This window comes from Chiroxiphia lanceolata, chromosome 15, assembly GCF_009829145.1.
Source record: "Chiroxiphia lanceolata isolate bChiLan1 chromosome 15, bChiLan1.pri, whole genome shotgun sequence".
Taxonomy (NCBI): Eukaryota; Metazoa; Chordata; class Aves; order Passeriformes; family Pipridae; genus Chiroxiphia; species Chiroxiphia lanceolata.
In genome coordinates, this window is record NC_045651.1 from 824,215 (window position 1) to 966,426 (window position 142,212).

Consider the following 142,212-nt stretch of genomic DNA (forward strand, 5'->3'; position numbering starts at 1 on the left):
GCAGAATGCAGGCCACAGTTTGCTTTTACTCGGAGGGGTGTGCAGTACACCTGGAACCAACTGCCCCAGGGCTGGAAACACAGCCCTGCCATTTGCCATCCAGAACTGCACTGGAAAACAGTGAGGCTCCAGGACACTTGGAATACATTGATGACATCATCATGTGGGGCAACATAGCAGAGGCAGTTTTTGAGAAAGGGGAGAAGATAATCCAAATCCTCCTGAAGGCTGATTTTGCTATAAAGCAAAGTAAGGTCAAGGGACCTGCCCAGGAAATTCAGTTTTTAGCAGTAAAATGGCAAGATGGACATCATCAGGTCCCAATGGATGTGGTCAGCAAAATACCAGCTGTGTCCCCAGTGACCAGCAGGAAGGAAAGACAGGCTTTCCCGGGCCCTGTGGGTTTTCGGAAGATGTACACTCCAGAGCACGGTCAGATTGTCAGCCCTCTCTATCTTGTGACCTGGGAGAAGAATAATTTTAAGTGGAGTCTTGAACAACAACAAGCTTTTGAACAAATCAAACAGGAGGTTGCTCACACAGCAGCCCTTGGATCAGTCAGTCATTACAGGAGAGGATGCAAAGAATGTGCTCTGCACTGCAGCGGGGGAGAATGGTCCTTCCTGGAATCTCTGGCAAAAAGTACTTGGGGACACTCAAGGATGACCCCTGGGGTTCTGGAGCCAGGGATACAAAGGATCCAAGGCCTGTTACACCCCAAATGAAAAGGAGAGCCTGGAAGCTTATGAGGGAGTTTGAGCCCCTTCAGAAATGATTGGCACTGAAGCACAGCTCCTTCGGGTACCCCAACTGCCAGTGCTGGGCTAAATGTTCAAAGGGAAAACCCCTTCCACACATCATGCCACTGATGCCATGTGGATCACTCTGATCACACGGTGAGCTTGGATAGGAAACGCCAATCACCCAGGCATCTTGGTGATCATCACAAATTGGCCTGAAGGTGAAAATTTTGGACTATCATCATCATTGGAGGAGGGAAAGGTGACATGTGCTGAGGAGGCTCCACCATATAATCAACCACCAGGAAATAAAAGGTGACATGCTTTCTTCACTGACGGTTCCCACCGTATTGTAGGGGCACATGGACACTGGAAAACTGCCGTATGGGGTCCCACATGGTGACTCACAGAAGCTATTGAGGGACAAGGTGGATCAAGCAGGTTGCAGAGCTGAAGGCCGTCCAGCTGGCTTTAGATATCTCTGAATGAGAGAAATGGCCAGTGCTCAACCTCTGCACTGACTTATGGATGGTGGCAAACGCTCCATGGGGGTGGTTGGACCAATGGAAAGAGGCCAATTGGCAGCGCAGAGGGAAACCTGTCTGGGCTGCTGAATTGTGGCAAGATATCGCTGCCTGGGTAGAGAAGTTGCTGTAAAAGTCCATCATGTAGATGCACAGGTACCCAAGAGTTGAGCTACTGAGCATTGCAACAATAAACAGGTGGATCGAGCTGCCAAAATTAAAGTGTCTCGGGTGGATCTGGACTGGCAATACAAGGGTGAATTATTTCTGCCTCAGTGGGCCCATAACACCTCAGATTCTCTGGGAGGAGATGCACCATAGAGATGGGCTCGTGATCGAGGGGTGGACTCAACCATGGACACCATCTCCCAGGTTACCCATAACTGTGAAATATGTGCTGTGATCAAGCAGCCAAGCAGGTAAAGCCCCTGTGGTGTGGGGGACAATGGGAAATAAATGTTGGGAGGCCTGGCAGATCGATCACATCACACTCCCCAAACACACCAAGGCAAGTGCTCTGTGCCGACAATGGTGAAAACAACTCCTGGATGGCTGGAGATTTCTACGCTGTGCCTCATAGCACTGCCTGGAACACCATCCTGGGCCTGGAAAATCAAGTCCTGTGGAGACATGACCCCCCAGAAAGAACTGAGTGACACAATAGGACTCATTTCAAAAATAGGCTCATACACACCTGGGCTAGAAAGCTTGGGATGAAATGGGTGGATCACATTCCCTGTCATGCACCAGCCTCTGGGAAAGTTGAATGGTACAATGAACTATTGAAAACCCCATGGAAAGCAATGGGGAGTGGGACCTTCAAACACTGGGATCTACATTTAGCGAAGGCCACATGGTCAGTTCAAACCCAGGGCTCCACCAATCGAGCCCAGTCAAAAACTCCACGTACCGTAGAAAGGAATAAAGACCCTGTACTGCGTATAAGGAATGTGTTAGGGATGACAATTTGGATTAGTCCTGCCTCAAGCAAAGGTAAACCTGTCCATGGGATTGTTTTTGCTCAAGGACTGGGGTGCACTTGGTAGGTGATGCAGAAGGATAGAGAAACACAATGTGGACCTTAAGAGGATTTGATTTTTAGGTGATATCAGTCTGTAATGTTGAATTGTATAATATTGGTTGTTGAATTTTATAATATTGGTTGCTGAATGCCTCTGCCACTGTGTGCCATAGCAACCATGGACAATGAGTATGGACTGCTCCAGCTCCAGCTCGTGATGCAGCTTGTAACCAGCTGATGCCACATTGGCACTCCTGCCCTGGAAGACATCTAAGACAGATAAAACCCACTGTCATGAACTAAAGTAACTCAACAAATACCTTGGAGGGATCATCATTGACTATGGTGGTGATACTCGTGCATGTGTACATATGTATATAGTTGGAAGGTGTAATCAGGGCATGCTGTAGATGGTATCGAATTAGGGATGGATAAAGTCCTGGTTCCAGCCAGGACAAGGTTAATTTTGCAGTAGCCAGGAGGGGGCATGGCCAGGATAGGGAGGGAGGTTATTCTATACCACGTCATCTCATTGCCAGGGGTGGGTGGAAGGGAGTCTCTTCCAAGGAGAAGGGGTTTCTTCCACTCGAGGAAATGTGGCAGAGGGAGCAATTGGGAATTGTCTATTGTGCGGGGGAGGCGAGGTTCATGTGAACCGTTTGTTGTCTTGTACCCTCTGTCATTAGTATTGTTACTGTTACTGTTCATTTTCTTATTTCATTGCTGTTTCCAGTGAATTGTTCTTATCTCAACCAGTGATCCTTGCCTTTTGTGCCTCCAATTCTCTCCATCCTGCTGCAGGGGAGGGAGGCATGGCACGTGGTTTTAGTGGGAGTACTAAATTAGAGTATACCATTCCTAAAACATGAGAGGTTTTTTCCAGGAAAAAGATCCCAGAAAACAAAGCAGATGGAGAAGCAATCTGTGCGTAAGACATGCCCTGGAGTCACGTATCCTGGTGAGGAAATGGTACCTGGAAGCGCAGATAAGTTTGCATGGCAAGGTTTTGGTAGGGGTGGGGCTGCAGGGAAAGCTACTGCCAGAAGCTTCCCCCATGTCTGGCAGAGCCAATGCCACCAGCTCCAGGATGGACTGCCACCAGCCAAGGTCAAGGCCGGCAGCCCACCCAGTTGTGCAGTGGTAGAACCTTGGGGATAACTTATTTAAGATGGGGGAAACCCAACCTGGACAACAGCAACTTCAGCCAGGGAGAGGAGCGAGACTGTGTGAGAGTAACAGCTCTGCAGACACCAAGGTCAGCGGGGAAGGAGGGGCAGGAGGTGCTCCAGGCCCCAGAGCAGAGGTTCCCCTGCAGCCCCTGGTGCAGCCCCTGGTGGGGCAGCTGTGCCCCTGAGCCCATGGAGGCCACGGGGGTGCAGAGACCCCCCTGCAGCCCGGGGAGGAGCCCACGCTGGAGCAGGGGATGCCAGAAGGAGGCCGTGACCCCGTGGGAAGCCCACGCTGCAGCAGGACCTGTGGCCCTGTGGAGAGAGGAGCCCATGCTGGAGCTGGCTCCTGGCAGGACTGGTGGTGAGAGGAACCCAGGCTGGAGTAGATTTGCTGGTGGGACTTGTGGCCCTGTGAGGGGACCCACAATGGAGCAGCCTGTTCCTGAAGGACTACAGCCCATGGGAAGGATTCACATCGGAGAAGTTCATGGAGAACTGCCTCCCGTGGGAGGGACCCCACACTGGAGCAGGGAAGAGTGTGAGAAGTCCTATCCCTGAGGGGGAAGGAGTGGCAGAGACAAGGTGTGATGAACAGAGCACAGACCCAACTCCCTGTCCCTCTGCACTGTTGGGGCTGAGAAGAGAGAGAAATCATGAGTGAAGTTAAGCCTAGGAAGAAGAGAAGGGGGGCAGAGGTGTTTTAAGATTTGGGTTTCTTCCTTGTTACTCTACCCTGATTTGATTGGTAATAAATTGAATTAATTTCCCCCAAGTCAGGTCCATTTTCCTTGTGACAGTAACTAGTGAGTGATCTCTCCCTGCCCTTATCTTGACCCATGAGCCTTTTGGGGTATTTTCTCTCTCCTGTGCAACTGAGGAGGGCAGTGACTGAGTGGTTTTGGTGGGCACCTGGTGCCCAGATAGGGTCAACTTACCACATTGATATAAAATGTTGCTGCAAAGCAGTGTATGAGCACAGTACATAGAAGTTGGTAGAATTCAGTTTTTCTGCTGTTTATGTCTTGTTTAAGGACCAGAGACACTAATTTGGTAAGGACTGTCCTGAATATTGGCAAGGGCTGGTGAAAATGTTCGGGATACTATTTTCCCTTGACTTGCATCTGGTACAGTTTCCCTCTCTTTTCTTTAAAGTTGTGGCTTGAACACATGTCCAGCATTCAGGCAGGCAAGTAGAGACAGCTCACCCCCGCATCATGTTACTCCACGAAAGAAGCATTTTTCTTACATCCTGTCTTCTCCCTCCCTCCCAAAGCGCGGCCATGCCAACCAAGGTACTCGAACATTTAGCTCCTGTGACACTCAGAGCTCTGGCCCTCATATGGAACGTGGTCCCTATGACCTGTTGATCCAAGTCATTGCAAAAATCCAACTTTTACTGTTTACTGTTGCAAACAGTTTGCTGACATCCAGGCTAGGACCATCCATCTTGGCATGAGCAGAGCCATCTCTGGACTCAACTGCACGGAAAAAAAACCTCCTATGTGTACAATTCTGATGTCTTTTTGTCAAGGGACCTAATATTCATGTACATGTCATATTCACTCTAAATTAAAACTAATTATCCCATACTCAAGGCTTGCTCATTCCTACTAAATGTTTAGATCCTGTGTCCATTGGTATGACTTTTAGGTCATTTAAAGAAAAAAAAAGAATTAGAAAAGGAGACATTTCAGGCTATCTCAGGTTTTACTGCTGTGCTGGTAACACCTGGTGTAATTTATCGTGTAACTTTACCTCTTATCATCACTGTGATACCTGAGTGCTTTCCTGTGAACATCCTGGCTCATCTGTCATTCCTCCCTTTTAGGGCTGGATGACTGAAATTGGGCCCTAACAGGAGAAAGATCCCTTGAAATCTATCATGGAAGAACATAGAAGGGGTGGAGCAGCACCAGCACTTGCTGCCAAAAGCACAGGGGCTGGTCACCAGCCTCCCTGGGCTCTCCTTACAGGATGTGGCTTTCTTTGGTGCTGAAGGACCTTCTGATGCAGCCCTTCATGCTGGCCTGCATAAATAAAGTGCTACAGGCAAAGCTGGGCATGGAACAGACAGTAAGACAGATGATGAAAAAAACTTCTAGTGCCACCTCTGTCAGGATCAGCAGTAAAAAGCAGACTCCATGTAAGAAAGAAGACAACCTTGAAGGGTGGTCCCTCCATCACAGCTCCCTGTCCTGAGCTGGCTGCACACTGACCTAGAAGTGGAGGGAAATTATCCATGGACAAAACCTCTCAAAGCAGCCCCCAGCAGGCAGTGCAGCTCTCATCTGTGCTGCACCTCCGTGTTCAGGGCACAGGCTGCCTTGCACCTTCCAGGGCAGCTCAGTCCCTGCTGCCACTGCAGTGCCAGGACAGCACATTGCTCCTGCTGGCATCCCTAATGGCATATGAATGAGAACAACTGACACCTGCCTCGAGCTGCCCCCTCTGATGATGGCAATACGCAGTTATTTCAGGCTAAATTGAACTATTTGGATTCTCCAGTGTGCAGGTGGTCTTTTCGAGATCAAGGAAGGGTAAAGTGTTTTGATGCCATTTAAGATTTTGACCCTTAGTTCACTGGGGCAGAAAGTATTGAGTGGTGAATGGAGGAGGAGCCTGGTGAAGAAGTTACATGACAGCCACAGTCAGGGTAGCTGAAGATTATTTCATTATGTCAGCGCGTAAATTAAGATTGCATAGGAAATCTTTACTATGTCTGTAGCTTCTGATTGCTTGACTGCAACTGTGCTGTGGCTGTAGCCATGTTCAAAACGCAATTTCCTTAGTTTTGTAAAAGCTTACTAAAAAGAGAATTCCATTAATGGAAACCATGTTGATTCCGATTTCTTCCTCAGTTCTCCCTGTACAGCTCCTTCTAAACCACTTGTAAGCCCTTTCTGCTATGCTGAGTATTACATAGCACAGAGCTGAGCAGAGTAAAATGATCGATATTGTAATGGACTTCTCATCCTAGTACAAGGCAGAAATAATAAATGTCATGATATATGACAGCCTTTCTAAAGCCCCATGGAGCCAAACGAGATGCAGTAAGCACATATCTCCTACTTCCTATCCCTGTTTTGCTTCTCTATGTCTGTCCTTTGTTTCCTCCCACATTTATTTCCTCAGCAATGGAAGACTGTAATTGAATTAAAAGTGACTCTGTACGCAGGAGGACATGCTGTGGCTGCACTGCTCCCCTTTGACAGACTGGGGTGGAATTCTGGAGCTGCCGTTGTCTTCCTGAGCTGCTCAGAGCCCTGTGGAGCCAGCTTTGGGTGAATTCAACCAGCAGCCATGTCCTCCTGTCAGTATTACATCAGGTAAATAATGTACATGCAAACAGCTGCAGCCCCTTTCACTACTACCATGTAGTATTCACCTTCCAGCTCCAGCCTGGTATTTGAGTCATGCCATAACTTCATTTTAAATTTTGATACTCATTCTCATTTTTCACTTGTTCTCATCTCAAGCCAAACCAAACACATGCCTTATCTGCATCTGAATGACTCTTCAGGCTGAGATGTCTGATTGCTAATGAAGCCTCTCTTCTGCCAGGGACACCAGCCACCACACTTGTTAGGTTTTCTATCTGCTGCTTCACGAATCCCTGTGTGTATCTTCTCTACAGTTGCCACTCTTCCTACATTAAGGGCCACACTTAGCAGTAATTGCGTCATAAACATAATAAGAAATGAACCAAACCAAAGTTTAGAAAATGGAATAAACCCTTTGCCTATTCTGGTTTCCTGGTCAGACTTTAAAGGACGTAAATCACAGAATATCCTGAGCTGGAAGGGACCCACAAGGATCAACTAGTGCAACTCCTGGTCCTGCACAGACACCCCAACAATCCCACCATGTCCAAACATGGAGAGTGTTGCCCAAACAGACCTGGAGCTCTGGCAGCCTTGGGGCTGTGCCCACTGCCCTGGGGAGCCTGGTCAGCACCCAACCACCCTCTGGGGGAAGAACTTTTTCCTGAGATCCAACCTAATCCTCCACTGACACAGTTCCAGCCATTGCCTTCAGTCCTGTCACTGGTGACAGAGAGCAGGGATGGGAGCTGCCCCTCCTGAAGAAGATCTAGACTGAAAAAATACCAGGAAGGGTGGCCCAGGATGCTTCAGTGATCACCCTGATCTCTTTTGTGACTTTAACATCCATCAGGGTGTTATTTCTATACATACAAATGATGCACAGGTTGCAATTTAACAACATCTTTACTATAGGATGCAAGGGAAGAAAAAAAAGATTGTTAGTTTTTCCTGGTTTTACTTAAATACTCTTGCCACATGCTACAAGTGTGTCACCTTCTGTTTAGGTAAAAAAAAGAAGTGGTAGGAAGATTATAAGAGAAATAGAAAACCCCCACAAATTCTATCCCATGTCAGTATTTCCAGGTCAGCTGTAACCAGTGCTGGTTATTCCCTGCAGTGCTGTACAAACTGGCCCAGACAAGCAGTAGACACAGAGCCCTCCAAGCATGACCCACATTGGTGCTCCTGGACCAGGTGGCCTCCAGAGGTGCCTTCCAGCCAAAATTATCCAGTGACTCTAAAAGAGGGTTCCCACAGGGCTCAAATTGCCCGTCCTCACTCACATGCTAAGCTGCACTCCAATTTATTCCTGTACCTTGTTTTCACACACAGACAAGTTTTAGTCAGCCTGTGGCAATCCTCAGTGCTGTAACGTTCACAGCATTGTAGGGGATCATATCCTGGTGAAACCATGGCTCAGGTAACCTCCAACTTGGAAAAGTAATTGTATTTTGCAAACAGGAGACTTTACACTCAAAGGTAAGCTCAACATGTATATTGTCTGGAACTGTATTTACTGTTTGCAAAGAGATCAGCTTCGCAGGAGAGTGAGAAAGGGGAATCTTTGACAGGTAGGTTTCATTTTACCACTGCGTCAGTTAATTTTCATTTCAGTTTGTCTCATTTTCCACAACATCATTTAATGTTGTTCCTTAATGAATATGGATGCAGAGAACACGAGTTACACATTTCACATAAGTGAAGAGATGAGTAACAAGAGCCTATAAACTTTTGTTTTTGAAGAGTAAGTGCTCAGGTAATCTTGAGATTAGCACCCAAGGGACCTGACTTGTACAGACCAGCCCCTGGACAGGACAGCTTGGAATGTGGATGGTGGGTCCATCTAGGGCCACCTGTCTTTCCAGGGCTTGTCGCTCCGAGTATAAAATAACCCTGTGACTTTCAAATTTGTTGTGACAGATTTTCCCATGTGTTAATTCACACTAAAAACTGGTTTGCTCCCATCACACACTAGCTGAAAAGGAGTTTCCCGAAAGATTATTGTCCCTGAGCCAGTGGCCCAGGTACCTGGGGATGGGAGCTCATCCCAGCAAGCAGTGCACGGGGAAAGGGGCTGCTTTTGTTTAGTTTTTATTTCAGTCCAAACCGACAGAAGCGCCCAGCTCAGGCACACGCAGCAGGGGAGCGAGAAGAGCACGTTCCCGCGCAGTAGGGCCCCGTTGCCGCGGAGCAGCTGCCGACGCGCCCCTCCCCTCTGCGCCGCGTGTCGTGAGGGAGCCTCTCGGTCCTTCGGCTCCTGGGGAGGCTCCGGCGACCCGGTCCCGAGCGGGAACGACCCCGGCGGGGTTCGGCAGATCGGCCCGTCCCTCAGGCCGCCATCTCCGACCCCCATCTCTGACCCCCCCCGTCCCTCACACCCCTCGCCCCTCAGGCCCCGCCCCCTCGGCGCCCCCCCGCCGGCCGGGCCAACCCCGCGCGCGCGACCCCCCTCCGCGCGTGCGCAGGGGCGGTGCAGGGGAGGGGCCGGGGGCGTGGCCGACCCGCGGATCTCGCGAGAGCTCGCGGGCTATATCAGCGCGGGGGCGGGCACGCGGCTTCCTTTAGTGCGTGTCGGCTCGCGCTGCTGCTGATTTCTTCCGCCCGCCGCGCCCGCCCGCCCGCCATGGAGGACAGCGCCATGGACATGGAGAGCATGGGGCCCCTGCGCCCGCAGACCTTTCTCTTCGGTAACGTGCCCCGCGCGCCCGGGCTCCGCCGCCCCCGCAGGCCCCGAGGCCGGGCAGGGCCCGCATGTGGCCGCGGTCTGTGCGGGCCGAGCGCGTCCCCTCATGGTGGGTGGGTGGGGCGGGAGGGTCCGGCCGGGCCGTTCCCCCGCGCGTCGCGCGTGGTGCCGGGCCCGCACGTGGCGCGGCCCGTTCCGCTTTTTTCCCGCGTTGTTCTCGCTTTGTTCCCGGTGCCTCCCGCCCGTTCCTAAGGACGCGGCGCGCCCGCGGAGCACATGGCAGCGCGGCGGGAGGCGGAGCACGTGGAGCGCGGCGGGGCCGAGCGCGGGGCCGCCCCACCGGGCCCTTGTGGAGGTGGCACCGGCCCGGACAGCGCGGGGGACGCTGGGCGGGAGTGGTCTCACAGCGGATGGGCTGGAACGGGCCACGCGGGAGTTGCGTGCTCGGCACCAGGCCGCGGGCTCGCCTGGGGTTTTCCCCATCCCACGTGTTCCCCCGCCTGCGAGCCCAGAGTGCCGCTAATGCTCGGTGCAAGTTCTGGAAAAGCAGCAAAGTTAAAATAAACGATTAGCAAATACTTGCTTATTAAATAAAACAGGAGGCTTATACTTAAATTGTCTTTTCGCAGGTTGTGAACTTAAAGCAGATAAGGAGTATCAGTTCAAAGTAGATGATGAAGAAAATGAGCACCAGTTGTCTCTGAGAACGGCAAGTATTGTTTAGTCTTAACCTTTCCATTTTTTATGTAGTGGCGTGCAGTGATGCAGGGGGTGAGTTTTTTTGTGTATCGTTTTTTTCCCCCAAAACTTTATTCTTTTAGTGGTATGTGTTTTTAGGCAAATCTGTTAAAAATAACCTCTTAGTGGGAGTAAAGTATATCATGTCACTTTTAATATTTGCTGTATCGAAAAAAGCGCATCCAGTGGTGTTTCATTGCTTACAGCAAGCAGTATAAGGCTGGGAAAGGTTAAAGACCAATTCACAGTAAGTTAATCAGTATATAGTAAATATAATTAAATGCCAAAATACGCACTCGGGCATCTGTAGCAGGTGCTACAGGAGCACAGGGGCAAGGACAAATTTATAGGAATAGACACACTTTCTTAGACTTCATTAGTAACTTCGTTATGTTCCTAAACATAATTCCAGTTCTTTTTCTTGCCCAGAAGCAGATAATAAGTAAGTCTAAATGAGAGGAAGAAAGGTTTGTGTTTTGATTTACTGTTCTTGGTTTGCCCTCTGAGGAAGGCACATCTTCTGTTCAGATAATTCATCTCACAGGCTCCTCGCTGATCCTGGGAATGAGATCTGTACATGATTTCTTGGAAGTGTCCTTAGATCTTTGTGGTGCCACACAAGCCAGACACGGTATTTCAAGGCTTTTGTTTTGGGCTGACCATGTTGGTTTTGGGTAGGAGAACATCAATGTGTCTCAGCTTCATGGAAAAGGAATTAGAGTTGTAGCATCGCTGTTGTTTATTGCTGTGTTTATTTGAATGCAAAGACGTGTGTTGATGATGAAAGAAGAGAGTCTTATAATTGTGGACTAATTCCTGCAGCAGAATTGCTTCTTACAGGTGACTTGCATAATAATGCTCTCCAAATATAGTGTTATTTAAAACACTTCTGGTTGTGTGAGTCACGTGTCTTCAGTCCTTGTATATTATGAAAATTACAGCCTGGACTTGACAATGAGTAATTTGTTCTTAAGTACAATTTCTTTTGGTGGAAGTATATATATAACAGTAAAGTATGTACAGGATAAGTCCATACACAGAGTTCTTGTATCTGAACGTTTGTCATGCAGATGGAATTAGTCACTGAATGATATTTGACTTGTATGGCTTTACCCAAAGATCCTTTTTTCTTTTTTATTATTTTAATTACCTCTAGCATCTCTTCTGATGTTCAACACATGGAGGGGAATAAAGTAGGTTGGATCCACAGCACTACATTGTTAGGATTGTGGAGGGGGGGAAGCTAAATCTGTCTTTTGAAAGGTAAGAGTTAATACTAACAGGAGAAATGGGTGTTAAAATATCAGGTGGCAAACTGGAAATGTTTAAGAGACTTGGAAGGTCTTGGACATGGCTACAAACAGAAAATTCCTTGGTGAGCAGAGGAAGGGCTTGATAAAAGATAAGCTGTGAAGGTAGCAAATACCTGGTGACTGATCTTGCACCTGGTACAAGGCTGGTGACTCAAAACACATGCCTGGAGTTGCACCTTGGAAGTGCCAGTGTTGTGGGGAAAGAGGGATATTGGCTTGGGATGGAGTGTGATGGAATCATTAGCAGTCAGAAATAAAGACTTCAGCGTTAATTGATGCAGAACAGTGAATGGAGTTAAAAGACTTAAAGATACTTAAGCAGATGCTCAGACTGCCCTGTTCTTGACTTTACAGGTTACTTTAGGTGCTGGAGCCAAAGACGAATTACACGTTGTAGAAGCAGAAGCACTGGACTATGAAGGCAACCCTACTAAAGTAGTGCTGGCATCCCTGAAAATGTCAGTGCAGCCTACGGTAAGTGTAGGAATGTGGGAAAATCTACTGGGAATTTGGTCTCGGGTGACAAAAAGTAGATAAAAATGGGCTTGGGTCAGCTGAATTTTAGTGAAAATTAACAGTGATAAGTGTGCTAAGACAAATGTCAGTTTTGATGTGTAATAAATACGAAAGTAGTTTTTGTGCCTTGTAGAGTTACTTTAGTCATCTGGAGGTAATACACTTGCTCAAATTATGCATTTTTAAAAAAGGTGATCGTAATTATGCATGTTATCTAAATGTATTCAGATGTATATGCAGGCAGATGCATCTGTAGCCTGTGTTGCTTTCTTTGAGCGTGGGATGAGAATAATTAGTTTTTCTGCATGTCCCAAGCTCTTAAGAGATTCTGAAGGTGACTGCTGCTGTTTTTTGATTTAAGGGCACTCTACTTGTCATTTCTGCGATCTGGAATATGTAGTTTGATTCAGTGTTGCTGATGATGTACAAGTAGAAGTGCCCTATGCTATGGGCAGGTGGGATGGATAATGTTCAAATTGACATTGTTGCCAAGGGGAGTAAAACGAGTGTGGATTGGTCTGGCTTAGGTGGTTAGGATGAATTAAATATAGTAAACACTGTTGGTAGCTTATTGACCCTGATTTGACTCTTAACACTTCTGGAATATTCTGTCAGGTGGGAACTTGGAGTAACTGTGTTAGTCATGGAGTCTGCAGAGTTCTTGTTTTCATTTGAGTGGACTGTCTGTTGACTATACTTTGCCCAGAAGATTTGACTAAATAAAAACACTTTTTCCTCCAGGTTTCGTTAGGGGGCTTTGAGATCACACCACCCGTGGTGCTGAGGTTGAAATGCGGTTCAGGGCCTGTTTATGTCAGCGGGCAGCACCTCGTAGGTACGTATGACTGGGTACTGATGGGGCTTTGCACCTAGCAGCCCCAACGGAACTTACAGGGGTGTGTAACTGGTGTCTCAAGCAGTGCCTTTTCTGATACTGACCCCCTGAATCTTTGTCACAGTCCCTGGAGGCATGAGGTGGCTGTAGGACAAAGCAGTTAATTGAAATGCTTGCATCCCTTTTCTTGCCACGTGCCTTGTATGGGTAAGGGGCATTTGTCAGCATTGCAATTGGAGTTCTAATTTCTGCCCTTGAAAGTGGGTGCTAGCATCCTACAGTAGGCCTTCTGTTCTCAGCTGAGTGTGAGAAGACTGCCCACGAAATAGTTCTGAGGTTGAACTAAACTAAGCCAGGACTAGCCTTCTCCTTTGTAGGATTGTCTTTGAAACTCATATTTCTCTAGAAGTTTTAAAATGTGTCTCCTGAGGAATGGAGAAAATGTTACTCTTAACTTTCTTTGACCTCTTATCTGTGAGGGGTATTAAAACTAGTGTGTATGAATGGTTGTTCACCTACTTTTGGTTTCAGTGTAGTAGTACCTGCATGCGGTCAGCTGGAAAAGTTTCTGATCTTAGTGGTTTGGTCACTAGTAGGAGCTTCCCATCAATTCACCTCAGTAAGACCAAACCTATTCAGTGGTGGGTGATGCGCTCTTCTCTTTGTTTCTTACTACTAGTCTTGCTTTACCCATTATTAAGTAAGGTGAGGTTTTTACATGCTGCCTTCACTTTTTCAGCATTAGAAGAAGAACCAGAATCAGATGAGGAAGAAGATGATGCAAAAATTGTGAATGCTTCAACGAAGAGACCAGCAAGTGGAGGAGGAGCTAAAACACCACAGGTATATGGACTTGCAGACACCTTGTTAGAAGCATTTTGTTTTGGTTTGGTATTAATGCTACCTCTAGAAGTATGCACTTAGATGACTTGCTATGATTCACTTAATATGTGGGAAAGGATTATTTTGTACTTGCATCCTGACAAGTTACAGGAGTGTATTTAAGTGCAGATAGTTCCCAAAGCTTTGTTGGAGGTGCAGAATATAATGGCTACTTTTGTGGAAACTTTATCCACTGCAGTAAATACTCTGAATTCTCTCTGTGAACTGAGTGTGTGCAGATTCTGGTATAAACATCAGTGTACTGCAGGGGTTGAAATGCTGATTGAAGCTCTTTCCTGTAGATGAAAGGTTCATGTGCTCAGAGCATGCTGTAAATTTATCAGTAGTTTTGGACTTGGCAGCTGTAACCTCCTGAGTTTTAGCTAAATTGATGGAAGATAGTATTGTAATTATGCTATGAAATTTTTTGGATGACAGTTGCTCTTTATTGGTGTAAAATGGTATTAACGTTTAGCATACTTTTTTGTTTTTAAAGAAAAAACCAAAATTATCAGAAGATGATGAGGATGATGATGAAGATGAGGATGATGATGATGATGAGTATGTATTCTTGTTTTGATAATGTATTTTGAAATACAGGGTCAACTTTCAGAATATGAATTGTATGGCATAACTGTGAGCAAGCTGTTTTTTTATCTTGGCTAGGGAAAAAGCAGAATTGCCTCATTTATCTCCACAACACAGTCTAAATTAGTGTTATTCAAATGTGTCATACTGGGTTATAAAACTTAGCTTCCCGTTATTTGTTAATTTGTAATAAAGCTAAAATTTCTTCATTAGTAGTAGTGGAAGTCCCTAAGATACTTGCCTTCAGCATTAAGGTAGAAGGAAGTTCATTTAACTGCTTTAAAGGTAGTGCTTGCTCTGACACCTTACCATGTGTGAAAACAAGGTATAAGGTAGCGCTGGGAAGATTACTTCCTTCATGAGGAAAACATTTTACTGGGAGGGAAGGGGAAGATTATTTCCTAATGTGAATCTTGAGTTTTGGTGAGTGACCTCCTTTCTAATTGTAGTGATGAGGATGACTTAGAGGATGATGAGGAAGAAATTAAACCACCAGTGAAGAAAGTAAGTGGCATATATACATAGACACACTGTGATACAACAGTAATTGGGCAGGTAGTCCCTTAAATCAGTGAGTTTAAGCACAGCTGTCTGGCATGTGCAAATGGGGGATGCATTTGATTTAGCTCAGTCTGTGTAAAGAAATTGTAATAGGACATAAGAATGTTTAAATATGAATGTGCATACAATCCATGTTTTATTTCCTTGCCTGCAGAGGGGTGATTGGGGGGTTAACAGCACACACATGCAGTTGTCAGACTGGTAGGGGGCCTGTATGGCTGTTGGGCAGCAAATCCTGGTCACAGTGGATTATGGTTTGCCCTTGTTAGTCCTGCAGGCTGTGGAAAGGACTTATTAGTCCTTCAAATACAGAAGTATATAAACGTGAGTGCAATTCTGTCAGCCCTCGGGGGCCATCTGGTGGTGGAACAAACACACAGCAGGGCAGCTGCAGAGGGACAAGGGGAGGCATTTTCTTTTTCTTAAACTTGTGTACTTAGGCTTGAAGTTTTACGTTCATATGTACTGTTTGGAAATGAATATTTAGTGTTTTAATTCACTGTGTGCTGCTCTGTCCTAATGAATTTCCATAGGTGATAGTGCACAATGGTTTAAGGCCTGGTAAAGACAATCTGAACTGCAGATTCCTGCCATCTAACCCAATCTAGTGTGGCTGAACAAAATGGTCCCTTGATTTACATAGGAGTATAAGACTCCCAATTCCTAAATGTGCATGTGGTATCATGTCCCATGCACATCTCAGATGATATTTCTGTATGGAATGCCAAACAAGAAATAATAGTTAATGCAATACCTGCCCCCCCGAAGACTGCATAGTAATATGTAAGGAAAGGTGTGATATATAAGGAATATAAAGTGAGGATCTCATGTAGTTGTATAGTATCATAATAGAATGTATGTTATGTATTGTGCTGCACTAACAGGTTTTTGTTTGGGTTCCTGTAATATGCTTTTTTACTTAAGTGATGGATGTTGACCATGTTTCCTGGATAGTGAGAATAGTTTTTTGAGGTTAAGTAGTATATGAATTTGTCACAAAATCTTGAGTATTATTTTAATGATCTTAGCATCTATATGCAGTTCATTTGGCAAATGAACTTGTGTGCTTGCTTTACAGCCAGTCCGTGAGGTTTCGGGAAAAAATATGCAGAAAGCAAAACAAAATGGAAAAGACTCTAAGCCATCCACACCAGCATCTAAATCAAAAGTGAGTGAAAACAGACGAGTAAACCAAAGGTTTATTCTAGTGTGGAAGCTAGTTTTCTTGCCTAATGGTGACTTCAAATAACATACTAGCCTTTAAGTTAGGTGTTTGAATCTTAATAGGAAGCATGTTGAGGATACTGTTCACTGCTTCATGTTCTCCTGTGAAACCCTTCAGTGATCAATACATAACTACAACAGCCAAGGTTTGAAATCAGACATGCTGTCCCTTGGGAATATTGGTGATCCCTCAGTTTGAAATACAGAATCTCTTTGCTAGCACCTTGTGCAAGAGAGTGGCTGCCAAGCGTATTCCCACTGGAGTACATCCGGAGGCTACTGCTGCTGAGTGGCTCTCACTGAACTGATCCATCTCAGAATGGACAGTTTTCTTGTTCAGTGCTTTGTAATTGTGTCCTGCTTCCTTATGCAGCTTTTCCTTGCTGCGTGTATTCACACGTGATGCCAGGTGCCAGGGCAGTGTTCCCTGGAGAGCCGATCACCAGCCACGTTGTTCGCTTCTGCTCAAAATCATATCTCACAGCACCGGGAGCTGTTGGGGGTTTTGCTGTTGGTGTCTGCTGCGTGTAGGGGGAGAAGGCCAGGGGGTGGCCAGGCTCCTTCTCTCCCCCTCCGGGGGGATAGGGGAGCCCTGCGGCCCCCCAACTCTGCCTAGGCCAGAGTTAGAGGCAGCATTTGGAGTGTGTGCTGTGAAGGAAGAGATTCGTAGTAAGAGGGAGGAGGCCAGGCCCTCTTCCCCTCCCCTGCAGCTGCGGGACACTTGGGATGGTGCATAACTGGACCGAACTGCCTGTGGCCAAGGCTAGGGGGCTTCCCCCCCCCCCGCATTGATGCTGGTGGGGGGTGGATTTTAGAGGCTCAGCATTAAAGCAGAGCCAAGTAGACGGGCTGCTGATGAAACAGCTCGGAGCCAGGGAAAGGAATCCCAGGCGAAATTGGAGATGGACCGAAGAGAGAGAGAGGCCTGGAAATTGGATTTTGGATTTCTAATGTGGCTCAAACTGCCACATTTTTTGGTGTTCATACAGAAATGAGCATGGGCTGGATGGCAGGAGAGCATCTCAGAAGCAGTACAGATGTACTTTTTAAATCATGACCTAATCTGGCTGCAGATGTGGAGTAAACTCTGGATCACTGAATGTTTTGGCTACTTTTGGTTTCATTTCTGTTGAGAAAAAGAGCTGTAGAGGCACCTGCTCAGAAACATAGGATGTTAGCTCTGAACTTGAATACTGTACTTTTTCTTGTTTCTGAGGAATGTGTTGGAAGCACAGATTTAGCTCTCATGACTTTTTGAAACCTGTATGGAATACGTATGTGCTAGCTAGTTTTTCCATTCCATATAAAATCCACAGTAGGTTCTAATATATGCTTCTTTTATAAATCTTGGTCTTATACACTAAGTAGCTTTATGTGCAAGTTGCTAATAAAATTAATAATTTTCAGACTCCAGATTCCAAGAAGGATAAAACTCTAACTCCAAAAACACCAAAAGTCCCTCTGTCATTAGAGGAGATTAAAGCGAAAATGCAAGCATCTGTAGATAAGGTGAGTTTTTTGAAACTTGAGGTTTCTCTTCCATGCTTCCACAGATCAGAAAAATTGGATGTTTTTAAGAAATGGTTATATGGCTGTTATCAGAGGGTGTTGATGTTTAAGCTCAGAGAAACAAATACACATTTGGGACAAAAAGAAGCCTCTGTACTCAGGAGAAACAAAACCACTTTGTTTCTGGATGCCTCTTGTGGTACTGATTAGTAATTTGGTATTTCTTAGTGAACTGTCTCAGTTAAAATTTGAAAAAAACCTATAACAAACCTTCAATGATCTTTATTCTATATGTGTACTAGTGTATACATTTTAGGTTACTAGAGTAAAGCAGAGTGAGTTCTTCGCGTGCTCGGAACGGCTTGGTCTTGAAGCAATATTCACCTTAGCTATCTAGATGCCTGCAAGCCTCAGTAACTTTCAGAAGAGGGAGATAGGTGCTTGTCATCTCAGATAATGTCATGGAAGACCTGAAAGTGTTTGCTTTCTGAAGGGATATGAGATTAATTGGGTCAACCTCAATAATAGTTTCACCTTTTTTGAAGGCAGCAGGGCAGTCACTCAGCTTTTGGTTGTTACCAGCTTTGACTAGGACTTCATTGTTACACATATGAGTATTTTTCTTAGCTGCTATTTAAGTCTAAAAAGGAAACTGAGTTACAGGCTGGTTGGGTAAAAGTGTAGCAAGTAATAGCAATTCTTCTTCCCCTTAGCCAAGTTTAAAAGTGATTAGATTTAGCTCAGTCTATATAACGAAGTTGTAATAGGACATAAGAATATTTAAATTTGTGCATGCAATCCATATTTTATTTCCTTGGCTGCAGAGGTTGTGCCAGCTGGGGGTGTATTCTGAGTACACCTGTATTCTGGTTTTGCTTTGCTGGCAAGAAGTGTGCTTAGAAATCATATGCTCACTTGTGACTGAACCAGATTCTTCATTGGAGACTTACTTTTGGCTGATAATGGTGCTATGAAAAATTCTGTTGGTTTGTTGGGTTTTTTATTTAAGATTGATAAACTTCTTGACGCCTTACAGTGGCAAACAAAGTCACCTAAAGAATTAGGATTATCTTCTGCTTAGATCATTAGTGTTTTGAGGCTGCTTTGTCCCAGGAATGCAAAACAAGGCTAAAAGTGTTCTGATTCAGAGTGGGTGCAGAGTGAACAATGACAGGTTGTACTGAGGGTGGGAATGCATGGCCCTGGATTGTGATCTGACAGGGGTGGGTGGTACCATCTCGGCGGGTCACACTAACCTGGACACTGGGGTGGTGTTCTGTGACAGAGGAACCATGGTCAGGGGTGTTTCTGCAGCGTAAGCACCAGTGGCTGAGCTGGTCCCAGGAGACGTGTCGCTGTGGAGGGGAGCAGAGCAGAGGATTGGCAAAAGGAGCTTAAAAATACACTATTGCTGAAGAGTGTTTTTGCTGGGAAATGCTGTGTATGGTGCTACTGTAGCAGGCAGATTAATTTAATGTTTTCCAAGATGGTGCTAGAGCATCCCTGAATAAGGCAGGGGGTGTGTGCATTCCCAGGCTCCACAGCACTTCAGCTGACAGCCAGCAAGTTAACAGCTTTATCTGACTGCAAACAGGGTTATTTGAAGTGGTGACTGCTTGCTGTTAAGCTCTGGAGCACGAGCAAGAGTCTTGGACAGCAGTTTTAGTGCATAACCACTTACTCCTGTGAGAAATGCCCTGGATATTGTAGAGAAGAAAATTTTAAAACGGTTTAAAGCAGATTGGCGTGGGAAGTTGCAAGGTGAGCTCAGTAAAATTCCACATGTGTTGCAAAGGGTTTCAGCTACATAGGTTATTTATTGGAATCATTAAATGACCTGCATACGCTAAAGTTTGCCTTTTTTTCAAAATAGGGTACTATCCTGCCTAAGCTGGAACCCAAATTTGCCAACTACGTTAAGAATTGCTTCAGGACGGAGGACCAGAAGGTAACTGAATTTATTGGAGCTTGATAAAGTCAAAAAACTTTTATAACCTGACTTAAGGATTCTTTTCCACTTCTTAATCTTTGCAAGCTTTGGACTGTTTCAAAGGGTTACAAACCACAAACAATACTTCAAATTACATAAATGGGAATGGTTTTTAAGGGTTTAGTTGGCTAAGATAGGAAAGCTAATATTTTATTACATTTTTCCAGCTTTTATATGATTGGTAAATTATCTCTTGCATACTAAACCCACAGAATTTTCCTTTTGGCACCATACTGGCTAAGGAAATGAGCTGTGGTTTTCCTTGCTGCTGAATTTGGCCACCTAGGCCAGTCTGCTGTTCAGCCCTTGGTTGGGGAGGGTGTCTGGGAGGAGGGAGCTGTTTTGTGATGGAGATTGTGGCATTCTTGCTACATTTTGTCCCAGAATGAACTGAGCTCTTGAAAGAGGGCAAGCTAGACAAGTGGTATCAGGAAACAAGTTTCTGAATTAGTTATTACCTAACATAGACTGGGCTAAAATGTGTCTTAGATTTCCCTATCAGAATTCCTGTAAAGTTAACTTTTTTCCAGTGACAGAATTCCTTATGCTTTCCTGATTCCCCTGGTGTTTCAGAGTAAACTTGTCTGATGGACAAATTGATAGATTCTTGAAAAGAAGTTCTCCTCAGCTGCTGGAGCTGCTCTGACATTAGCCAGGGTAGGCAGAGTTCGGCCAATATTTGCCTAGCCGGTCCTCTCACTCACCTTCACTGAATTCTTACTATTGTGACTTAGTGTGAATAACAGTCTTCTAGCAGAAGGACCTAATGTCATGCTTTCAACTTGATTTTCTCTGAAAGAAATGCATTTTTTGTTATAAAATTTAATGTCAATATTTTGTGGAATAAGTGGATAGTAAACTGAAAATAAGTTGAATAATGGATTCCAATTTCTAACTTTTTGTGTACACTTCCAGGTCATTCAAGCTCTCTGGCAATGGAGACAGACTCTGTAAGAAAAGAAAACAGTTTAAACAGTTCATTAAAATCTGCAGTCTTACTTCTGTAACCATTATTTGGCTGTTCTTTTTACAAATGCTGAAAGAGCTTTCCCTCCTGTGTCTGATAAATGTCATCCAGATTACCTTGCCAAGAATGTGTTGTCCAAAATGCCTGTTTAGTTTTTAAAGACGGGACTCCACCCTCAGCTTCATTTTAAGTATGTATGGAATGTTTTGATAAGGCATGGTGGTGGTGGTGGTCAGACAAATGGAAATGGTGGGGAGACTAAATGTATGTGGAAAAAGAATAAAATTTAGTATTTTAATAAAGTACTATTGTTTCTTTTTTATGGATTGGGGGTAGCTTGCATATTGAACTCAGAGACGAGGCTTTAAAGTTCTCCTAGGAATTTACCTTTAAGTATTTTAGCTACTTTTCTCCATCGAGTACACATCAGCTAGTCTCATTTGTGTTAACTTTCAAAACAACTGAACTCCAGTTCCGTGAGCTTTGCAGCTGCTGAACAGCTGATTGGTGAGAAGACTAAGTGGTAAGCGGGGCTTTATTCTTGTCTGAAAGTGACCACTAATTATGTAATTGCCTAAACCAGCCCTTCCTGCCTCGATTTCTGATCTGCTTCATTGCGCTTTGGTTTATGGTTTCTCTCTAACTACCGGGTTTGCAGGGTTGTGACTCCCTTTGTAAAATGCAATAGTTTAGATTTGGGAATTGCTGGCTGTGCTGTTCCTCTGAGGAGCTGCAGTCTCTGAGGTTGCCTCTCATAATGACTCCTGTGAGGGTTTTCTGGAGATGGGAAGTAGCTTGAATGCTGTAGGGTGTGCCTGGAGAGCTCACTGAGCGGTGCCAGTGGATAAATTCCTGGGAATGCTGAGGAACTAATCAGCAAATGCAAAAGCTTAGATGGGCAGGGAGACGGGGCTATTTTGATTATTGCTTACACATGACACTAAGAAGCAGAGTTAAAATTTTGGACTGCTCTTGGTTGTCACATAGGGTGTAAGGGCTTTCAGGTGAAGGAAGGAAAGCATGGATGCCGTGCCTGGCACTGAGCTCTTCCTCAAGGCTCCTGCCCAACTGCTGTATCACTTCAAATGCTTGACTGTTAGATCTGTGTATAGTAACTGAGTATAGTGTGGAGACTGAAAGAAGACTTAGCAAGAAAACATTTAAGCAGTTGTATGGTAACCGTTAAAGTTGACTTTAATCCATGCTACGTTTGAGAATTAATGCAGCTGACTTCTGTTCTTCACAGCAGCAAACCCCTTATTTGAGAACAGAAGGGCATTAAAACAGGCCATATCGGCTTTAAGTTTTCCTCATTTAAAGAACTTGAACCACTGAGTTCTGTAGGAGTTACCTTCCCAAAACATGGTAAACTCTTGTTGGGTTGTGCTCATTGGGCATGGGGTCTCTTTTTTTTATGAGTTGTTTAAGTAGAATGTACAATTTGGTTTGTAAAATTGCCACTGGAAATATGTTTTTTTAAAGTTTGCTATTGTAAAACCCTTAGTTCCTATGGTTGAGATTCTGGGTGTGATACGAAGCAGTGCAGGTCTCCAGGAGCAAATAGTTCTTTTTGGAAAAACAAAGCCAAGCAAAGTGCATGGTAGAGAAGTGAAACAGTGCAAGTCTAGTGTCAAAGATTCATTTAAGCTTGAGTATTAATTGCAGCATGTGAAATGGCAGAATATAAGGGTTTGAAATGCCTGTTTCGGTGGAGTCATGTCAATAGATGATGTCATATGCATAACTGAGAGCAAATTTCCCTGGTGAAATGGAGCTGATGGCACAGACACGCTTATTTAAGCAAAACTGCTCTCAATTTTGGCTAAAACAAGTGAAAATCCTACAGTAATTTCAGCAAGAGCCTATCCAACCAATAAAATATTCTGATAATTAAACTTTTAAGAAAAACCAGGGTGTTGTCTGTAGGTGACTGACCAAAGCAGCTCTGGGCTGCAGCCACAACCATTTCAGGGAGGAGATTAAGCCTGTATGGACAGCTCTAAAGGAAAACTTCCTCCTGTGCTGTTGCCAGGGTATAATGTAAGTAAAACCTGTGTCAGGCTGCTGTTATGCATCGTGAGATGTCTTTGAGGCACCTCATGGCGTAATAATGATAACTTTATCTGGCCCTGGTTATCTTGAGGTCAGGCTCAGAGCTGCAGTTGTGAGGAGTGGGCAGTGTCTGGGGCTGTGTGCCCTGTCCTTGCCCTGTTCTGCCAGGCTCCACAAACACTTTGCTCTGTTTGGGACTGGCCATGCAATGACTGGATGCAGCCATATCCTCTGGGATATTCTCACAACAGCTGCCAGTTCTTTCACTTCTTTGAACAGAGCCTCAAAGGTCAGTTTGAAAAAAAACTGATGTGATAATACCTGTTGAAGAGAAGAGACAAATACCAGATGTGGGTTGTTGAAGTACTGTGTTCTTGACTTTCTGCAGAGTTAAAATGTGTTTTTGCCATGGTAATGACGGCAACAAAGCTGTAATGTTTTGATAGCTGTGTCGAGGGTAATGTGGGTGATTCTAGTCCCATGGCTTATCTGGGAGCATGGAGGTTCATAGGCAAATGCTTTCTCACTCCATGATAGGTGAACAACTTTACTTTACGGGACAGTTAAAACCTCTCTAGGTGGCTGTCCCTTCACTTCTGCTTTCTACACGAATTTCCCCCACTGCTGCCTTTCCTGTTGCAGAACCTGTCTGTCCTGGCTTTTTCCATGTTTTGTTTCCTTCTATAAGCGTTTTGTTCCTTACAACGAACAGGTAGTAGGTATCCCTCTGCACAGGACAAAGGCTCAGCTGAGCCATGAGTGGGGACCACGCAGGGAGGGCAGCAGCACTGTCCTCTGCTCAACAAGTGTTGGCTGCAGGTACAGCAGCTCCATGTGGATGTACTTTGTCTCTGTCTCGGATGTTTCTTGGCATCTCATTGCAGAAGAGGTGATAATAGAAGGATACTGTCCTGGCAGGAGCTCTTGGTCTGTGCCTTATTCCTTGGGGTGTTCAGGAGAAGTGCTTGTGGCCATCTCAGGTCTGTCCTGGGGTTCTGTTTGCTCCTTGGCTTCAGCTCTCCTGCCAAAATCATGTCCCGGACCCCAAGTGCTGTGGTGAGTGCAAGGCTCTTATTTTGCTTGTGCTCAGCAATTGTTGCAGCCTTTGGAGAGGAGCAATTCGAGCATGGCTGGCAGGAGGGTGGGAGTGTGTGTGGGCTGAGGTAATGGAAAACAGGGCCAGGATGGGTGGCGGTTCTGGGCTTCTTGCCACCCAGACGGTCCCTCAGGGACTAAGTTCATGCTGGAACATGCTCTCTGTCCTCTAGTAATCTTACCCAGATACCCCAAGCTATGTCCTGTCTCCTTCCCATGTGCCATTACTGACTAGCAGCCAAGCTCTACGTTTCCTTCCCTCTTTCTTTGTGGAACAAGCACCTAGATCCTTATTCCCCCTGTTGTTTTGCCGAAGGGGAATTCAAGATGGGATCTTGCTTAGAAAATGGCAGAAAAAGTGCAAATAAATGGTGTGGTTTGGAGCTGCACACTGGACGGAGCTGTTATTCCCTACCCTTGGCTAGTGGGCAGTAGGTTCTGGCAAGCAGCAGCAAGTGCAATCGGTTGTGTTGAGTGAGGGAGGGTTGGAGGTTTTGTGATCTGGTATTTATTAAGGGTTGCTTTGTCTGAGTCCTGGCTCTCAGTGTGAACAAGAAGAGCTGAGCTTGCACGATGGGGTGCAGGAGAAGTGGTATAGGACTTCCAGGTGTACCTGAAGGGGCCTGACTTGTCCTCCCGTTTGCAGACAGTAGGGAGAATCCCCTGCTGGCCACTACATTGATGTTTTTGGGAGCAATTCTCTGTGTTGGGTCAGCTTTTCAGGGTCTGGCCCTTGGGTTGTCTTATGTAAATGGATTTTAAGCAGTGCCTATTTGGGACCAATAAATCAGTCACATGTATTGCATTACTTAGGATGTGTGACACGGGGACCACATGTATGGCCTGTGCCCAGTTTATGAAGATAACTTATGCTCCTTGCTTTCTTCTCTCCTTCCAGCACTTACGTCATCTCTCCCTAACCAAGCCACAGGAGCCTTTATAGGAAAAGGATGCTGGGAGAAAACAACAAGAAAGGGCAATGAATAAAAAAAAAGGTGACTGAGGGTCAAAAGTGAGAATGGGAAAAGTGAAGACTCTCAGAGGGAGGCTCAGCAGGGGACCTCTGACCATTCCCGCCACTTGCAGAGCTGGCCATGGCAGCAGCCAAGGGGCACGAACACCACCGTACTTGGAACGGCAAGTGGCAAAAGGAGAGAACAGAACTAGGCCACTCAAGAGAATTGATGCTCCTGATTCATCTCAGTGTTCAGTTTATGCTGGTACTAGAAACAATCTTTTGTTTCCACTGAAGGCAGTTTTGTTAGAGAGGTCCCACAGTCTTACTCATCTAATTGCCAGGGTCTGAAGCCTGCTGAGCCCCATCCAATTCTGTTGACTTGCTGTATTTAAGAGAAAATAGTTTCTCTTGACTATTTTCAAATTAAGCCTGAGGTTTTACATTGCTTTAGGGTTATTTTAGTGAGTAATAACTGCAGGGAGAGTTGAAGGTATATTGTCAAGGTATTTGGCATTTCACCACTGTAGCCACCTTTATCCATGCCTGGTTCGTGTAACTTTTCCCAATACTCTTTATGTTTGTCCCAAAGTTTGGAATTGTGTCATTTTCCCAGGAATGTCCTTGGTGAGAGGCTTCTAATGACCCATATCATGCTATATGGAGGCAGAGTAAGTATTATTCTCAGCATTGCTGTGAGTTCCCAAAGTACCTGCTGCCTTAGCTGTTTTCTGTATGTAAATGTGTGTGTGAGGACACCAAGAACAGGGACAATTATGGCTAATAAGTAAAGCTTTCAATTTAACACTAAGGCCATTTCTGATGTTTGGGACATTCTTACCTGCCCCTTAACTCTTCTTCCCATACTTTCAAGCCTTTTCTTCAAATTTTCTACATGGAAGTAGCTATAGTCAGTTAAAATCTAAGGGCAATAACATGTCACAGGACCACTATAGTGCAGGGAACCCAGCCAGCCCTTGTGATCTCCAGAGACCACAGGAGGACAGGGAAATTGGGGATCTTGGCTTTTAGGGTCTCAAACTAGGAGAGATGCTTCTACTTGTTCCCTTTAGCTTTTTGTTTCTGAATAGTCCCTTCCAACTCATTCCCAGTTCTACATCTTGTCACAGCTGCCTCCTTGCTAACTTACCCTTCACTGCTTCTCACATTTCTGTCTTCTGATCCTTATCAGTTCCTCCTCTAGTTCTTCTCTACCCACTGCTGTTGGGGCAGCACAGACTTTCCCTGGTCTCCAGAAAAAGCTTGAACACCATTGCAAACACAGTGCTCCTGCATGAGTCTGTCCCCTTTCTAGGTTTCTTGGCAAAGTGTCTCTGAGAGTCCCTCTGTGCTTGGTGCCCTCATTTTGGTTGTGGTGAAGAACCTTGATGATCAAAGCCCTGCTACTGTACCTCCAAATGGATGGGGCTTTGCTTGTAGGGCTGTGAGATGCTTGTGTGTGCCCAGGAGAATGGGACTGACAGAGATGTCTCTTGACTGACCCAGGGCATTGATTTTCCAGAAGAATGCCATGTTCTGCTGTATTTTTATGTAAATCCACGCCTATTATATTTTTTGAATTCCTGCTCTGAAGGAGGTGTGGCCCTACAGCTTCCCTTCAGGAGAATTAATAGAAACATGAGTTTTCCAGTACTGTTTTCAGAAACTGTCCTGTGTCTATCTCATGGCCCACCTCGAGTTGTTCAAAGGTCACTCAGTCACTTGTGCTGTCTCTGAGGGCAGTAACACAGGGCATTGAGAGTCCACGGTGTCACCAGTTCCGTGTCTGAAGCTGTGTGCATCAACCCTGAACTGCCCCACAGTGGCACATCCCAGCTGGGGGGACATGCCCTGAGATAGCAGCTGGGGCAGGGGGCAAGAGCCCACAGTGGTGGTGTGGGAAGGGAACAGTCATCCCACAGACAGGGGTTGAGATGGTGACTTGCTGGAGACACCTTAATTCAGGAGACTTCAGTCAAAGAGGTTTATGTTTAAGAGCTGTTGAGCTGAAAAGCTCCAAGTTAAGGAAATACTAAGTTTTGAAGCTTAACAGCTTGTGATTTTTTTCCTTTTTTTTTCTTTTTTTTTTTTTTTTTTTAAGGGAAAAATGAAACCATAGAGGAATATAAATCCGAGGAACCAAGCCTTTGGATTTAATACAGTGCAAAGGCTGGAAAGTGGAATTTCCTACTGGTTCGTGTAGGGGTGTCTGCTGAGGTTGGCTTGTTCTTGCCTCCCTTCAGAAGCTTTCAAGCAGCTGCCACATGCTTCAGAGGGGAGCTGCAATGCTCCTGGGTGCTGGGATCAAGGAAAGCCCATGGGAGGACAAAAGCAGGACACAGGGCAGGGGTGGCTGGGCTGGGGGACACAGCGTGGGGACATGTGCTGCCTGATGGGCCCTGGGCACTGGAGGGGGGCTACCCAGGAGAACAGCATATTGAACTAATCCATTGGTCTCTCCTTAGCTTGAGATGTCCGTCACTGTCAGTGATTTCATTTGCCTCATTGCTCTGCTAATAAAGCACTGAGATTTGTTTAATGAGTATGATGGAACTTTCAGAGGAATCTGAGGTGACAGTCCTCAAATCCCATGGAAATTCAAGAGGTGTTCCAGTAGGGGAAAACTTTGGCAAACTCTGAAACCCTGCCTGCTGAATAAGAGGCTGTGTTGGGTTTATCTTCTTTTACAAAGTAATAATCTAGATCAGAGTAAGGGTTGCAGCGTGGTGGGTTCTCCCTTTGCAAGGCGCCATGAGACACCCATGTGGTCTAGAGCTGGAAGGGATGCTGTGGTTGTCTCTGTTCCCAAGAAGTCCAGAAAAGGCTGTTACCTACAGAAGCTACTGGGAGCATTCCTGCTCTCTCTGGAGTTGGGATGGCCTTTCTGCAGCACCAGACTTGTTGCTAGTCTAGTTGGGATTTCCTGGCCACCTCTCTTCTTCCAGGATTAGGTGCTCTGCCTTGTCTGAGCTCCCTCCCCTCCAGTCCACAGAACGCTGCCCCAGTTTGCTGTCCCTCTTATTAATGCTGCAGAATGAAGCTGCCTTGCTTGATATCCTATTATTTGTATTTCTTATATTATTCCATTATTCTATTGGTTTATGCTTGTTTATATTTGGTGTGCGTTAAGTGCCTTTTCAGCCTGTGTTCTCCAAGGTAGGAGTTCCTGGTGGCCAAAAGAAGCCTACCCTGGTCACACCACGGAAAACTCCAGCAGAGCTGGGCTGATACATCTGTGTGAGCTCTCACTCACCATTGAGGTACTTCAGATCATTCCTCACAGGTAGTCTCTGCTTAATTCTGGGTCATGGCTGTGTTGCCTTTATCCAGCCTTCAGACTGGATAAACTTCACCTCCTTCCAGCTGGGCTTTCCAGCAGCGATTAAATAGCAAATATTTCTTGCTGAAACAATGGGGTCGTGCCACACCTGCGCCTCAACAGTGCCAGTCTCCAGGCCCCAACCCACCCAGGTGCTGGGTTACTGCAGGGGATTGATGCTTGTATTTGCAGGATTGAAGTCTCTGATTCCTGGTGCCATCCCCCCTGGCTGGTGTGGTGTGGTGCAGTTCACATGTTTCAGCTTGGTGTCGGATTTGTGGGGTTTATAAAACAGCTCAGTGGTCACAAGCTAAAAAGTGTGAGCATAGGGCACCCAGCAACAAACACACTGGTGTGGCTTCTTTTTTCAGTCTAGTGAAGGAAAGCTGCTATGCATGTTCTGATAGTGTTTCAAATGCTTGGTGTGGGAGTTCAGCATTTCTGCCTTCACTGTATTTACACCTTTGTTCGGTTAGTTCCTTACATCTCCATGTGCTTTCAAAGTTCAGGGAACCAGTGTAGTGAATGCAGACACACCTTGGGTCTGTGCTTTCTCCCAGGCTCTTCATCTGTCTCAGGGCTTGGTGAAATCTGTGTGTAAAAGCTGACAACGAATGGTTTGGTTTGCTTCTGTTCCTCCATAGTTTATTTATATCGAGGAGAAAAACTTCAGAATGCTAAAACCTAACTTCCATCTGGAGTTAACTGGTAAGTGGGCCTTCCCTCTGCCTCTTGGCATGCAGGGAAACCTCTGAGCTTCAGGGGCTGAGCACCAGCAGCTTTCCAGCCTCGCAGCTTCAGTTTGATGGCCCACAGGTCCTTCACCAGGGACCAACCAAGGCGGCACCACTACAAAATTTCTGAACACCAAAGGGCTCTGTCTCAGGGAATGCATTTGAATCTACAAAATGTGGGTTGGTTTGTTTTGTACCACCTTCTCTGTTCTCCCATATGTGAGTATCCATGTGTGAGTGGCCACACTACCAACCACCGCACTGATGACTTACAAAAGGTTTGCAGAATTTTCATGGGAATTTCATTTATATGAGAGTCGAATTTCATTTATATGGGAGTCCAGAGGAAGCCATGGAGATGCTTTGAGGGCTGGAGCACCTCTGCTATGGAGACAGGCTGAGAGAGCTGGGGGTTATTCAACCTGGAGAAGAGAAGGCTTCAGGGAGACCTGAGAGCCCCTTCCAGTGCCTAAAGGAGCTCCTAAAGAGCTGGAGAGGGACTTGGGACAAGGGGGAATGGCTTCCCACTGCCAGAGGACAGGGTTAGATGGGATATTGGGAAAGAATTCTTCCCTGTGAGGGTGGGGAGGCCCTGGCCCAGGTTGCCCAGAGAAGCTGTGGCTGCCCCTGGATCCCTGGAAGTGTCCAAGGCCAGGTTGGATGGGGCTTGGAGCAACGTGGGCTAGTGGAAGGTGTCCCTGCCATGGCAGGGGGTGGAATGAGATGATCTTGAAGGTCCCTTCCATTCCAAACTGTTCTGTGTTTTTACATATTATATATGGTTCTGTGCTTTGTGCTTCCAGTGCCTCAAATCAGGGCTTTAGCCCGAGGCTTTGTGATGGCTGAATCCAAATCCTGACTGTTCTTCACCATGTTCTTCAAGACTGTGGCTGAATGTGATGATGCTGAGGCTGAAGTTCTGTCCTCCTGGGCATCAGTTCAGGGTTGTTTTGAGGTGGCTCTTCTGTCAAATGATGGTAACTGCAAAGCATCCCCTCTCTCCCTGTCTGTCCAGACTATGTGGCAGAAGTGTTTCTTACCTTGGGAAGGAATTGCCTTTTTGTGTGTAAACTGGAGAAAAACAGAACATGCGCCCCAGCCAGTCTAAAAGTTATCTTTGCTTTTACCTGGAGTTTCAATTGCAGAAACTCTCTTCCATCTGATATTCACTAAGGACTTTTTATTGAAACAGCACAAGGCTGGGGATGCAGATGACGGGAGCAAACAGCACACAGGTTTGCTCACCAGTGGCAGGGCTTGGATGTAGAGCTCAACTTGGTCTTTATAAAACATCAGACCAGTTTTTTTCATTTTAATTTAAGTCTTGGTACTCCAGATGCAGCGGGGCCAGATCCTGTGCTGGCCTTTCCTGCTGGCTTCTCATTCACATTCCAAAGGGTTCTCCAGGGGGTGGGACGGTTTCCCACTCAGGCATACTCTTAAGTCCTTGGCTCCATTGAAAGGGCTTCGTGCTCTGTGAAATGCCCACTCCTCGTGTGATATGGACCACTGGAGCAGGGCAAGGGAAGCTCATTTCACCAGGGGCACCTTCACTGCCCTGCGAGTGAAAGGTCATGCTGCTCAGACTTCAATTTGAGCTGCTGCAGAGCGGCCACTAATCCAATAAGCCACTGAGGCGCTGTAGGATACAGCCTTAATTCAGGCATTTGCATGGGTGAGTGGGAGGCAGCAACCCTGAGAGCTCCCAGGGACACCCTGCACTGCACAGACCAACCTGGTCTGTGTCTTGCTTAATAAAGTGTTGAGAAGATCAAGCTCTCAGGAACCTGCTGCACCAGCCTTCACACGTGGAATGTGCTGTGTGAAAAATAAACAGCTTTAAAGGTTTTACAGTGGGCATCGGCTGTTCTGGCTCGATTTGTGTTGGGAATCGGATCACATGGCAGCCTTCAGCAGTGGAGCAACAGGTCTGTCTGTGGAGCTTTGAATATTTCATATATATATATATATATGTACACACACATTCATAACAACATGCAGCTAAATTATATTTCTGTTTTTTCAGAGATACATACGAGCTGCCTCATCTCTATTCTGTGCCCATCTGTGTTCTTCAAGGCTGGTAGCCTGAGATTCACCCAATATTGGTATTATTCTCCAGGTAACTATTGGGATATTAAAGATTAAATAGTTTTGCCAGACTAATGAGGCACAAAACATGGATCTAGTTTAAATAAAGAACTTGTGTGATTGCAAATGAAATAACTGAAAAAAGAAGACAGCTCATGTGCCCTTTTTAAAACAATTCCTGGTGTTGCTCTGGTAGTTTGTGCTGCTTGAAGTGTCCAGGTGCCTTCTGCCATGTGTGGATCCAAGTCCCTTGTCCTCAATCAGGTTATGGTGGTCACTTGGTGTGTCAGCATGGGCTGGGCCAGCATTGCCTGTGATGAGTTTTTCCATGTGTAGCTGACAGCTCTTCTGTAGCTGCTCTAACTTTCCCTGCTGTTGTGAGGCAATTAAAATTATGAATGTTAGCAGCAGCTTCAAATTCCTTTTCTAGCTTTTCTGCTTCCACCCAGGTGCAGCAGCCCTGGGCCAGCTTGGGTATTGGGCCACTGGTTGCTGTCTAAGGAGCCTTTTCTTGGAGGCAGGTGATGGGGCTGCCACGATGGAAAGCCTGAGGAACAACCAAAGCTTGTGGTCACAGGTGAGTACAAGTGGCTGTGAGTGTCACAGAGGAGTTATTGCCTCTGGCTTTGCAGAGCTCCTGTGTGTGCTGTGCAGGGGCTCCTTGGGCGGCTGATGTATGTGGAAGCACTGGGCTTGACCCCATGCCGTGGGTGCCTCTCCTGTGGCTGACTGAGCAGCACCCAATAGCAAAAGATGGCATAGGATAGGCTTCTCCCACCCAAAGAGCTGCCAGGAAATCAGGTACTGGGGGTGATTAGGAATATATGGAATATTTTCACATCTAAGCTAAATACTGTAATCTTAAGAGTGCCCAAATTCTGTTTGTAACATTCCAGAGCAGGCATCTCAGTGAGCTCAACTTGTAGGGTTCAGGATGGTGGCTCTGATGGTCTTGGACATCTGTGAAAACAGCTTTCAGCTGTGGCAAGGTGCTGTGGGACCGCCGTGACAGGGATGCCTGGGGCCTCTGATGTTGGTGACATCAGCAACTGACAGCAGTTTGGATTTTTTTTTTTTTTTGACTTGCAGATTCAGAAGACCAGAAGTGTGAAGTCTGGTAGATAGGTGCGTGTTAGTGCTGGAGGTTTTATAAGGACTTACTTTGATCACTGTCTTAAAACTTCTTTATGTTTTCTGTGCCTCTTGGCCCTGAAACCATGGGCTGAAAACCCCCGTGATATGGTGCCTGAAAGGTCCTCAGTGATGAACTCCAGAGATTAAAGATGCTGCTTGATTTTGGCTGAGGGTGCCGGGGGAGCAAGTGCCTCAGTCCCTGTAGCAGTGGGAGCAGCTGGGCCCGACACCCTGTTCCGATACTGTTATTCGAGTGGAGAATTTGGAAAACTCAGCGTTCTGAGCTATGGTTATGTTCTCACTTAATAAGGTGTTAACTGACGTTGGGCGCTCTGTGGAGAGTTCGGCTATGCGTGGAGGTTAACGGTTCCTGGCATCTTGTCTGCTATAAACGAGCTTTCAGAGACGGGGAAAGAGTTACCACACGCTCTCAGTGTGTGAGTTTTTTTCTTAACATAAAAAAAAAAAACCTACCGACAACCATCAAAACCCCCCAAACGCGAGGCGGGGGAAGCGGCTCGGCGAGCCGGGCGGTGCGGGGCGGCGGAGCGGCCGCTGGAGGGCAGGCGAGCCGTGCGGAGCGGGGCCCGGCCGAGCCCGCACCGAGCCCGGCACCGCCTGACCCGCTGTCCGCGTCCCGCCGCGGGAGCGGAGCCGGGCCATGCACCGCGCGGGTGTCCCGGCCCGCGGGGGCCGCGCCGGGGCTGCCGGGGCCCCGCTGCCGGCCGGCCGGGGCCGGGACGCGCTCCGGCCCGCTCGGAGGTAAGGGCGGACCGGCCCCGGAGCGGAGACACGTGTTAGCGGAGCGGGGCAGCGGCAGCGGCCGCTGTGCTGGGGCGCTGCGGACCCCTCGCGTTCCGGGCGAGCAGCGGCGCCGCTCGCTCCGTCGGGCCGGGGAGGGCGCGAGGCAGCCGGAGCCCCCTCCCTTCCTCATTTTTTAAAAAAAGGCTTCCCGGGCCGCCGGCGCTGCCCTCCGGCCGGGCGGTGCCCCCTCCGCGCAGGCGGTGCCAGCCCCGGGGGCCGCCCGGGCGGATCCCGCCTCCCGCTCCGCGCCCAGCGATGCCGCCCGCCCGCAGCGCGGAGCGGGCGCGGGGCGCAGCCCGGAGCGGGGCGCGGCGGCGGCCGAGAGGCTCCATCCGCCCGGCGGGGCCGGCCCGGCCCGGGGGGGCGCGGGGGGGCACTTGCTGATGATCGGAAGTTACTGACAATAAGCACCTTCATCCCCCCAAAGGCGGAGAGAGAGAGAGGGAGAGGAGGAGGAGGAGGAGAGACAGGGGGAGAGGAGAGCTGATGCCTGACGAGTCACTCGGCGGAGGCAGAGCGGGCGGTACCACAACTTCCCGGCGGCGCGGAGCGGCGCGGAGCTGCGCGGCGCGGATTGGAGCTCCCCGGCCGGATCGCTCCCATGTCAGCGCGGCGGCGGGGGACTGCGCTCCGCTAGCGACCAGCCGCCGGCCAACCCCCTCCTCGCCCAGCGATGTATTCACTGCTCTCAACCTGCACTTGCCTGTAAGGATTATGACATATTTCTAAATATTTTTATTAGTATTTTTAAATTTTAAAAAATACTTTAAATTTTTTTTAAAACTTTCGTTCTGGAGTCTCCGGTTGCATTTTCCTTGCAACCAGGTGGTAACTGGGACCCGAGCCTTTCTATAAGCAGAGCATCGCTCTGTGCTCTTTAAAAAATTGCAAACAAAAGCAAAGCAAAAAAAAAAAAAGCAAAACCCCCCAACTTTAACCATTTTACCACATCATTTGATCTTTTGTTGCTTTTTTTTTTTTCTCTTCTCCAGATGTTTACATTTCCTGCTGCTGTGCTTTCAGGTACAGGTACGTGTCCTTTCTGTCCTCTCTCGCTTTTGGTTGTAAAAGAGAAACAAAGGCGGCTTGTGACCTCGAGTGCCAGGCAGGTTTGGCTGGGGTTTTCACTTGTTTCCCTCTAGTTTTTATAGCCGTATTAAACCGAGCCCCACACCAGGTGCTGGAGTGTCACTTGCCCTGGACCGGGACTGCCCCTCGCACTCAGCTCCCGTTCCGTGCCCGGTTGTGCTCTGCCGCCGGTGCAAGGCTGAGGAGCAGCCGGTGCGCCGGTAGCCTGCCGTAGCGGGATCCTCTGGAGTGCATTAGCCTGGCTAATGATGTGAGAGGGAGTGCTGGACTCTCCTTGCACAATGTTGATTGATGCACTTGCCTTGGAAGAGCAGGCGCTCTCCTGCTCGCCCTCTTTTCATTTTTTTTTTCTTTCTTTTCCTTCTTTTTTTTTTTTTTCCCCTTTCCCTCTTTGAGAACTTACTCCCAAAAACTGATACTTTGAAAAACACGAGTTTCCTTAGCCAGGAGAAGGAGGCTGTGTGCTCCCTCCCCATTATTCAGTAGAACGCCGTCCAAGTCAGCTCCAGCCTTTGATCCTGCCTCGGCAGGAATGAAGCCGTTGGAGGAACACCCTGAGCGGCGAAGCTCTGCAGCCCAGGCGCCCGCGGGATGGGGATGGGGATGGGGATGGCAGCTGCCCCCCAACAGCCCCATGGCCACACACTTCTCTGCCACAGGGATTTTAGCTGGGCATCCTGGAGCAGACCCAGCTGCGGGGCTGGGCAGAGCAGGTGCCGCTGCTCCAGTGGCTCCAGCCCACCATCCCCCCAGGACTGGGGGATGCCTGTGCCACCCCTTGTCCCCATGTGATGTGTTGGCCAGGATTGCACCTGCTCACCCTCTCCAGATCCCCAACAGCAGCAAGGGATGGTCCTGGATGAGCACAGCCACAGCCTTGGAGGGGGCTCTGTCCCTCTGGCTAAGCTAAAACCCAGAGCAGCCCCATCCCTGGTCCCCCACCCATCAAAAAAATCCCCAGTCACATTTTCTTCCTCATCCCCACCAAAACCTGCAGCTTGAAGCCAACACCAGCAGAGCCTCCTCCGGTGGAGTAGCCTCCTCAGCAGGAGAGGATCCACAACTGTAAATTACCCTGCGGTTGGAAGGTGTTTGCTCTATTTCTCTGGTGCATTTTTTTTCAAGCCCAAGGAATAACAGGCTGCACAGGGCTCACAGAGCCAGCACCCTTTGCAACGGGGAGACATTTTTTTGTGCTTGTGCGGTAACTGAAGTTAATCAGCCCTCCAACCCCCTCCCTTTCCCCCTCCCTTTGGTGCTTTTAGTGAATCAGAAAAAGTTTGGCTGGATGCCTGGAAAGCACTTGCTAAAATCTGATCTCTTACTTCAGCAGCCTTAAAACAAAGTTATTGGCATTTATACAGTTGGAGCTTGCAGGCTTCCAAAGCAATAAAATAATAAAAAAAAAAGGGGGGGGGGGGGAAGAAAGCTCTGCGCTCTGGTGCTATTAGAACCATACTTGCTCCATTTCGTGCTGATTTTGCAGCATTCTGTGGGATGTGAGGTGGGGATGGCTGCGCTGGGCACTCCAGGGGTGTCCTGGCTGCGGCTGGAGGGCAGCGGAGCTTGCTGGGTGTCACAGTGAGAGTGGAACTCCTTTGGTGATCAGGGTTGGGAGCCAAAACATTAGATTAGTCATACTTGAGGGCCTTCGAGTGAGTGTTTACAGTATTAATGGTAGATGAAAAGATGTGAATGCTGTAAGTTTTTATTGCCCGTTTTGTTACACTTTCTTTCTGGATTTATTCACGGGATTACATGTTTTGAGCCTGAATGGGAGCGAGGGATTATAGGATTTCTTTTATAATGATCAGTTTGGGTAGGAGTTAGCCTTTGGTGAACTGGAGTAAATTAATGCATCACTTAGGTTTAATATTTATTTAGTCTAAAGGAAGTTGTTTAGTTTTGCTTAAAGGGCTCTGTGTTGTATTGGAGAGATTTAAGAGCTCCTGAAGTGGATTATATTCTAAGGCCATCTTCCATCCTCCGGTTCAAGCCGTGATCTGCCAGTTGCCCTATGTGTTAGTCTTAGAATTATGCTCCTCTGCTGATGCCTGTTACCCTGTGGCTCTGTGTGCAGAGGTAGAAATCTCTCCAGTGTGCGTGGGGCTGGAGGTGTTCTGGGGCAAAACACCACAGTTTGACTGTTCTATGTCTTCTGTTAGTTCCTCGTGTACGAACCTGCAGTGGGTTGATGTGTGAGCTGCCTGCAGTTGGTGGTTGGTGGCTCACTGCTGGCTAAAAACTTTCTTGTAGACTCCAAGCCCACCTGCACAGCTGCCGGTGGGTGAGCCGCTCAGGGACAGCATCACCTGTGGGCAGGTTGTGGCAGCACTGGAGGGGCTGTTCCCCAGGCTGGGCCACAGGGAGATTGGAAGGTCTGGAGCTTCCAGGAGCAGGATTTAGACTCCTGGATGAGTCAGACTCCAGGGCTTTTCTGTTGTGTGACATTTCCACCAAGAAACATGGGGATGAGCACGTATTGGGTCAGAGGGGAGCACTGCTGGAGCATAGGTACAGCACAGCCCCGGCAGCAGCCCAGTATCTCACAGAGCTGCCTGGAGGACAACTCATTCACTGATCCCTTCCCCTGCAACAGCAATAGCCCTGTCTTGTTTTCTTCTCTTGCATCTTAGGAAGTTCCTCTGCTGCTTGGAGTTGCTGCAGTTCCAAAGCAGAGATACTGGATACCCTTGGGGACCCTGGAGACATTAATTTATTTATGTAGGTTGTTCTTAGGGATGCCTTTTCATCGATGGTTACTGATCTCTCCCTCTTATCACATGTCTTCAGCATCCTTCAGTTTATTCTCCTGCTACCTTTTCATACTTTCAGGAGCAATTTCTCTTCCACGTGCTTTTTCCCTCTGTATTTCCCAGGGTGATTTTGGGTTTGGCTTTGGAGTCAGTCTCTGCTCTTCAAGCAGGTGAGAAACACCAGGAGCACCTTGCACGGTTGGAGGGGATCACCCAAGCTGTGCTGACTCTGGCAGCACCCTGACCCTTAGAACATTGGGCTTGGGACCTCCTTTGCCAGGGTGGGTGGGAGCTGGGGGCAGCTTCAGTGTAGGCTGAGCATTAGGATGCGAGGTTTTGAGTGCTGTCCTGGCTTGCAAGAGCTTCCAGCTCTTCTGTCCCTAAGCCACCTCCAGTGTATTGTCAGCCAGAGCACGGGGCGATGCCACTGCAGGGGCTGCCCTGGCTGTGCTGTAGAGCAGAGGGTGGTCCTGCCTCAACCTCTTCCCTGCCCTGATAAACCTCACCGTGTTCTTCTACATGGAGCGCATCTGTCTTAGATTATGAAGGGGTCCCTGATAGGGCCAAATCCTTTGCTTTTATGGCTCTTGTAGGTTAAGATCCAGCTTTGGAATCTGATCCAGAAGCAAACACGAGGTCAGAGGAATGCACAAGGCAGCACTGGGCTATTTTCACATCTGCTGGTGTTGTGTAAGAGGAAGGCTGCCGTGCACCATGCCAATAGCAACTTGTGTTTCTCCTAAGCTCCTGTGCAGCGACAGACAGTTATTGTTTGGGGCTTTGTAAAGAGAGACACGGAGAAGTGTTGCTTCCACGCATTCACCGAGCCAGATCCTGCGGTCTGGCGGAGCTGCGCGCGGCACATGTCGGAGGTGTGAGCCTGCTGAGCGACTCCCTCCCCTCTCCCTGTCTGCTGCTCCACAGCCGTCCTTCCCAGGACAAGGAGGATGAGTGGTGAGTGCTGCCAAATGGCACTGGGGACAGTGTTGTGGAGAAGCAAGAGGTGGTCCTGATCACAGCCTGCCCAGCCTGCCTTGCCTGGCTGCCCCTTCTGCAGGTGTGCAGCAGTGCCACAGGTCCCTGCCCTGCCCTGCCGCGCCCCTCCTGATGACAGTGCTTGTCATGGCACTGAAGGAGGGTGCTGGACTGCGCCATTCTCATGTCTACCTTCCCTGTGAATGGGAACCCACCTGTCTTCACCCACCATTGGGTGGCACAGTGTCTGTCCTGGCACGGCAGCCATGGCTGTGTGTACTGCCAGGGGTGGAGTTTGGGCATCACCACATTGCTCCAGCCTGTGCTGTGGGACAGGGCGGGTGGAACCTCGTGCTGCTCCCATCCTCGAGGTCCCCTGCATGCCAAGACTCAGCTGGACCCAGAGCCCTGGGGCTCCCAGGCTCGGTGATCTGTGCCTGACATCTCTGCTCAGCCTGGACCAGGACCACCAAGCCTCAGCACAGGATCCCTGTGCCAGCACCTGCCTCCTGCTCTGCGAGGGTGTAGAAGTCATGCTGAGAAGGACAGAATATGGCAAAGGTGGTCTGGGAAAGGCTGGACAGCTCTCTGTCGATTTTTCTGATTGCACCTGACAATTACTAGGCAGTGAGAAGACCAGGGAAACTGCATGAGCAAAGCCTGATTTAATTAGCAGAGGAGCTCAGCGATGTTGCAGTGCATGACCCCGTCATAGGCTGGAGTTGATGAGATGGTCCACAGCTCTGGCTCCATGCTGCTGCTGGACTTAAGACAGCAGATGCAGTACCTGCCGGTGTGGCTCTGCTGGCCCACAAGCTGCAGAGACAGGGTCTGGTTGCATATTAAATCGTTTGTTCCAGTTTCAAACCCTCTTGTTCTCCAAGAAACAACTTTGCTGCTTGCCACAAGTGATTTTTGTTCCCTGCTGCTGACTCAATGCACCCTTCTATGAAGTTCTGTGTCCTGAAGCTGCCCCTCGTGTCCTGTTTCTGACTCCTGATCTTTGAAGATCAGGCTTGTGGAGGAAGAGGATGCATGTTGGAGCAGTTGCCTGGGCTGGAAGCCCTGCTGAGTGGCACTGGGCTGGTGCTTGTGCTGATGCACACTTGGGAGAAGTGGGAGAAGCGAGACTGAGATTAGCATGGAGTGAATGCAAACGTGGGTCTTGCTCCTACAGGGGTGAGAGTGTGTAGCCTGTGCCCCACCGCTGGCTTTGGCTGCCTGCCCTGGGCATGCCCTGCCTCTGCTTCTGTCTCTAGCCCCTCAGTGTTATCTGCCAGAAAGACCCCTCAAACGCATATTTAACAGGAAGATGTGCAAGGACTAAGCTGTTTCCAGATTCCCACCCTAGTGAGGCTGACACAAACTTGAGCTTCTTCAGTATTTGGGGGCTTGGGTGTGCTGTGGCAGTGGGCACAGCATCATCTGTGGCTGTTGCTGTGACAACGGGCAGCAGAGCAGAGCTGCTGCTGAGAGGCTTCAGTGTGCACCCCTGTGTGTGCAGTTTGCTTTTCCGATGCTCCAGAGATACGCAAGTTGCTTCAGAGAAACAGAGAAGGATGCAGGTGTTGTTGCACAGAGCACACAGAAGGAGTACCTGTGAGGTTCGGACTTCCCCTGTTTCAGATAGCTGGATGCAGCATGGGGGTTGTATTTAATGTTGGTTTTGCTTTCCTTGTTGCACCTGGACAGAGGCAAGTGCTGCGGGGTTCAGAGTGCTGTGAGGTTTTGCAGGAGGGATGGCAGCTCAAACTCGAAACTGGTTTTTGCTTGGCCACAGCGTTCTGAGGTGAGAGGGAAAAGAGTGGAATGGGCAAAGGCCACAAGACAAAGGAAGTGTCGCTTCAAAGCCCCGTGGGTGCTTTTGGGATGTGGTGATGCTGGTGGTGGGTCCTTTGTTGGGAGTGACTTCAGGGGGCTCAGGTAAGATGAACAGCACTGGGGGGCTTGGGCAGCCCCTCAGAATATCTGATTTTGCTGTAAGGTGATAGCACCGAGCTGGTCAGCCGGGTGAGTGCGTATCTCTCTCTGCTGCAGGAGGCTGAGCTCGAGAGAGACTCCCCTGGGACTGAAAATCATGTTTTTGGATCTATCTACTCCCAGATCCTTGGGAGTATTTTATTGTTTCTCTTCCTTTCCTTAGGAGTTGGGAAAACCCATTGTGCTCTCTCCTCCATTGCTGAACTGCTTTTGCTTCGTTTTCCCCCAGATATGGGTACTCTAGATATCAGTTGTGATAAATGCAGGTGAAAAATACGTTCAGGAAACATCATGATTTGAAAAGGGAGAAGAGGAGTGTTGCCTGGGTAGAGGTTGGTGAGGAATGATACCTGCTGCCAGGGCCTCTGCCTGGGGTCTCTGGAAACTGCTCTGGTCCTGGGAAGGCTGGGGTAGGTTGTGCTGGGGGAGCTGGAAGCCGTGGGCCCAGGGAGGCACCAAAACACCCTCCTCCCTGAGAGATGTACCTTCCTGTGCTCTGCTTCTTAGGTCAAGGGGCTTCCACCTGTGTATCTGTGGCCCCAACAAGTCTGAACATGATTTTTTTTTCTTTCTTTCCCTGGATTTTTGTGGTTTGATCACCTGCTGTGCCGTAACAGCAGGTACCAGCAGAAATAATGCAGAGCTGTGCATTGAGCTGCCTACCTGGTATGTCACCTCTGTGTCCTGATACCTCCCCAGATGTCCATGGAGGATTAGGCATCCAGCAAAGCAGCTGGAGAGAAAGTATATAAAAAAACCCCCCCAAAATAGAAAAGACTGGCTCTGCCAAAGTATTTCCCTATTCCCATTCAGCAGCCTTGCCATAGCATGAAGAGAAAGAAAGGGGAACAGAGAGGAAGGAGGGGGCTTAGCCTGTCATGGTCTGTGTATTTCCCTTTGTGTGAGCTCCTCGCTGCCCTAGGGGCTGCAGTGGGTGGGAGCCGACGTGCCAATCTTCTCCCTCGACCAAGGGCAGGCTGCAGATCTGCGTCCCTGCCACTTCCATGTGGGGCTGGGTTCCCTGGCCACTGCTTCCACAGCTCCCTGCCTGCTCTGCTTGCACAAACAGCTGGATTTCAGGCTGAACCACATGGCAGTGTTGTCCACATAGTGGACTCTACTCACACCCTGCTCACGGTCTGCATTTGCTTTTTCATGAAGTTACCAGCTTGATTCTGCTGCAGCCCATGGAAAAGGGATGGTGCTGCTGGGAAACCCAGAATGCCTTTAACCTCCAGACCTTAGGGTGCTATAACAGTGTCTGATCCACCCTCCTGCACGTAGCTCCTGTCTCAGTGCTTCAGCTTTCTGGCTGTAGCTGGGTGGGTACTGTCGAGTTTGCTGGTGATGCCAGCTGAGATGAACATTGCTTTGGAGGCAGTGGGTGGAAGGGGGAAGATCTGAGGCTGTGGCGTTGGGATAAAAGGCTTCAGGTTGCACCAGGGCAGGTTTAGATGGGATATTAGGAAAAAAGTCTTCAATGAAAGGGTTGTCAAGCAGTGGAAGGCTGCCCATCCCTGGAAGTGTTCAAAAGATGTGTGGATATGGCATTTGGGGACATGGTTTAGCAATGGGCCTGGCAATGCTGGGTTAACAGTTGACTCAATGATCTTAGAGGGTTTTTCCAAAGTAAATGATTCTGTGATAAGAAGCAGGCAGTGGGGAACAGTTCAGCACAGCCTGCTCAGTGTTGTATGGCCGATGATGACGGGAGATGAGATGGAGTCCAGTCCGTGGGCTCACCCGCACTGAGATGGAAGATGAGGCAGGCTGGGGGAGCTGGGACTTGCCCCAGGCAGAGCCAGAGCCCCCAACAGTGGCCAGACTGAGGGGGGCTGGATCCTGAAACAGCAAGGGGATGGCCCTGAGGGGAAGCAGGGTGGTCAGGGGCCCAAGTGCACCCTGTGATTTCTCTTTTATAATACAAATCATGTTGAGACTGATGAATTGGTGCAGGTCCCAGGGAAGTGCATATTGCATGGATACAAATACCAGGATGCAGCAATTAATGCATTGCTCTTCCTACAAGGTATTCCCAGCACTCTTTAGTCCTCTCAGTTCCTTTTCTCTTGCTGCATATTTCAAATCTCTTTCTTTCCTTCTAAAATACTATCTTTGGCATCATTTTGAAGGACAGCTTGTTAAAAAGCTGTCGTATCTTTTGGAATGCCCTGAGCTACTCTTGCACAGAAATCCAGAATTAACAGAAAAATGCAGGGAGCAATGGTGAACCTGGTAAATAACTAGGCTGTAGCATGTGCGCTGGGTGCCTGTGGGCATGGCTGGTGGGATGGGTATATAAATTAGAAAATGGGAAGAAGAACATTATTAATAGAAAGGCATTTTGCTGCTTCTCTGATGCTTTTTTTGAGGAGAAGGATGGTCTGGAAGGCTGGCACTGCAGTACTGCAATCACAGGGGCTGGGGTCACTTCTCTCCTGTCAAACCTTGGGTGATCTGCTGGTGGTGCTGCTCCGTGGCTTTTCCCATTGGAGTGTTGGATACAATCCTGATCAGATAATCATATTTCCTTTTCCAAGTTGCATTCAAATCATAGGTGGAATTTGACTGGGTTATAGGAATGTACAAACAAACAACAAGTGGAGTGTGTGCTCCACTTCCAGCCTTGTTCTCCAACTCTAACATGGAAGCTGGTTTTGACCCCCTTAAGCTCCCAGGCCGTAAGGTTACAATCCCATATGAATAGCATCAATCCCTCAGTGTGAGGCTGTACTGTAAGACTGCATGGTGCAGAGTGGTATTGATTAGCTGTAAAATAAATTATGATCTATGTAGTGCAGGTTTCTGACCCCGTGGTCGTGACCTTGCGGTGATTGGGGAGACTTCTGACCAGCTGAGATCGGAATAGAAAACAGCCCCCCAGCAATCAATAGGGAACCAACAGCTCTGGTGGCTGAAGCCTGTTACAGGAGGCTGCATACATATGGCATCTTTATCCTGGGGAGCAGGCGGTTCTTCTACAGACTTCATCTGAAATTAGGTGTGAAACTCCGTGTTGGGCATCCTGCTGTATGACCAGCCAGCCTGACCGTGGGCCTTGGGGATAGGAAATGTTGTGGTGCAAAACGGGTGTGCATGTTTCACCATCAGGGCTTTCAGTGACCAGCAAAGCTGGTACATCCCAGGTTGGAAGGGAGGAGTGAGGGCAGCTTTGTCTGGCGGTGCTGGCCAGGCCTGGACAGCATGGAGAGTCTGTCCTGCTTATCATAGAAGCACAGAATGGTTTGGGTTGGAAGGGACCTTAAAGATCACCTTATTTCAACCTGCTGCCATTAATCAGGTTGCTCCAAGCCCCATCCAAACTGGCCTTGAACACTTCCAGGGATGGGGCAGCCACAGCTTCTTAGGCCCAGAGCTCTTCAACATCTAATAAATGACTTGGATGCAAAACTTCAAGGGATACTAAGTAAGTTTGTGGACGATACAAAATCGGGAGGAGCTGTTGACTCCCTCGAAGGCAGGGAGGCCCTGCAGAGAGACCTGGACAGATCCAAGGGCTGGGAGACACCAAGCATAGGAAGTTCAACAAGGGGAAGTGCCGGATTCTGCTCGGGATGAGGCAACCCCAGATGTGTGGACAGACTGGGAACAAGAGGCTGGAAAGCAGTGCTGGGAAAGGGCCCTGGGGGTCCCGGCCGGTGGCCAGTTGGCCCTGAGTCAGCAGTGCCCTGGCAGCCAGGAGGGCCAATCAGGGCAGTTTTGGCTGCCACAATATAAAAAAGATCTAAATCTGTTAGAAAGTGTCCAAAGGAGGGACACAAGAATGGTGAAGGGCATGGAGGGGCCATACCAGGAGTGGCTGAGAGCACTTGGTGTGTTCAGCTGGAGAGGAGGAGACTGAGGTCAGACCTCACCGGGGTCTGCAGCTCCTCCCGAGGGGCAGCTCCATCTCTGCTCTGTGTGAACAGGGACAGGGCCTGAGGGAACAGCTGGAGCTGTGTCCGGAGAGATTTAGGTTGGATGTCAGGCAAAGGTTCTTCCCCCAGAGGCTGGTTGGGCACTGCCCAGGCTCCCCAGGGCAGTGGGCACAGCCCCAAGGCTACCAGAGCTCCAGGAGGGTTTGGACAGCGCTCTCAGGGATGGGGTGGGATTGTTGGGGTGTCCTGTGCAGGACCAAGAGTTGGACTTTGATGATCCTTAATGGTCCCTTCTAATTCAGAATATTCTGTGATTCTGTGATTTCTGGGCAATTTGTGTCAGGGCCTCACCACCCTCTGAGTAAAGAATTTCTTCCTAACATCTAATCTAAATTTTCTTCTCTTTTAGTTTAAAGCCATTCCCTCTTGCCTATAATAAATGGGAGCAGTCTGCTAGTGATGCAGAGGGCTTTGTGCTGTTTATGTTGAAAGAGTAGGTAATAGGAATTTAATTGCTGTTTAAATGTAGCAAACAAGAAAATGGAATTTATTTGCTTAGCTTAGATTTCTTTCTGGGAGCCTGATTTCCCCAGCGTGCACCGTCACCACGCGTGCCAAAAAGCTGACACCACCAGGTTGAGTTGGGGGCTTTCACTTCTAAATGAAATGTGTGCTAACTCTGCCCCGGGCCAGGAAGGCTGAGCTGGCAGAGCTGCTCTGTGCTGGGTGCTGGGCCCAGGTGGGGGACAGCTGTGGGCATTCCCAGACCAAACAGGGAACTGGGCATGTCTGGGGCGAGGCATGGCGCTTCGCAGCATCCCGGGGCTGTAGGAATGGATGCAGGTGCCTCTAAGAAAGGGCTCCTGGGGAACCTCATGCCATAAGGTCTCGTGTCTGTGTTTGCCCATGCCTGGCCTGAATTTCACCTCAGAAGCATTTCTTCCCACTGCTGGTGACTGGCAGTGGGTGAAGCAAAATGTGTGGGGACGCAGCAGCCCAAACTCGAGTGATTTTAACACTGCTTTCTTTTTTCCCCCATTTAAAATGTTTCAAAACCATATTTATTTTCCAAAACTGTTGAGAATTGTTCCCTGAAAATAGGAAACCTGCAATCTAAATTAATTAATAACAAATGAAACTTTTCCCCAACTCAACAAAGCAGAAAGATAAGAAATCCTATTTGTCTGGTGTTTGCAGTGTAAATATTTCCAGGCAGAAGCATGGCTAATAGAGATTGGAACAAATCTTTTATTAGAAGACAAACCCTGCTTTTCTTTTCTGGCCCTAGGCTCGTGTGTTTGTTAGATCGGATCCTGAAGGCAGATTGACAGTTTGGTTTGGATTAAAGTCAACACATGCTTTATGCCATATTTTTGATAAGGCTCAATAGTAATTTGATTTTTTTTTGTGCTGTCTTTAGTACATGAGCAGCAGAATTGTCCATTCTTGGGAATATTTTTGCAGTGAAGCCATTGAGGAATTTATTTCTGGAGGGAAGATGAAATTACTGGTGTTAAAAATTCTCAAAATCCCAAGTAAAGTTGAAATCCATTAACTGCAAGCTGTAAGCTTTACATGAGCTGGGCAAACTTCAAGCATTTATTGACTGATCTAGAGAGTGTTTTATTTAAATACCTTTGGAAAGGCAGAGAGGAGGACACTGGCTCACACAGGGGGTCTAGAGCAGGTTCCTGTACTTTACCACCAGCTCCAGCTCCCAGTTCTGATCGGCAGGAGTGAAGATCCTCACCATTTGTACCTGTACATGCTTGTGAGTTCAGGCTTCTTCATGGGAATAACAGGCATTGCCACTGCCCGCTGGTTCCCTGGACCTCCTGCAGTGTGTCCCAAGGTGGGCTTTTGGGTACTTTTGCCCATTATGTGCAAGTACTTATTTATTTGTACAGTACAAATTCATTCTGTTTTTAAAGAGGCTTCACTCTCCAAAGCTGATGTCTTTTGTCTTTACTGTGTTCCCTAGAAAGAAAGAGAGGAAAAAAGGTAGAAAGAATGGGGAATGGGGGGAACTAAAGGAGAAGATTCTCTCTTCTCTGGCAAAGGAGGAATTGCTTGCTGCCTTTGAACTCTGTGCCTCAGCAACTGTGTGCCTGGAAACCTGTCTGCGAAGCTTTGGGTCTGTTTTCGCTGCAGGACACAGGGATCTGTTGTGCCTAATTTTGTGACCACTTCCATCACTGATGCCAGTGTGGAAACTTTCAAATGGGGTTATTTTATCAGGGATGAAGCCAGTCCCAAAGTTTTCTTGGGAAACTTTGTTGCTTGAAGGTAATCGGTGCTGGCAGGACCTGCTGGGTGGTTGTGCAGGGCTAGAACTGGGCACTGGAAAAGCTCTGACTTGATGGTGATACTGAAAACAATCAAGATACTTATCCCAGCTATGTATTAACTTAGTAGAAAATAGAATTAATGAAGCTGAACATCGCTTGGGTCTGCATGCATTTGAAACTGCCTCCAGCAGCGGGTTGTGCCCAGCAAGGGGCTTGCTCAGGTGTGCTCTGTTCTGAGTGACAGAGCTCCTGGGACATGTGCCATGGGACATGGTCCTTGTTCCTCTGCAAGACGGTGCGAGTTCCCTGTATCCATCTGTGTTGGGTGAGTCGGAGATCTCCAGCCTCAAATGGAACATGTGTGTTTGCACAATTAGCGTGGCCCCTTCCTTCCCTGGGAGCAGAATGGTTTATTGATTTCTGTGGCCCACTCACCCCCACCTATTCAGCAATAATGACCCTTCCACCTCAACTCTAAATCATCTCAGCCTGCCTTGCCCATAAGCCCTCTAATCTTTTTGAGTTGTTGTTGGTATTTATGCTCGTGGAGGTTTATGATCTGTCGGCACTGGCTGCTGAAATGCTTTATTTATCCATAGGCTGGGCCACACAGGGAGCGTCCTTATTCTGGTATCATGTTCAGGATGCTGTAGTTAAGGGTTGTGTCAGCACTTCATGCACAAACCTTGTTATTCAGGGGTTTTGCAATTCTGTGGAAAAGAAAACCAGTGACCTGGCACGGCAAGAGGAGGCTCAGAGGCATACATGAAAGCCCAACAACCCACTGCCCATTTAGCGATTATTAGATGGGCAACCTCTTTCCTTGAGGAAAATAGCCAAAAACATCCTCCTCCTTTGGTTTGATTTTGTGAAAAGAAAACCCTCTTTTGTGTGCTTGTATTGGGGTCGGATGGGGAGAACACAGTGAGGTAGGACACTGGCTGGAATCCTCTCCGGATACTTAAAAAATAAACATCCAGGGGTGTGGAACAGAGCTGCCTTCTCCTCAGAACACAGCGGGGTGTGCAGGGGCTGGGGAGGCAGCTGCTCCCTTCACCCTCTTCGTCCAGCCCCACGCCCGCCCAGCACCGCAGCCCTCGGAACAGTAGGTGATGGGGTTTGTAAATGTGATTTATTGCCTGTTAGTGCAGGAGCTTGTGGGCTTATAAATTACTCAGAGATTTCTTGATAATAGAGGGAGCGTGGTATAAACAGGAGAGATAATAGGGCTTGAGAATGTATTTCAAAGCACTTTTGGGGAAGGAGAAGTTCCGTGGCTGCTGGCAGGTATGGGCCAATCCTGGCTGTGCTGGAGGAAGAGCCTTTACAGAACAACCCAGCCAGGATATTTTTTATTGCTCTCTCTAAATGCTGATGGGTTTTGTGGTGCTCCATAGAGCAGCCTGGAGCAGAGCTGACAACTCAGAGCGAAAATGCTCCTCAAGCCCATTGGCCCAGGACAACAGGCTGGGGCTGACACTGGGGGGAACTTGTGTAAGCAGAACTGATCAGTCCACAAGCAGGAGCAGGCAGTGGCGAAGCACTGAAGGGAACCCACAAGAAACATGGAGAGAGACTATTTACAAGGGCATGTAGTAACAGGACAAGGGGGGAATGGCTTCGTACTGACAGAGAGTAGGTTTAGATTGGATATTAGGAAAAAATTCTTTACTATGACAGTGGTGAGGCCCTGGCACAGGTTGCCCAGAGAAGCTGTGGCTGCCCCATCCCTGGAAGTGTCCAAGGCCAGGTTGGACGGGGCTTGGAGCAACCTGGTCTAATGAAAGGTGTCCCTGCCCATGGCAGGGGGGTGGGACTGGATGATCTTTAAGGTCCCTTCCAAACCAGACCATTCTGTGATTCTGTGATTCCTCAACTAGGGGACCTTGTGGCAGCAGGATTTTCACAGAGGGAAACCAGGAGCACCAAATAGATGCTCGACGCTTTTTTTAGCAGGTACCAAGCTGGTGTGACTGGCAGCCCTCAGTTGCTGCTCCAAAGCCATTTTTCTCATCTCTGGGATGGTACCAGCAAGTCTTGCAGGACTGTGCCAATGTGTAGAGCAGGCTGAGAGCAGCAGCGAGGGGACCGGAGTATTGCTCTGGGGAGGGCAGTAGTGAATTGGGAGATGCAGGAGCACATCTCCTCAAAGGTGCCTTGGGTTTAAGTCGCTTCAATGCTTACTTCCCTCTCAGTTTGCTATGACCACCTCTGGCAGGGGCAGGAGGGAAAGGGTTGGCACCTTCTCTGCAGACTTGTGAGAGCTCCTGGATTGGTGAGGAGCATCTTGGGTGCCAGTGCTGGAACAGAGGTGGTGCCCATCTCTTCTTTTTCCCTTGAAGCTTTCGGAGCTGGCCATACACTCTGTTCACAGAATACAAACATTTTTTAACATCTTCGTTTTACATTGGGGATGTTTTTGATGTGAAGTCATGCTTTCTGATCACTGCAGGAAGTTCTGCATCTCAGACCACGTTTACAGGTAGTGCCACCCTAGGGAAATGATAGGAAATAGAAAAGATTGTTAATAATGACTATAATTAATTGAGTTTTGCTAAATAGAAGTGGGTCTTTCGAGGCAAATTGATTTGAATAGATTTATTTAAAGCACGTAGGACATTTACAAACGGAATTTGGTTCTGTCCCCCTCCTATGTCGCCAAGGCTCCCATGGGGTTCATCTGGGAGTTCATGGAACATCCAGAGAGCTTCATCCTGCCTTACAGTTCATGAAATAGGTTTTGCAAGGCAAGCAAAGCATAAAGCAAGATCAAAAGAAAATATCTCCGTTGCAGAGACAAAGGAAATCTTGCATCTTATGTTTCAAATAACTGATCAAATTACTAATCAAAATCACCTCTGAAAAGCCCTATTCCAGAAATAGCTTGCAAGACTTGTGTGAAGAAAGACATTTCTCATGTACATAGGCAGGGATCTATGCAGGGGCAACTCTATTATTGCAAGTGCTTGGTCACAGTAACTTTAGAAGAGAAAGAGGAAGCAATGAAACTTGTCAGCAATGGGTTGGCAAAGTGGGCAACTGAAATGGGGAAAAGGTGTTTGAAGGACAAGGGGCAGCTCATCTCCATGGCAGTCATTTCACAAATTGCCATTTAGTTTCAGGTGATTTGCTGCCCTACTCCACTTTTCACCCTGACTGCTCTTCCTCAACGCTGGTGCCCCAGGATCTTGCCTTTAAGAGGCCTCAGTGGGTTCCAGGAGCTCCAGTAGCTTGTTCCTGGGAATTGTTCTGCTGCTGGATTGTGCTGTGCTGTTGTCCCCATTCCCTTCCCTCTCCTGCTCGGGAGCCTCCAATGTCGTTTCCACACCTAAGTCTGCCTTTGGCACAGCAGTGCTGGGCACCTCTTGGCCCCTGCAGTTACAGGGCAGATGGATCTTATGCCATCTCTGTCCCCTTTCTGAAAATTTTGGGGTTTGGTACAGCTGTGTACGTTGCTCTTTTAAAAAGCAAGGGTTGTGCCTCTGGCTCTTGCAACAGTATCTGAAGTTAGAGCTTATCTAATAGTCAATTTGGATATGGTGGGTGATGTCCAAGGACAGAGAACATCATTACATACTGCCAGCATCCTTGACACATGGGAAATGGAGGGGAAAAAATAAATGCCCATTGGTGGTTGGTATTTTATTGGGTTTTTAGACCCGAGGAGAAGTCACTGTATCTCTGAATCATAGCTTGAAATTTGCAGAGATGTTCACATACAACTCTTTTTCTTGTTTTGACTCTAAAGGCCTAAAAGCTCTGGATCAGCCTAGGTAAGGGCAGATCCACAGTGACCCCTGGCCATGTGTCAGCCACATTGGGCAACACCAGCCCTGCTCTCACAGGCTTTGTTTCACTGGGTCAGCATGGAGAGCCCAGAAAGCCCATCCCCAAGCTAGGCATGCCCCCTGCATGTTGGAATTAAGCCCTGAAAGTGAGATCAGCCCAGAGAGACCAGACTTTTCCCCCCTCAGTAACTAATAGTAGCAGGCTGGTGTTGAGGAGACCTGTAACCATGAAGGCTGCTGTGTATTTCCCAGTTTCCAGTGGTGGTTTGATAGTTTCCATAACATGGATTTGATACTTGCTCTAACCTTGCAAAAGTCTCCCTTCAGAGCAGTGCTGTTGGAGACTGTGGGAGTAAAGAAGCAGCTTGGTTGAATGATGGGGAAGACAAGCCTAAAGCGTAGTAGGGGAGGGTTCAGACTATGGGAGGGATTTTGAGTCTCAAACAGCTAATGTCAGCCATCCTAGCAGCAGGCATGAAAAAAGTGGAGACAGGCTAGTGGGGGTGAACCAGGGCAGAAGTGAGGTACCAGCAGCACAAGTGTTCCCAGCTGAATGACTCCTGCAATTTCAGTAAATCCCCCGAATGCCCTCCAGTTATTGTTAGATGGATTAACCTCCCTGTCCTTGGGCACAACCATTTTCTTATATTCCAGCACGGTGTAGAGGGTGCCAAATCATGGGATAAGTGAGCAGGGACATCTGAGGAGGTCCCTGTCCTTGGCATCATTCCTGCAGAGGGTCACTGGGTGTTATCTTGCCAGAATGAGCAGGATTGGGACCAATTGGAGTTTAGTAAAAGGTTTCCAGAGAGGAAATGTGATAGAGGAGAAGTGGTCTGGGATAATTCAATCAAGTCCCCAGGCATCTCTGCTGAATAAGCTGTGGGCTTTTGGAGAAGCCACCTCTCACGTGAGGTCAGTTCTTGGGAGCTGCTGTGGGGACAGTTGTTAGCCACATCTCTGTTTGCTTTGCAAATGTAGTGCAAAAAGGTATTTTGGGAATCCTGCCCTGAACTGGTGTGCGCTGTTCGGCAGTTGCTGGATTTTACCCTAGAGGGAGTTGCTTTTCTGCAGTGGGAGCAGGGATCTGTGTGTTCCTTGGAGGATGTCAGGGGTCCGGGATGAAAGGAGCTCCCAGGAGAAGTATCGGATCTGCTGCGGTGCTGCCCCTGCAAATGTTTATTCCATTTTGGGGAGGTTGGTCTCTGATGATATTCCTTCTCCTTCTGATGGCAGTGTCTTCCTGAGTATCCTTTGGGTTTTCCATGTCTTGTGCTTTTGCTCCTGTTTTTGTGGAGGTCTTGTCTGTGCTGGTATCGAGCAGAGGAGCAGATGTCACCTTGAACCTGGCGGGCCCGTGCTTTAAACTGGCGTTTTAAGCCCTCGTGGCAAATGACTCTACGTCATTCCAGGGTTTGGAAAACCCCTGACCAGTTTCAGGGGAGTGGGCTTGGGGTTTCCACTCTGCCCTGCTGCTGTGGCCAAACAGGTTTGCAGCTGAAGCATCTGCCCTGGCAAGAGGTTGCTGCTGGTGGAGGGAAGGAGAGAAAAGGTCAGGAGTGCTTTGAACCTGGCAGGTTTGTCAGCAATTGGGCTCAGGTCTCGTTTGAAGAGACAGACAAATTGCTGGTAAGTATTTTTAGTGGGGTGCTGCAGCTTTTGTTCCAGGAGCATCCTGCTGGGAGCACTGACCTGGTCTCCACTGCAGCCCCACCTGCCGAGCCAGGCTCCTCCACCGTGGTGTGTGAAACAGGGTGAGGAGCGGACGGTGCTGGGCACAGACCGTGTGCTCAGCCAGCAGCACCCTGGGGGAGGGGGGCAGACCCTCACCCTTGTTTCTCACCTTTGCAGAGCTCCCTGTGCCTTGGGCAAAGGCCTTTAAGTTGTTCAGGAGTAAGTTGGCTGCTAGGTCTGCTGAAAAAGGGCCTCCTCCTCCTCCACGCACGCTGGGTGGGTGATGCACACAGGGCGCTGCACTGCTGCTGCGCCGGGGACCGCGTTCACTCCTCGTGTGTTTTGGGCTGGTGAGACTTAACGGTTTTCTCTCAAGGTTTTATTTCTTGAATGCCTGTTTCAACTGCTTGAAACCACTAGCAGACAACTCTTTGCAACAGGCTGAATTGCAGAATGGGTTTAATTCCTGCATATCAGGGCAGTTTATTTCAGCAAGAAAAAAAAAGTTTTGTTGTGTTAAGGTAGCGGAGGCAGTTGCAGCATGCCAAGCTCCCTGATCCACGGTCTCACAGGGGTTGATTGGAGTTGTTCTGCAAAGCCTGTTGCAGATTTCTTTTCAGCAATACTCATGCAGTGAGGAGGGATGTGGGCATGAAACCACTTCTGCGAAATATGTGTGTCCTGGTGTGAGCAGCGAGGAGTGGTGGCAGCAGGACAGGGCCACTCGGGGGTGCAGGGTTGCCTGTGGCACATGCGAAGTCTGAAGGATGTTGCCACTGATCAGCAGAGCGAATGAATATGGAAACTTGTCCCTGAGCAGAGAGTGCACCCTGTGGGAGGCATGGCAGGAAGGGGGGGAATTGTTTAGGGTTTTGTTTTGCCCTCACTGAACTTGATAGCATTGGAAATGACTGTGGTGAAGTGGCAGCAATGGGAGCTTAGCCCATCCCCACCAAAACCACCTGGAAGAAACCACGGCAGATTTCAACCATAGAGGGGGATATTTTGAAGAGCTAAGGGTTGAAGAAGCAGTAATTTTTGTAGATCAGGACTGTGAGAGCTGCTGGGAGTGTAACACATCATCCAGAGCCGATCCTCTCTTTTCTCCATGGGCTGTGTGTCTCAGGGTGAGTTTGATCTTTATGGTAGGATGTGTCAGGGAAGTTTAGGTTGGATCTGAGGAGAAGGTTCTTCCCCCAGAGGGTGGTTGGGCACTGACCAGGCTCCCCAGGGCAGTGGGCACAGCCCCAAGGCTGCCAGAGCTCAGGGAGTGTTTGGACAACGCTCTCAGGGATGGGGTGGGATTGTTGGGGTGTCCTGTGCAGGACCAGGAGCTGGACTCAATGATCTCTGTGGGTCCCTTCCAGGTCAGAACATTCTGTGATTTTGTGTCCAGAGCAATGCACATGCAGGGAGGTCTCGGGGCTGTGGAGGTGTGAGGGTTTCTGCTGGCACCAAGACTTGGGTTGCCATGATCAGATGCCATCCACATCCAAGCCAGGCAGGTACAAGGAAGTGCTGTCCAGGGAATACCTGGCACCAAAGGGGTGAGACCTGAGTGGGTGATTGGACTGGGAGATGGCAGGTGGGGCAGTGTCTGGAATGTGGGGGTTTCACCCTGTCCCTGGATGGCTCTGCCAAGGTCTAAGGTGAGTGGCAGAGTTAAATAAACAGTTGGGTGATACTAGTCCAGCTTACTGCTATGTTTTCTCCAATAAAAAAAAATTAAACAGTGCAGTAGTAAATGAGAATGTTGTACATTTTGGAAAACTGGGTGCTGAACATGGGAACCAATTTGGAGCCCTGGAACCCAGCCTGTCCAAATTCTGTCTGTTGAGTTTGACAGCTCCAGCATTAATGCTTGCAAGCTCCTGTAGCCCAGGCTGCACAGAGCTGCCCCATGGAAGCCTGAGGTGACCTCCTGAAACCACCATGGAAATTTAATGGATTCAGTAAGCATGAGAGGAATACGTTTGTTGAGCTGTTTGTTTGATTTTAATGTCCTCTAATTTTCCTCCTGCTTATCTCTTGAAACTCTTGTTCTTATTATTCTGGAATCATCACACTGTTTCCCAAAAATACAGTTTGCTAAGATATGGTTGGATTCTTTTTCAAATGAAAAGCAGTGGATTTTGTGGGAGGGGGTTGTAGCACTCAAGCAGAGCCTGAACTGCTTTGCACTGACGCGGGCCCTGAGTTGCCCTGCACTGGTGTCTCCCCCTGAGACAAAATCACATGAATAAGCACAATTTTGAGTCAGGATCTGTCATATCACTGATATCAGAGATGTCCTATGAGACCACAGGGCTGGACATTTTAAAGCTCTGTTACGGTCTTGTGTCCCAGTTTGGGAATCCTGGACAGGACAACCAGAGCCACTTGACAAACACACATGTCAGCGTGTCCATCTCCCACACGGAGCATCTCCATTCTCCCCTGGAGACCTCGGTCTACAGGCAGTTGGCCAAGGGTTGGAGCTGCAGAACCGAGTACCTGCAGTTCCCTTTGGGTCCATGGGGACAGGAGTGATCCTCCGAAATCCAGTACTGGGGGAGATGAGGTGCCAAAGCTGGAGTGGTCATGTCTGTGTGGTGTCAGGTTGGACCGTCCTTCCAGCGCTGACCTCCCTCGCAAGCCCTGGGCAGTGGCTTCGGGAGGCAACATGTTGCCAGTCACAGTGGAAGTCAGAAGGACCACCCAGTTCTGATAAGGGCAATTTAAAAAGGAAGGGGAAGATTGTGAAAAGAGGGGCAAAGAGGCACAAAGGGAAGAAAAAAACCACCCCACTGCCGAACAAAACTGAAGATCAAGACTGCTGTTAAACACACTGCCTGTGAGGGAGGTCTCACCGTGCCTTTTCTAATCTAGAGCCAGCCAGGATTGTATTAACAGCTTCAACGCAATGGAACAAATTAATCCCTGATGTAATTGAAATCGGTGAGGTCTCACAATAGGTGAGTTTGACCCAGTGGGATAGAAATAGAACAAGTATTGGAATGAAGGAGTGAAACGAAGTCACACTGTTCAGCTATTGGTATTTCATTCCTAGAAACAAAGGCCAGACAAATGCAGAGAATACATGGCTCTGCTGGGCATGGTTGAAAGCTGCTCAATAATATCAAGCTTTGAAGGGATATTTCTATGTGGAGAGGAAGTATATAGCAGAGATATAACAAGCATTAAAAAAGAAAGAAAGACAAAGAAAGAAAGGAAGGAAGAAAGAGCCCTGCTTGCTCCTTGCCTGATGGATTGCTGTGGTAAAATAACACCAGCCCTTAACTAAACGAAACAAAACAAAAGGATATATTTCAACTGGAGAAAATAATAAAAAGACTTAAGGTCTGAATTGTACTTGTGGAGACTCAAAACTGTTGAGAGCTCGTGGCAAGTGGTGGCGTCCTGCATATCTCCCTCAGCTGAGATGCACGGGGTTGGTTTGCTTTGGTCAGGACAGGTAGCAGAAACTGGTCCCAGCTGGGAAAGAGCCACCTTTGTGTGCTGGGAGGTGGCTCCGTCTTGGCCCCTTTAGTGCTGCTGCACCACAACACAGCACAGGTGCCAGAGGGTGGACTGGCTTGTTGGGGCTGCTGAGCTGCTGCTGCTCGTGGGGATGGATGGCAGTAATAATGTGACCTAGGGGCTGCTGGCAGTGACCTGGTTCTGAGTTGGTGAGAACAGGCGATGCAGGTGGAGATTGGGAGGATGGGGGTGGTGGGGCATTTGAGAGCTGCACTGCAGCACTTGGGCAGCGCTCTGGTGACAGGCTGTGCAGTGTGGGCAGCGCTGACTGGACGGCTGGGGTTCTAAAAGCCATTAATCAAGGCTGAAATCCTGCTCCTCCTCAGAATTAACCATTTCCCAGGGTGGAGCAAGTTTAAAATGTCACCATCTCACCAGTGGTGTGTTTTCACAGTTCTGGCTACAGCTCATTCCATTATTAAAAGGGGAAAAGGGGAAACTTGGTTTTTTTGAAGGTGGCATCATCTTTCTCTAGAAAACGGTCAAATACTGGCTGATGTGCCATAAAACATTCATTTCCTGAAACTCTCAGGTTCCAGTTTTTTGGTACTCCATCCTCCCTTCCTCTGGGTTTCATACCAGGTTCAGTAACACTGTGTCTGCCACCTGAAGGTGGATGGATGTGTTGCTTTAGCAGTGATCCATGGCTTGGACAGCTGGTGGCATCTCAGGAGCTGCTGGGGAGTGTGGCTGAGCAATAGCTGTATTTCTCAGAGGCTGTGTGTTTCGGAAAGAACAGAGGTCTGACACTACCTGAGGAGATTTAATCTGCCTCTGAATGTAGCAGGCAGCTCTCTGGAGGAAAAGAGGCTTCGCTTGCAGAACAGCTTTTGGATCCAAGTATGTGTCACCTCACTGAGTTGTATGTCCCCTTTTCCAAGCCCTGGAAACATCTTCCCTTTGGTTCTTATTTAACATTTCTGAAATTCAAAGGGACGGGCAGGCTTGACCCCCTTATCACCCCATTTTCTTCTCCTTTCCAGCTCCACCCCTACAAGCACTTCAATTAAGAGTGTATTGAACAAAGAGTAAACTGCCTTGAATTTCACATACTGCAGCAACTTGAAAACACTCAAGTCCAAGCAATGAGGGACTCAGTTCCAGAGCCTATCTGTGCAGGAGCAGGGAGAGCTCTGGGTTTTTTTGCTGTGATGGGCCAACATCTCCTGCATGGGCCCATGCCAAGGGAGAGCTTGGCACCCGTCCTCTTTGCAGGCAGGAGCCCCTCTGTGACGAGGGGAGGTGGAGATGGTCTGTTCTTGGCTTTCTTCATGCTGCAGCATGGTGAAATGGAGGTTGGGAAGAGAGCAGAGAAGGGGAATAGCCTGAATGCATTGCAAGGAGAAGCACAAGGGGCAAAAGTATTATTCAAGCTGAAGGGCACTGTTACTAAAAGTGTCATGGTTTAGGAACGATACTCTCAGTTTAGTTTTTCCACTGAGACTCCAAACCACACTGCCGCTCCCTCCTCCTACCCCTCCTTCGTACCCCCTCCTCCCCTGTGTGTGGCCAGAGAGGAGAATTGGAGGCACAAAAGGTTGAGATAAGAACAATTTACTGGAAACAGCAATGAGATAAGAAAAGGACCAGTAACAGCAACAATATTAACAGCAAAAGTGTACGAAAGAGAAAGTGGCTCACATGCAAAATGCTCACCAGCCTGACTCAACACAACCACAGCTGATGCCAACCTGCCCCGCTGCCCCCTAAGGACCCCCTTTCCTCAGAAGAGGGTCTCTTCCTCCTGCCCTTGCCGATGACGTGAGGTGGTATAGCCTAATGTTTGGGTCCTGGCCACACCCCCTCCTGGTTACTGCAAAAAATTTAACCCTGTCCTGGCTGGAACCAGGACATAGAGTAAGCAAATGTAAACTGGAGGTAAATATACGAGGTAGAAAATGAAGGCAGATAATATTAGTGTTTCTAAAACAGCCTTCTAAGGAATCAAAGACAAAAATGGTTCATGTCTTAATTTGTGGACAATCTGTAAAGTGGTACAGCTCTCGTGGAGTGAGATCTTTTGGCCTCTGGGTTTTTAATGGGACATTCATGAGTGTCCAATGAAATATTTTTTCTCACCAAAAAGTAAAATCAAAAAATGTTTCAAGTGAGGTACTTTGTAAACGCCATTGGTGGAATCTTTTGCGGAATCTCGTATCTGCATCATTTTGAACAACTGCTGCCACGGTGCACCGTGCTGCCCTTTCTCAGTGCATCCCGGAGGGTGCGCAGTCACCAACAACAGTGACATCTCACAAGACTCAGAGTGCAGCTTAGCTTTTTGGATATTTACTTTCTAAGGAAAAAATATTTTTCCATGGGCAGCAGGAGGAAACAAACACCAAAGTAAATCTCTAAGTTCTGTTGTTTTGCAAGGCTTAGCTGCATTGGTGCGATTCTGGCACTCTTGTGCCATAGCCTCTCTCCCATTGAACGTGCAGAGCTTCACTCCAAAGTGCCCACTCCCTTCACTCTGGTTTCCTTCTGTATATCTGAACATGGAGCTGCTTTGCGTTAAATGAATTTCTAATTTGCACTTCTAAGCCCAAAGAAGTGACTACGCCCGAGCAGTGCCCATCCACTTCTGCCTGGCTCTGGACTAGGCTCTGTAGCACAAAGGTAACAATATCTTGGCTATGGATTGACTTTGCAGCTAAGTGGAGGAAAAAGCAGCAAATAAGGAGTGCATTGTGTTTCACTGTATGCTGAGGATGGCTGTCATGGTGAGCTAGCAAACCCTTCTGTAATTGGCATACAGGAATTTTGCCAAAGTCATGGAAGCAAAGTGGTTTGTTACTTGCCTTTGAGGACTTGAGAAAGATCTGTCTTGGATATCCTCTTGTTGACCTTATCAAGTTAACTTTCATGTGTTCAGGAGGTCATGGAGAAAATCATTAATATTGGGTTGATTTGATGGCTGAAAGGTAATAAGTATTTCCTGCTTATCAGATGGGGTTTGAGAGGACTTTGAATAGCATGATTTGTTTATCTTTTGCAATCGGTACGGCCCTTAGCGAGAGGGATTTTGTATTCCTGATTCAGCTGGGGGAATAACAAATGGTTTGCTCTCTATTGAGGCTTGGAGGCTCCGTAGCATAAATAGCAAAAACATCAGGAAATTCTGAAGTCCCTCTCCCAGCTAACTTGGCCATGTTGTGGGCCTTGGACATCTCATGCTGTAATGCTTTATGACATGAACAACAACAGATTAACATCCCCTGTTACTGGAAAGCTCAAAATAGAAAATCCGAAGTGCATGGAGGTTGATTGGGTGGAAAGCCAAATCCTGTGAATGTGGCTTGGCACAGTGGGGATTTCATTGACCTTGGTGGGGCTGGGCTTGCTCTCTGTTCACACAAGGCGAGTGCAGAGATGGGGCACAGCCCATGCGGGACTGACACCACTGCTGTCGGAGGCTTTTCTTGGATCGCTGTGTGGTGAAACCTTGGGTGGCATCAGCAAAATGGTCTTTCCCTCACCCTGTGTCTGGGATTTAACAAATAGGGGAGTCACTCTTTAAGCTGAAGGATTGTTGTAAAGCCATTTAAAATGAAACTACTCATTGTGTAAGAATCATTTGGCAAAAAATCACTTGAAAATCTCCCACGTGGACTTGCTGAAGACAGATGTCGTTTCTGCTTCTGGTGACTGTTTAGAAAGGAGGTAGGACTAAATGCACCTACCTTGAATGATTGGGCAAGGACAACAGAGGAGGGAGAGCTGCTTCTTTTCAGGTGTGAGGCGTTTCTGATGCATCAGTGGCTTGAGGTGATAGTTGTTTTTTAAAGGAATGCTGTTTATTCTCTTGCATAAGCCCTGTATTGCCAAGTGTGTTTTTAGGATGTCTTTGTAGCTGTATATTATCACTGAAAGGTGTAGTGACAAATAACTAATAAATGGATAAGGAACTGATGGAAAAGAGAAAGAGAGCAAGAGTGAAAATTAAACCAAATTTGATGCTCTGATTTAACAACTGGTATTTTGCAGATCTGTTGCCAAAGAATGAGATGGAGTTATGTGAAACCACTATCCTGAGACGTTGAAGTTGTTGTGCATAGACAGAGGCCCATGCCAGTTGGATAGATGCAAACCAGACCATAATACAACTTCAAATCCCACCAAAACGCTGGGGGAGTCCTGCCTCCTGTCCCTGGAGAATGTCCCACAGGGCGTGGTGCTGGTCAGGAGGCAGAAGGTGCAAGCAGCTGTTCCCTTCAGCGGTCTGTTGTGTGCAGCTCTGGATCCAGTCTGTTGGTTTTGCTGCCTACTGCGTGGACACGTGGATGATCAGATTGAAAGGCCAAAAAAAGATGGTGGTCCCTTTGTGTACGATATCTTTATAAGCAGCACAACATATCAACAGTAAAAAAAAAAGGAAAAAAAATCCTTTTGCTTTGGTGAACAGGAATGAAAGCCCTTAAGTTTAAGGGACTTAAAGGCATTTCTGCATTTGTTTTTATGATTGTTATGGAAATATATTTGGAGGTGGATGTACTTGGTTTTAGGTGACCTTCTTGACTGAGTGCTGGTGATCGGTTGCTGAAGGAGACATATGTTACTAATTTTTTTGAGCTTTAGGGAAGAGAGTCTCTCTTATGGTGTATATATAAATGGGCCTTTTTATCTCAGAGAAGTTTGCTGCTTGAGGGAGTGTGCTCTGTAGGGCAGGGATCCTGTGAGAGTGGATTTCAGCAGTGATCAAATAGGCTTTGTCTCATGAAATTGATACTGCATGAAATTTTGTTTTTGGGTATTGATGCTCTCTGCTGCAGGCCAGATGCAGCCCAGACTGGCACAGCTAATTCCCCTTGGCCACATTCCAGCAGAGCATCCTGTTTCCACAGAGTGGTTCAGCATGAGCTTATCTTTAAACAGGCGGCTAAATCCGGGTGGTTTCACTGCTGCTCTGGACCACAGCTTCTTGGCCAGAGGACAGGTCAGCTGCAAGGGGAACCTGTAGTGCGTTCCTCTTCCAGGATTTCTTTGCCTAAGTCAGAGCTGGGCCTGTTGCTGGAGAAGTGGTGGACTGATACACACTTGGGCTGACTGTATTTTGGGGGTCAGTGTCACCTGCTGATTCCTGCATCAGGCTGCTGCTGGACTTGGATGAAGTGTTGGGCTGTGGGTGGTGCCAGCCATGTCCTTGGCTGGGGGAGGAAGAGATGTCATCCTTCTGCGCTGCCAGGAGGATGTGCCCTTCTTGCAAAGCTTAAATAGCTGCTCTTAGGCAGGACAGTGGTGACAAACATGCGTAGGAGTGTTGGAGATGTGTTTGGGGCTGAGCACAGTGCAGGATGCTCCGTGGGTGCTCCCCAGTCCACCCAGGCACTGCAGCTGCAGGCTGGAGCCTCTGCAGTGTGAGTGCTCCCGAGACAATTAGAAGAGAATTAAAACATGTTTTCGAAAACAGATTGCCTTTTCTGTTGGGAGTTTCTAAGAAAGCAAAGCAACATGCCCTTCCCCCCACTTCAGATCCCACCTGTTTTGTTTTTTTTCCTAGAAAAATGTGAAATTCATTAACATGTGGTGAAAGCAATGTAACGACGTCATCTTGATTTAAAATCTGTTTTAAATCTTAAAATGACGGAGCCAGAATTTTAACTGCAAATAGTCTTGCTTTGTGGGCATGAGGCAGACTGTCAGCATGATTGGAACATCTCTGGGCTTGATAGTTTAACATCCCTTGCAACAATGGCATTTGAAAAGAAAGCAAGAAGACACGTAGGAAGGAAAAAAAAGACATTAATATTATTTCTGTCAAAAGCCAAGTCCTGCTTGCCATGGTGCCTGGAGAGAGCGGAGCGAGCAGAACCCAGCTCCATGCTGAAAGAACTCTGTCAGCATCCCACTGTGCCATCCTACCGTGCCTTCTGGGCAGGTGCCATGGCTGCTTCTCCTCTCACATCCTCAGCGTTGGGTCACAGCTTCTGGCTGTGCTATTTTCTGACAGTGGGAAATATTGTAACCCTTGTAACTTCTGTCAACTCCATGAATGTCTGTTTAGACCTGGCATCACCCTGAACCTCCCTTTGCCCAGCCTGTGCCCATGCCTTCAGCTCCCTACGGGCTTCTGACAGCAAAAAAGAGTTAAATCACTTTCCCTCCAAAAATTCAAATAGCAGAATCCAAGCATTTAATAACAGCACCAAAGGCAATTGTGCAACATCACTGTGAACCTCATTGCTGTGGCCAGTGTGCTGAATGTGGTGTTTTGGTTCAGGTTGCTTAGTGAAGGTCTGGTGCTGAGCAGCACTGCCGGCCTGAAGTTTTCCTCCCGCTGCAGGCCTGGTTGTCCCCTTGATAACTGAAAAGTTCTTTTGAGGTTTTGACTTTCAGGGAGTGTATGACTTCGAAGTATTTGCTGGTATGAGATGATATATGCAGGAGGCTGAAGTGGGGCTGTTTCATGTGTTGTGACCACTTGCTCTTACGTGTTTTAGTCTGGAATGGATCTGAAGAAGGATTTATTGGCCTTTTTCATGTGCATCACCTGCTCCCTCCCAACACTAATACATTAGAACACTTGCTTGCAGGCCAACAGGAGGACAAGAGTCCCATGTTTCTAAATGATTTATTGTCCTGTGAAGGGAGTCTGCTACCAAAATGTTGTCCATCTGTGAGTTTGGAGTGGGCAGCGTGGATGTTATGGTGCAGATGCTCCACAGATCACAGATGGACAGATCATGGAGCAATTTTTGGGCTTTCATACTGTTTGGGTGTGAAGTGCTTTAGGGTGCATACTGCCCAGGCTCCCGTTTGGGAGAGCATCTTGAGAACATCTGTGCTGTCAGGTACTTGGACCTTGGGCAAGTCAGGATGACTCATGGAAGCAAAAGCGGGAATCCTGTTTTGGTGTTTTTTTGAGAATACTTAAGATAGGAAACTAAACAAAAAGTTTCTGGTAATATTTTAAGGCTGTAGTGAACTAAGGTTAATTTACTGCATTGGCCAGAAGAGACAGATGAGGTGGCTGAGGCAATCACACCCCTGCTGATCATGGTGTGCAGTGGCACATGACTCTCACCACTCTCACCACACCACTCTCACCACCCTAAGCCGTGGTCCAGTTGAGGTGGACAGAAATGCATTCACAGACGGTCACCAGTGAGCTGGCTTCACTGAAGGGCAGAGCTGGTGAAACTCTGCCCTTAAGCTGAGTTAAACTGAAGAGTGCCTGTGACACTTTTATTGCAGTAGATTTCGTGCCTGTGCAAAGCTCAAGCCCAGTCTGCTAAGAGCAGCACAGATAGTTTTTCCCTTGACTTCTCCCTGGAGCTGATCTGGGGAATCAGTGCAGATGCTGAGGGTGATGCACCAAATCCCTGAGATGGGGTTGTCCATCCCCATTCTCCCATCCGTGTCCATGTAACCTGGTAGAGGTTTTGCATATGCAATGGAGAGCCTAATTTATGGCCAGCATGGCTGACCAGGATTAAATCAATGCAGGGCCAGACAGAAGTTTTTATTCAAAAAAAACCCGTTTGAATGCAAAACCCCAAGTTTGGTTTACTGTTGAGAGCCAGCTCTGGGTAGAGTTACACGCTGAGTGCCTGATACCGCGGCCACAGCTGTCAAGTGAAGGGCAGCCAAATCTGAGTCCTCGGCACCACGTGCCCCTTGGCAGGTTGGTGTGCAGTCCTGTCCAAGAGGCTTGTTGTGTTCATGGTCTGTTCTTTTCTCTCTCCCAACTCCCCATCCTTCTCAGATGTTTGCTGCCGAGGAGAATGTGGATTTTCGGATACACGTGGAGAACCAGACGCGAGCGAGGGACGATGTAAGCAGGAAGCAGCTTCGGCTCTATCAGCTCTACAGCAGGACAAGCGGGAAGCACATCCAAGTGCTCGGCAGGAGGATCAGTGCCAAAGGAGAAGACGGAGATAAATATGGTAAGAATATTTACTGGCATCCCCCAGGTTGAAGGTCAAGGACTTTAATCCAGCATATTGTGCAAAGAACCTCTTGAGAGAAAAATAATAAGAGCACTAAAAAGCAGAATAAAAGGAAAAAAAACCCTTTCCAGATTAAGAACATGAGATTTGTTCTGTTGTAGCTGCCTCTCAGCTGCAGGCAGTTCCCACAGTACTGCCATGCTCCAATTTATTAGTGTATGATGGTGCTTGAAGAGAAAAATCTTTTTCTGCTCAAGGGATGGGTTAGGGTGTGTCTTCTGCAATTCATAAATGATACTCACATCGGTGATTGCGGAAGTCTTTTCCCCATGAACTTTGGGCTCGAGTTTGGGCAAACTCAGTGCTTCAGTGAAACACTCTCATGTTTTCAGGTGGAGGGATATTTGGTCTGAGCTGAAATGAAGCAGTCTTTGGGAGCTTTGAGAGAGCTCAAGTTGAATCTCTGGGCGTGTGGATCTTGCAGGAAAACAAATACTTGCCTTGCGCTAACAGCGCCTTCAACTCTTCTTGTTGTGATTTGCATGCAAGCAACGTGCTGGAAATGCTGCTTCAGGCCGAGTGACAAAAAAGTCTGTACTTCTGGTGTGTTTTGAGATGGTTGTGGTTGAGATGCTTTTGCTCAGGTTGGTTGTTGTGAGGATTTTAGGGTTTTTCAGAACACTCGTCCTGTTTTTCTTTGGGACGTACAGCCCCACATGTTCATGTGTTGCTGCAGAGGGGGGTGTGCACGTTGATGTGTTCAGCTGGAGAGGAGGAGACTGAGGGGAGACCTCAGTGCAGTTCCAACTTCCTGGGCAGGGGCAGAGGAGGGGCAGGGACTGAGCTCTGCTCTGGGGGGACCAGGGACAGCAGCCAGGGAACGGCTGGAGCTGTGTCAGGGCAGGCTCAGGTTGGATCTCAGCAAAAGGTTCTTCCCCCAGAGGCTGGTTGGGCACTGCCCAGGCTCCCCAGGGCAGTGGGCACAGCCCCAAGGCTGCCAGAGCTCCAGGAGGGTTTGGCTGATCCTCTGGGGCACAGGGGGTGACTCTTGGGGATGGGCCTGTGCAGGGCCAGGGGTTGGACTGGATGATCCTTGTGGGTCCCTTCAACTCAGCACATTCTGTGATTCTGTGACCATTCATGTGAGATTGCTTTCACATGCAGCACTGGTGAGGTGGAGGTGCAGAATCTGGGAACAGTTTTATCCCTCAGGAAGCTTCAGGCCTGATGAGGCACAGGCAGTGCTGAGCACAGAGGGCAGCTCTGGCCACTGCTGAGGCGGAGGAGCAGCGTGAGCTGTGCCACAGGACGTGATAGACAGAGAGCACCTGGCTGGTGTGAAGTGAACCTCCACGGCCCTTGTGTGGAGTCACCCCATCTCTCAGGGAAAGCCTTGCCCTGAGGTCTCATCAACCTTGTCCTTTGTCATTCCCAAATTTCCAGATAAAACAGGAGGGGAAAGTGCCACTTGGCTGCTAATTATTGTGTCACTTTATTGCATTCATTCTCATAAGGTTTGATATGTAAACGAGTCGCTGGGTGCTGCTGCTGCCGCCCGGCAAGGCTCCTGCCCGCGGTGGCTGTCAGGTGCCGTGATGGAGTTTTCCTCTTCGTGAAAGAAGGCGGCATTTACAGTGGGTGCAGCAGGGAAGTGTGCCCGGGAGCAGCTGACAAGTGCTAATTTATGTGTCAAAGCCCATCTTGTCCCCTTCATACATATGCAATCGTGTCTGAACAACAAATCGGCGCGCAGGAGCGTGCTCGTGACCGATGGCGGTGCTGCACCATGGCAGAGCCTGAGATTTCCCGTCTGGGGAGCTCCTGCTGCCCGCATCCCTGCTCGCCACCAAAGCCCCCCGCTCCTGGTTGCTGACGTCCTTCGAACAGCCCGGAGTGCTCCGGCCTTGGGGGCTGTTTGCCGACACCAGCCCCGGCTCCCTCCCTGCACCTCCTCATCAAACTCCCTGAGGCGTCAGGCTGCGAAGCCTTCTCGTCCCTAGCCCTGCTGAAAGGTTATGGAAATCTGCTCATCGACCTGCTTGGCACGGGAACACTCAGAGCATGATAATCGGGGAGACAGTGAGGTGGGACACGGCGGTCCAGGATGTGACCACGCAGAGCTCCTGTCTGGGATAATGGAGGGGAGAGATGTCAGAGTTACTGGAGTGAGAACCATCTGTGTTACAGCCAAACCTGGACACAAAGGCAATGACACAGGGTTCATTATGTGCCAGGAACCCCTCCCCCCGAGGCATTATTATGGAGTAACCTTTGATCAAGACCAGAGAGAGGCTTAAACGGGGTCTGGGGATCTCAACAGTCGCAAACTTTTGATCTACATCTCCGTCTTGCCAGTCGGGTCTGCATCTGGAGGAGGACACCTCTCCTCCCATGCAGCAGATGGCTGTGTGTCCTCCTTGTCCTTTTCCTCTCCTTCCCTCTCTGGCTGCCTCTGTGCTGGCACGGTGTGCCAGAGCCAGGCCTCACTCCGGGGGTACCCGCTGGCTCCTGGGTTGCATCGTCCTTGCAGACAGTGCAGCTCCCGCGGCTTCTGCACTGCCTGACCCCTGTCCCTCCTGGCGGGGAGGGGATGGTGGGGGTGTTGTGGGTTGATGGCCTAGGGATTACGGCTTGGGGAAGGCTTTGGGAGGACAGGCAAGAGCCAATGTCTGAGAAAAGGCAAGAGATGTGAGAAAAGGTGCCCTTGAGCTGGCTCCAGCCCTGAATTCTCTCAACAACTCAGTCCCATTAAGAGAAGATAACATCAGGCAAGGGCCACACAGGCTCAAGGTTCTGGTGGGGAACTCTGTCAGGTCCATAATGCTCATCACCAGCCATTAGCACTAGCCAGTTTTAAGGATAGGGGAGCTAATAACGTTTTAGCACCTCTTTCCCCTGTCTTCCCATACATTCACAACTGGTTAAAGAACAGTGTCCAAGGGAAGAGATGCTTTTTTTCTTTGTCTTTTTTTTTTTCACCTACCTAACTTCCAAATGGCTGGCATGGGAGGGTTGTCCTGCCTTTGAAGGGAAGTTGCTTTTATTGCAAGGTTTTATTGACTTCTGTAAAACTTCTCACCTCTTGATTGCAGAGAGTGCCCACAAAAGAAGGGAGGGGGCAGATCTCAGGCAGGGAATTGCTCCTTTCCAAGCAGCCACCAGGAGTACGGCAGAATGAGCAGCCAGCCCTGGCTCAGGGAGAAACGATGCTGCAGGGCTGGAGGAATCCCCCTTGAATGTTTTATCCAGGTGTGCAAATGCCATGTGCAAGGAAAAATACATGCTCTGTAATGTATGGGTTTGCTGGCATAATAATTCCAGTGTGTAATTTTTGGTTCATGTGTTCTTTGGGATCAAGATCTGGCCCCGTGTGTCAGATTATTAAATGGCAAATTAAGTCAGTTAATAGAATTAATTGAGTCGATGTAATCCTTTTAATCAGATGGATTTGATCCCTTCTCAGATGAATTAGGATCCATCAACAGATAAGTCAATTATTGGACTAAATTAAATCTAATAATAATGCCTGCTGCTCACAGCAACACTAATTAATCTAAATACACTTACCTATCTCCCAAGGTTGTTTTTTTTTAAAGGCTTAATTGATGTTCCTAAAGTGCTCTGAGATCTTTAGATAACAGACGATCTATGTGAGCAAAATATTATCTCTTAACAGACTATAAACTAATTAAAAGACTGATCTATTTACAGATTGCATTTTTACTTTAATCTCTTCAACCTATTCAGAAGGAGTTTGCACTGGCCCAGAAAAACAATATTCCTGTTATAAGTTTATTATTACTTTACAGGTTCCTAAGTGGTCCTTTCATTCAGAAAATGAAAGGGGGAAGGGGGAAAAACAACCATTAAAGTGCTGACAAAGAAAAGAAAAGGACCTGGAACCTTTATATTCTACCTCTGATAAATGGTACAGATAGGGAAGAGAGGGATCAGTGACCTGAAACCTTAGATCCTTTCATTTATTTTCATTTCACAAAAGGCAGAAGACATTCTATCCTGTTTGTTCACGATCTGTGTATCCGGCACAGTTGGGGAGACAGAGCTCTCTTGGTTGGGTGAAGGCTTTTTTTGCCTTATTTGTATTTCACAGCCATGGGATTTTTGGTTTAATTTGTCCCCAGCTACTACTGTCCTGGGGGGCAACGAGCAGTGATAGCCATCGGTGGAGAGGGGAGAGGTGTGAGAGCCCTTTACTGCCCTCTCGGTGGAGGTAACCTTAATTTGCTTGGATGTGCTGGTAGGTACATTACTAGTCAGCATGTTCCAGGTGGTATTTTGTCCATGGACCCCTTCCATCACAATTTAAAAAACACTCTTGGCTCCCCCAGAAGGTTATAAACCCTCTATTTTATAAAACTTCTCATTTATATGCCTTCTAGTCTACAGCATAGAGGCTGTGTTTAAGGACACCCTGTGCAAGGGGCGGTGCACAGATAGGGTATCTCTCCTCAGCACCCCAGTGCTGGACCCTGAGCCAGTGACATCCCCTCAAACACTCCCCCTGGGTTCAGTGGGTTTTAGCCCAGGACTCCAGAGATGCTCCTGAGACAAGAGGTTTAAGGGGGTTAACAGAGCACGGTTTGCCAGCAGTCGACACATCTGGGGTCAGGTAGACCAAGGGGGGAAGGAACCCCAAGAGGTTGTGTGCGTGCAAGATGCCAGGTGTTACCTCCACATGTCATGGGCGTGCTGGGGACAGAACACCCCGTACAGATGTGCTTTTTTGGGCGGTACAGAGAAGGCAAGGAGCTGGGGAAAATGGGTGACTCCTTCCTGGGGCCACTCCAGCCTGGGTGGTGTGCTCTGCAGCTTGCAGCCCCCACCTTCTGTTCAAGCTGGAGCTTCCATGAGATGCCAGTGGACCTGCCCATGGAGAGCACATTACAGCTGTCTAGACATCAGCCACACTCCATCCCGCCAGAGATTTCATTTGTGGTAGAAGTGGGCTCTGTTCCATGAGGAGGTGTAATATGTGTGGAAAATATTATTATAGCAGAATAGCCTCCTTTAATTGACTCTCAGTTTTGCAGGATTCCTTCCTAGGTTTGGGTAATCCTATGCTCTCCAGAATTAATGGCTGACATAGCACTTCTTCAGGCTTGGCAGCCTGACAGCTAATTTAGAACTCCCTAAACTCATTTCACTAATGACTCCCATTTGTTCTGTCTCAAAGCCTGGAAACAAATGCAAAATACCAGTACCACTGTCCCATCTTTAGCAAGTCATTCTTTCCCCTCGGTGTTTCTGGCACCTGAACAGCAAGCTGCCTTGGGAAACCTGATTAACCCTTTCCCTTCCTGGAATAGTTTAAATTAATTTTGATCCCTCTCCTGGGAAGATCAGGAGGGAAAACTAAACTCATTGTGGCTGGAAGGCGCAGAATTTACCTGAAAGAAGGGGAGGAGATGTAGTCCAAGCAGCATTTGGGGTTTATGAAATATAGCCGTATTTCTGCATTTTTTCCACGTGTATTTCCAATCTGCTTTTCTTCCCAGGAACAGGTGCATGCAAGGGGTTGTCTGCCGGTGCAGCTCAGCCCCAAATCCCTCATGAGCTGGGATTCACTTTGTAATTTATTCTGCTGAACCATCAGGATGGCTGTTTCCCATTTAACCAACGTATCGCTGCCTCCAGTCTCTTCCCATTACAGTTTTGACATGACGACAAGACAAATAAATTTTTTAAAAGACCTTTTATCTTCTAAACCATTTATTTTCACTTACTTAGCCCGGGGGCAGAGCTGACCTCAGCGTAAGGGATGATTATTCACCATGGCAGCTGTACAGTCATATGTGTCCTGGGGACTGGCCTGAGCTGGAGGAGCCTTTGCCATCCAGCTGCTGTGTTGTGGCTCTGGGCTTTTCCTTCTTGCCCAACAATCCCCAATACCTTTATTTTTTTTTCCTTGAAATATCTCCCCTTTTCATCTGCAGTGGAGCAGTGCTGAAGTTGTCCCTTGAAAGCAGGCGAGGAGATGAGCTGAAGCTCATGACTTTGTTGACCCACACGCGGGGCAGGAGCTGGGGATGGGGGTGGAGCTGGGGATGGGGATAGAGCTTGGGCTGTGGATGGGGCAGGAGATGGGGATGGGCTCCCAGCTTGCTCCGGGCAGTGAGGGGCCTCGGCTGCCCTCACCTTCCTGATGGCTCTGAAAGGTTCCATTTAAAATACGCTGTAAGCATTCTATACAAACCATCTGTACATTGAAGACATTTCTAGTTTTTATTCCACCGTATTCTGTGCCAGGCTTGCTTAGGCAGGATGAGAAGTTGCGGAAGAAAAATCCAAGCCTTTTGCTTTTTGAGTCATGACAAACCTGTTTTGTACAATGAATTTGTTGTCAATTTCCTTTACTTTTGATTTTGGAAGCTGCTGTCCCAAGCTCCTGCTGCAGCCAGCTTCACACTTGAAGTCCATCTCTCTCTGCAGCAGTTGTTTTGTATCTGCAGTAACAGCAGAACCTGTTGTTTATTTTCCCTCGGACATTATAGTGATTTTGGATTTCCCTACTATTGGATCTTGAGATAATTTAAAGAACCTTGACTTTCATGGAAAAAAAAATCCCCTTTTAGCTCTGTGTCCAAACTTCAAGTCTCCATAACCACTGATCAGGGTTTGGAAAGCATGGGCCTGTCTGTCAGCAAATATTAGGACCCAGAAATAATGAGGAGGAGTAATTTAGAGGTCTGCTGATAATTTGTCATTTTTAATTTCTTTGTGGAGTGGAAAGTGAGCTACAAAGTGAAAAATCTTTATTTTCATAAAAAGGGGGTTTTTTAACAGTTTGTGTGTATCTAATTCTGTGCTGTGATTTAAGTGTTCCCATTAGAAATGCAGAATAGGAAATAGGATCCCATCTGTGAGCAATTTAAGAGGAAGTGAGACAATGGAGTCGATTGCTGCTTCAGTTTAGATAATCAATACAAATATTATTAGTATAGTGATTTATCTTCTTAGACACTTTATGAAAATGTGAATGCCAGACCCTGAAGACAGGTCAATATGATGCTATCTGTTCCTGCCTTGCTGTGTTTATGGAGTTTTCCCATGAAGCTCAAGCAGCTGCTTTGCTATATGTTCTTCCCTGGCTGTGATGAAATAACACACACACAATCTAAGGGCTTCCCATTCTCCTCTGTGACTCTGGAAATGCACTGTGTGTATTAGTTTAATGATTAGTTTTATCTGAAATCTTTACTGGTGGCTGTGGGGGGATGGTAGGAGCTGATCTTTAAGGTCCGTCCCAACCCAAACCGTTCTGTGATTCTGTGATGAAGTTCTGGAAGAAGTTTGCATTATTTTAAATGTATTTCTAGGCCATGAGCAATTCTGTACACAAACGCTGAGAGAGCTCCTTTGGGTTTATTGCAGTTTTTCTGTGTTGGTGTCTGTTATCAAGCCTTGTTTTGTGCTGATATTTTCCCACATCTAAGCATTTGGCCAGTCATGAATTCAAGTCAGTTCTTGGGATACAATTAAAATTAAACCCTACAAATAGGCTAGCCTGCATTTCCAAAAGGATTTTTAATTGCTTTTACATTGGAGAGGAAGGAAGGAAAACATTGTCAACAAATTCTCTTGTACATTTTGCCACAGTGTACATCACTGTGCATGATGTCAAGTGGCCAATGAGTTTTTTTCCTTCATAAGAAATGTTTGGAGGAAATTAAAAGTGTCAATAACCCTATTAAGAACATGCCTAACTAAAGACAGGATGGGAAATGCAAATCTTGGTGTGTAAAGAACACACTTCTACTTGAAGATACCTTGGAACCTCTCTAGGTTGCTGTTTGAGATTCCTAAAGTCAGTAGCTTGCTTTGCTGGAGACTTAGTGGTGGCGATGGCGTTGGCCACATCACTCACCTGGAGCATCTCCTGCTCCACTTTGCCAAGCTTGGGTGGTGGGACACTGAGGCTGGACCCTCCAGACAGTGGAGACAGAAGGACCTTTGTTCCTCATGCATAATCAAGTTGCACGAACTTCATCCTCTCAGTGTCCTTGTGTGTCCCTTCCTCATCCCAGAGCAAGGGCTGCACGGTTCCCTGACCTCATGGTGTGCCAGTGGGATAAAAGCTTTGCAAATGGAGAGACGCTACAGAGACGGTAGTGATGGAGACCACATTGGTGGCCTCGTTAGGAGTAATTATTTGGTGGTTTTAGATGCTGTGAGACCATTCCTGTTTTCATATTGGGATTTCCTCAAGAAAGGTGTTACATTTACAGAAAAATAAGGGACTTCAGTCACTCAGATTTCACCTCAGCTCTTTTAAAAACCAGATAGTCAGGAATTTCCGCAGCTGCGAGGTGGAGCACAGCAAACATTAACAATGCCAGTAGCGTTGCATGGCTGTCTGGAAGAGCAGGGAAGTGCCCAGGCCCCTACAAAACTGCACCGAGCCTCAGGCTCGGCAGAAAGGTGAAAAATAATGAAGCTGTGAAGAGGAGAAATTGCTGATGCATGACGCTTGGAAATCTGTAAGAGTCTAAAAAGGGAGCTGAAAATACCCCCCAAAAATGACTATCTGTGGCTTGAACTAAATAGTGTCCGATCAGCATTCAGAAACCGCTGAATTCAGGCCGTTCCAATACTGGCATTTTCCAGAGTGCCTGCCAGTCAGATGCAGAGGAGAACACGTGTAGAGCGTCTGCGGTCTCAGCGCTCGCAAGAAGGGGAAGGCGAGTTGGAAGTAAAGGGAGTGAGAAGGCCCAGTAAAAAGATCCCCTATTTTTTCTTACAGTGAGGAAGAGCCAGCATTTTGGGGTTGAAGGGAGCGCACACTTTGGTCCCTGATGAATTTTCGGTATTTTCTGAATGCCCATAACAGACAATTCATGCTTTTATGGTGATGTAGGAGCTGAGACCTTCTCGATGTCTCTTGAGCCTCATGTCCCTGACTTCTGCTGTAGTTGCTTTACTGATGCTGCCTGGAGTGGCTGTGCTTGAAGAATGACTGGGTAGTGCTCAGATTTCTTTTACCCTCTTCTCTCCTGGCTGAAATGTGTGCCTCAGAGGTCTTCTCCTCCTCTGCCTTTGCAGCTGCCAAAAAGGGTGCCTTTCTTCCCAAAGCAATAAGAAAAATATCCTGCCATCTGCCGTGACCCTACCGCCTTCTAGCTGTGATGCGTTCTGGGTCTTCTCCAACAACTGGATGGCAGCTGTGCTGGCTGAAAAGATCTGGCCCCAGGTCGCCCTGTGGAGAGAAGCCCTTGTTCTGTGATGTTGCTCAGCTGTTTCTGGATCTCATCCAAAAGCTGGGCTGGTGGGACAGAGAAGAAATGGATGCTGTGCCTGAGTGGCACGATGGTGACGCAAGCCTGTGACGCTTGAGCATATGGTAGGAGACATGTTTGTGATCCTGGCTTCAAGTTGGCATGACTGGCATGGTTTGGTTTATACTCCATGTTATCAAGTGCTTTTGGAAGGACAAGCAGGAGAGGAAATGGGTGGTTAAATGTGAGAGGGGAGATGTAGCATCAAGGGACAGCCTCTGGAGGTGGTTAAGACCTCAGTGTAGAGAAGCAGCAGGGAAATAATAGGAATAGGATGGCATATAAACACCAGATAAATCTAGAAAATAATGTCTCAATGTCCTGAGTGCTTGGCTGTGGGCAGTTGCAAGGCTCATAGTGTGTCCACATCTGCCATGGGTGGGGTATGGGCGTGAGGGGTGTCCCCACTGCAGAACTGTTACTGCTCTGGCAGGGTTTTGCAGGGGTGAGTGCTGAGGCAGACTGGGGAACACTTTGGGCTGCTGGTTTCAAATCACATATTGTGTTGAGTTAGAGGGCGGACACCGCAGCTGCCTACAGCTGGTCTTGTCCTGTTGGGATCAGTGATGTTGCCCCAGGTTCCAGCAGTGAAGGAGCTTGCCTAAAGGTGACTTCAGTGTAAATCCCAAATAAGGTTTCTGCTGGTTGCATGGAAGGATCACGGGGCTGGATCTCTGTTACAGCCAAGGCCTGATTATCCTCTTTCCTACACTCCTGAGACTCTACCGACTTCTGCAGAGCCATTCCTGGAGCTCCTCTGTGAGACTGAAAGGAGATTAAGTGCCCAGCAGTGCCTCCCATTCCTCCTGTGTCTTGCACCTTTGTTCAGACCTTGCATTTCAAACCATTTTAGCCGGTGGGAGGTAAATCAAAGCTGTTAGGTTTGAGCCGGTGACAATGGCCTGGTGCTGTGTGGTGTGCCCAGCCCCTTGTCTTTGTGCAACGTTTGTGATTCTTGCCTTTATTTCATTTGCTTCTACATCTGCATTTGTAACCGGTTTTTTTTTTTCAAGTGAAGTTTCTGACTGGTGACTCATTAGGAGTAAATAGGCAAAAGGATATTGACTTTACACCTAGTAATTTGGGGGTGCTAACAAGCACATGTAAGAGCTCTGGAGTCACTGGGTAAATTGTCCCACCTGGGGAGACTGGAGGAGGGGAGATAAAAAGCATTGCAAAGAAACAGCACTTTTGTTTCTAGCTACTAGCCTTGTCTGTTCCTGCAGCCACGTGGGGTTGGGGTGAATGTTTGATGGTCACCATTGCTGTAACCTGTTCTGAGCTTTGCCAGGATTTTCCAGCACTGGAACTATTAGACCTGTGTGGGCACAAGTAGCTAAGATCCTAGTTATAAGATGCTAAATATGTTCACTCAGAAATGAGCTGGCCTTTACATGGGCTGGTGGAACAAACCCTCCTTCCGTGGCACATGTGAGTGCAGGGCAGCGGAGGAGTCGGGATGTTGGCACTGCACATCTGCTGTGCTTGAAGGGGAGTCAGAGACAGAGAGTGGCTTGAACATAAGTTGTATACGTACTGACAGCAGCAAACATCAGCAGTGTGGGATGCCCATTAGGTAAACAGGTCTCACAGTGGCTGCAGGGGCAGCAGAGGCTCACAATCCTGGCTGTAGACAGCTTGCCCTGCTGAGGTCTGTGCTCAGTGCTGCTGGTGCTGGGGCCCAAGTCAGCTGCAGATATGTCTGTCCCTCTCCAGCCACATCTGTGACACAGTAACCACAACCCTGAGGTGGGCTCAAATCGAGATGTTGGCTGTCTCAGAAAGCCCCTGTGTTGGTGTCTGTTATCAAGACAGACCATATCCCCCTCCTGTTGCAGGGGAGCTGGAGTACAGCTAAGGAGTGATAGTTTCTAGCCCTGATGGTCCTGCTTGGAGCACACGGTTGAGCTGGGTGACCTCTGGAGAGCCTTCTCAGCCGGAATTGCTTTGTGTTGTGGTGAGTGTCTTTCAACACTGATTGTCAGAACAGAACTGGCAGGTAAAGCCATCAGTGATCCGTTGCTCTGAATGCAGTGGTCCTCCTTTGGATGCATTCAGTGGGACCCTTAGGAAGTGTCTTTTGTGGTTTGTCCCCTTTGTGATTTTTTGAACTGATATTTTTGAGAATTTTTCTTATTTAAAAAATTGGATCTAGGCAAAGTTTTGCATTCTGCTCCTTTAGTCCTTCTGCCGTTTCCCTCAGCTGGAGGTGACCCACTTACATGGTAAGGATGATACCCTCTGCACAAGGATGTATAAACTGTAGTTTATCTTAAAAGCTGTGTGCTGGGGAGTGGAGAAGCATGCTGTGTGATAACCAGCTATCATCTCTACTCCTTTCTGTACATGAATCCAGTTTTCTGTGTACTTTGAATGGAAGGAAGCAGTCACCAGCCTGGCTGCATCTGATGTCAGCCTTCCTCTCAGCAGCTCTCACTCTGTGGCTGTGCCTTCAGCCTCACTCCTCCTCCTCAGTGCCTGACCTGGCTGCAGCCAGTATCTGTCTCTCAGCAGGAAGAATCTGACGAAATGCAGCAAACTTCAGCTCCTGGGGCTAAATTGTTGTGCTCTCTAACAGCGAACTGTGTTGAACTAATTGACAACCAGCTTTAAATGTATCCCAATCAAGCAAATGCACTGATTTATTTTTTCCTCTCTTACTGAGTGCTAAGCGGCTTCCAGCTTGGTTTCCTCCCCAAGAAGTGGATAACTCATCTATTGTGTAGTAAAACTGATGGGCAGTGTTGACCTCTATACAATCCTTTCAGTATTCTGAGGGAGGAAGGAGTTTCTTATGCTTCTGTGAATGTTTGACCACTTAAAAAAAGCCCAACCCAAAACCACACACAACAACAAAAGATGATCCATTTTGTCTGGATGTCTTTGAAAAAAGCTTAGTTTAGAGACAGAGTGGAGAGAAAGGCTATTGATTTTGTTTGACCTCCAAAGAGACTGTGGTCAGTATATTTTCCCTGTTGGAAGTGGTTCAGGTCTCTGAATTTCCATGTCAGCGTTTGTATTCTGAAGCGCACTGGAGCTTTTGCTGCTTCTTCAATAAATAGCAAGCTGTAGGGAAAGGTAATGCTGGTGTAGATTTATTTCCCTCTGGATCTGCCCTTCCTTTCTTTTTCTTTCCTATGTAGCTTGCTCATGTTGCTGATGAAGCAATTACAATCCTTTTCACTGAAAGCTGTGCAGGTTTGTGGCTTAAACTGAGACTACAAGCAACAGTTTTGTAATCTCTATCTTGCTTTCTCCAGGGCTAAGCCAGGTCCTTTACCAACCTCTTGCCTGCACCAGCAAGAAGTGAGATGCCTTCTTTTACAGAGTTATAAAGCCTCTAAAAACTGTCATCCTCTCCTCTACCCTGATTATTCTCAGCCTACCCATAGGAAAACCTTCCTGATTTTCACATAGTCTCCTGTAGTGAAACAGAGTATTCTGTTTGGGGACTGTGGTGGTATTAGAAACGCTCTGCTCAGTACAGGTCTGCGTAGTTTTGTAGATGTTCTTGTAAAATGGCTCATGAAAAGTGATGTGCCTTTTCTCTGGCAGTTGCTTACCAAAGGATGGGTTCCAGGGATGGAAATACCTGTAGGATATGTTGATTGTCAGGTCTAAGAGTTCTTGGAGCTCCTGGGAGCAGCAATGTCAGTCAGCATCTCTCCATGCCAAGGTGTCAACTGTGTTATCTCCTCCTAATTTAACAATAGTGCTTCACACAGCATGTTTTCGGGTTGTGTGCTTCCGCCTGCTTGGCAGAAGTTCAACACAGCCAGTTTGCTGCTGTCAGCACATCAAAGGGCAGCCTGATAAACCTGCCACAGTGTAATCAAGTCATAGGTAGAGAGTTGCTGATGTTGGATACCAGCTGCTGAGCTCCTCTGTGGGCTTTGCCGGCATGAGCTTCATTTCTAACCCTCATGGACAGACGTTCCTCTTCATCCTAATCCCCTCTCTAGAGAAAGGGTTGGTCTTCTTGCCACTGCCAGCCTCACCTCTGCTTCTATCTGTGTTCTGGGTCAAGGTGGAGGCTGCTGGTGCAGGTGCCTGAGAGCCTGTGGGATGTGTGGGCTGCTGACAATTCCACAGCATCAGTTTCTAACTTAAGCACTTCATTTTCCAGAGAGCAACAGCCTAATGCATCCCTAAAAAATAATGAATGGTGGAAGATCCATTTGTGCAGCCTGTGCCAAGCCAAGCTGAGACTGCAGCCTGTGTTGCGTGTGTAACTCTACTGACTCCCCAGAGCAGGACTTAAAGATTCCCCAGAATCTTTTTTTGCTGTCTTCAGCCCAAACCTTCTCCTGACATCTGAATATTCAATTACATTAACCCTTTGCAAATGGCTCAGCAATCACCTCCTGGCTCAGGAGTCACCTTTGGGAGCGGTGAGAGAGAGCTGTAACTGTTAAACTGCTGCACAAATATGAAGGCAAGGTGCTGATGAAGAGGGAGCTTGTGGGAGGGGATGGACGTGGTCCCAGTGATCCCCTAGCCCCAGGCAGGATGGGAGCCCAAAGCTGCCCAGTGCTGCCCAGCAGTGTTCACCCTGCATCTCCCCACTGGAAGAGCTGCTGGAGGTGTGTTCCATAGGTGCTGCCACTGGCCTGTCTGGCCATGCTGGGTGCTCGTGTCTCTCCTGGGTACTGCTGCTGCTAATTATCCCTTGGCCACAGTTCCCAAGGTTTGTGTAGCAAGTGGTGTCACCCTGTTTGCACTGGGCCGGTGAGTAGGACAGGGCAATGCAGAGGGGCTGCCATGTGGTCTGGGACGATGTAGTAATATTTATTACTACAATAATTAATTTAAATATTGTATTTATAACTATTACTTATAATAATAATTACTAATAAATACAGTCATTATTATTGAAGTAATACAACAATGTCCATCAATCCACTGCTTGCCTTGGAAGTGAGTAGCCCTGGGCTTGCGGTCTGAGCACAGAATGGGCTATTTAGGTGTTACTCACCTCAAGGTTTTGAAGCTTTGTTAATTAGTAAGCAGAAAGTTTTGCCAGAGCCTTAAGCAGCAGGTGATGGGCATGTTGTTGGAAGTATAGGTAATCTCAGGGAAAGCAGCAAAGCCCCATTGCAGTGGCTTCCGTAAGGTGGTCAGCAAGACATTGTGATGATGGATCAGGAATATAACAGTTTGTTTTTAATGATCAACAGCAAAAACTAAGAGCATGTAGAGAAGCAAAGATGTCCTTGTGTTTTAAGTGCCTGTAATCTGTTTTTCAGAGCTGGGTACCAGAATATCCCTTTAATTCTCAAAGGTAATTGCACCTCTTAATTAGCTGGAGAAACACTCCCTACCCCAGCCTGAGATCTTGCTATATAAATTATAATTAACCCCTTGGCACTGGAAGTTGAGATTTCCTGCCCCCGAGCACAAATGCAAAACGCATTAGCAGCACTTAATGTGAGCCACTCGCCCAGCGCAGCCGAGGGATCTTCCCGACCCCCTCAACCCGGAGGAACGTGGCAGGGAAGCCGTGGAAACCCGAGGGGAAGCACTAAATACACCATTTGAGGATGTTTGACCTGCTTTTTTTTCCGAGCTGCAAATGTCGTGGCAGGAAGGACAAGATAGAACAAACCAAACCGGAGCCCGGCGGGGCGGTGGGAGCCAGGAGGGGCGGCTGTCGGAGCGGCTGTCGGGGCCGACATGGCCCGGTGCCTCGCCGTGAGAACGGCCGAGCGCCGCCGCCCCACACACCTCCAGCCGCATCATTGTCTGCGGCCAGACACACTTGGCTGTGCCTGTTGTGTGCAGAGCCCGGCCGGGGCCGGGCCACCCACTGCTGTCATTCACCAGCATCCTGCTTTTTTGTCTCCTTTTCATCGTGCCTGTTGGGGGATGAGCGGTAACTCCTCACACCGGAGGTGACCTGTGGAGAAGTGCCAGGTTGGGCAGCTGGCGGTGGGGAGGGGGTGGCCTGGCTGGGCTGCCCCGAGCCCGCCTGCACCTGCAGCGCTTCCCTTCCCGCTCCCCTCACCCGCATCGTCACCTCGCAGGAGGGCCAGGCCTGGTGAGCACCTGGAAAGTTATCTGCTTTCATAGAATCACAGAAAGGTTTGGTTTAGAAGGAATCTTAAAGACCAGCTAGTTCCCCACCAGGAGCTTGCACAGCAGCTCTTTAGCTCACCTTAGCTGGTTCTGTTGCTCCTTCGGGGTCTTGGATGGAGAAGTGGCTCTCTGCTGGCATAGGTCAGTCAGCAGCTTTTTACCAGGCTGTAACGCTCTTGGAGCAGGTGTTGTTGGCCAAGGGCTGTCTCTTGCCCCACGGGCCATGTGGTGTGTCCTTGGGCTCCTCTCTGCCAGTGGCTCTGGGTCATACTGCTGCTTGCTGAGCTCAGGTGGGGGGTGACTGCTGAGCAGCAGTGGGGGGTGACTTGGCCGCCTTGGCAGAGGTCTAAGGTGGCTTCTTCCCCTTGTGACAAAAGCGAGGGGCAGCCCTGCTTGGCACGCGGATGTGGCCATCATGACTGCCTGCAAATATTTCAGGTCTGCTGTGTAGAAATAGTGGTGGCAAACTCCTTTCTCTTATGCACTCCAAAAGTTGTGGAGGGAGATAAAAAGAGGAGAGTAAGAAGGTGTCCCAGTGGGGAGGAGGGATGTGCTAGCAGGGTAGCAACTAGGATAGCAAGTGTTTGAAGGAAGGTTTCTGCTTTGGGTTTTGTCCTTTGTCTCTATGTCTGAAGACTTTTAGAATGAATTATGTGCTGATTACAGCACTAATCAAACTGTCCTCCAAGCTAAACAAGCTCTGTTGATCCGTGTTTGGATAGGTGTGGGCTGGACACCTGCAGCAGATGCCAGGGTATCTGCCATCTCAAGGGGACATCCCACCCTTCAGGTGGGGAGAGGAGGGCAGGATGCTCCAGTGCAGTGAGGAGAGAAAGGGCTGAGAAAATTTTGGATGGAAACATGGGACTGAGTCTGAGCTTTAAAGGTGACATGAGTCTCCAGATGAACTGAGATAAATAACAAATAATATAACATCATACAGATTTTATGCTCTTAATGCTGATTCTTTAAACTTAGAATACCCCAAGAATGAACTATTGGAGATATTACCTCTTTTCTTTGCTGCTCTTGTTTATAATGCCACAGATGAGGACTGGCTTAGTTCTGTACTTGATTTAATTTTTATGTTAAGATTTAACATGGGATCTGCTTTTCTTAATCCAAACACTTATGGTTTGAATGCAGAATTATATTTGAGATTTTTAAAGTGCCTTTATTAAAACATAAAACTAATTTTACAGTTCTGACAGGTCTTATTTAAATACCCAGTGCCAGATGCCTTTTGTCCCAAATGACTCTAGAAAAGAGAAAAAAAAAGACTTTTAAAATTTCTCATGCAATTAAAATGCAGTAAAAGGCAAGTAAATAGTCTTACATATGCTGAGGACCGGGGGTAACAGTTTAAGAAAAGTCTCATGATAAATGGATTTCCAAAAATAAATATGTGAAACCAAAGGTGCTAAAGGGAGAGTTAATGTGATACCTGATTTTTGTTGGTTGTTGCATTATATCTGTGGCTGCTGCTCTGAGAATAGTTGCAGGAATTGTGCCATGTCTGTAGGGAGAGACCTTTTCAAGGAGACTGGTGCAGAGGACCCTTCCCCAAGGTCCTTCACCTGAGGGACTCTTTTGGGTGCAGCTGGTTCCAGGTGTGTGTCCCCAGGTGCTGTAGAGGGTCAGTTCTTGTCCGCTTCTTTTAAACCTTACCCAAAAATAGTCATACTCTCATGTACTCTTACCTAAGAGTGATGATTTTCTATACTTCATTTAGTAATACTTTAATTATTTGGGAAAAGGGAGCTTCAGCAGCACAAGCATTAAGAAGTCAGATATCTTTGAAATTGTGTTTGCAACCATTTTTAAGAGCAAACCTTGCTAAAATCTTAAAACACAGAGGAATTTTCCCCATGTGCCAGAACATTTTCTTCTGTTGGTTTGCACTGCTGCCTCTGCTCCTCTGGGTTCCAGAGCCACAAGAATCCCATTGAAAACAGCAGAGCATCCTGCAACTTTATTTTCAGCATATTTTTTACTTTCTGGAAGAAGGGAAGATTACAATCAACCCCTTTGAGAAAATGCGTGAGCATGCTTATGTTCTGATCCATAAAATTAATTATCCTAATTTCAGCTTTTACTGGCACAGAATAAGAGCCTTGCTCGGTAGAACTTAACATCTTTGTGTATCAGGCACAATCAGTAATCTTAATTCAACTAACACAGGAAATGCTTTATGCATTTCTCCCGATCAGCCCCGTTTTGGAGCACTCACAAATGTGACAGTGGAACCTGGATGGAGTGTGTGAAACCATCCCGGAGTTGGCACACAGGAGAGATTGATGTGTTTGGGACTCCTTGGTAAGAGGATATGGTGGTGCTGACATCACACCTCCTTCATCGCTGAGGATGAGCAGCCAACCCTCAGCTTGCCTGAGGGAGGTGGGTGAGCGCTGCAGGGTATGTGTGGTCTGTCCTGTGCTCCTGGCCACAAGTAGAGCAGCTTTGGAGAAACAAGAGTACATGGGGTTCCTGTAGTTATCATTCTCTCCTTATTGTTATTTTTGTGTACATCAGTGTTTTTATTAGGTTCAGCTGAGACTGGGAACAAGAGAGTCAAAATAACTTCATCAGGATTTGTTCTTGTGGTAATTCTAACCCTCTGTGGGGATGGGAAAGGTTCATGCTCTTTCCAGACCCGAGAGACTCCAGTGCTTTGGATGCCTTTCAACGAAGTGCTCAAGGCCAGGTTCTGAGGTCGTTGTCTGTTGGGTTTGACTGTGTCAGTAGGAGTTTATTCAAATGAGAATGATCAAAGACATTAGGGTTTGGCCCTTTACTTTTCATTTTAGGTGCTTTTTCAAGCATAACAGAGCTTCTGAACTTTTTTGAGGCTCATCCTTCACTAATTCCAAACTCAGAGCCTGGTGACTTGTCAAGCAGTTTTCCTGCCTGTGTAGAAATACTGTCCACTTGAGCTGTGTTTGGAGGCAGCAAGACACCCTGGTGAGATAGAGGAATTTCTGTGCTAACATTTTGAACATTTCTCTTTCCAGGCTTACTTCTTAGTCATGGCGAGTTTGCAGGTGGCAAAGTTCAGGGCAGAATTTGTTCACTGCAGTTCCCACCCAGGCATTTTAAAGCACACAACCTATCCACCTCCACTTTTACTGAATCTTGTCTAAATAAGCTTATTCACCATCATTGAAGCAACTGCCAAAATATTTTTAGTGTCTCTTATGGTGAATTATGTATAAAACATCTGCAAGAGGCCAAGTCTGATCTCCCACTACTTAACTCTGTTTTCTTAGATCTACTAATGGGTGCAAATGGCTCCGTGACAGTATTTTACATTCATTTTTCATGTGGGTAAACGATGACCAACCTGTGGGTAGTGCAGGCTTGGGCCAGTAATATGGTACTTATAGCTCAAATTTTTGTTGTTATTGTTGTTTTTGAGGTTTTTCATTTGTTTGTGGTTTTTTTGTTTTGTTTTTTCACAGAGTCACAGATTCAGGGATTTATTAAAGTTTTATATAACTTGGACAAAAATCTCTAAGACCTACCTTTGTATTTATTCTGATCTTACATCAACTAAACTATCAAACAATTTCCTTATGCATGGACTAATAAAAGACTCAGATTAGCACATTTTAATTAAGCTTCTCCCAAGATGTGGTGAATAACAGTGAATTTGTAGGGACTGTGTCTGGAAGCTTTGTCATCCTATAGGAGCCTGGGCAGTTCAGAGAAGAGAACTTCTTTGTTTTAGAATCCCCTTTTTAGCTTGATATTGCCATTCTGTCATAAACAATACATCTCCTACAGGGTGGGGAGGCAGAACCTCCCCGAGATGGTCCCTGAGATGCTTGGGGAACACCAGCAGCTCAGCATCGTTCCCTGGGCATGACTTGTTAGCTACTGCTGAACTGGTATGGGAATTTTTTGGGTGGGCAGATCCCTCTAGGTAAGCCCTCTGTAATGTTCAAGGCCAGGTTGGGTGGCTCACTGAGCAACCTGATCTACCCGCGGCAGAGGTGTTGGAACTAGCTGAGCTTTAAAGTCCCTTCCAATCCAAACCATTCTATGATTCCATATTTCTGTGAATGGCTTAAACAGTGGAGGTTTCACTAGTGTGTGAGTGATATTTTATGACCTGAACATCTCAGGCTATGTGGGTTAACTGCAGCACAGTGTATCATGCCTGCACGTCTGTCCTGGGCTGGACCCAGGCTGGCGTGGTTGGCACCGACATGGATATTTCTGCATGTCTTGGCCTTGTGTCCTGTAGACATGCCCAGGGAGTGCCAAGGGATAGCTCAGTACACTGGCAGTGGGACAGGAGCCTTCTTGGTGTTAGGTGGTTGTTTGTGGATGAGGGTGCCCAAAACCATCTCCCAGAGACCGAAGCTCTTATCGGCTCGTGTGGAGGTGAAACCCAGATGAAGGTGTCCCAGGTGGTGTTCCCAGGAAGGGGAATGTTAGTCCTTGTGCTGTGATCCATCACACTGAGCCCTTGGGGCAGTGGCAGAAGGGCAGGGGGAACAGACAGCTCCCTGGGCTGGGGAGGGGGGAGTTCTCACCAAAGCGGTGTCCAAAGCTGCTCTCCCAGTGTGTTCCACCCCGCAGGCGGTGGCAGAGGTGGGACCCTGAGGCCATACAGGGGTCTTTATCAGCACTCCAGGGACTTCCGATGTGGATGTGTGTGAAGTCCTTTGTGTGGAAGTATTTACAGGATCAGGTTGCTGCAGTGTAAGTGCCTTTGAGGTCTCTGCTGCATTATAGATTTTCTTCTGATGTCTCCCATGCAAATATTTAACCTGACTAGTTCCTGAGAGCTACTGAGGCTGTTCTGCAGGTTGCAGGTTGTCTCTGCAGTCTGTCACTTGTTCACATAGAGCCCTTGGTCCTGCTCCCCTTCCCACCCCATGATGGGGCAGAAAGATGTGCTGTGGAGACTTGGCACTTGGTGCTCCGAGGGGCCTCACACACTCCACACACTCCAAATTGTCTTTGTCTCTCACTGCAACAGTTAGTGAGGGACAGATATGGTGTTTAAAAGAAAACCGCATTTAGGGTAACAGCATTTTTAAAAGCCTATGTCAGGACTGGGAGCGCTGCTCCCCAGGCAGACCCTGCGCTGACACTGAGCCCTTCCCTGGCTCGTGCAAAGTGGTGGCTTAAAAAAGAAAATTACTGGAGCCTGGGTCTTGGAGCTGCTCTTACTGCTCCTCCCCACCAACATCCCTTTTAATAATTTGACATACATATACTCTGCTCACTCAGGACAGACACGATGAGCTCATTGCAGTGGTATGTAGGTCAGAGCTCTGCCCTCCTGAGCACCAGCCTCATTGATTGGGGTGGTTACTCCTGATTTGCACCTGAATATTTGAGAGGAGAGTTGGGTTCTATTGTTCATAACTGTTAAATATCGTACAGTTTGCAGGACTATGCAAGTGTGCAAACAAAACTTAGGGATGCAGCCTAGATTCCCTCACTGGTCCATAGCCTTTGGGCTTCATTAGACCCTCCAGACTTTACCTAATTTTGGCGTTATTCCCTCATCTTTACATCATGAATGTGGAGACAGAGTCATTCTCTCCTATGTTGTGGTCATGTGAGGGATTCATGTGGTTTTAGTAGCGGGTAGGCAGTGTTTGAACAGGTTTCAGCTATTTTAAGCACCCTTGCCTGTGCTGGGAGTCACATGAGAAGATTCAGTCTTACCAGAGAGTGGATTTTGCTCTCCCATCAGATGCAATATATACGGCATGAACTATGGAAATGTGCTTTGTCTTGGTTCATAGCGCCAGAGTAACAAAATGGGAAAGCTGCTCTCTATCCCAGATGCTCTGCTCCCAGCCTCAGGGTATCAGTACATCCTTCCTCTTCGTTCACTGGAAATGGTTTCAAGTCTAAGAAACTTTGTTTCATTAATAAAAGTGCAACTAAAGCAACAGAATCTTGGTCCTCTGTGAGAGTCTTTTCCACTGGAAATCTGTTTTAGCCGGCTGCCTTCAGGGTGCCTGTGAGCAGTCTCAGTGGCTGTAGTTCCTTCTCTCTGTGACTCCTTTTGCAAGGTTTTTACCTGCAAAACCAAAATCCAGTCCTTCTGCACCCTCCTTGTGTTCTCTCCTTTCTCTTTTTATTTATCTGAAACTGAGGATTTTGTGATAGGTACATGTAAACCTTACACTTCTCAGGTGTCCTCTTTCTCCTCTCTTTCCCTGTGCTTTTCTGGCTCCCGTCCTCCCACTCCCAGGAAATATTTGAAAGATAATTTGGCATATTTTCTGCCACCTTCACATATCTCCCTGACTTCATGTTTTCTTAGCTGGAAGATAGCTTTTCGACATATATATATGTAATCCTTTTCACCTAGACTTGTGAGGAATTCCAGTCTCTTCCAGTGGGAGTTTTCAGGAAGGTTTAGGTTAAATGGGCCAATAAGGCAAAAGCACAAAAGCATATAGCAGGAGATCTCACTCTCTAAAGACATCTTTTCTCTTCTCCTCCCCCCTCCCCAGCCCCTGGAAAATATATCAGAATATCTAGCTGTCAAAGAATTTAAACAATAATACCTGATCTGAAGATTGGAGTACAGGGCCTTTGAAAAGAAAGATTGTAATCTCTGTACAATGTATCCAGAGATGGATGGAGCTGGAATTCAGGTGTGCTGAGCAGCAGAGTCCTATGGGGATATTGCTCCAGCATGGTGGGACTCATTTTACCTGAGCTCTCCGTGGAAATTCTCTTGGATTTTCCCTGTTGCTTTCATTGTGGCCGTGGCGTCTTTGTCATGGAGACAGATGCCAAGTCCAGTTTGAATTAATCTAAATGTAATGACTGAGCTTTTCTGCTGCTGCCTGTGAGTGGGGTGGGAGACACCAGCAGCACTGGTCTCCCTTGTAGGAAAGGCAGTCAGGGATCCCTAAAAACAAGAAGATGTTTCCAACATCGTAAGACTCAGACTTTTTTAGAAGTGGGTACCTGTGGGTGACCTTGGCCTGTACTGGGGCAGCTTAGGCCACAGTGGGGATCAGACATCATCTGCTGAATTTCCTTCCCTGTGCTCCCCACTCCTGGCCATTGGGTGCAGGATGATCTCTGGGGGTTGCGGGCCCCTTGGGGCGCTGGGCTGTGGATGCTGGTGTGTTTGCTAGCATGGGTGTCTCATTGGATGCTGCTTATCCACTGCTGCTTGGTCTGGGCTATGGCACCAGCCTGGGAGGGATCTCAGCACCGCTGTAACCTTTGCGGCCCATGGGAAAGGTGACTTCCATTTAGTTCTAAATTCTGACATTATTTTATTAGATCTTTAAACTTTATTTAAATTTTTATTTAAAAAGAGGGAGGAAGGTATCATATTTTAATTAGTAGCGGGGTGCCAAAGGAGACCTAGATTAATTATTTGAAATCACTCCATCCAGATGGTTTTAATTTTCACAGCAGGGAACCGGCATCTTTTTAAGGTGATATTTTTCAAATTAAAATCAGCTTGGATATTACTCATACTGGCTGCAGAGCGAGGGGGTGGGGAGCGTGAGCCAGCGTGCCCCATGTTTGTCCATCTGAGCATGGGTTGCCCATGGGGATCTGTGTCAGAGAGGTGTGAGCTGCTGCCTGTCCATGGGGACTGCAGCTCCAGGCTCTTGTGTTGGAGTGTTCTGTCGGCATTAGCTCCTGCTTTGGCTGGCCAAAGCCGGTGCCTGATATTCACCGTTCTTCTCAGCAGCTTTAGTTGCAGCACTGAGGCTGGAATGGATGGGAAATTCCTTGCAGCTTAGAAGGGAACCTGTGGCATCCTGTTCTTGCCTGTGTGGAGTCCTCGCTTGACCCCTTCGGTGGGTGGCCCCGCATCTGCTTGTGTGCCTGGGTGGTTTGGACACTGTGGATCTGTGGGCAACTCCTTGGTGCTCTGGGCGTTGGCCATGGTTCTCGGACCAGTCTTTGCTGGCTCCATAACCTTCACTCATGTGCTGACTGCTGCTCTCCCTCTCTGAGGTTGACCATTAGCCCTCTACTCCTGTTAGAGGAACCCCTTTCAAAGTCATCAAAGATAGATAGGGGTTTTTTGCTGTTCCCTTGTGTATTAATGCTGTGTTGCATCTGAGCAGCCTCCCTGTACTTCTTGGAGCAGTGGGCATTCCCCAGGTTATCTACCATGTTGGTCATCCTTGAGGACTGTTCTTTGGCCCTGTGCCATCCTCCCCATCCTGGCTGAGCTCACCTTGATATCCTCACTGTGATGGGTTATTTCGGGATCACGTGGCCTTTCCCCACAGGAGTGGTCACAGGTTTGATACCACCTTGGCAGGTGTGGGGAGAAAATGTGCAGCACCCAGTTGTTCCTTGCAAGCTGCTCTCCATCACCGACTCCCAAGCCCATGATGCATTTCTGAAAAAATTAAATAAATATCCATATTTGTGCATGATTGCAACTAATATTCTGCTGTAATACTGGCATTACCCCACTTGCTGTCAGAAAGAAGTTATAATTTAAATATCTCCTGTGATAACAGATTTAATTGGAAACCCCTGAACCTGCAGATGTGACTGAGCTGCAAAGGGAAAACTCCATTTAGGGCCCTTGTGAGTTAAAAGTTTGTGATATTTGCACTGCTGCAGAAGCCAAAAGCTGACTTTACAAGTGGGAAAAATATTAATGTGTTTAAATGAAACAAACTCCTATTTCTATCCCCATGGTAAATCCTTACAATGAATGTATTTGCTCTTAGAGGGCTTTAAAGCTTGAAATATGAATGCCAAAAAGAATGTGACTTTTTGCAGCACAGATCAAACATTTTCCAGAGTTTGGCAAAAGCCGTGTTTCTACGGCAAGGCTGGGATCTTACAGGCGTGAGTATTTCCAGAGCAGGACCGTGCAGTTGCACTTGCTGACACTTACACATTCTTGCATTGTGTTTCAACCATGTCTCCTTTCTCCCCCTCCATATCGGACATGGATCTGAACCAAAATGTCCAGTCTGCCTGTTCCTACCTCTCCGGGGAAATTCCTGGAATCTGAATCTTGAGCATGACTGGAATTTGTGTTTAGATTAGAGCTGGAATAAAAGGCTGAATTTGGGCATGTCTGGGTTTTTGAGATGATGATGGCACACTGCTCATCTAGGTGGCAGCTTGGCCCCTTCCACAGATACAGCTGTGTCAGAGCAGGTGGTTTAGGAAGATGCAGCAGAAATCTGTCCTCTACCATAGCTCCTGGTGATGCTGCAAACCAGCTCTGGCATCAATAAATGTGTGAGACACTGTGGGATTGGCCGTATGTCTCCCATTGAGAGTTGAAGACCTGGACCTGGACTGCCAGAAGGCAGTTTGTGGCATCCTGGAAGCACAGCTAGACATGGAGGACATTTGCAGGGTGAGTGTGTATCAGACAGAACAAGCAGTGCCAAATTTCTCCCCTGCTAGCTGTTGTGGTGGTCTTCAGGAGATCACTGCGATGTTTTGTACCAGGAGCATGTGGCATGACCACTTCTATGCAATGTTTGAGGGATGCTGGCTATGGGGAAAGGATTTTTTTTCTTGTCATGGTAAGCTTACATCTTCATGAGAATAAAATCTATGTTCTTACCCTCCAAGAACCCTCCTGCAATGTGAAGGAGAGCACTGTCATTAATACAGGCTGCCCAGGGCAGTGGCGGAGTCACATCCCTGGAGGTGTTTAAGAGGCGTGCAGATATGACACCTGGGGACATGGTTAGTGCTGTGGCAGTGCTGGGGGAACAGCTGCACTCGATGATCTTAAAGGGATTTTTAACATCAAACTAATATTGCTGATGGGGTGGCAGGGTTGGTGTGGACAGATGGAGCACACACATGTGTATGCCTCCTTTGTGCTAAAATCAGCATTAAACCTGGACCATCCACACAGGAGTTAGTGGAGAGGTGTCAGTTTTGCACCTGTGACTAAGCTGTGAGCTCAGTCCCGGGGTGGTCCCTTGGGTTGTTCCTGTGCGGAGCATCCCAGGGTGGTTCAGCTGGAGGCGGTGGGACAGTGCAGGTTGCACCCTGTGATTTAGTGGGACCACGCTGGTAAATGCTTTTTTTTCTTCTTCCTTTACAAGCCCAGCTTCTAGTGGAAACAGACACTTTTGGCAGTCAAGTCCGGATCAAAGGGAAGGAGACAGATTTCTACCTTTGCATGAACAGGAAAGGCAAGCTAGTGGGGAAGGTAAGTGTTTCCTATTAATTAATTTGTAACCTGAGTGTTACCCTTAGCAGCCTCGTCAGGGCTGTAAGGATGTGTTCAAGCTTCGCCTGTCAGCCTCAAATGAGAAGCGGGATGGAGGGGATGTGGGGTTTGCGAGGCTGCCTGTGCCCTCCCAGCCTCCCCAGCCCCTGTCAAACAGCCCTCAACCAGGCTGGGATCTCCAGTGGTGCCTCAGATGTGGATGGGTTCGTGCTTCACGGTTGTGTTCTATTTACATGACATGTCATGTCAGCATCCCAGTGCCATGGATGGCACTCCACAATAACTTCCTTACTTGGTCTTTCTTTGGGGGGAAATGCGAATATAAATTTCCCTCAAAAATTCCTTTTAGGGGGACATTAAAAATAAAAGGGCAAGTGGAGCACTGTGCTGCGGGGGGTGTAGGCAACATAAGGCCCTGTCCTCTCAGTGGTGAGCCAGAGGATGGTGTGACAGAGCTCATGCTTGAATTCCAACACTGTGCTGGGGCTGGGCCTCATGGTTCAGTGTTACAGGAATTTTTTTTATTACTTTGGATCCTCCCTGAATGGAACCATGTAACAAATTACAATGTGTTTACCCATCTAGCTTAACTTCTTTGCATTTTTTTTTGTGTATTAATTTGTTTTTGTAATTAAGGCAGTTCTGTATTGTTGGCGAAGCTGGAGGCTTGCTAACCAGGCAGGGGCTTGTGCAAAGCTAAATTACTACCAAAATAAAAGGAAAATAAAACATCCCAGCCTTCCAAACCCTACTGGCCACACTTTTCACCACCAGACATTCAAATCTAGCATCTTTGTGGCTGTGAAAAAGGAAAGCTTGAGTCAAGGCAGTGAAAGCCATGCTCCCAAACAAAAATCAGAAACCAAATGGCTCTGATGAAAAATGATTTACTTTTGTGGTCCCAGGGGTGACACCTGCGGGACGCTGCCCTCCCCAGCAATCCCCCCCTCCTCCCCTTGTGTGTTCCTCGGGAGCAGTGTGGCTGCTCTGTCGAGGCTCAGTCCAGATCATTTGCTGCCAGCTGTGCCCTGTGCCTGACCCGCTTCGGAGCTGCCTGTCGAGGCATCCAGAGCACTGCTCCGGACTGGGGGAGACTTGGAGATTGGTGCTCCGGGAGGACTGGGCCGAAGCAGCCGGTTCTCTCTGCTTCCTGCCCTTGTGCAGTGCAATTGCAACACTGTGTGAGACACTGTAGTTTGATCTTGGACAGGGAAATTCATTGTTTTAACCAGATTTAGCCTCTCAGGATACACATTGGATGCTTTCAAAGGTTGCATTGGACACAAACCTGACTTTGATTTTTTTTTGTGCTCTAATTCTCCATCCTTTAAATGTGATGATAGCGTTTTTCCCTGCAATGTTATAAGGATAATTTTGTTAATGTTTATGAGGTGCTGATACCACAGTTATGGAGACCTTAGAGGCACTCAAATTAGACGGGGTAAAACAAGCGCAAAATCTTACCTTTTTCTTTAGTAGACCTTTCCCCAAGTGGATCAGCAATGGCACACGGTGCAGCCCACAGCCTTTCCTGCTCTGTGCTAAGTGCCCAGGAGCATCCTGGCAAAGTCAGCACCTGTTTTTCAAAACATACATTATATTTGTATATAGTATGTATTTAAGACTCATCCCTTGATTTGATCCATTGGGTGCCAAGGCAGGACAGTTCTTTAGCTCGTCACCTTTCACGCAGCATGAACCTTTTTTCCCCCCCTGATATGCTTTTCATAGCATTAAGTTGGCAAATGGTTTGTAACAAAAAGTAAATGAGTCTATTCTTGTAAATATGAGCCTTCCCACCCCAGCCTGCTGACAAGTTCACAAACCAGCCGACCTGAGCCGGAGGGGGTATGGGACATGGCGTTTGGAAAGAAAATGTTCCAGACGTGTTGCCCATATTAACAGCTTCTCATGAGCAAAAAAAGAAAATAATAGCATGTCTTCTTGATACCAAAAGAGCGTGGTTTTAATTATTATCATAGTTTCAGCTCTCTTTGTGCTTTTTAGTTTGAATGCTCTAAACAGCTAGTAAACCCCAAGGAAAACATTAGATAAAAGTTACGCCTGGGCTTATACAAATATTTAAATTCCGTCTGGGGGTGGAGGGGAATGAAACCCATAAACTGATTGTTTCACGGTTGTCCCAATATGTTCATTTGGCCAGAGAGGAACTGTGAGACCAAACCGGGTCTTTTCGTCTGCTCATTTCCTATTGCCTTACACAGCATAATCCCCAACAATACCAGCACATGCCATCTGGCTTTATTCTGCTCCTCAGTCAGCAGTCTTGAGTCCCCCCAGTTGAAAACCTGCTTTGAATTTAGGCCCTTTTATGTCCCATAATAACCTAGAAAGTGTATTATGGGCTGGAGCAGGCTATGACAGGTATCCATAAGGAGGGAGAGGAGAGGTATCCACCTGTAAAGGGAGACGAGAGAGCAGCCCTGTTTTTCTGGGCTGTCCAAGGGCAGGGTAGAATGGACTTTGCTTCCTGCAGAGCTGCCATGTGGGAGGTGAAGGTGCTATTGCAGACTGTGGCAAGGGAGACACCACTTTTCAGAGCAAGATACAGAAGCAGGGGAGACAAGTAATGTCTGTAAGGAATGCAGAAGATTTGAGAAGAATGGGGAAAGAGCTAAGCACATATTTGAGTTGATCCAGAAGTGTCTTCAGAAGATACTCCAAGCAATCCCACTAATGTTCTTCCATGGCATTAGATGGATTATGTCTTTCCCACATCCAGCAGCAATATTGTTCCCTGTTGGCTTCATTTTGAGAACAACTCCACTTCTCAGTGCATTAAGTGACTCCTTGAGCTCTTCCAGGAAGGAGAAGAAGGTGGTGGTGCTGAAATCTATCTCCTTAGTGGACTGGGACTCAGAATGCAGTGTGGTGACTGTCTGTTGTGTGCTGTGCTCCATGTAACGCTGCTCCATTGATACTGCAACTCTGCAGGCAACTCCTGCACTGCTGGAAAAGTGGAGGAGTCGTCCTTCTGAGGGAAGATGTGGCTACAGAGAAAACTCCAGAAATAGGAATAGAGTTAGAAAACTGATAGAATGAAGTCTATCACAGATCATCCCTTCGAGCTGTACAGAAAGTAAGTGACTAAAGTTTTATCCTGAGAGAACTGCATCATTGCATCAGTTCTGCTCCTGAGAGTTGAAGCCTGAGAGCATGTGATTCTATAAAATAGGTGGTTTCCCACCAAATCCACATGCTGACTTGCACCATCTCTCTTTAGGTTTTCTTTCAAAAATCCTCAGTGACCTGGTGTCCACACATTCTCAAAATCATTGTAGTATATGTGCATTATTTTTGTTAAAGAAATTTTCTCTGAGCTTAATGTGAGCAGTGGGGAAAAGGTGTTTGGTGAAAGGTAGGAAGCCATGGCCAGTTGGATGGCTGAGGCAGTGCTTCAGGCTGGGGACAGGTAATTTGGGTGCCTTCTGGGGACAGCTTTGCTGATGCCACGTCTGCAGTGCTGGAGCCCTCTCAGCATTCACAAAGCACTGACAAGCAGTGCTGAACTCGTGCCCTCAAGCACAGTCCAGCTCCTGAAACAAACTGTACCAGCCAAAGCATGGCAGTGCCAGGGGCATGTCATTGGTGCTGGGGGCTGGAGGTGCCATGGCTGTGCTGGCCACTTCTCCCTGACCAGCACCACTGTGCTGCTGCCACTTACAGCATAGACCTGCCTCTCAGACATGAAATTTTTTTCTGGTGTGATAACTGCTTTCCAAGCCAATGTATTTCTTAATGTTACCAGAAAGTTGCTAATACCATATGGCGAGGCTCTCTGTATTTTTGCAGGACAACAAACAAATTGTTGCTAGATGCCAGACTGCTCTGGCAGAGCTTTATCACTGATGCCTGCCAGCAGTAGCCTTTAGGGGATAGTAATAATCTGGGGTTGTTTACATTACAGCTTTAAAATAGGGGTTTTCTTGAAGCATGTATGTGTTTACTCAGAAAAGTTGGCTAAAAAACTGTGACAGCATCAAGGAGTGAAGGCACCCGCTATGGCCCCTGAATGTGCTCTTGGCCCTTTATAACCCCTCTGGCCTCATGGGAGAGGGCATGTGTTGTGTTACAGGAACTCCAGGGGCTTCAGTGGGAGCCATCCTTTGTAGGACAAGGAGACTTACCTGGGTGGGAGAGACCAGGTGATTCTCCAAAGCCTTACTCGTATACCTGGAGCAGCTTTTTCATCGGTTGGCTTTGGTCAAGGTCGAGGTTAAGATTTCTTGAAAAGCTGCCTTTGAAACACTGCTGGTGGAGACTCCAGGCCAGGGGGCTGAGGCAAGGAGACTTAGGGATGAGCTCTGATCCCTATGCCCTTTACGTGCCCCAGTCCTGCATGGCAGGGTGCGAGTCCTCCTGCTGTGCCAGGGCTGTCCTGGCAGCCGGGTGTGCTGCAGAGCTGCTGGGAGGTGTGTGGCGAGGGCAGGGACACACCAAGGTTTGCAGTTTGGAACTCTGATGCAGTAGATGAGGTGCTTGCCCTCCTTAGCTTGGATGTTTAAAACCACACCTAACTGCGTCTTGGATTTGGGGCAGAACTCTGAGTTTCACAGGGGTTTGATGCTTATCCAGATTTTTTCCTGGAGTTGCACAGTACTCAGGTTGCTTGAAAGGGGCTTGTAAAACCTAACAATTTCTGGAGCTGAATGCTGAATTTGCAACATAAACACGACCAGAATTGGTGGGGTGTCGGGTTTAATAGTGTGCGTTTTGTGAATCTCTCTGTGGCATGTTCAGCTATAAACTATTCTGACTTGGCATCTCATTTGAAAGCAAAACTTGACATGGCTTTTGCTGGGTCTCGCTCAGATCTTGTTTTGAACTGCAATCCGGTTCTTCATATGGGGAGGTTGGTCCTTTTTTGAAGTGAGTTGTTCCCAGGCTTTCGCTCCCCCGTGAGTTTGTTTTAGTTTAAGTCATCTAAATAAATGCCTTCAGTGGAGCCTGAAGCCAAGCAGTCTTGGACCCTGCCATACTTTGAACAGGGGGACCTGATTCAAAATCAGTCTCAAGTGTCCAAAAATCTGGAATCAGGACCTACAAGATTGTAAAGGTCTTAAAAGCAATAAGATGACAAAACCACTTTTCTTTTGGGTGAGCCATTGGAATCTTCTACATTCACCTGATCAGGCTTTTTTCCTGCAACCCATGGAAAAAAAATTTGAATTATTGTTCTGAAAACATAGAAACTGAGATTCTCATGAAATTAAAAGCAGAAGTGGAAGCTAAAATCAGCAATTCTTTTCTTCCATTCAACCCCCCAGACATCATTGAGAGGCTGGAGAGCAGCTCTGTGGAAAGGGCCCTGGGGGTCCTGGTCAGTGGCCAGTTGGCCCTGAGTCAGCAGTGCCCTGGCAGCCTGTCCTGGGGCATCAGGAAGGGGATTGTCCCGCTCTGCTCTGCCTTGGGGTGGCCTCACCTCAATATTGGGGCACTTTGGGGGGACACAATGGAAGAAAGAGATTGAACCATTAGAGAGTGTCCAAAGGAGGGACACGGAGATGGGGAAGGGGCTTGGGAGGAAGCCGTGTGAGGACACTGAGGGCACTTGGTGTGTTCAGCTGGAGAAGAGAAGACTGAGGGGAGACCTCATTGGGGTCTTCAACATCCTTCACCCTTGTGACCACTGACAAGACTCGAGGGAACGGCTGGAGCTGTGTCAGGGCAGGCTCAGGTTGGATCTCAGCAAAAGGTTCTTCCCCCAGAGGCTGGTTGAGCACTGACCAGGCTCCCCAGGGCAGTGGGCACAGCCCCAAGGCTGTCAGAGCTCCAGGAGTCTTTGGACAATGCTCTCAGAGACATGGTATGAGTCTTGGGGATGGTCCTGTGCAGGGGCAGGAGTTGGGCCGGATGATCCCAATGGGTCCCTTCCAGCTCTGTGTTCTGTGATTCTCTGATAATGAGACTTTGGGTAGCACTTCAGCCTTCCACAGCTGCCCCTTTCCCATTACTGGCTGACCTGAAGCATTGCATTCAAGCTTCTGTGGATGCTAGATGTGACGGAATTTGTATCATCTGGTTCATTTGTTGCAGTTTCAGATCTTTACAGTGCCAGAAATGTGTCAGAGGAGCTTCCCGAGGAGGGGCTGTTGGATGTTATGGACATTATGAAAGGGATGTTGTTATCACGCTGTCTCATAACAATTTGTCATGGGTGTACTGTGCTCAGGGCTGGCCAGACCCCACTGTGCACCTTCCCCAGGGGGCTGTAGTGTCTCTGCTGTAGGCACAGAGATGAGGTGTCACAGCCTGAGCTGGGTACAGCTGTGCTGGGTTTGCTCAGCTGGTGAGCAGTAGGCCCGCTGGAATAGCTCCTGCCCTTGAGCAATGGCAGCCAGCTTTTCCAGGAATCCTGACTCTGCATAGCACAACTGTGTTAGAACCTGGTGCTCATAACACCAGCGTTGTGGGTTTGATCCCCATGTGGGCTGTTCACTTAAGAGTTGGACTCGATGATCCTTGTGGGTGCCTTCCAGCTCAGAATATTCTGTGATTCTGTGTAATGATTCCCAAGAAGCCATTTATGATTGAGCCCAGCGAAACTGTTTCCTGGTGTTCATTCTGCTGAGGCTGCTGTGGCGCAGAAAGGGATGGGTTCCAGTGCTGCAACAGTTCCCTTTGGAGTGGTGGGAGTTTATGCAAACTCGCTGGACCTTTGCAGCATTAGTATTCGTCAGGAGCAATGGGCCTTGTCCTGGTTCTGTGTTTGTGATGACTTGTTTACAGCAGTTTCTGTGGAGGTGGGAAGGGGAGCGGAAAATGATGTGATTGTGGGTAATGAGTTTTGTGGAAGATTGGTTTGTGGTGGTGTGGGACAGCAGGTGACTGATCTTGGTATCATGGGGAAAGTAGAGGTCATTTGGAAGCTCCTTGTGCAGAAGACAGAGAGCATTTGGAGGATGCTGATAAACACTGAACAGCTGCAAGTCTTGTGAAGCAGTGATGGGAGAGTTCTTGGACAGAACTGGGGTGGCTGGAGAATGCTGGCAGTGCTTGAGGTCACATGGCACAAGAGGCTGAGGAGATGGCAAAAACATCATGCTTGTATGGGGAAGACCCCACTGTTTCACAAATGATTGAAACTGCATCAGTTCTGAACTGAGTCAGTGTGTGCACAAGGCTTGGATGCAAAAGCCCTGAAGGCTGTCTGAGCCAGCAGGCTGTGGTGTTCATGGCACTGACGGGGATGGGTAGAGAGGCTTATGTCACCATGGAGGCACTTGTCAGTGCCTTCCCTTTGCTGATCCTTTGTCTGTGCTGTTTTTACATTTTATCTGTGTGGTCTCATGCATTTATGTCACGGGTTTCATAAATGGAGCACATCAGGTACATTTATGCTGATAGTGTGCTGCTGGGGTTGGGTTTGTGCTTAGGTACTTTGCCAGTCAGAACACGGACAGTGCTGGTTGGACATGCCCTAGCATCTTGTGAGAGTAATGTGAGTATTTTCGGTCTGTGCTAAGTGCTACCTTAAGTCCTTGCAATTTTCTAAGCACCCCGAATGGATGCTGATCCTCTTGGGATGAGCAAGGATGGGAGGTCTGGCTTTAACCACACAGTGGGTAGAGGAGAAGGTTTGGCTTTATCCACACAGTGGATGGAGGAGCCGTGCCTGACGTGAGCTGTGAGTCCTGCGAGCGGGGCTGCCTCGAGTGCGAGTGGAAACATCTGAGATGGGGCCGATGCTTTAAATGTGTTTTCACAGGCCAAGCCACATGGTCAAGACGTCCTCATAGTCATGTTTTAGCCATATATGAACATTTCCATTTAACTTAAGCTTCTTAACACAACCATAATACTTTAAGTGTTTGGTCTGAAATAAAGCAAAAGGTCCTTTTATTTAAAAAAAAAAAAAAATCAAACTTCTTCATTATATTATTTTTATGCTAGAGACTCACAGCTGCTCTGCTGAGGTTGTGAGTGTTGGCCCTGTGTGTCCAGGCTGTGTCTGGACAGAGAGTTGCGCAATTCCTCTTTAGGAAGCGCCGTGCTTTCCTTCGGGTATTCCTAAGAAGCCCCCGTTTTCTCTCAGACTGAGCTTTGCAAAGTCAGGGTTCACTTTGCAGACCAAGCTTGTAAGCTTGACTTCTAAATCTTTTCCTTATCTCATGGCTGGAAGCTCTGTATCCTCTTCCAGGGAAGAAATGCCATCTTCTTGAAAGCTGCGTGATAATTTAATTTAATCCTTTCTGTGTTCAGGGAGCAAGTGTCACCATAAAGCTGCTAACATCCTGTCCCCTGTGTTTCTTGGAGGCTGCAGCTGTGTGTCATGTTGGAATATTTCAGTTCCCTAACGTTAAATGGTAATTAAAATTACTGATGGGGATCCCTGAGCCCTGGTCATGCCTCACCCTCTCTGAGTGGAGAGGGTGTGCTGCTGTGTGCATCTTGTGCTGACAATTATTAAGTTGAATTTACTTGCTTTCCTCAGAGCATCTCATCTCCCAAGCACCATTTTTTGTTGGTCTTGAGCATTTCTAAGCTGAGGGTGATGTTTCTCCTAAGTGTTACTTAGCAAATACACGGATGTGTTTAACTTGTAACAAAGCAGTGCAACCTTGTCTTCCTAATGTGGATGCAGCTGAGATCACAGTCATGTCAGTCCTGCTCTTCAGGGACTATTTCTACTTGTATCTCAGTTTGGTTTTGGAGATGAAGTGAGAAAACAGAGGCTAATTTTGAAATAGAGAATAAAACCTGTGCTCCAACAATAGCAAAATATAGTCCAGTTGATGTGGTTGTTAAAAACCTTCTTTTAAGGTCAAAAAAAGTAGATCTTGCTCAAATACATTTTCGTTCTTGAAATTTTCTTACATTGTCTTTTGGATACCAGAAGGTATTAAGCTTTCCTAAGGGAGGACAAGTCTCAAGCCTTGCATTTGTTGTGTACAGATGGAATTTGGTCATTTACAGGCTGGAACAATTCTGGATGATCAATTTTTATGGATGGCACTTGATTTGGTCATGGATTTATCTCTTTTCTTAGTAATATAACTTGACATGAAGAGAACTAATGCCATCCTGCAGACAATCAATGACCTTTCTTTGTTCTAAATTCCACCGATCTAAACTTGGCCCAGGGAAACCAGTGTCACTACTGGAATGTTGGCTGGATGAGATTGCATTCATTTGAAATGATAACTTACAAAGTCACTTTGCATGTTTGTTTAATGTGAATAAATCTGGGATCAACCCAGGACCTGCTATGGGGTCAGCAACTGTTCTAGTCCCATTATCCTGTTACACTCGTGATCTAGACTTAATGTTTTAAACAATTAAAAAAAAAAATCCAGTAGTGGCATAACTCCCATATCACAGAATCATGGAATCAATTGGATTGGAAAAGAGCTCCAATACCATGGAGCCCACTCTGTGCCCCATCCCCACCTTGTCCCCCAGCCCAGAGCACTGAGTGCCACAGCCAGGCCTTCCTTGGACACCTCCAGGGCTGGGGCCTCCACCACCTCCCTGGGCAGCCCCTGCCAAGGTTTAACAATTTCCTTCTGATGTTCAACCTGAACAAGTTGAGGCCATTTCCTCTTGCCTTCTTGCTTGTTACCTGGGAGAAGAGGCCGACCCCCACCTTGCTACAACTGTATATTGAATTCAAGCCTACACGAAATATGCTGCTGCTCTTAGATGACTTTTATAGAAAATTCAGGACTGGCCTAAAAATGACTGCTGGAAAAGAAACTCCAGCAAACCCCAGCAGAGCACTTAGCCAGCAGGCTGTGCTTTGTACAGATGGGCAAAAATGCATTCCCAGCTCTTATCACATGTAGCACCTCCGAGCACACATGTAACTGGACCAGGTAGGTGCAGGTAATGGTAGATGCCATAGATCTGCTCAGATATCACATCTGAAACCTGGCTGTGGTTTCAGATCTCCTGAAGTGCAGTAGGTTCCTACTGCAAGACACCCACAGTTTTGACTTTTCAAGTTTTCCTAGATTTTCTTTTGGTTTAATAAAGTTCATTTAAAAAGTAGTTGATGTTTCTCATCATTAATAGTAAGTATTTGCAGCTCTCTGAGTTGCAGTTAGGAAAGTCTATCAACTAAATGGACATCTTTCCAGGTGAAGCCAACCCAGTTTGCCCTAATTCCAGATATGGTCACCCTGCTGCACTGTTGGCAGGAAATGTGGTTGTGACAGAAGGAGCAGATTAGGAGGCATGTCCTAGTGTAACCTCAGCCTTGCTTGGTTCATCCCTAGAGAGACTCCTTTCATCTCTGCATCCTCATGTTTATCCTGCGACAGAATGCTCTTCCGGGGCAAAGTGAGGGTTCCTGAACTTAGTTATAAAAGTGGAATTTTGAAATGAAAGATAGAAGGAAAGAAAAATTTTAAACTGTTCTCTTCCTTCCTTGGTTCTTGCAGCTTGTGTCTGGCATGGACAGGGACAGGGCTCTGCCAAGCCTGGATGTCCTGTGCCACGTGTGCAAGACCATGCCTGTTTTCGCCTGCTGTCAGGAGAGGTGGGGTGTGCCCCGGGTGTGTGGGCAGGTGGGGCAAACTGGGCAGTGCTGCTTTGAACTGGGGCCTCTGGACAGAGAGGTGCCCTCTCATCGGAGAATCTCCTCCGCACGAGTTTTGTGTTACTTCCCCTGCCTCGTGAATGCACTTAGATGTCCTGTATACATAATTAACCTCTCTGCTGCGCTGGCAGACACTTTTATTGAACTGCCCATCATGACTCCTAAGTATTTTCCTCAGAGGATTGTGCAGGTTCAGAGGGCAGAGAGCTGGAGGAAACGCACATGAAGCTGAGTGACTCTTGGCAGTTATGGATGCAGCTTCCCTGATTTACAGCCCGCTCTAGGAGCAGGAATGTGCATTTGGGTCAAGAAGTGTCTCTGTGGTCAGGATGCCTTGTCATAAATCCAGGATACTGAGCATCAGGATGCTGGTGATGGATCTGTCCTTATAATGCCCATAAAGTGCATGGGGGTGACAGAGCACTCAGATCTTCTGTGTGGTGAGGAGGTTCTGTCTCCCCCAGCACTGCTGGCTCTGGCAGCTGTTGTACCCACCTCGGCATCATGTTTTCAGACCTTCCTTTAAAAGGGGGGTGTGTGTGTGTGAAGGGGGAGAGGGGGCAGTGCTAAAAACTGTGGCATTAACACAGCTCCTGCATTGCCTCCTTCCACTCTGGATTTTCCAAGCCACATGGAGTGAATCTGGAGGAGATTTGAGTGTTGCCTGTCTAACTTTGAGCTGAGCTTGTGCAAAACCACAGAGGAGGAATGTGCTTCCTGAAAACCATATGTCACTGGGCACATGCTGGGTAAACAGCTCTGGGGCTTTTAAGGGTTATCAGTGATTCTGGGGGCACCAGCCCTTGGTCCTCAGCTCAAGATGCTTTAGGAGTGGCTCACTGGGACTGCTGAGCTGTATTTCTCCTGAAAACCCAAACCTTTTCCCTGCTGTCACTGCTATGAAATTTAGGAAATACAGAGCAGGATTTCTTCCATGTAATGCACTGTGTGAATCAAACAGTGCTAGAGTTTGAAGGAAATTTTCAGCGCCCTTTGAAATGATTACTGAGCTCAGTGGGTGTACCTCACACCTGGGGGTGACATGAAATCCAGCACGGTGAGGTGCCACTGTGTGGGAAACCCCTCTGTCTGTCTGTCTGTGGAGGGGGGGAGGGAAGGATGGTTGCAGGAAAGGTCTGTTTTCAGGGCTTTTCCTTGAAAAAGCCTTGGTGTGTGCACCTCTTGGAAACCTTTTGCTTGAGTGGTAACTTTCCTGCTCCAGGATTTTTAGGAGGAGAGGTTGCTTCCCTTGCAGAGATAGATGCTCTCCCTTGTATGCAGGACTGGTATCACCACAGTTTGACAGTTGTCGAGCCTGGGGGCTGAGCTGGCAGAAAGGTAATAATTAGACAGAGACTCATACCCTTCTCACTTGAGGGGTTGAATCTTGCTGTGCCCTGTGCCAAGCCGGCATTCCTGGGTTGTCACAGACGTGTTTTGTGGGGTTTGGTGTTTCTTCTCATTTGCAGCACATCACCAGTGCCTTCAGTCACTTACCCAGAGAGCTCCTAATTGAAGCAGCATTTGAGGAGGGGGAAGTATTTTAACATAAGCTTAGCTAACAACAGCTTAGCACAGCATCACTCACAGGGCTTAATTCGTACCCTGATCTTTGCAAACAGAGAAACCTTTCAGTCTTGGAGGCATCTCTCCCCGCGCTGTGGTGTTCCCTGAGCCGCTTGCGCGAGATTATTGTTGCTGTAAAAGCCGAGTGAAGTTTGGATTTGCCGGTGCCCACTGAGCCAGATTTGTGAAGCATAAATGAGAAAACCTGCCCTGGCCTCCCTTTCCCATAAAAAGCTGCTCAGGTGGCTTAGTATGGCAGGCTAATGGGGGAAGGCGGAGGCGGCTGCTGCACCTGCTAATGCTTTGGCTCAGGCTGGTGGCACAGAGGCTGCCGCGAATTCCCCCTGAGCAGCAAGCTGTTCGTGGCAGGAATGCCTCGCTCCGAGGAGCGCTCCTGCTACGACAACAAAGAGCTCTTTGATCCTTTCCATTTGGAGAACTTAAAATGAGAAAGCCAAACTACAATAAGACCAAGTTGGGTCATAAAAAAGAGAGCAGGAGCACCAAAGCACTCTGGAGTGTAATTGTAGAAGTAGCAAATGCTTTGGCACTTAATTCTGCTTTAGTGTCAGTTCAACATGTTTCACGTTTAAGACTGGAGAGCCTGTCGCCAAATGCTCTGCACAAACAATCTGAGGCTGCTCCCTGGTAAGCTCAGGGTGCTGGCTCCAGTGTGGCTCCTTTGGCTGTGCTTCTGTTGCACACGGAGTGGGGTTGGTCCATGGTGTAGAAAGACTTGAGATACCCTTTACTGGAGGGTGAGCCTTGGGTGACTGCTGGTGTTCTAACCCTGCTCAATAAAAAGACTGGGACTACTCAAGTCTGCTGCCTTGGCACTGGGCAGTGGCTCACTGCCACTGGGGCTGCTCCCCAGCTGTTATTCCAGAGATGGAAGCCAGCACTTCGTGCTGCTCAGGCTGTGCTTTTCTTGCCTCTGCGCAGACCTGGGCGATGTCCCAGACGTGTCTGTGGAAGGTGACATTTAGATCAGGCATTTTATAAGTAATTTATCAGAAATTTGGCTAACAGATACCACATCTTCCCATGAGTGGTAGAGGTGTGTTTAAACTAAATATGCTCCGAATTATTTATCTGCAAAGAACTGATCTGCAAGGTGTCAGCTCTGTGGAGGTGTGGCGTCATCATGTGGCCAGGCAGCAGCCTCTGGGGGCAAAATTGGCAGTTTGGTGGTGGCTCGTCACAGGTGCCAGGAGGTGTTGACCTGCAAAGAGCCCATGCCCTTCACAGGAGCAGGGCTATGCCTCTGCTCTGTGTCTGCTCTGAGCAGGGAGCCGGGGCTGCGAAGCTCTTGTGCCTGCCCTGCGAGGATGTGGGCATGTGGGGCTGGCTGTGGGTCCTCTTCCATCCTATGGCCAGGCCACTGGGCCAGATGGCTCCTGTGCAGCTCTGAGGCTTTCAAGAACTTCTTTATTGTAAAGAATCGGTTCAAAACGTAAAGCTCCATGTTTTGAAGGGCGAATGCTCTGCAAGGTGCATCCTTGCCAGCACGATATGTATGAAATGCATCTTGGCAGCGGCTCCTGGCTGACGTCGGTGATGGAGGGTGCAGCCCTGGATCATTTGCACTGGGAGCTGCTGGGGAAGGGTGAGCCTGTGGCTGGAGCAGGGAGTGATGCTTGGCCAAAGCTGTCTCTCTTTTCTCTTCCACCCCCTTCTCTTTGGAGGAGTGAGGAGATGGCTGACAGACCCAAGCAGTGATTTGCTATGGCTTAAATAGACACATGATTAAATTTTAAGTGATGGACACCTGATGATTAAAAAGTATTGAAAACCCTTATAAATCGATTTTTCCCCTAACAGATTGCTGTGGGTCCAGCTCTTTGTGGTGTGGGTAACATGTGCAAATGATTTATTCTGTTGGGGATCATAACAGATGCTCTAAAATTATCTTTTAAGTGTTTGAAAATCATTTGTCTGTCTCTGGCATGTCTTAGCACATACAGGAATGCTCTGTTTGGGGAAGTGAGGCCCTTATCCTGATTTATCTCAAGGTGCTTGTAAATGTTACTGCAATTTCATGTTATCAAATCATTTAGCTCTTCCTCTTCCAGAACGAAGTTATTTTATCTCATGCACCTTGTTTACTTCAAATTATCCCTGAGGTTGGCCTGAAGTTGCACCTCGTTATTCCTCCACTTCCTGTCTGCATCTTAGGCTCTGTCAGCAAATTTGAAGGTATAAGTAAATACTTTTTTGTTATCAGTAGAATAAGTTTCCCCTTCTACATATGTTTTCTTTTCATTCCAGTCTTCATTTTCCATGAGAAACTGACATTGCAGTACAAGCAGAAACCTCCCAAATTGCATGAAAAAGCCTTAATTCTCCTAGCAACAAGGTCAGGGCTCAAGTCCAGTCCCTTTCCATGAGGATGGGGGTACAGCCCTTCCAATTACCTGCTCCCTCTGTGGTATGGATCCGGTCGGTTCAACAGCACCTGGGTTTGGGTGGATTTGAATCTCAGCCACGTTATTGTTTAAAAATTCTCCACTCATTGGGGAAGGGTTTGTAGTGGGCTGAGCCCTGAGAAACCTGGGGCTGGTTTTATGGCTTCCCATTGAAACCTGTGGAACCCTGTGGTGTCGACTGATTTCCCCCTTTCCCACTCATGTGGCTTTGATCAAACCCAGGACTCGGAGAATGACCTCCCCCCCCCCCCAGGAACTGGAACCACTGAGCTTTGCCCAGTTCTGCCGTTCATTAAAGTGTTTGTGAGCTTCCAGTTGTGGATGGTAAAATGAGGACCTTTGTGCCTGTCTGGGATGGAGACTGCTGGTCCTATGGCAGAGCCCCTGTACAGGCCCTGCATTAGCATATTTGTTGCAAAAGCTGCCAGAATTTCCTTTGCCCTCTTAATGAAACCTACCCTGGTAATGAAACCCTTTAGGCAGGATGTGCATTACTGGCTTTAGGGCAAACATCAGATATTGTTGCACGGATGGAATTGAAGCTCTGCTAAAGGCATTAAGTCATGGAGGAATGGCTCGTCCTGGGGGCCACTGATGACCAGCCATCCTCTGTTGCTGCCTGTGTGACTCCAGCCTGGGTCATCGTGCCCAATGGTTCCCATCATGCAGCTCTGTTTGTAGCTCATGCACAGTTTTTTGGGGATCGGGGGTGTAGGGAAGCCTGAGCAGCATGGCAGCATGGTTTCCCTCCTGTCTCGTGATCCCCTGCCCTTCCCACAAACTGCACCAAACTCCACTGTGATTGTGCAGGACTCTTTAGGAAGGCTTCTCTGGAAGAGCAGGCTGACCTGTCCTTGGGAAAGGGATGCAGGGCTCAGCCCTGTGCCCAGAGGAACCCCTGATCAGAGCCTGAGACCAACCATTGCTCAGGGGCTGAGCTGGTCATGCTGCTGTGGCTTTTCTGTGTGCCCTGGGGCATGACAATTGAAATGGCTGAAGACTGAGAGGGTCTGATACTATTTAGGTGGAGAGAGTTTAATAGTAGCATATGTATGCCTGCAGTACTGAAAAACTCATTTGATTTGGACAATACTCTTGGATACAGGGTGTAACTCTTGGGGATGGGCCTGTGCAGGGCCAGGAGTTGGACTGGATGATCCTTGTGGGTCCCTTCCAACTAAGCATGTTCTGCGATTCTGTGACCAGTGGGAAACTGTCTTGGGCTAATATTATGATGGAAATCCTCCTTTGGCTTTGCTGAGCATTAGATAAGTCCTGTATGATGGTCCATATCACAGTTATGCTGTATCTACTCCCTGATGTCTTTTCATGTATAAACCAAAGTACTGGTGCACATGACAACATGTGAAATTCTAGGTGCAGCACGAGTAACTCAGCAGTTAAAGGGCAAAATATGTTTTCTGACAGAAGGTTATGGGTGAGAAGAATTTCCTCTGTGCTGAAGGACTTGAAGATGCTGTTGTGTGATGCTGTGATTCCCTCCAGTGCTGCGTACACTGTGTAAGTGAGAGTTCCAAATGCAGAGATCCATTCTGCTGCATTCAAAGCCCAGTTCTAGGTCTATTAGTGTTGATTTTCAAGCTGAACTGAGCCCAGTTTGCCAAAATCTCTAATCAGTGGCTCCAGGGGGAAAGGAGTCCCAGCTGTAGGGCGGCTGAGGAGCAGCTGTGATGCTCAGAAGCTCAGTGCTAATCCTGTCTCCCTCTGCGAGGAGGAAAGTGCTTTAGGGATGTGGCTACCTAAGCCCGCTCCTGGAGCTTTGGGTGGCAGTTTTCAGTCTGAGATTGAAACGTTGGGAAAGAGGAGGGATCGTGTCCCATGTGCAACAAGAAATGAAACCCTCTTCCGAACAGAAACCTACCCTGTGACACAAGAGGTGTAAATCAGGTACTGGCATGTCCCACTCTCTGGCAGTGGAGCTGGGGTGGGTCTGGTGGCTGAGAATGCTGCTGCCATGCGGTCCTGCAGCCACATGCACATTAGGATGCCAGTGGGATGCCATCTCATCTAGGAACTGTTCCAGTGTGGGAACAGCCCCTTCCCCTGCTGGTGTTGCTCTGGGTTGTGAGTCAGAGCCAAGCCTAGGGTGTGCAGAGTCTCCAAAATAACCACTGACTTCAGGGCTATCCAGGGTCCCAAGAGCTGGGAATGGGGTCGGGAACCTCAATGCCTCTATCACCCCTCTGGCTCAGCCCTGGAGCACGATGGGTGGTCCATGTGCCTGGTGTCACCCTGGGATGTGGTGGGAGAGAGCTTTCAAGGTGCTGTGAAGGCTTAAACTAAAGCTTGTAATGATCTTAGTGGGATCTGGGTAGTTATGGGTGCAAGCCCATGAGGCATTTCCAAAAACATACCAGAAGTAAGTGGTAGAAAGGGAAACGCTGTTGTTTGGGCCATAGGACATTCTGGGGTTTGTTTTTTGCTGATTGTAATGTTTCCCTGGCATGAGTTCAATTCATCCTCTTTACCTAATGAGAAAAAGCAAAGCTACATGTCTTGCTTTCCTTGCAGGTGAAGGAGCTGGACTGGATAAACTTAATTGTTGTCTTTGAAAAATCTTTCTCTCCTTGCATAAGAGTATTTAAAAAAAAAAGAAATGATGACCTCATGCTTTCATGCTTCAAAAAAAAATAAATCTATTTCAGGTGATGCTTGTTACAGCTCCTATTAACAATGTTTGAACCAAAAAAAGAGGTCCAGATGTGATGATTTTATTATCCCAAATTGGGTTTTGGTCACTGAGCTTGCATTTGGATAATTAATTTTTTCTTTTCTTTTTTTTTCCTTTTCCAGCCTGATGGCACCAGTAAGGAGTGTGTTTTCATTGAAAAAGTCCTAGAAAACAACTACACGGCGCTGATGTCTGCAAAATATTCAGGCTGGTATGTTGGATTCACCAAAAAAGGGAGGCCGCGGAAAGGGCCCAAAACCCGGGAAAACCAGCAAGATGTACATTTTATGAAGAGGTACCCAAAGGGGCAAGTGGAGATACAGAAACCTTTCAAGTACACAACAGTCACCAAGAGGACTAAGAGAATACGACCCACCAACCCCAGTTAAAAATAGATTAAAAACAGTGTCACAATAAGAAACCACAAAAAGAAAAAAAAAACTGCACCAGAGGAATATTTTTACATTAAAAATAAGGAAGAAGCTCTATTTTTGTACATTGTGTTTAAAAAAAATAAAAATAAAAAAAATTAATAAAAGACTAGATGACAAATGCTGGGGAAAGCTGTCCGGGATTTATTGTGACTTGAAAAACGAAATGAACTGCTCTATTTAAATTGACTTCTTGTTGTTGATGACACACAGGTGCTTATTTCGCTCTTTGGAAAGGACAACTTTTCAAGCATATCCCCAGAGGGAAAAAAAAAGTAATTATTAAAAATAAATAAATAAAACCAAAGAAAACCAAAGTTCTTTCCCAAAGTTACTGAGACCCTGCCCCAAAAAGTGCCAGTTTTGCAGTAATCTATTTATTGTCTGCTGCCCGCTGGCCCAAGACAAGATGGTGTGTGCTGCAGTGAGTGAGTTTCTGTGGAGTTCTCGACGCATGGATCTTCTGTAACCTTCCTGACGACATAAGGTGTCACGGCTCCGTGATCCTGCATTATGCTCAGTTCTGGAGAATGCTGCTAAATACATTCAAGTGACTACAAGATGACCTAGTACACCAATGATAAGGGAATATTTTAAAACCAGCTATATTATATATATTATATATATATAAGCTATTTATTTCACCTCTCTGTATATTGCAGTTCCATGAACCAAGTATTACTGCCTCAACAATTAAAAAGAATTATTTAAAACAGATATACATATTTTTGCTGTTCACACTTCTTTCCCCTCCCTGAGTAGTGGTTGTTTTAATGTGTATTTATCTTTTATGTGGGGGCAGCAGGATATGTTCAGGGTAGTTTCCTTGCTATAAACTCCATTGCTAATTCCGTACGTCCTCCTGTTACTTAATACCATCTTCCTCCTGGTTGTTCTCACAAGGAAGAGGTCTTGCATGGGGTGAAGGTGGGCTGAGCATGGCGGGATCCTCACTGGGGTGTTTAAAGAGCAGGACTTTCATTTGACACTTTTCAGTCCAACCAGTATTTCCTAATGTTTGGCCAAGCAGAAGGTGAACTGGAAAATGAGCATCTGTCTCCATTAACACGTCCTTACGTACGGCTCGTTTCCTTCATTACGGGTTTTAGAGGGGCTGTTGGTTTCAGCTGTTGAATTCAATATTGTGCCTTTTAAAACTTGCCCTCAACTGGACAGAACCTTTCCCCTGGTTCTCCCAGCCCATCAAGTGACTTGGTTCCCTGGTCAGCCCAGCCAGGTTTTCTCCTGGGAGTTCTGCATAGGATATGGATGATGTAAAGTGACCCATAAACAGAAAGGGGGGGGGAAAAAGCAAGCTGAAATAACGGACCTCAGATTTTAGCTGAAATGATGACTGGGCCCAGGTGAAGTTTTAAGGAGGAGCTCACTTGGCTTTTCCCTTCTCTCTGTGTGCAGACATTGCTGCACTCCCTGGCTGCAGCCAGGGCTGGAAATGCTCAAAGCCACTAAGAAAGCTTTTTCTTGTTAATCACAAGAATGACTCTCCCCAGAACAAGCTTTCTCAAGATAACTTTGAGAGCTGCAGCCAAATCCTGCAGATCAAAGCTGTTTGGGAGATGGTGCAGATAAACGTGCAAGCTTGAGGATGCTTATCTGAACCAATCTCCAAACCTTGCAAGCCTAGAATAAAATGAACAGTGCTGAGCAGACTCACTCCATGCTGCTCCAGGAGAAGCTGGGCAGCTGTACAGCTGATAGACTCACTCCAGCTAAGCACAGGAGGTCACTCGAGCAGCCCCTCTCCCGGTGGATGTGCTGGGAGCTGCTCTCCTGATGCACCTGGAGACAAGCACAGAAATGGGACCTGATGGCATGGTGGTGGAAGTGGTTGGTGGGGGCTGGAAGGCTTTGCCAGCTTTGTCTTCAGATTGATTCATGTGGGAAAGGTTTGGGGAAAGTTCAGAGAAGTGCTGGGGTGGAGGACTGGGAGCGGCTGTAGATTTGCTATGTTAGTACCTCCAAGAAGAGAAACCCAGTTGATTTCCAGAGTGAGAAAGGATTTATGAGTGCTTTTTTTATCCACCCCTCATGGTTTCACTGTCAGAGTGACAGGGTTGGTTTGCTATCGGGGAAATTTGAAGGGGTGGAGGCAGTAAATGCTGGAGAAGTCTGGGCAGAAGGGATCTCCTCTGAGGCTGAGAGCAACCAGGGAGGATCTGCTCCCCGTCCCACGGTGCCTGCTGGGTTTGGAGGTTGTCACATGGGATTGAGGGGGCACTCAACTGGCAGTTGGGGCCTCTGGCACTTGTGTCATTGGTTGACGAATGTTTCCCGGACAGCAGTGAGACAAGTTCTTCAGGCTGTGAAAAGGCAGTGTGGTGAGGAGATGTGATGCTCCCCCGGATTAGGTGCTGTCAGTGGGATTTGTTGGCTGAGAATGGTGCTCATTAAGTATTTGTGTTGAACATCTGCTCTTCAGGCTTTATTAACAACAGAAGCAGGGCATAGATGAGAAGAATTCATGTCAGGTTCCCTTCAGAGGACCTTGACATTGGACGAAAGGGTGCTCTGGGGAGAAGACATTCAAGAAATGAACAGAAACAGGGGAAATCAACCCTGTGCGCAGCAATGAACAGCCTTGTGCTTGTGGCCACTAGGCACGTGGTGTTCCTGCACTTGGGTGTTGCTCAGTGCTTAGGCCAGGGGTTGTAAGTGGTTGTCAACAGACCACTGGACAGGTCTCTCTGCTGACCTCCAGACTAGAGAAGCTTGTCTGTGGTGTTTAACCCAATTTTTTCCTTCCAGAAGGTCTTCGGTATCCCTGAATATGAGCTGAGATTTCCCATGTAGACTATGACATTTGATTTACTTTATAATTGAAAATTGTTAATAAGGATTTAATTACTATCGCGAAAATAACCTCAAGAGCAAGGGGCGTAATACTAGGTGATCGCTTGAAGCAACTGATGGCATTAATGTGTGTGGAGCTCTGAATGAGCACATTTTAACAGGTACACTAATTAATTAGGTTTAATAAAAGCATTTTGTGGCTACTGTCTCAGAAATACTGCTGGATTTGTCACAAAATCACAATAGCTGAGATCAGATAGTCGCTTGGTCTGATAACACTGGCTTTGTCATGAAGCCGGGTGCAGGGCATCCTAAAATGTGTGTCCCACCCGGGAGGGAAACTCTGTGGGTCCAAGAAAATTTTTTGAGCATGTTGCACAAACCAGGCTGCTGTTTGGTCAGACCTTCTGAGTGGTGGGTCTCTCGTGCTGTCTCTGTGATGGTGAAGGGTCAGTGGCCAAAGCTCAGCTAGTGTCCGGTCCAAGTAGGGCAAACCCTTCACCATGATGGTGTTGTGCCCTGCCTGGGGCTTACCACTGGCCAAGAAGATAAAGAGTGTCCTGGTCCCTGTGCAAGGCGTCTGCCAGCTCCCTGCCAACCTTCCTTGGACCACAGAGCTGTGAGCAGGTGGGAGCAGTTGACCAAATTGCTATCCCTGCAGCTGGATTCCCCAAGCTGATGTGGTCTTTCCTGCTTGACATCTGAGTGGTTTTGTTCTGCCTCTGCCTTGTTGATGCAAATGCAGGTGCCACTGCAGGCTCTGTGCTGCAAGGCCGGGCGGTTGCTGCATCTGGTGTGCCCTGATGGAGCCTAATCTACCCTCTCAGCTTTTGGCAACACAGCCTTTGGGAGCACAAGAACGTGAAATTTTTGTTCATTTTCATGTGCTCTCTCTGCGGTTTTTAGCTCAGGATCATCCCCAAGCTTCTGGTTCACAGGCTGACAGCTCGGATGACCTTTCTGCAGATGTGAAGCAGTGGGGCAGCCTCTTCCAGGAGCGGGTTTGCAGTTTTAGCTCTGCCCTTCTGCAAGCAAGAGAGTCATTGCACCTGCCCAAACGTGTAGTCTATCTATGCAGGGGAGTTGATCCCTTCAGCTCTTACACACCAGCAGGTGTGATATCTCTGCAGTTAACAATAGCTTCTGGGAGCATAGCTGATACACCTCTCCAGTAAATGCCATAAGGGGGTCCAGGTGAGAACGAAGCAATCAAGTCAAAAATAGTCTGGCGAAGGGATGCTGCCCTAGTGCTTCAGTGGCAAGAAGACTCAGTTTCCTATGTCCCTGGCTGCTGGAATTAAGGCCATAGTCTAAAAGAGCTGGATGCTCTAGTGCCTGTGAACCTCATGTGTCTGCAGATGTGTGTTGGAGTGGAGCAGAGCTTGGGGAGCATCTTGGAAAGCACTGTGAGGCCTCAGCTCAGCTCACCCCTGCCTGCTGCATTGCCTCCAACCACCTCAGTCTTTGCAGTAGCTTATTCACCTGGGCTCATGGAAACATGGCAGGGTGAAAGCTAGGTCTGGTTTAAGCAAACACCCAGCCTACACCAGCCTTGGAGCAAGGCTTGACCGGCACTTGTGTAGCCCTATGGGTGGTATTCTGCCCCATGGATATCCATCAGTTTTCCTTGATTCTCTGAGCAATTTGAGTCTCTGTACACAAAAGCAGTGGAATAAGATTTCAGCCAGGACTTTAGACTCCAGCTGGAGAAGATGGTCTTTGTCTTGTCTAGGAGAGTTTGCCCACCAAGGAAGATCTAACTGAGGAATAGGAGTCAGCTCTAGGTGGGACAGAAAACACGTGTGACTTTGGCTCTGACACCCTGCTGTGTAACCATGCCTACCTTCGAAAAATAAGGCTGGAATATGTGAAAAGGGGTGTGTGGGTGTGTGTGGGGTGTGTGTGTGCGCGCGCGTGTAGCAGTGGTTGTTCTTTTCTAGGACACTGGATTACTGTACAGTGCAAGTACCTGCTGGTGCAGGAGGAAGAGGAGCTGTTGGTGTGGCTGTACATACCCCCTGCAACAGCCCAGAGCCCCACTTGGTCCTGCTTGTCCACCAGAGTAGAGAGGAACACACAAAGCATGGGGTGTCCCCAGCAAAACAGCTTTTCTCTGCTGTCCACTCTCGGGCATTTAACATCGTGGTTTGTGTCTGCTGCAAGGGAAAGCAGGTATATTCCTATGCATAATTTCCTGGTGGTGTGCCAAAGGGTGGAAGCTTATACTTAAGATTCACAACAGCTGTTTAAAGTGCCTGTGTCTCGTGCCAGCCATACCACCTGAATGGCCAAGGGATATATATAAAACTTCAATTATTTTTTGAATATTTGTTGTTATTCATTTGGAGACGGATGAGAGGAGATTCCTCACAAATGATGTAACCTATGTAGAGTCTGTTATTTCCAACAGTGTGAGCTGAAAAATTAGGGAGGAAAAATCAGGTCAAACCAAAACTTTTTTTTTTTTTTAAGGAAGACAAAGTACTGAGTGGGGTGATTTGGGTTTACCAGAGATATTTAATTCACCTTATTAACGATTTCCTTAATTATATGTGATTTTATAGGGGAAAGAAAAAGAAATAGAAGCTTCACTTCGAAAGCAAAAAGCAATTATTTGATGCATAAAAAAGTCTCCCCTGCCCATTTATCAGTTGACACTCTTTTCAAAGTCCCTCGATAGATTTGAGCCCCCTGCTAAAACTCCAATACTGTGTCAGTTTGCTGCTTCTTTAGCAGGAAAGCTGAGGCTCTGGATGGTAACTCCCACCACCTTTACCAGAGCCCACTGATGGGTGCAGACCCCAAACCTTCACTGAGTTGACCCTGTCCTACCAGTTTCTGCTGCCCTCCTGCTCCTCTCTTTTCTCCAGAAGTCCTGGTTGATTGGAACAAAGCTCATAACACTGTTTTCTTTCTCCCATGGCATTTTAAGCTTTCAAGGCCTGTGTTAGGATGCCATCCCAAGGAGATCCGCACAGTGAGCATCCCCCGCTGAGTCCTTGTACCTCAGCAGGGTCTGCCACGTACTGGGGTCTCCCTGGCTGCCAAGACCTGTGAATTTAGTGGTTACTGACACAGACAAGCCAAGCAGTGAGCCCTGGACTGGTAGCGACTGCTGCAGTCCCTGACCATGTTTGTTGTGAGTGGGACTTGTTTCTAGTCAGAAAATTATGGAAAATTTAGTCCAACCAGTGAAGTGGGAAGGTGGCTGACACCTGCCTGGGCAAGAGCTGATTCCCAGTTTTGGAGCAGACTGAAGGGGAACTGTCTGCACATCCCCAGTGGCTGCCAGGCTGGGGGACCTGTGGCTGAGCCACAGGAAGCATAACTGAGTTATGCTGGGCTTGGGAAACAACCAGTTGAGTTTCCCAAGCCACATCAAACCCATCTAAAGAGAGATGAATTGGTCTGCTCAGGCCTAAAGGATAGAAAATACTGCCTTGTTTTGAAAAAAACAACCGCAGCGGCCAGGAATAACAGAAGGTGTAACCGCACCAAAGTCTCTAATGGGAGTTTCCTCCTTGGTTAAGCAGCGCAAGAGTCGTGAGGTTCACGGTGTGTTCACCCTGGGTGAAGGACAGCATGATCCAGCTGGGGGAATCATTGCAGGTGATGCCGCCATGGCCCTTCCCAGTTGAATGCTGAGGCCTCGTTCCTCTGTAGGGCTGTGTTTTCACTGGCTTGTGCAATCCCAGTTTTGGAAGGGCCATTTTTTTTTCTCCAAGAGAGGAAATTCTGAACCCACTCACACCCTGCATAAATGCAGTGAGTTATAGTAGTCATGGAAGAAAATGGAATTGGGAAATTTCACCCCAAAACTTCCCAGCTTGAGGATCCAGAGACACATGCCCATTTTGGGGTACACCACCATCAGCAGCTGGGAGATGTGCCATCAGAAACTCTGGCACGGGTGGAGCAGCGAGGGTGCAAGGAAAGGCTTTCCCGGTGTGTTACGAGGCTGTGCAGGGAGTCAGCTGGGAGCAGCCCCTGTCATGGCCAGCTTGGAGCTGGCTGGGAGGAGACCCCACTGCTGTCTGCTGGGGATACTGTGTGTGAGGACAGGGGGAAGCGGTGTCGGGAACCAGGAGGGAAGGGCTGGTGTGTGATGGGCTATGGCCCATGGCCAGGCCAGGCCATGCCAGCAGTGCACCAGTTCCTGGGAGGTAGCACATGTTACTTTGATCATATGATTGGATTTGCATGAATCAGGATGTAAAAATCTTGGCTGGGGTTTACAAAGGAGCCTAGAGGAATGAGCTGCCTGTTTATCTGTGTATCTGACACAAGCACAGAGTAAAAACCCTTCCACTGCTTCATGGGACTGTTTTCCAACAAGAGACAGCTATGTGGAGCTTAAATGTTGTTTACAGCCGTGGCAGGCTTTTGGGCTGTGATCATCTCTGCTCGAGAGCTTTCAAGAGGATAAAATGAGCCTCCTATTATAAGGACTGAAAATAATCCTAAATGAATAACACACATGCATCCTTCACAGGCACACATTTCTGAGCCATTGGAAATGTTGGCACATGCAAACAAACAAAAACACATGTCTTGGGCCTCTGGTTTTCATAGATTTCTGCATGCCATGACATTTGGGTGGATGGCATTGCCAAGAGCTAACAAACCAGATTCCCAGGCTTGGCTTGCAGAGCTGCCTTGGTGACGCAGGGACTAAGAGGGGAGGCCTTTGGGCTGGGGATGGGCTCTGGGGACCCCTGCACCACAGAAGAACCTTCAAAGGGTGCCTGCCCAGGGGAGGACACGGCAGGGGGGAGGGCTGCTCACTCCAGAGCAAGGTGTGCAATCAGGAGGCTCTGAAGCAAAGTGTGCAGTGGGGAGGCTCCAGAGCAAGGTTTAAAATCGAGAGGCTCCAGAGCAAGGTGTGTAATGAGGAGGTTTTGGAGCAAGGCTGGCAATGGGGAGGATCTCTGGAGGCAGCCTGAGACCAGGGATCTGCACCCACCACCTCCACTGGAAGGCAAAGAGCTGATGGGGAGCAATTGCTCGTAAACCCCCAGCTGCTGGCAGTGCCTAAAGCATTCTCTGGAGACACAGTCTGGGGAGTTGCATGTGTACAATTCCAAATGATCCTAAAGTTGCCGTGACAGTGACATTGGCAATCACCATCACAGCCAGCATGAGCGTGGGGAATAGGGACCTTGCATCTGCCCAGAGCTGGCAGAGAGCTGGGCTTGTCCAGGCTGTGCCCTGTGGAGCAGCCGGGGCGACCCACGGCGCTCACGCAGCTCGTGTGCACCGTCTGTCTGCCTGTCTGTCTGTCTGGATTCCTTGGGAAAGGTAAAACACCGTTTCCTGCGGGGGTCAGATATTTTGGAGGGGGAAGAAAGCAATTTGTGACTGTGTTGTCTGCCTGATCAAAAGTGTTACCGGACTCAGCTACACAATGTGCACTCTTTAAACTGGTCCCAATTAGCCCTTCTTGCTAATGCTGCGTTTCATTCCTGGGAGACTGCACTCAGAGAGCTGTTATGACTTTGTGATTGTGCACATACCTTTATGTGCTTTCATTCTTAATCCCCTTTTTGCAGAAGCCAAAAGGTCTTCCAGCCAAAAAGGAAATCAAAACCTTTTGTTGGCTGCTTCATAAGAATTAAGGGTGGGATGAAGGTTGTAGCAGGATCTTAATTAGCCATTGTAAATAACGAGAGCGGCAGTGCCTGCAACCATATACCACCTTGGGTTGTGATATTGTCAGACCACACAAAGCTAGGTGAATGGGCAGCACAATGGCAGATAAAATTCACCCCTGACAACTGCAAGGCAAGGCAGGGTGAGGAATAATTCAAGCCGTGCATGCACTCCATCAGGTTCTGCATTAATTGTAATCATTTACACTCATAAAATGAGTGCAGTCACAGTGGCTCTGTGATCTTTTTTCCTTCTTGCTGTTGTGAAACTAAAACAAAATAGGAGGATGGCTAAAGAGAGGGATGTAAAATATTTCCAGAAGTCTGCCTGCTCACAGCATAGGTCCAGAGGAGACCCTTGCTAACACACCAAGCTCCTCTCTGGATATCTGATCTCAAAAGGGGATATAGTGGAAATAATAAGTGTTCAGAGGCTGACAATGAAAATACTTAGAGGCCTGGTGAGGGAATGCTTTATGGAGGTATTGAAAGGACTGTGCCTGCTTCATTTAGAGACAGGAAAGTAATGAATAGTCTAGACTGCAGAGAAAGTAAATTGGGATCTCCCACTCACCTGCTCTCCCAAGACAGAGGAAATTCAGTGAAAGGCAGCAAACGTCAAAACTGCTGAAAGAGAGTGGTTTTTGACTTGTGGAAAATTAACATACAGCATGGAAATTAAGCTTTAGGTTCAGACAATGGGAGCCTGGAGACCAGCCTTGGAAGGGAAGGGTGTTGGGCAGCATAGCCCCTTACAGATGGTGCTTCACCCATCCTACCCAGTGAAAGCCATTGTGGTTCAACCTTGTTTCATCCATGTAAAATAGCTCTGAAGAAAGCATGAAATAACTCCAGGTGTGCTCTGAGTCCTTACCCTGCCTTATGTCACATAGGCCTGTCGTTCTCACACTCTTGTGCTGTCTGAAGGAGCAGCAAAGATGCTCCACGATGGCCTTGTAGGATACTTGTAGGGTCCAACCTCTGTCTGTTATGTTTCCATTCCCACAAGAAGCTCCACAGGCACCTCTCCCCGAGGAGACCTTTGCCCGTGTGGCAGCCACCCTGGTTGCAAACCCCACCTTTCCTTTTCTCTTGGTGCTTTGTGAATCCCAAAGCCCTTCCTGTGTTGCACAGGGACCACCTCATTTGCTCACCACTGAGGCAGTGCCAGTGACCGTGGTGTTGTATGGAGCTGGAAAGGAGAACTATCAGCCCTTGTCCTCACAGGGTCACCGAGATCTTCTCCAGCTCTCACTGCCTTTCACATCAGCCAGACAGGCAGCTAAGAGCAACTGGTCCCATTATGGGGGTGGAGAACTTGGGATTACTCGTTTGATCTTGAACATGGCAAGTTTTGACCTCCGTGTTTCCCAGCCTGATTGTACAAGCTCCTTGCATACATTCAGGCTGAGATCTTTCCTCGCCCGGAGGATTTAGGTGTTCAAGTCCCATCCATTTGGCATGTTGCAGCCAGACTTCTCCCATGATTTCAGGAGGAGATCCATGCACATAGAGGGCTCTTTGCTATGGGAATCTGAGTGGCTACATGGCGTGTGATTTCCCGGGTGGGAGGTGAGTCTGGCTCTGAAAGCTCTGAGGCTCTGGAGGGTGGCTGGGTGTCTTCTCCATCACCTGCCTGGGCGTGGATTTGGCCAGGGCAGCCCTGCTGTGGGCCCAGCTGGCGGGTGCTGCTGTCAGACGCTGTGGTGGGTGGTCTGAACCCGGCCCAAGGTGCCCTAATCTATGATCTGCTGCAGCAGCCAAGTGATTCAGGGCTGGATGTTTGCTTCGTACCTCCTTAAGGTGTGAACCGAGATCATGTCATGCTCATGAAAGAAGACGATGAAAACAGACACTCACTCTTCCCAGGTGGCTCCTCCAAGCAGGTCTCTTGGGTGGTGGGACTGACCATCCTCAGCTCAGCCACAAGGCCTGGGAAGCCCTTGTCCTGCCCCTCCCAGGGCACCACTCTCCAAAGGCATGGAAAAAGCCAGATACCAGCTCATGGCCACCTCAGGAGGCGGGGATTGCCTTCAATAAGTGACTGACTTGGCAAATGAACCAAAACCCTGCCCTTGTGTGGAATTCATGACATGTAAATTTATAGGTGACTTCTATGTAGTGAAGGAGCTGGGAGCAGTGATAGAGTGCATACCTCATGGTTTGTGCTTCATTAAACACCCTTCCACCCAAGCCAAGTGGTTCCCACACCAGAACAGCAATCAAAGCCTGTCCTGGCAACTTCACATCTGGAGGGAAAAGGGTCACACTGTTCACTGGAACATGGAGAAAAAGCTCCAGGGTAGGTTTGGCACCTGAAGCAGCTGCTAATGGAGCCTGTTCAGCACAAAGAGGTGGCAAACTCATTGCTCAAGGAGAAATTACCCCAAGTTCTTGAAAATGGCAGTGAAAATGGATCAAAGGAGTATGCAGAGATGAAAGATTAGCAAAACTTATTTGGTTTCCAGAGAAGTGGTGGTGGGTGCAAGTGAAAATGTGGCTGTAGCTCAAGGTTAGAGAGTCAGGGGAGGTCTGTGCCTCTGTCTGCAGGCAAATGTCTGAACTGGAGCATTTTTTCTCATTATCTACTTTTGAGGGGTTTATTATCAGCTTCATATCTGTCATGCAACTTTGCTGCTGTTTGAAAGGTGTTGCTAGTTCTAGACCAGGAACTGCATCTTCCCAGAGGGACACCTGTTGGAGATGTTGGATGTGCTGGGATGAGGAGGGAAAATGTGAGCCCCCATCTTCTGGGAAGAGTGTGGGGTCTGTGGTGGGGTCCTTTGCTCTGCTGTATTTCAAACACACCAGTATGGGTGCCCTGCACTGATATCAGGGGTAAATTGAGTCAATTATCTCCCACCATCTCTTTTGAAATTTGTACTTAATCCTTTCCTCTAAACCTTTTATCTGGTATTAAATGGTCATTAGTTTAAAAGAAAACAGTTAAGCTGACTCACCTTCCAGCTGGAAAAACCTTTATAATTGCAGTAAAAATGCATGGAGGGCATGTACTGATAACATTGTTTTAGGGAACAAACAAAAACCACAATCACTTTTGTGTTCATTATTTTTCTGGGTAAATGAATTAAACAAACAGGATCACTGATTTGTAACTTGTGGGCACATTATTGTGTTTACTATTAGACCTTCCTGGAAATTTCCCGAGCTAGAAAAACATTTAAATTATAACCAGCTACACATTTCTGGTGGGAATCGTTCCCAGTCATAAATAATAAAGAAGTCTTTAGGCTGATGAGAAGAAATTCAGATTCATCTCCCCAGTGTTTTCTGTCAAGCCCAGGAATCCAAGACCCTTCTGCTTTGGGTAGAAGCTCTTAGGGTGGAGAGGGATGATGGTGGGGAACCCAGGGATTGATGCTCAGGTGGGTGAGAGCAGGAGACCCGACTCATCTGCCTGTCCTGCTCCATGGACTTCTTTCATGATGCTGTTTGCATCATTAAGCAACTAGCCTTTGCTCTTGGCTGGACACCTACACCTACACCTACACCACCCTGGAGGAGCTCAAGTTTTCTCCCAGAGCTTCCCTGTCTGGAGTGTGTCACAGAATAACAGATTGGTTCAGGTTGGAAGGGGCCTTCAATCTCATCTAGTTCCACCCCCCTGCAAACACTGTCCCAGGTTGCTCCAAGTTCTGATCAACCTGGCCTTGGACACTTCCAGGGATAGGGCAGCCACAGCTCCTCTGGGCAACCTGTGCCAGGGCCTCACCACCCTCTCAGGGAACAATTTCTTCCTTATATCCAAATCTAACCCTGTCCTCTGTCAGTTTGAAGCCATTCAAAGGAATGGGGAGTGAGCCAGACTTCATGGGAGCTGGCGGGAGAGTCACTGCTGTTGGCACTTCTTTCTGCCGTTGTGACCCAGGACACGGAGGGTGAGGTGGCAGTCGGTGCCCTGGAGCAGCCCCGACCCCACTGTGCACCCACTGACCACCACCTTAGGGCACCCAGGGACACCCTCACTTGGTGCCTGGTCCTGGCCCCACCCACAGGGGACACCTTCATCAAGGCCAGAGCTGAATTTGGGATGAATTAACAAGGACCAAACATTAAATTAGGAATCAGCCAGGGGTCTGGTGAAATATGACTGGGAGTTTCGTCCTTTTTGCTTTGAAAAGTACACCTAGAGGATTAAGTCTTGCATTTTTTTAATAATTTTTTTTTTTCTTGGAAAGTTCTTTGCCTTTTTTCAGCCTAGAAACAAAATGTAGAAATATTGAAATGTGAAAAGAATGCCTTTCAAGTCCCAGGTTTACTGCTTTTGACAAAAATACAGATTTCCTTCAATACAAAAGCTTTGCTTATCTGTAAATGTGTGGAGATTTCCAGCCAGCTCTGACACTGATTATTCAGTTCATAAGGTTTGAAATGGCAATGCTGAATTTTCCCGTGGTTTAAAAGTGCAGTGCAAGGACCTCTCCTTCTGTCCCCAGCCCTGAGTCAGCCATGGCAGGGCAGCACGCAGCCAGAGCGGGGCACACGTGAGGGGGTCAGCTTTTGGGTGAATCGGGGCTGTGTTGACACGGCCAACCCAACCATTGCCATTGAACTCTTTCTGAAGCTGCAGAACAAGATGTGCTGTGACCCCTTTCCCAGGACCCACACACTTGGTGCTGCAGGCATCCCTTCCAGGAAGCAATAGTGCTCCTGTTTAATTGACTAGTAAATTATAGATTGTGTGGTCCACAAGCCACTGCACTGGTGCTGTTGAATTTACATGAAAGGGATAAAGTTTCTGCAGTGGCTGTGAGAGGTCAACTGTGCCCCACAAGGTTCTACTGATGCGCAGGGAAGGTTTGTCACCAGGTGAGTGAACGGGAACCGACTCCAACATTTTAGGTTGTCCCCTGGATCTAGACCTGGCTCTGTTTTTACAGGCAGACATTTTATTAATGAGTCACGTGCCCCAGCTGTTGCTGCTCCAGTTATGTTGAGATAGTGGGTTATTTGGAGTTGTTTGAAGGTTTTGCTTGTGCTGGCAGTGAGCCCTCCCTTGCTACCTGCTCTGCAACTGGAGTGGCCACGCACATTGCTTGCTACAACTGGGGAACTGGCAGAACCAAAGGCTTGTGGAACTCCATGTATCTCCTCTGTCCTGGGCAGAGCTGTGTAATAACAGCAATAAAGCAGCCATGAGGACAGGAGTGAGAACAGCTCCTGTTCGGTGCTGCTGCTGCTTGTGCCCGAATGCCAAGCTCTCCACGTTGGACTGTGGTTTATTGAGGCTGTGCTTTTTGGAGCTGGAGGTTTGTCCAGTATTTAGCACACCAGGGTCTTTGCATGAGAATAGTCCTTTTAACTAAGGGCAAGACAAAGCACGAAAGAAATGACGCAGAGCAGGAGCCATTTCTCTGTGCACAGGAGCTGCTGTGAGGGGCTCCTGTTTGCATAATGAAGAGCTCGGCTTTTGCTGTCTGCCTGACTCATTTATGCTTTCCTACAGCTCTGAGCCCCAATCCAGCCAGACTTGACATTAGCAGATGCCAAATGAATATTTGCACAAATGTTCACCAGCGAGTTTTTGTGCCACTCCCTCCCTCAAGGTGGCAAGTGTGGGTGTGGAAAGCGCTGCCCTGCCCGTGTTTGCGAACATGTCCCTTTGAACTCCCTGGCGGGGAGGGTGAAAGAGAGGGGAAAAGGTTTTCCAAGCAAGACAATAAAAATAATTAATTAAAAAAAATCATCTGAACATGTTCCAGCCTGTGTTATTTTGTTGTTAACCCAGAAACCTGTGGATACTGGAGTCTGGGAAACGAGTGGAGGAATGGAAACGGATTCAGTGAGAGTGAGAATGTGGTGAGAAAAAAAGCAAAGCCGAAAAAGCCTCAAATCATGACTTTGCTTTGTTGATATGAAAATTAGAGACATACAAATTAGCTAGGAAATATCCTGTTTCTATTGGGGCGCTGGGGGAGGAGAAGGTATTAACCTCAGAAAGGGAACTCTCCGGCCACCCCAGGAAGGGTTGTGAGTAAGTGTTGGGTGATGTGTTGACTTTAATGCAGGAAAGGAGTCTGCTGCCGAGAATAGCACTAATCCTGCCTCAGCATCTGGGATGCAGTTGTCAGCATTCTCCTTTGTCTCCTGGAGGCAAATGGTGCCCACAGGATGCTACCCTCGGCACGGCAGCCCCCGCCCTGGCTGGGGCTGGCTGGAGCGGTGGGGAGGGTGTCTCCAGCTGAGGAACCCAAATCTGCTCACCTGGAGGCTGCTCGTGGTGGGCACAACGGTGGGTTTGCCCACAGACAGGGTCTCGCAGGGATTTGGCGGTGGCCCCCACGGGAGCAGGACGGAGCCTCCCGGTTCCTCCACGGGAGGCAGGATCCAGCCACCTTTCCAAGACCTCCTGGTCTCCAGATGGGTTTGCCGCGGAGCCCCGGAGCAGGGAGCAACAGCGAAACGCCTGAGGATGGAAGAGTTAAGCATACCCTGGCAGCGCTCCCCTGCCTCCCCTCCCCAGGCTCATCTAGCAGATGGGGGAAATACTAATTATCCCCGAGCGAGCGGTAGCTGTGCAGTGGGGGCGATGCTGCGCTGGAGCCGTGCCACGCGGAGGCACCGCTCCGGAGGGAGCGGGGGAGCCCCTGCGGGGTGACTCGCGGGGACACGGCGTGACCAGCCTGGGAAGAGCATGCTGCAGCAAACCCTGTATTCAAGAATAAAAGTAAGGGATGGAAAGAGGCTTGCCTTTTCCTGTCTTGCTCTGCCCTTGCTTTGGACACACTGACATCCTTCATTCCTCCTGGGAATTCCCAAAAGAACAAGTAGTTTTCAACCACTGCAGTATATCATAGCAGGTAACAGGAAAGCTGCTCTATCAGAGACTGTTTCCTTAGAAAACAAACAAACAAACAAAAATCCATGTATTTAGCATGTGTGAGATGCTAAAGGTGCCCTGTTAGCAGGTAGCTTTGCTGGGCTGGAGGGACTGGTTCAGCTCTGTCTTTTGAGTGAGGGTCTGTGCCTCCCCCTCCTTTTTCCTCCCAGCTTCCCTGCCACTGCTCTGGGCTCTGCAGATGAAAGCTGCGTTCCAAACAAAGCATTATTGATTATTATCCCCTCGAATTTCAGAGCGGGCTAGCATTTCATGTGCACGCCACAGTCCATGGCCTTGCTGGAATAAATAACACATGGGAGCTTGTTCGTATGCCTAGTCAATAGGGAGCTGTCGGCTTTCATGCGATTTCACACATTTTTTCAGCTAGCTCAGCAATCCAAATGCAAAAATCCAGCAAACAGGGACATCGTGTTTATTTCTGACAATCCCTGGAGAGGGCTGTATCCGTAAACCAATGAATGGATTACACTCATCCACAGATGATGGATTTTTTTCCATCTGTGACAGATATTATATGGAAAATCTCCATTTAATATCTGATCCAAGAATAATTCAATACAAGTGAGTAATATAAGTTAAAAATGCTGTAAATTCTACTTAACTCCTTCACGGTGGAAGGCAGAAACTGATGGAGGGATGCTTGCACATGGTATCTGGACTCAGAAACCTAACATCCTCACAGCTCTTGGGAACACAGGTTGTGACAAAGTGATCAGGTTTAGACCCTTCTAAAGGCCATCCTAAAAGCCTGGCTGGGAAATGAAAGAGGGGTCTGAAAGGCAGAGGTTGCAGGTCAATCTTGGTCAATGTTGTCACCGCAGTAGCTGGTGGAATGCTGGTCTCCTGGACTAGTCCAGTCATAGAATCACAAAATGGTTTGGGTTGAAAAAGACCTTAAAGATCATCTCATTTCCCCCCTGCCACGGGTAGGGACACCTTCCACCAGCCCAGGTTGCTCCAAGCCCCATCCAACCTGGCCTTGGACACTTCCAGGGATCCAGGGGCAGCCACAGCTTCTCTGGGCAACCTGCGCCAGGGCCTCCCCCACCCTCACAGGGCACAATTTCCTACCAATGTCCTATCTAACCCTGCCCTCTGGTAGAAGCTCTTCCTCATTGTTCTGTCACTCCAGACCTTTGTAAATAGTCTCTCTCCATCTTTCTTGATGGCTCCTTCAGGCACTGGAAGACACAGTTAGGTCACCCCAAAGCCTTCTATTCTCTAGTGGCAGTCCCAATTCTCTCAGTCCTTCCTCATAGCAGAGGTGCTCCACCCCTCCAATCATCTTGGTGACCCTCCTCACACCTGGATGGAGCACTGAGCGTAGGGATCAACAGCTGCAAAATAGTGTTAAACTGTTAATATGTGGTCATCACTTCAGAATAGATGCCTGTAGGTAAATAATTGCCATGTGGGTTTGCAGTGTTGGCTGAGGCTTTGCCCCTTTTCGGCTGTTGGCACAGGGATGCTAGTCATGCCCTGCAGACCAAACTGGGGAAATGAGGCTGTGGGATGAGATTCCTGGACAGCAAAGTGGGAAGGACAGAAGCAGCCTGAGCAGAGAGAGGTGAGGCTTCTGGCCAAAGGCTCGAAATGTTGTGATCTTGAGCTCTATGCACCATCTCTTGCCTTTTTGGTCTTCCAAAGGCAGCTTCCAGTAATTCCTGACCTAGTTTGATCTGGATGAGAGGGGCAGTCCATGAGTAAAAGACTCCAGACCTTCTCTTGAAAACTCCCCAAGATGTCCTGGAAGCAATGGGAGTGACTGAGACATGAGCTGGGTATCAGAAATGGAGATGGAGAGGATCAGCTTCTGCTCCCTGCTCTGCTAGCCTGGCATTTTTAAAAATTAATGCCAGCATGAATGAGAGCTCATTGCTAATGAGCACATATTAACAGGCTGTCACTGTGGTTTTTGGCTCATACAGTCATTAAATGATGGTGGACCATTCCTGAGGATCTCTGGTGCTGGGAGGGAGAAGCCAGTACAGTCCTTGCCCCATACAGTCACCAAGTGAGTCACTCTAGGGTGAGAAGCCAGCCCTGTACCAGCCAAAACATGTGTAATTGAGTCCAGTGCCACTGTCAGCCCTTGCTTGGGTGAAACTCACTTTAAAGTTTTTCCTGATCAAGGCTAAGTTTCTGAAGAGCCCAGGGTTGGGCTCTTTGTCCTGCTTAGGGCCCTCCATGGTGGCGTTGTTGTTTCAACAATGCAGTGATACCTCAGGCTTGCAGGCTGGTTCTGGGCAGGCCTGAGCAGTGTCAGGTGCATGGTCTGTGATGGCAGGAGGTGCAGGAGGGTGCACAACAGCAAGTTTGTGCCTGTGCTACCCAGCCCAGCATGTCTGTAGCTTCCATGCTGAGAGGAATGACAGAGTGTACACACCAGGCCAATTCAGAATATTGAAACTTCTGACCACATGAAAAGCTTAGACAAATTCCATTAGCACCTGCTACGTCAGGGCACACTGACATTACTGTGTGTCTTCAGAGTTTCTGTGGTGGCTGGAAGCACCTCTTGGTCCAGAATGAAGCAAAACACTTCAATTTTTCTGCTGGAAGAAGCTGCTCAAACAGGCTTGCTCTGCAGACATTTTGATTTCAGGGAAGTCCTGTTTTCTGATGGAATTTTTTTTCCTTTTTTCCCACCTAGCTGGGAGAAACAAGGAACTGACTGCCAAGGCTGGACCCCACTGAATACATGTAGATATAGATCATAGAACCATAGAATCATATCATGGCTTGGTTGGAAGGGACCTTAAGATCATCCAGTTCTAACACCCTGCCATGGGCAGGCACACCTTCCACTAGCCAGGTTGCTCCAAGCCCCATCCAACTGGTCTTGAACACTTCCAGGGATGGGGCAGCCACAGCTTCTCTGGGCAACCTGTGCCAGGGCCTCACAGGGAAGAATTTCCTGCCAATATCTCATCTAACCCTGTCCTCTATCAGTGTGAAGCCATTCCCCCTGTCCTGGACACTCCAGGCCCTTGTCAATAGTCTCTCTCCATCTTTCCTGTCGGCTCCTGAGGCACTGGAAGGCCACAATTAGGTCACCCCAAAGCTTCCTTCTCCAGGCTGAACAATCTCAACTCTTCCAGCCTTTCCCCACATCAGAGCTGCTCCATCCCTCTGATATCTTGGTGCCTCCTCTGGACTCTCTCCATGTCCTCCCTGTGCTGTTCCCCAGGGCTGGAGACAGCTCTGCAGGGGAGTCTCACCTGAGGGGCAGAGGGGCAGAATCTCCCCCTGCCCTGCTGTCCTGCCCTGCACTGCTTTTGGTGTCTGATAGAGAGAGAAATAGAAATATTCCCCTAGACATGCCTGTGCATGCACATACACACATACACTCATATACACACACAGAGCCACATACAGACACACATATATACATACAATGTGTGTGCCTCTCTGCCTTTCCTGTTATCCCCCAGCACCCCAAAGCTTTTGTCCCTGACCCCAGGGACGTGCAGTGCCAGTGCTGTGATCCCAGGTGGGAGGGGAAAGGCAGCAGATGGGTGCAGACAGAGAGCGAGCACAGGGAGAGCTGAGCCAATATTGCTCACTATGACAGACAGTGGTCTTAGCACACCAGCAGCCTAATGCAATGTTTTTTGCTGTCAATTTTTTGGTAGATATGCTGGCAACGGGTGGATTTAAGGAGGAATGTGAAGCGGCAGAGCTTGCTGCTGTTTGCAGAGATTCTCCTGGTGCAGAGGGTGGGCTGGGGGAGGGCACTGGGCCATCCCAGGCAGTGGAAATGAGCAGGCACGATGGTTTATGGTGCTACACACCAGCATCATGTGGCTGAAAGTCCAGCTGAATTCAATGTGTGTTTTACCTGCCTGGAGACTGGTTCCCCTTCAGATAAACTGGGAACAAGATCTGGAGCTGGTGGTGGTGAAAAATAAGGAGTGGGAAAAAATAAGAGGGTTTTGCTATGATGATGGAATTTCATAGGGGATAGACTTATCATCATCATGGCTGGGCTTCATGAACAAAGATTTGGGAAGGCACTATCCACATTTGCTACAGGCACGCTGGTGGCTTATGAGGCCAATACGTGACAGACATATCCGATTGCAAAAGGCACAGCAGAAAGACTCCTTAGATGGTGTAATCTGCAAGACACGGTTCTTTCTGCGTTGCCTTTTCTCCTCGAGAGTGATCCTGCGTGCTTTCTCAAAGGAGACAGCTGCGTTATAGATGGCGTGTCTCCAGGCCTCCCGATTGGAGGCCAGAGTAGACCAGTTATGGTGATCAATATGGCCAAGGCTGAGATGTTGTTTCAGGGAGTCCTTGTATCTTCTCTTTGGGGCTCCTCTCTTGCGGTAGCCAGTGGCAAATTCACCATAGAGCAGGATCTTAGGGAGGCGGTGGTCCTTCATCCTGGAGACGTGTCCTGCCCAACGCAGCTGTGTTCTCAGCAACATGGCCTCAATACTTGTGACTGCTGCTTGTTCTAGAACAGATATATTGGTCACATAATCTGACCAGTGAATATTTAGGATTGTACGGAGGCAGCGTTGATGGAAGCGTTCTAGGAGACGCAGGTGGTGGCGGTAGATGACCCATGATTCAGATCCGTATAAGAGAGTAGACAACACTATGGCTCTGTAAACACTGATCTTGGTACTTTTCTTCAGGTGTTTATTACACCATACTCTTTTGTGGAGTTTTCCAAAAGCACTATATACCTTTGCTAACCTGTTGTCTATCTCCCCGTCAATCTTACCATCCAAAGGGGATAGACTTATACTCTTAAGAGATCATAACATCGATACATATATACATATATATTTGTAAATACAGACTATAATGGCAGAGCTTAGTGTTCAGAAATCAAGACACGAGGGAATTGCCTCCCTGAACAATGCCCTTCTCTCAGTTCCACTCCTCAGCTCTGTGTGCCAGGGACTCTGATGCTCAGTGTAACCCCTCCCTCCCTGCCTGTTGCTTCTAGTCCTGGGGGCTGCATCTCAGAATCTTTCTCATCTCTGTGGATGCCAGAGGCCTCATGCTTTTTATTTCATCTTCATACCCTCTCAGAACACACCAGCATCCCTTATCTGAGGTTTTGGCCCTCTGGACATTTTAGCTGTCCCCCAGATGTGTTCCCTGTTCTTCCTTCAGGAAATGCTCTGAGGATGTGAGATTGCTGCCTGAGCTGGATTCTGCCATGAAAGCCTTCTCTCCCTGAGGGAAAGCTCCCAGGAGCCCTCTGTGCCCCCTTTCACTCCCCTGCAGCTCATTCTCTTAAATACCTGCAACTTCTTTGAGGTTATTTCACAGAATCATAGAACCACAGAATCACAGAATCATAGAACAGTTTAGGTTGGAAGGAACCTTAAAACTCACCCAGTTCCACCCCTCTGCCATGGGCAGGGACACCTTCTACTAGACCAGGTTGCTCCAAGCCCCGTCCAACCTGGCCTTGGACACTTCCAGGGATGGGGCAGCCACAGCTTCTCTGGGCAACCTGTGCCAGGGCTTCACTACCTTCTGAGTTAAGAGTTTCTTTCTAATATCTCATCTAACCCTGCCCTCTTGAAGCCATTGCCCCTTGTCCAACCACTATCTGCCTGTATAGAAAGTCCCTCTCTCTCCTTTTTATAAACCCCTTTTAGGCACTGGAAGGGGCTCTAAGCTGTCCATGGAGCCTTCTCTTCTCCAGGCTAAACACCCCCAGCTCTCCCAGCCTGTCTCCAGAGCAGAGGGGCTCCAGCCCTCGGAGCATCTTCATGGTCTCCTCTGGACCCACTCTAACAAGTCTGGGCATTCCTTGGGTTGAGGACCCCAGTCCTGGATGCAGGACTTCAGGTGAGGTCCTCTCCAGGTTATGCTGTCTGGTATAATTTCAGAAGCCATTTCCAGCTCTTGCCCTTGTTGTCCTGGCTGCATGTTGGTTTGGTTTAATAGCTGAGCACAGATTATATTATGGACAATGGATGCTGGATTCTATTCTCCCCCCACCTCCAAACCCTTGATTAATACTTTTCATCTTTTTTTATCTCATGCATTATTTTTAACACCTTCTGATTTCAGTGGCACTTGGATGCATTTGGTTTGGTAATATTTCCCCTTTTCATCCTGCCCTGCTGCATTTTGCTATTTCAGTGTGATCCTACCTTATCCTGTCAGCCAGGGACTCCAAATGACCATGCAAAATTCAGGAATATTTTGGAACATACATTCCCCCACCTCTCTGGGGCCAAATATTTAATGATTTTTCAAATATAAGAGAGGAAGTAGTTAATTAACACATTCATTACTCATTTCTGGTACAGCACAGTCCAAACATCTCAGGGATAGCCCATGATTTTTGCAGTGAGCGCCTTATACACTCACCAACTAACAGCTGTCACTGTGTAGAACTTGGTTTTTGAGAAATTAATTCAATTTTGTGTCTTTCCAGTAAGTAAGAATTATATCATCATTAGTGTCAAGTAGATTTGGATAAGCCTGCTGCCTTGAAGATGATTGTTTATGGTTAGAACCCTGCTAACTCCGGTGTTGAGGTTTATAGCGTTGTATAATGTTTGTGTGTGTCCTTATGCTATTACTGTTCCATCAGTGAGCAAAGAAAGAGGAAATAAGATTTGTTAGCAATAAAGCAGTATACAATAGCTATTAAAATGGGGTAATTACATAATTAGCACGGTAGTGGTAACTCACTCAGCATGAACAACAGTAAAACAGGCCCCTGTTTCCCTTGGTCTGACTCTAGCCGGGACCCTAACAAAACTTCCAAAATGGTTATTTAGTTGAAACACACACGAAAAACTTAAAAGCCATCATAAAACTGAGAAGGGAGGCCCAAAAAACCAGAGAGAAGCCAAACACTTTCAAAGAAACAATAGTAAATTAGGTGTTAAAGATATAAAAGCCTGTTCCCTAACAATTTAATTAGGTAGCATGTCTGTTACAGACATTATGCTGGTAGTTTTGGAGCCCATGGCAGGGCCTCACAGCTCTCAATTCACACTAGCCCCCAAGAGAGGAGTTTGTTATGAACGACTGATGTTTTTGCCCTACAGAAAAGTGTGATGGTAATCAAGTGAAAATGGCAGGTAGCACAAGAAATTACTATTTTTCTTTGCAACTTTCCACGACATATATTTACAGTAATTAAAAGCCCACTTTGACAAATAGTTCTGTTTTTAATTAGCACCTGCTTCAGTTTCATCTGAGCTCATTCCCTCGAAGAAGGATCAAAACAACAAAACTCTCCTGGAATGGACTTGAGTTTGACTGGCGTGAAATAAGCCTGCCCCCAGCTTCTGTCCTGCCTGCTGGAACGGGGCTTAGCAGGCAGAGGCAACAGCAGAGCCCTTTCCCTGGGTTTGTAGCCTTGGCTGAGGCCTTCTTTAACTCCTCCTGTAACCACACAGCATCTCTTGCACTTGGCAGTGAACCTCTTCTCACCCATCTGAAATCTGGCTGATGGGGTGCTGGCTCCACAAAAGAAAATGAGAATCCTGGTGGTTTTCATGGAATCATAGTTTTGCCTGAGCTGATCTCACCATTAGTCACTTCTAAGATTAAACTTGTGAGGTGGAACTGGGGACAGGAATGGCAGGGAAGGGAAGGGGGTTGCTTGTTAAGAGGCTGTTGTTAAATTGAAAGGACAGTCCAAGTGTTTGACTGCTGCTCAAAAAGTCACCCCATCACTAGACACTGCAATAAACCTTCTAGGAAGGCTGACTTTTGCCTCTGAGGCTTTAAAGATGCAGTTTTTCCTCTTTATGGCAAAGACGGTTGCAGTTAATGACTGCTGTAGAAAGAGTGAGATCTTGTGGGAAGACTCTCCCTGATCTCTTCTCAAAGGCAGGACACTGAATGTTAACTCCTGCTGTGCTCAGGGCAATTTTCAGGGATAAAGTTTCCATCAGGGTGTTGCTTGATGGCTTGCTCTTCCATCACCTCCCAGCAATGTTTATACCCAGGAAGGGAGATGCCATCAGGAACTGAGGGGTCATTTATTTTTAGTGGAGTTTCTTTGCTAAAAAATGATGGCACATCCCTGATGGAATCAACCGAAACAAGTGGAGAGGTCCTCACATAACCACTCTGTTGGTTTGCAGGCTTTACCTTAATGCTCAGTCTGATTTGGCCTGAAGCTGTGTCAGGGCAGGGTTAGGTTGGATATTAGACAAAGATTCTTCCCCCAGAGGCTGGTTGGGCACTGCCCAGGCTCCCCAGGGCAGTGGGCACAGCCCCAAGGCTGCCAGAGCTCCAGGAGGGTTTGGCTGATCCTCTGGGGCACAGGGGGTGACTGTTGGGGATGGTCCTGTACAGAGCCAGGAGTTGGACTGATGATCCTGATGGGTCCCTTCCAACTCAGCACATTTTGTGATTCTGTGATTGTGATGGTGAATGTGCCCCAGAGAGCCATGTACTGGCCTACCATCAGCACACCATCTTCATGCTGACCTGGCCTGCTCTGAGCCATTGCATCCCCTCAGTGCTGCTTCTCATCCAGCACATCTCAAACCACTGACATGTCGGCACCTGACCAGAGACCAAGCCCTTTGGAGAACTGGCTCTGCTGCCTGCAGAAATGGGGATCTTCAACTCCAGTTTGACGTTTGTCCATTTCAGGATGCAAAGATACGCAGGTCCACTCCAACGTTGCCTGGAGAAGCTGGAGAAGAAGTTAGAGCTTTTCTCTTTCAGAGACTGCACAGGGACGCAGGGATGTGCAGGAGCTGCTCTGCATGCTCAGTGCCCTCCAGAGAGGGGTGACAGTACTTCTATGGAATTTTTTTGAAGCTTCTAATCCTTACTTATCTCTTTGCATGCTGTGCTCAGCTGGAAAAAGGAGTAGTACTTTAAAATATGACCAGGTCTGCTTCAAGTACCTCTTTGTTTTTCAGGACGGGGGGGCTGGGGGAAAGCAGCTCTCTTGAGGAAGAGCCGCTCCCTGCAGCCTGGGTGTGGTCCCTGTATTTTGAGAGCATGCACCCCCTCACTGGGTTACATGTGGAGAATAAGCCTGGGCTAAAAGTGCCTCTACTCGAGAGAGGCACTCACACTGCAGGACCTGGGGATGGTCCCATGGAGCTGTGGAGGCAGAACTGGATCTCAGTGGTAGCAACCAGGTGGATTGGATGGCAGCTTCCTCTGCCCCCATGTCAGCTGCTCAGCTTAGCTGCAAAGCTGCAGATAAAGTGCAAAGATCCAGTGACTTGTCTTACTCTGGTATCTGTGTCCAAAGTTTTCTTCCCAGGCCACCGAGATTCCGCTTCTCCTCCCAAGTAGCTGGCAGCAGCTCCCCTCCCCGGGGAGCAGAGACTCCTGCATTTCCATGCTCTTGTGTGTGTTGTTTGCAAAGGGCTTTGGAGAGAAATCTTTCTCACAAGGCCTTTTTTTTTATTAGCACTTCATTGTTTTTTCAGGGCTGGAAACATAAACTCAGCCATCCCGATGCTATTTTGGACCTCACACCTCTACTTGACCTAAGAAAACTAAGGACAGCTGCAAAAATACAAACAAACAAATAACTTAGAGCATTGGATATGCTTTAAACCACTAATGAGCTAAGCCTAACAACCCCCCTAGGAGGTATATGTCAATTTATATATTTTCATTAAGTCTAGTCTTAAGCCTCCCGATAAGTCTGTGCCGCGCATAGCATGGCAGGGTCCTGGATGAGCAGGGGAGATGGCAGTGGGACTGAAGCTTTGCCAATCAGAGCATTTTCTGGTATTAAACATCTGCTTAAAAAGAACAGTGACGGTGTCAGGGTGGTGTGATGAGACATTCTGGTCACTTCATGTGCACATACATCAAGTGAGGCTGCAAGGAGCTGAAGGAATGCACGTAATGGTGAACAGCAGGGAGGAGGATGGCACAGATCTCCAGCTGTGCACTGATCCTCCACCGACCAGGCCTCTGTGAGACTCAGGGCCAGGGGCTCATTTCTGCCAGAGCTGCAAACCCCTGCCCATCCCACTCCACCTTATTCCAGCTGAGCTCAGATTTCCCACACTCAGGCGCAGAGATTGGGGGAAAATCAACCATTGGAGAGAGGGACGGTAATGTTCCCCCTCCTTGCTTCCTTTTTGGTGTTACTAGATGTCAGCGGTTCTGGCATAAACACCATGTTCCCCATTTCACAGCTCTATTTTCCAGCTCATTCCCATGAACCAGCAGTATTTGTGGACTTCACTCCAGATCTATTGCTCTGGGATTTGGGAAGTGCTACACTCCCTCAGCCCACATCGCCTCTGTGGGGTGGGGAGAGGAGAATGGGGAACAAACAGAGCTGTCACCTTGCACGAAGTGAGGGATGGAGCCTGCCTGTACTGCCCAGCCCAGCTGCAGCCCCCGAGGTGGGAGCAAGGGCTGTGACCGAGGGCTGTGACCAAGGGCCAGGGCTGGAGTTCAGGAAGCTGGAGGAAGCCATTGCCTCTATGTATAAATAGCAACATGAGATACTCACACAGCAGCTGCGAAAGTAAAGCACTGGACACATCCATGCCCTGCAGCTCCTCCTCTGTAATTCCTGGAGGCTAACGCTGTGTGTTGGGTGGTGCAAGCTGCAGAGTCAGTGCCTGATGAGGTGATGGAGTATCTAATACACCTCAACTACCCTGCTGCAGGGTCCTTGTGCTCACCCTGGCTACACGACTTGGGAAAACTGTTCTGCATCGCTCCTCTTACCAGGGCAGATGTGTCCACTGTGAGTTTGTCCTCGGTGGTCTGACCTGTGGAGACAACATTAACATTGATCATCGGGGGTGTTGAGGTGATGAGGAGGGTGTTGAGATGCCAGAGGGGTGCTGGCAGAGAGGGGAGCCATGAGTGCTCCTTGCCCAGCACCACTGCAAGCAAGGGAACACCTCCAGAGATTGGTGCTGTTGTGCCAGGCAGCAGAACTGAGTCCACTGACTTTGAATGTGTCTTTGGTTAGAGAACTGAGATGGGTAAAAATAGCAGCTTACTGTTGAGGAAAACTGCTTCTGTCTGGGCCTGATTTTATTGCCCAGGCCAGTGCAGCTGCAACCTGGCCCTGTAACTGTGCTCTCCACTTTCACGTGGTCAGTGCACTGCAATTGCAGCACTTCAGAGGGGCCTCTGGTCTTCAGGGCTCTGCTTGAGGGTAGCCAGCCTCCAATATCTGGGGCTCCACATCAGTCATATTTGAAATATATTATTTATTTGCACTGAAATTGCCCTGAAAGGCTTCCTAGCTCTGCTAGGAAGTTCCCACCCTGTTTTACTTATGATCTAACCTTGCAGTTTGTAACCTTTGGCTGGGATGTGGGCATCCATAAGATGGAAAACCCATCACCCCCTACTCTTTTTGGGGAGTGTGGTCATTTCACAAAGGACTCAGCTCCAGCTGGATGACAAGGGAAAAAGGCTATAAGGCCTTCAGGGAAAGTGGAGAGAAGAGCAGGTCATAGATTAGATACATTCTTCTTGAAAGTGATCCAAAGGCGGTAGTCTGCTTAGGTACAGCAGAATACTGGTGGCTGTGGGAGCAAGGCTGAGGGAACTGGAACAATTTGACCAAGATCAACATGGAATTAGCTGATGTCTTAAATTGTCTTCCAGGCAAGGTTCTCAGCTCCTAGGACTGCAACATCACCTTTGGTTTGCCTTGTAGAGGTGAAGTCATTTTACAGGTGATCTTAGAAACCACCCTAACCCCTAGAATAGGATCAAAGTTTTTTCTAAGACAAACATTCCACTGGGTACTACTGGGTTTCTGGGATGGCTCCTCTAGAGAAGTGTGGAACCATTTGTTTGGGTCACATCTCATCCTGCCAGCTCCTGCTTCCTCTGTCCTTCTGCAGACAACTTTCACTCCATGTTGCAACAGCCTATATGGTCACCACCCTCTCCTTCCCTGCACTGGCAGGTGATCACCACAAACACAGGAAGAAGCTATATCATCTGAAACCAGCAAACTCGAGCAGATGGCAGATGAGTTCCAGCAGTCATGAGGGCACCTTCAGAAAGAATGGAGCAGCTCTGTCCAAAGAGTGCCCATCTGGAAGAGGAGAGACTGCCTGAATCTCACCCAGATCTGACATTCCACACAAGGTGGTCGTGTGTTTCACAAGCACTCGTGATGTGACTTACACCAGGAAGGGTTTCCTCTGCTTTTTGGTGGGATCTGGTGTGGATTCCAGCTCCTCAGCCAAAGCCTGTGGGGAGGCTGCCTGTTCACTGTCAAATGGTTTTCTTACTTCAGTGACCCTGAATTTCTACACATTCTCTATCATCTCCCTCATTTTTGGCCAAACCACATTCAGATTTTCTTTTCTTCCTCTCATCTTAGGAGTAAAATAAGTCAGAGGATTTGTTCCACTACAATTCCTCTTCTCAGAAGAACAGTAGATAGATATTTCAAGCTTGCATCTGATTTGATTTAGGGTCTTGTTTCTGTTGCTGAGGTACATTTTCCTCTCAAGGAGGGCAGGCTCATCAGAGCCGGGATGATTCACTGAGTTTCACAAGGGCTGATTTGCCAGTTGTGTTATCTGGCTGTTGCTGGATTTGTGAATCAGATCTACCTTGGACCTTCCCACAGACCCAAGGGTTTCAGCAGGGGTGATGGGCTGAGTGTTAACAGGAGCTGGTCGGAATGTGGAACTTCCTTCCAGGAGAACTCGTAGACTCTCCAGTACTTTTTGTTATGAATCAAGATAAAAAGGTGAAATTTGGAAGTTTCCAATGAAATATAAATTTAGGAAACGACTCAGAAAAGAAAGCCTTATTTAAATGGACTTCTTTCTGCTTTCCCATTATACAAAACCAGGAAAACAAAGGACATTAGGCAGTGCAAAATCTAAAATGTCTATGAGGTTTCAGTCAATATTCAACTATTTGCAGCAGTGGAATCAAAAAGACCATAATGAAATGAAGCACGTCAATGCCATTGAGAAGAACCATTGTGGTGGTGATGAAACACCATGTTTTGACAATCTCTGTTGTAGAATTTCATTGAAATTGACAAACTGCCGAGAAATATTTTGATTTTTGAATAGACTTTTACGGATGAGAAATTGCTGTGTTGAAAATTTTCAGCTGGCTCTATTGCAAACTGAGTCAACAGCTGATGAGCAGACCATCGTCACTGCTGGGAGGGCCTGGAGACAGCGAGGCAGACACACAGGGGTCAAACCCTGAGCATTTCAGCAGTCACTCATCAAATACCATTTGACTTGAACAGGAAGCTGGACTAAATGAGAATGACAGTGTTTGGCACTTGGTGTGTTCCAGCTGTCCCCGCGTTAGGCGCTGTCTTCTAGGAGCGGATACTGCCTAAGCTGTTATCAAGGCTTCTCACAGCACCATTGCAGAGACTGACAAGTCCAAATGCCTTTGTCAGGAGCCCAAAGTAAGGTCCTAAATCAGCCTCCAAATTTCAAGCAGATGTAAGATGTGAAAGTGGAGGAAGATAGCAAGAGGAGCTGTTCACTGAACAGACCTGCTGGAATGTGCGCTCATGTCTTCTGCTGGAGGGGCCTCTGCCAAAGGAGAACATCAGTTTTGAGGAACTGCTGGTTTCACTGACACCTAATATCCTCTGAAGGGATTTCATGTACATCCATGGCACAGGAATCTTAAACTTAGCTGGTAAGTCTGAAAGCCCACTTCATTCTGTTGCCACTTTCAGAGCAAGAGAAAAAAACGGCAATGAAGTTCACAACTGCCTCACTTTCAGGAATTACTTTGAAACTAGTTAAAGTATAGACTTGAAGTGCTAAAAAATAGTAGTAATTTAACACTTAAGAAGAACTATCAGTCAGAAAAATATGTACCTGTTCTTGGGTACATAATTATGTGCTGGCTTTGTCTTTAGGTGCAAAATTCAGTCAGGGTTAACCCAACCTGAGGAGCTGCAGAGGCCATCTATACCCCACGTACACAGTACCACCTGACCACGGCTGCACTGGAAAAACGTAAGAAGACAACAGAATAATTGCTGACTCTGGTTTCCTCAACTGTCATGCATCCAAACTGTTATATGACAGGAGGATTTTCCTGAGGAGTTCACAGCTGGAAGGTGTGTGCGATAGATTTATGGTAGTAGATAAGGCCTTTTTTGGATGCCTGAAGAAGGTAGAATGGAACTCTGAAATGATACAAGCCGGGTGGTTTTGTGAAATCCTAATGCACCGTATGCTGTGACCCCAAGGGCGTGTGTCTGTGTCGAAGCTTTGCTGTTCATTGGATGGTCCACGGGGGCTCAGTAAATTGAGATGGGGAGATGGAAGCTGTTACATGCCAACTACATTGTCTTTGGCATCAACAGTGAACAAAGGCATTCTAGCAAACATGGGATGATACTTTTGCTCATAACTTACATTTCGAGGGTGGAAACTTTGAGAGCTTTGCTCTGGTTAGTTTGCAATAAAATCCTATTTTTTTCTTCCGTTGACCCTTGGGAAGTTCTTGATAAACAGTGCTTTATCATAGAAGTACAGAATCATTAAGGGTAGAAAAGGCCTCCAAGATCATTGAGTCTGACCTGTGCCGATCCCCACCTTGTCCCCCAGCCCAGAGCACTGAGTGCCACAGCCAGTCCTTCCTTGGACACCTCCAGGGGTGGGGAATCCACCACCTCCCTGAGCAGGCCCTTCCAATATTACAATGCTTTAAGTAAAGAAATTCTTCCTCATGTCCAACCTGACCCTTCCCCTGGCACAACTTGAGACTGTCTCCTCTCCTCCTGTCCCTTGTTCCCTGGAGCAGAGCCCGGACCCCCCCCCCCGGCTCCCCCCTCCTGTCAGGGGGTTGCAGAGCCAGAAGGTCCCCACCTGAGCATCCTTTTCTCCAGGCTGAGCCCTCCCAGCTCCCTCAGCTGCTCCTGCTGCTCCAGCCCCTTCCCAGCTCCATTCCCTTCTCTGGACAAGCTCCAGCCCCTCCATGTCTATCTTGAAGTGAGGGGCCCAGAACTGGACACAGGACTTGAATGGTCTCCACCAGTGCCTAGCACAGAGGGACAATCACTGCTCTGGTCTGCTTGCCACACGATTTTTGATACAGAAATCAAATAATTATCAATTATCATCTGTTTTGATACCGCCGCTGATTTTTTTTTACTATTATTTTTATGGTGATTATGCTGGAAACGTTGAGGGACAGCTTCTTCTGATTGCCTTTGATGTGGATTGAAGGTCACGGTTTTGGCAGGCAAACACCAGGTCAGGAGGTCCCACCATCAGCTCAGTCTGGCTGGATGTCCCAGGGCTGGTTACAGCAGCCCTTCCCTCTCTCTGAGGTGACCCTAACTTTTTCACAGCTCCAGGTATAGCAAAAGCACCACTGGCTTCAAGAACTGGGTGGGTAATTTGTAATGAATAATTTATGTGAGTATTGCTGCGTTTATTCCAGCATGCGAGTTGTGTATATGAAAAGGTTGGATTTTTCCCAGAGAAACTTGTTATTTGGAAGCCTTTTTTTTTTTAATAATTCCTGAAAAGACAGAAAATCTTGGTCTGTAGCTTATTATTGAGTTGTTTGTTGTGAGTATTGATAGCCCAAATTGCAGATTGCCTTGCATGCATGCACACAGCTCACATGGGCCTGATTATAGTCTGTCTAAAACCAGAGGAGCCTTCCCACTGGCATTGCCAGGCCCTCCTGGTTGGAAGGGTGCAGGAAACACTCAGGAATAGGTTTCTCCCATGTTGTTCACCTGGCTGCAGATATCTATCATTCTTACTGAGACTCTTCATATTGGCTTAACATTTTCAGTTCAGGGAACAAATCTATCCAGTAACTCCTCTGGCCAAGAAGCCTGAGTGATCTTTGGGCAGCATCTTGTAAGCTCAGAATTAGCAGAGATTTGTTACAGGTTTTGTGAAAACAACTTCTTGGGTAGAGGAGAGAAGACAGCCTGGTATTAAAGGGACTAGAATTATGTGGGATGAATTTTTTTTGAAAATGCCTTTCCAATTGTCCAAGCCCAATTCCACTTTCTTTTTATTCTCTTGCATCAGTTCTACCCATTCCAGTTCTTGTTGCTGGCTTTATTCTTGACTCCTAAGCCTTGGCAGTAACAGGCTGCCCATCTCTCCACCAGAGCAACCGCAAGTCTGGGTGGGCCACAGGTCCCACCTGGTGCAGTGAGGTGCTGGGACTTGCTGGGAGTGGAACTCCTCGACATCCAGTCCTGTGTGTGCTACCATTAGTTTCAAGGCCTAGAAACCCATTTATGAACTCCCAGCTGGAGCTTTCCTGTATCTTTAGGGACCTTGAAAGTCTAGTTCTGCAATGTGAATTCCTTCAGCTGTTTCCCAGAAGCACTGAGGGGCTTTGAAAATCTCCCTCATTCCCATAACTTTGTCTGGTGGGGCTTCAGCGGATGGAGCATGTCAAGCCATAACACAATTACAGTAACATTTGATATCTTCTTAGAGTTAGAACGATGAGCGGAGAGTGGTCAAAGCTGCTTCTTGAAGCTGTGTAAGCACTGGAAAAACAAACTGCTCTCTGAGGGAGGAAAGGGATCCCTTGCAAGCCAAGAAGGTCAGTGGCTGGTTCAGTGCTTGCACAAGTCCCTTCTGGTTCCCAGTCTTTCCATTTCCTCTGAGGCTTGCTTGGTTGTGAGTCTGGTCCCCACCACAATCATGATTCCTGATTCTTTCATGAGTGTTCTGGGTTGCTCTCATGATGCAAACTCTGCCATTGCTGCTGCACCCATTACAGCTTTCTCCAGCAAAGGCTGTCCCTTGCTCCCCAGAGAGCTGCACGCTTTCCCTTTCTCCAAAGTGGTTCCACTGACCAGGAGCACAGGAGCCAGGATTCAGCCTTTGCCTAACATCAGACTGAGGGTTTGCCCTGCTTTCCACAGCACCTCTTGGAATCCAAACCCCAAACCATCCATCCTGTATGCCTGTCAAACTCTTCCAGAGCCCAGCTTTTGTCTCCTTCCAGGCTTGTCTGCAAGTAAAAAAGAGAGAAGGGATGAAGAGGGGGCAGAATGGATGATTTCTTTTAAGACAGAAAGAGGTGATTTTTTTGTTTGAGTTAATGCATTAAATATCCAAGAAGGGACTGAAAATAGGAAAGGAAAAGAGCCCAGCCTACATAGCTGTGCGGATAACCATGGGTTAGCCAGCACGGAGCAAGAGCACTAAGCCATGACAGGAGGCTGGCGTAGGAGAATCTCAGATTATTAGTGCCTCTTGTTTTATAAGCGAAGTTCTGGGGGAGGAAATATGTACTGAAGTGAAACTGGTGATTGTACAGGCATGCCAGCGATTAAGGTTGCAGTGGGTGGGCAGTCTGTGGGGGCTGGTGTGTTAACTCCAGCCAAGGAGAGGCACATGCTTTCCAATCTATGCTATCTCAGTTTCAGGGCTGCAGACAACCCATCAGGGTGTCATAACAAGCAGTTACTCTACTCTCCTTGCTGCGTGCTGAGGAAATATGTCAAAGGCATTTCTGGTGAGCGAGGGCTCGGTGCGATCAGATTGCTCCAGCCTTCTCACAGCATTCCATTCAGATTATAATACACAATAGTTCAGACCCTGCTGTGTCCCATTACTCAATTATGAAATTGCTTTAGAAGCTGGAGCTTACTGATTGGCTCTGAATGATTTCATACCCATCATATTTCTGTGTGTTTGTGCTCTTGGGCTGATTGCTCCATCTGGTTGGTTCAAGCCATTTCATTCTTCTGTTCTATGCACTAGGATATATTTCATACCTGTCTGCATCATTAACAAACTGCTCAATATGTTTGCATCTTCACATCAGGCTGTGAAAGTGCAAATGACCTTGAGGTCCATGTTGTGGGTATGGAGCCTTCATGTTATTGGCCAAGAGCTCGGAGAGATGGGAAGGTAGTGAATCAAAGTACAAACCCACAGTGCAGAACTCTTCTGCCTTCCCTGCCTGACAGATGTGAGGGAGCAAATTGGGGAGAGTATGCTGGGATGGCAACTGGATTTATTTGTGCAGTTTCCACCACTCAGACTGAATCCTAAAGCATCTGTCCTCTAAGCATCACAGCCATTTAATCCACTAAGCATCATAACCATTTAGTCCACTACACATCACAACCAGTCTCTATAAAATTTAACTTTGTTTATGAATACATACAAGAGGCAGGAAAAGTGCTATTGATAGTTGGTGCAGATATGACCTACTTTCGTGTATCAACTCTTTATGCAGCTGTTTGCCTTCATGGGGTAAACATTTCTCAGTGGAGGAAGCCTTGATGGAGAGAAGCGGTGCACTATATGTTAAAGCAGGAATTTTACACCTCTTGGAAATAAAACCCGTGAAACCTGAATGGATGTGGTTTGATTCTACTGAATGATCCAATTTATCCCATTCTCCATAAAAGGAGAGTGAACAAGAATGAAGTCAGAAGGATTCAGCATGTGCATCTTTAAAACAATCAGTCCTGTTCGAATCCACTCACTGAAGCAAGGTCCTGTTCTAAATTAAAATAATGTTACGTGCTCTAGTTTGGAGAGTCAAAACAAACTTGGGCTTTGAACTTTTCTAAAATTACTGCAAGTATCATTTTGAGCACTTATTGTTAATAGCAGCATTGACTTTCAGTAACATTTTGTACCACTGAAAGCAAAAGAGCAGAGGCTGATAAACTGATAGTACCATGCATTGCTGAAGCCTATTAGAATCAAATTATTGACATCTTCTAGGGAGATGCTGAGATTACAAAAAAATTCGGTGTAAAAATGTCCTTGGTATGCAATTAATATTCTCCCTTCCCTGTCAATAAAAAAATGTGATTCAGAGTCAGAGTGAGCTGCTCAGGGGGTTGGATGTGTTTAGAAGCCTGTGGATGTGGCTGAGGAACTGGATGACATAGACCTCATGCCCAAGCCCTTCAATCTGCTGTTCAAAGGGGAGAGAATTCTTAATAAAAAGTCTGAATTCTGGTGGTCCCTCAAGAGCTTCTCTGGGGTCAAATCCTAAAATCCTCCCCAGGTTTAGACTTTTAGATTTATGCACAAATTAAATTAATTCAGGACACTGGATCCATCTGGCTTGTTTTTAAGGAATAATTTCTTTCCCAGAATCAGCATTTAGCATTTTTTTCTTCCTCTCATTCAGATTAGACCACCAGCAGGTTTGTTTCACCCTCTAGGTGTTATTAGGGAATTACTGGAAAGCAGCATGACTTTCTGTACCTTTGATGCTTTTAAAATGATAGTCCCTTCTGCCTACACAGGGATGTAGCTAGAAGGTCTTTGAAAGTTTTCAGTGTACCTTTCCAAGATGAGTTAAAGCTTTGGCAATGGCAACAGGATTCTCTCACCTGCCAGCAGATAAAGATCATTATGAATGTTCACCATTCTGGGTTATGCTGTTCAGTCAATTGAATACTCAAAAAAAATCCAGCATTGTGCCATCTAAATTTTTCCCTTTCAGACTTTCCACTGGATGTGATCGTTCTGACAATCTGCCACTCCACTAGCACAGAGTTGCTTATCTTGCAAAGTTATTTTATGTATTTATTAACTCATTGTGTTTACTTATTTAAGTATTCTCTGCACATGAGACATATGGCAATTGCTGGCCAGCTTAGTCTCAGCTGCTTCACAGATCCAGCTGCTAATATCATTTCATAACTTGGCTTGTGCAGTTCAGATCTGTACCAAAAGACTCTGTTTTGAATTACCATTATATTTGATATTAATACTAAGCATACTCACAGCTGTCCTACATTGCTGTTTCCACCCTCCCTGGAATTCAGCTCTCAGACAGAAGGACATAACACTCTTGTATGTCTGCCTCTCAAGCTTTTAGATCTGTCCTGGACTCGCAGTGTATTGTCTAAGGTGTGTTAATTGCCACTGCAGCATTCTCAGCTTCTGAGCTTGATGGCTTTTTCAAGGTCAGACCTAATTCAGACCTAACCTGGAAAGTTTTCCAACATTGCAATAGTGACCTTCAACTGGGCAACCCAGGAAAAATTATGTGCAGCCCATCCAAGGTCTCAGAGGGTGTTTGGGATGGGATTTCAGAAGTATTTAGTCACCTAAAGATGAGGAATGGTATCTAGCAGTATTTTCCAAACCACACTGGGCCCTGATCCTCAGTGGTGTTATGTGTCTTTGCCTCAGGAAGGCAGTGGGAGTTAAACACTGAAGCACGTCTGCATGCCCTTGGACACATCTGCATCTGTAGGAGCACCAGCACCTCTTTGAGCCTGGTGATGCTGAGCCCCAGCCAGAGGCTGAGCCCGTGGCTTCCCCAGCTGCTGGGGAATGATCCCACCTCCGGACCTCTGTCTTGCAGACGTGCTGAGATGAAACATCCCAGTTTGCCTGCCCTCAGCTGCTGTCTGGGGAGCCCATGCCCACCCTTGGCTCACGTGTGGAGGATGCCCAGGACGGGCATTTTCAGCTTGCTCTACCAGCTGAGGCTGCACAACCATCCCTCATCCATGGAAATGGCACTTGGGACAGCTGTGTGACCCAAAGATTTTATTTTTCCCACAGATGTAGAGTTATTAGGGAGTGGGAAAACATCAAACAGGCAGATTATTTGTGCTCTCTGAATCCTGGATGAGTGACACTCAGGTCACTGAGTGTCCACAGTTGCTGCTGAGCCCAGAGAACTGTTTCTTTAGTACAAGAGCAGAATGTGGCCTTCTGCTAATGAACAGGTCAGCTCTTTCTAGAGAGGCAGGGTCTTCCACCTGTACTCACTAAAGCTAGATATTTCTGTTGGTGACAAGCTAACGTGTCATCTTTTATAGATTAAAATAGAGAAAAGATGTGCATCCAAATGTAAATCCTACCCTCAGCAAGCCCTCTGGGAACAAAAGGCTAGAAAACATCTTGGTCGACTTTAAGGTTTGCAGCACATTGGCAACCTTGGCACGAGCACATAGAGGTCCATGGGGTTGCAGCAGGAGCAAATCTGGCCCCAGGAGTGAAGTGCCCTTGTCAGCCATGGGTTTGAGGTGCACCTCACCTGGGTGTTCTCCAAGGTACACTGAGATACACGCTGTGAAGCTGAGAGTCAGGTCCTCTCTCTCCATCTTCTTCTTTCTCCTCAGAGAGGATTCAAGTTTATTTAATCTCAGATTTCTTGCTGAAAAACGCTCAGTGAGCATGAAATG

General features: G+C 47.6%; 2 protein-coding genes across 3 annotated transcripts; both read left to right on the top strand.

Moving 5' to 3' along the window:
* Positions 1-9,295: 9,295 nt before the first annotated feature.
* Positions 9,296-20,888, top strand: NPM1 (nucleophosmin 1). The gene is made up of 11 exons (XM_032703185.1): positions 9,296-9,464; positions 10,090-10,169; positions 11,866-11,985; positions 12,769-12,862; positions 13,602-13,705; positions 14,241-14,305; positions 14,782-14,836; positions 15,972-16,061; positions 17,525-17,626; positions 19,500-19,574; positions 20,532-20,888. Exons 1-11 carry the CDS (start codon positions 9,401-9,403, stop codon positions 20,568-20,570), a joined length of 888 nt encoding a protein of 295 aa, XP_032559076.1. The 5' UTR covers positions 9,296-9,400; the 3' UTR covers positions 20,571-20,888.
* Positions 20,889-32,357: 11,469 nt separating this feature from the next.
* FGF18 (fibroblast growth factor 18) lies at positions 32,358-106,534 on the top strand. 2 transcript variants are annotated; one of them, XM_032702897.1, is made up of 6 exons: positions 32,358-32,400; positions 33,195-33,472; positions 33,760-33,796; positions 62,420-62,600; positions 88,018-88,124; positions 105,513-106,534. In XM_032702897.1, the coding sequence occupies exons 2-6, from the start codon at positions 33,441-33,443 to the stop codon at positions 105,777-105,779; spliced, it is 624 nt and encodes a 207-aa protein (XP_032558788.1). In that variant the 5' UTR covers positions 32,358-32,400; positions 33,195-33,440; the 3' UTR covers positions 105,780-106,534. The 2 variants fall into 2 exon arrangements, with proteins under 2 accessions (XP_032558788.1, XP_032558789.1); XM_032702898.1 differs by lacking the exons at positions 32,358-32,400; positions 33,195-33,472; positions 33,760-33,796 and adding an exon at positions 39,109-39,191.
* The last annotated feature ends 35,678 nt before the right edge of the window (positions 106,535-142,212 follow it).

Coding starts and splice junctions, on each gene's coding strand:
- NPM1 (XM_032703185.1), top strand. CDS start 9,401: ATGGAGGACAGCGCCATGGACATGGAGAGCATGGGGCCCCTGCGCCCG. Junction 11,986..12,768: donor AAATGTCAGTGCAGCCTACG/GTAAGTGTAGGA, acceptor TTTTTCCTCCAG/GTTTCGTTAGGGGGCTTTGA. Junction 16,062..17,524: donor CACCAGCATCTAAATCAAAA/GTGAGTGAAAAC, acceptor AATAATTTTCAG/ACTCCAGATTCCAAGAAGGA.
- FGF18 (XM_032702897.1), top strand. CDS start 33,441: ATGTATTCACTGCTCTCAACCTGCACTTGCCT. Junction 33,473..33,759: donor CTCTCAACCTGCACTTGCCT/GTAAGGATTATG, acceptor TCTCTTCTCCAG/ATGTTTACATTTCCTGCTGC. Junction 62,601..88,017: donor AGAAGACGGAGATAAATATG/GTAAGAATATTT, acceptor TTCCTTTACAAG/CCCAGCTTCTAGTGGAAACA.